This window comes from Arvicanthis niloticus, chromosome 13 (assembly GCF_011762505.2).
Source record: "Arvicanthis niloticus isolate mArvNil1 chromosome 13, mArvNil1.pat.X, whole genome shotgun sequence".
Classification (NCBI taxonomy): domain Eukaryota; kingdom Metazoa; phylum Chordata; class Mammalia; order Rodentia; family Muridae; genus Arvicanthis; species Arvicanthis niloticus.
The window spans coordinates 35,028,744-35,150,639 of NC_047670.1; the positions used below are offsets into that span (position 1 = coordinate 35,028,744).

General features: G+C 42.7%; 2 protein-coding genes across 2 annotated transcripts in view; one reads left to right on the forward strand and one right to left on the reverse strand.

Annotated features, from left to right (window-relative positions):
• Anxa13 (annexin A13) overlaps window positions 1–36,530 on the reverse strand; it is a 53,523-nt gene extending 16,993 nt beyond the window's left edge. The window contains exons 1-4 of the mRNA XM_034517137.2: window positions 36,408–36,530; window positions 14,126–14,210; window positions 6,122–6,216; window positions 2,710–2,880 (exon numbers count right to left, since the gene is read on the reverse strand). Coding sequence (XP_034373028.1) covers window positions 2,710–2,880; window positions 6,122–6,216; window positions 14,126–14,210; window positions 36,408–36,422 — 366 coding nt within the window. The 5' untranslated portion in view covers window positions 36,423–36,530. The remainder of the gene's footprint in view (window positions 1–2,709; window positions 2,881–6,121; window positions 6,217–14,125; window positions 14,211–36,407) is intronic.
• A 25,603-nt stretch (window positions 36,531–62,133) lies between these two features.
• Window positions 62,134–101,431, forward strand: Fam91a1 (family with sequence similarity 91 member A1). Its single transcript, XM_034516492.2, has 24 exons — window positions 62,134–62,444; window positions 66,115–66,199; window positions 67,728–67,879; window positions 69,531–69,588; window positions 70,417–70,484; window positions 71,240–71,353; window positions 73,028–73,118; window positions 73,490–73,552; window positions 76,437–76,543; window positions 76,623–76,661; window positions 77,092–77,204; window positions 77,648–77,763; window positions 78,978–79,090; window positions 79,356–79,442; window positions 81,089–81,221; window positions 84,964–85,112; window positions 86,274–86,408; window positions 86,605–86,718; window positions 91,062–91,134; window positions 91,815–91,964; window positions 93,784–93,888; window positions 94,392–94,515; window positions 96,793–96,862; window positions 98,526–101,431. The coding sequence occupies exons 1-24, from the start codon at window positions 62,373–62,375 to the stop codon at window positions 98,709–98,711; spliced, it is 2,517 nt and encodes an 838-aa protein (XP_034372383.1). The 5' UTR covers window positions 62,134–62,372; the 3' UTR covers window positions 98,712–101,431.
• The last annotated feature ends 20,465 nt before the right edge of the window (window positions 101,432–121,896 follow it).

Sequence of the window (121,896 nt, forward strand, 5' to 3'; positions counted from 1 at the left end):
CAGTGCTTATTGCTTTGTGGCTTATTTTTAACTCTATATTGTCTTGTCTTGTCTTAACTCTATATTGTCAAGCTATCCTCTAACGTACATTATCGATGTGTTTTTTGGAAGGGATAGAAAGTATCCCATTCTGCATAAGCCACGGTTGATTTGTCTAGCCTCCTCCGGGTGGCTGCTTAGGTGGTTTCCAGTTTGCCTGTGCTTTAAACAACTTGCTAGGTCAGCAGGGCAAGTCTCCCTCTAGAATGTGTACTGGCAGGAATTGTTTTACATCCTCTGTGTCAAGTCGCCCACCTCGGAGCTGTCTCAACTTTCGCTTGAGCCAGCAGTGATGAAGAGCTGGCATTTCCCTGCTCTTAAGTGAGTTAAAAAGAAAGAGAGGACCGACCAGTAGTTGCAGGGAGGGTAACAAGTGGGCAGGTGTGGGCTGTGATGGGGGAGGGAAGGCAGACAAGGTGGTAGGAGCTGCTCACCACTTTTGTTTATGCAGCTGTCCTCCCCCACTTTGTTTTTTCCACCTAACCCTGGGATCTGTCTGAACCCAGCCCCCCACCTTCACTTTGTGTGTGTTTTCCTTTTTAAACCACTAAGTCTATTTGTTTGAAAGAAAAGCTTTGCTGGTTGCTTGGATCTTAAAGGAACCCTGCTAAGATTAAGAAAACAATAAGGGAAGTAAAGGGTCACAAAAGCAGGTACTGCTTGCTCTTGACATTGGATGCTCCATTGCAGGGACCTCAGCATCTCTGGAAAGGGTGGGCACGTATGGAGAATATGAGTGACATCAGATGCGGTCTGTGCTACTCCTCTTCTGAGCTCCTAGCCTATCTCCTTGAGATGGAAGGGTTACAGGCTGGGCATTTAACTCATTGGTAGGGCATTTGCCTGGTAGGTGTAGGCTCTGAGTTCAATTCCAAGCTGTAGGGGAGTGGTTCCGAGGCTTTGATTTAGTGAGGAATTTTCAGAAGGTCCTTGTCTGCAGCTGGTTTTTGATCTCTCAATAAAGATGTCAGCAGCCAATAACTGGGCACAGGGCAGGACACAGAGAGGGAAGGAAGGAGATCCCCATACCTGGGGGGAGAGAGATAGAAAAGACTCAGAGCTGCAGGGGAGATCATCCAAGATGTAGGGAGAAAAGGAAAAGGACCCTTGGAAGGTCATGGGCAGCAAAGACCAATGGGCATCATGGAAGAGATCCAGGCAGCAAAGTTAAAGGTAGATTTGAAAAGTGGTTAGCCAGGAGTACTGGAGGGAAGGGCATGCTAGCTGTGGGAGACTTAGAAATATACAGCCGATGAGCCAGTAAGGCATGTCAAAGATACGCGAATGAGTGTATATGTGTGTCTTTCATCCGAGGATCCAAAGATTCCCTTGGTGGGTAGCTGGAAGGGCGGGTGACTGGAAGCTCGAACCGCCCAGGATCGATAAAGTGGGGTAGATAAAACTACATGCTACACTCAGCACTGAAAAGGGGGTCGCAGCATTACATGGAGCATGAAGGCAGGGTCCCCAACTGGGAGCCTCGGAATGTTGGGCTTTTCTGGCACGTTCTTGGCCATGCCTCCCCATCTTAGTGATTATGGAGAAAGGTGGGGATCTCTAGAAATGATCTGTGGACTTTACTCTCAACTCCCCTGGCTTGGGAAATCAAAGACAAGTTGGCTGTGCCCCCACCTTAACAACTTCCAAAAGGGTGGTGCACTCTCAAGGAATCCGTGGGGAGATCCGCTGATAAAGGAAGGACACAAGATCAGGATTGGGGGTGTGGCTCAGTTGGTAGAGTGCTTGCCTAACAAAAGAAGCCCTCAGTTTGATATCATAAAACTGGGTTTGGTGGTGCGCGCCTATAATCTCAACACTCAGAGATAGAGGCCGGAGGATTAGGAGTTCAAGGTCATCTTCAGTTACACAGTGAATTTGAAGCCAACCTTGGTTACATGAGCCTCTGTCTGAAAGAAAGAAAGAGAGAGAGAGAGAGAGAGAGAGAGAGAGAGAGAGAGAGAGAGAGAAGAGAATATGCAAAACAGCAACATGGAACCCCCCTCCCCCCCAAATAAAGCAACAAAAAACTACTGTTACAGAACGGAGATGCTAGCCCCACGGAGACTGCTCTCTGGAATGCTTGGTTCCTCACATGTTGGCCGTTATTGAAACATTCTGCTCTATGCTAGGTAACAGCCATGTACGAGGAGGCAGTGACACAAACATGCTTGGCTACTTATTGCTATTCACGGCAGAGGGCCTACGAAGTCAGACTGGGAGCAGATAAAATAAAATTCTGCCTTCTGTGTGAAAAGCACACTCATTAGAAAAAGAAAACCTCTGGGCGGTGGTGGCCTTTAATCCCAGCACTTGGGAGGCAGAGGCAGGTGGATTTCTGAGTTCAAGGCCAGCCTGGTCTACAGAGTGAGTTCCAGGACAGCCAGGGCTATACAGAGAAACCCTGTCTCGAAAAAACAAAAACAAACAAACAAAAAATAGAAAATAGAAAAACAAAACCTGGATTGACACAGTTCTGTCTGACTGACCTCTGGAGGACTCCAAAGAGTTGCTCTTCCTGCATAAGCTTAGCAGGTATGTTTCTGCCAGAATCTTGTCTACTCATGGATACCAGGTAGGGGCTTAGCTTCCTCCAGCAGGACTCAGCCATGTGTGATGCGTGAATGACCTGTCCTCCAGGAGCTGAGACCAAGGGACTCAAGCTAGACCAACCTTGTTACTTCTTGTGCATAGGATCTCTATAAGCATGGCCTCATCGGTGCCCAGGCCCTTCATAGCTTTCTGCAGCTGCCTCGCGGCATACTCGTTGGGGCGATCCAGAAGGGCCAAAGCTGTCTTCTCGAAGTTTCCACTCAGTTCACTCTTGAGCACCTCCTCTAAGTCCTGCAGGAAGCACAGAGCAGTTGGCTGGGCGAGTCACAGGAAGAGGAGTGAGTTTCCGGGACAGGACATCTGCTGTAGACATGCATAGGGTCTGGGCAGGAACCACTTGATCTTGAGAATACCCGATTGCGGTCACCACGACTGCCTGTTCATTTGTCCCCTACCCCTAAGTCTGGCTGAGAGGCATCTCACTCAAGGCTGGAGCCTCCCAAGATACATTTAAAATGATAGAACATTTACAGAACATTTTAGAGTTCAGAGAACTTTCTCCAGCTAAAGTTCATTAACAGCCTGCAAAGCTGGCGGATGGATCGCATTGTCTCCTCCTAGTAACTCTCAGAAAATGAAGAATTTGCCCCCAAACATTCAGCTAGAAAAGATGGTCATGGATGGTCAGTGTTTCCAAACGGGAGAGTAGCAAGACTTAGTTATGTCATAAGGTTGATGGAGGAATGAGAGTCCATGAGAAACTCAGCATAGTGCCCATGTTCAATGCTCAAAAAATACTCATGGTAATATATAGTATGCAAGAATATTATTATTCTGTCTTAAAAAGAATTTTCTGAGAAAACAGAAATCAACTGTTTCTCTGATAGATCTGAGCTCTGGGTTTGGGAGAAAAAAAAACCCCAAAAGATTTTATATAAGGGGATCTGCTGTGTTAAAGGGGACTGTGATATCATGCCTTATCCCTCAACCTCATGTTACTTCAGCTAACACTGAATCCTGTGAAGGCGTGCCTTTCTGAAAACTATCCAGTATGGGTCCATGGAAACATTTGAAATACTTTTTTCAGGTCAGATAGGCATTGTTTAGAAATGCAGCCCCCCAAATAGTTCATAGATCTTTTGATCTATGAACACGAATGTAAATCTGGTGTTTTTATGTGTTTCTGAGCCCAAGAAGCAGACTCAAGAAACCTGGACTCTTGTCCTGGCTTCTCTAAAAACTATCTATAGTACCTCGGTGTGGCTGTTCTCAGGGCTCAGCTTATGTGAGGACTGAGAGATTATTTGGGCTCCTCTGGGTTTTTAGTATCCCTGGGCTCAGCTCCCAGGAAACACTGGGCACAGAAAAGTCTCCTGAAATTTGTGCTAGAATGATCTCTATTTTTCAGCAGAATTCCTAGGCCCATATTTACTTTTGTTCTGGACAAGAGTTTAAGACGTCTCTGTCTTGACTTTCAATTTTGTTGAGCTAGCAATAGATATAAGTTGGGGGATGCCCAGTTTGAGTTAGGCATGCAGAAACAAATGAAAATCCTATTTTCATCCCATGCAAGTGAACTGGAGAGTCACTCAATTTCCTAAAAAATGACATTGACAAGTCTGATCATTAAGACACACACACACATACACACACACACACCACATACACACATAACACACATACATAATATACACTATATAACACACAGTATACACACATATATAACACACACATATATCACACACACACAGACACACACACACACACTGCAACATCACAGCTATTGAACATTTGTTTTATAAGTAAACAGGCCCATTATGCCCTGGTCTTCTGGGGATAGAGGTTGGCCTTGGTTACTGAAGACTTGGGCATGGGTTTTGCTTTCTCCTTTCTTTTCTTTTTAACAAAAATTAAATATGGAGGAGAAGGTGTGAGGGAGGCACAGGAGGAGTAGACATTAGGTTGGGTATAGTCAAGATATATGTGTTAGGTGCTGGAGAGATGGCTTAGTGGTTTAGTGTACTTCCAGAGGTCCTGAGTTCAATTTCCAGCAACCACATGGTGGCTCACAACCATCTGTAATGGAACCTGATGTCCTCTTCTGGTGTGTCTGCGGACAGTGATAGTGTACTCATATAAAATAAATTAAATAAATCTTTAAAAAAAGATATATGTGTTAAATTTGGAAAAGAAATACACACTTCTTTAAAAACCCACTAAATACATTACTTTAACATATAAACATTTGAGCATATGTGCTCTAACTTCCCTGCCTATAAAACTGAAACACTCTAAACTGTCATAATTTCTATTTACTGGTTTATGCTGGAATTATTCTGTTTGAAATCCAAGAAAAACAGTAAGCGACCATTCTCATTTTGTCTCTGCGGAGACCAAAGCCTAAAGAAATTACTATAGGACCTTTATCAATAGGAATAAGAATATATCATAATGATTTTCATTTTGCATAATAATTCCAGTGTCTCAGGGCTATGATTTCCCCACTGTTGGGGATTGAGGCAGGGGGATCTCAAGTTCAAACTCAGCCTGGGCAAATCATGGAGATTCTTTTTCAAAATAAAAATAGACAGGGGGGTGGGACTTAGCTCAGTGGCAGAGAGGCTTAGAAATAATCACCTCTCAGTTCTCACATCAGCTGAGCTCTGAGGACAGCCACCCCGACGTACCATAGGTGGTTTTAGGCTTAGCATGAGTGAGGCTTTAAGTTCAACTGAGCCTCAACTAAGTTCAGCCTCAGCTCCACAGGAACCTGGTGAAAGCTGGGAGCGGGAGAAACGGTCTTCCCCAGGGAAGAGCACACCAATGGTTATCCAATACCAAAGAGTCAGCCCTGAAAACATGCTTACAAGTAACATTATACAGACTGAGGAGTCATATTATGTATCTGGTAATATTTAAAAATAGAGACTATTTAGCAATATATATTTAGTGACATATTTAGAAATGTAATATAATATTTATGTGTATATATTTAAGATGTGTGTATGTTGTGTATGTAACAACAATGAAAAAAAGAGGCCATGAGCTGGAAAGAGGACATTGAGAGGTATACAGAAGAGTTTGGAGGGAGGAAGGAAAGGGGAAATGATGAAATTATATTATCATTTCAAAAACTAAAAGAAATAATTTAAATAGTTTTTTTTACCAATGGTTTATAAAGAAATATGGACCTTGAAGACAACTGAATACACAAAAATTTGTATAGAAAGCCCCGCTTGTAGGAATTGGTTTTCAAATCACTGTCCTGTCTATAAGTTATTATGTGTAATTAGCCCAAACTGAATTAAAAATGAGCAACTGCAATAGAAAAATGAAGTCAATTTTTAAAAAAGCCAATGAGTCTAGGAGTATTGACATATAGGTGTTAAGTTGACATAGCAATGTTAATCTTTTGTCTAGTCAGTTAAAAAATAAAAATGCCCTTTTTTCAGACTGTTCTGACTTTCACCGTGTTCTCCCTTCTGAGGTGTGTAACAGAGGCCGAGGTTGAGGCTGGCACATCCCCGCATACCTTGCCAAACTTCTCCTTGTACTTCTGCTTTATCTGTTGCCTCTCCTCTGATGTCCTGCTGGATAAGACTTCAATGATGGCTGCCTCATCCGTTCCTGAAGTTTGGGAGATAGAAACAAAGTCACAGAGATCAAGAAAAGATATGGGGGTTATTGTTGTTCGGGTCTGAAGAAGCCACGTCTCTGGACTAAAAAGTGTCAGAAGCTAGAATGGACTAGATGGACTTGGTGCTTACTCTCTTCTGCTGAAGACCATGTTCTCGACACTCAGAGACCTCACCATGTGTGAGGGGCAGCGAGAGTTACTCATAGAGAAATGTCTATGGCAGGCATGTTCCCTAACTTAATTTCTAGGAGAGTAAAGAAGTCAGCATGAAACCTGAACATGAATGTTCAGAGCAACACTGGCCAAAATCAGCCAATGGTAGGAATACCCCAAAGACCATCAGGAGACAAGCAGCTAATCAAAATATGGGGTATCCATACAACAGAATATTGGGGGGTCACAAGAAGGACTAGAGTACAAAAAAATATGAATGAACCTTGGAAATGTTATACTAAGTAAAATGAACCAATCACAAAAGACCTGTATTGTACAATTCTATTCATATGCAAATCTAGAATAAGGGATTTCATAGGGGAGAAAGTTGATTAGTGTTTGGGGGTGGAACATATGTTTGGGGGTGGAACATAAGGACATGAAAGTATTCTAAAAACAAGCAACTGTATAGGGCCACACCACCCTAAACATACCCCATCTCATCAAATATCAATTTACTATGGCAGGGGTGCATATGTTTATGAATATAGTAAACATTGAACTGTATCTCCAGTGAGTAAGTTGTACAGTATGTGAATTACAATCTTAATAAAGTTATTTTGAAAACCTAATAAAAGGTATGGCTTGTGCCTTTTCTTCTGGGTACTTATAACTGAACAGATAAGATTGAAGCCCAAGTTTACTGAATATTAATCTTACTCATACACCCCCCCCTCTGTGTACGTGTGTAAAATACTTGGACACCTCTAGTTCCTCACAAGCCAGGGTCATGTTGTTCAAGGGTTTGTGAGAATGAAAAGACAAGAGTCCAAAGAGGGGCCATGGTGCATACAGCAACAAACTGTATACCACAGACAACCAGCAGCGTAAATGCCCCAGGATCTGGCACTGCCTCGACTCCATGGAGGGCTTGTGTCCAGGCCACCCTGCAGGGGATGCTTAGCAGTGATAGAGTATGCTATGGTCCCACCACAACACTCGGCAACTGTGAGCTCTACATGGAACTTTTGAGGTCATCTAGTTCTTATTGACAGATGAGGAAGCCTATGGAAGAACATTTGATTGGTTCCTGCATACTCTTTTCTATGCTCCAAGCACTGTAGTTAGTTTCCCTACCCTCCCATCAGTCTCTTCCCTCCCCCTCCTCCACCTTCTCAGCATCATATGCTGGCTGGCCCTTCTTTTTCCTGCCCTCCAACCTCAGTTCCAATCCACCTTTCTGGTTGTGGTCTTCCTGGTCAGATGACCACAGCCCTTTCTTGCCCTCAACTGAGCTCCAGACCAACCCCTCTAGCCCAGCTCTTTCCTCTGAGTTCCCATCTTTTTTTCAGTGGCCTGTGGCCACATTTACATGACCCTCCAAGCTGCTTGGAGTGTAGCTTAGTTAGATTAGTTTGCTACACTTTTAAGTCTAATTCTCTGTGCTATTATTTCGTTTCCATGCATGGCATCACCTTAGTTAGAAAATCCAACGTCACCTAAGGGATCCATCCCTGTTTGCTTTGCTTTCTAAGGCCACTTAACCATATCTGTCTCACCCACAGATAGGTTAATAGCTCTTTCATCTGAGCATCCTTCCCTTCTGCCTCCATTGCCAAGTCCTGACTGGTTTTAGTCTTCCTGATACAAGGCACTGATCTCCGCCATGTCCGTCTCATGTCACCTCATAATCTAAATGCTGTTAATGATGGATCAGAATCTCGACATGGAATAAGACTTCCTGAAATTTGGTCTCAAGCTGCTTTTCTAGATCCATTTCTGTGATGACTAACACTTAGCTTCTCGTAATGACATTTGTCTGTAGATCAGTTACTTTCATAAGCCTTGAGGAGCCAAGTTCCTGTTTACTCTGTTCTTGCATAGCCAGTTACACAGTCAGTGTTAGGACCAGTTATAGGATTGTATGTGATATTGTGAGCCTAGTGGCTGGGCCCTGAGCAGTGGTCACTCAATGGTAGCAGGCACTGTTACATTGCTTGGGTCACATAACTAGAAACTTGAAGGTTCTGCCAAGTCCACCAGTCTATTCTTTGCTAAGCCATATTACTGGAAGTATACAATTGACTTAGAAAGGCTGACATATAACCATTTTCACATTTAATAATTATGACTTAATGTGAACTTGTGTTTTGTGAAAGAACAAGGGTTACAAGTAAATTGAAGGAGAAGAAAATACTAAGTCAGACATATTTGTATTGGCAAAACTTTGGGGAAACAAATGTTGGGGGTCCAGATACCTTGCTATAGATTATGGACTCTTCAGGGATGTGGATGAGTCTGACTGACATAGACTTGAGTCTTTTTACAGTGGATTATGGTGGTTCTAAAATATTCTGTGTAAGTATGGGTTGCATTGGCCTGTGGTGATTTATTCAAAAAAAGATGTTGTGATGTAAAGCTGGTTCCTGTACCTTTGGGCTAAAACTTCTCCCACTTATCTCATTGTCTCTTCAGAAATGGCCACAGCCCATAGACATATACCGTGGCCCACAAAGCCTTTCATGGTGGGCTTCTGATGTCCAGAACTGTGATATTGACACCTTTCCATTGTTTTAAGCCACTTAATTTTTGGCAAGTCATTATGAGATTCTAAGACATGAATATAACTGCTCTCCTCAGCAATGTCTTCAGACTTTGTGACAGGAACCAAGACCTCTCTCCACAACCCCAAATGTGAAGAGTCCTGAAGTTGCTGGACACCACCTTCAGTTGTAGGGGAAGGGCAATGGCAAAGTGACCACTGAGTGGAACTGAATGAATGGACTCACTGGGTGAGCACTACCCTGCTCAGAGATGGGGATCTTGGGGGACCAGTAAATGGAGCTGACATGTTTGATGGAAGAGTTGGGAGCAAGAAAAAAAAATCAGACTGTGGTCGGGAACAGGAGATGGAAAGGACCTGCTGGACATGAGGAAGGAAAAGATGGACCCTGGCAGACATGTCTCCCCTTCACTTTGGCTTTGTATCAGCTCTGAAAACTGTCTTTGGAAAGACCCACCCAGAACTTAGAAGGAGAGGCTCAGCCCAGAGGATAGAGAATCCTGGGTTAGCCACTAGCGTTGTGTTCTTGAAGTGGTCCATTCACTTCATCTCAAGGATTATTCCCACCTCTGTAATTCTGGGAAGACTTTAGCCATTTGAGTCCAAGTAGAGAAAGAGAAAATCCTTGGATGAGCTCACTTGCAAACATAGCAGGAGTGAGTTGTTTGTCTCTTCCTGGTTTGGTTCCCACACTGTTTGTTACTCACTGCCCCTCCCCCCCCCCATTTCCTCCAGGGCTTTCGCGTAGGTGATGTGTGTCTGCTTACTTACTCTGTGGTGCTTTCGTGATTAACCTTTAAATGTCCGAGAATGCCGGAAGTCTCACCCTCAGAAAAGAGGGTTTCACTTTCCTTTAAATATCATAGAATGTACCCTTTCAGTGTAGTGGACCGTCTTTCCTTTGGGGCTGCTCCTATCCCTGTCAGAGACTTCAGTATTTCAGGCTTAGATCCTAGACCCTTCCATGCCTGCTTCCTTCCTTTGGTACATGGATTGTTTGGGGCCAGTGAAAATCTGGGGCTTCATCCCTGGATCTTTCTCCTCTCACTCTGTGTCCAAATAGTCCTCTGCTCCAACCTTTCAACCCAGGTCCCTTCATGTACGGCAAGGTCTCAGAGGAGCCCAAGGGGCTTTTTAGTATTACATCCTATTGCTCACCCCTCCCAAGCCCTTATCATCCTCTCTACAGGGAGTTAGCAGCTACTATTTGGTTTTGCAACCCAACAAAGAAGCGGTTTGCTAAAGATGACCTCACTCCACATTTCACGGTCCGTGTGTCTTATAAGCAGTCTGTGAGGCAGAGCCTTTTCCTGCAAACATTTACAATGGTTTGAGGCACTCAGGGCGGTCCCCAGTGGTTCTGGGAAAGACTTTAAAATTGGAAGGAAAAAAAAAATAAAGACCCTCCATACTAGCTGTGCGTTAGACACTGGAGGGGAGTAATTACATCGCACTGTTGGAGCCAGAGTGGTCACCAGCCTGGAAGTATCCATGTGCATCTGTGGTATGCTTTCCCAGCAGTTTTCTGGAAAGCAACTGGGTGGTGGTGGAGTGTTGGCAGGATGGAGCCACAGCGTTTGAAGGCCCGTGTGGCAGATAAACAAGGCTAAACTGGGGGCTTCTAGCAGAACTCCAGTCCGCGCTGACCTGGCTGACCACAGAGAGCTGTGTTCTCAGATGGGGTGCTGGGATGCCCTGCCCCCGTAAGTCTTCTGGAAGAAGGGCACAGGGAAGACAAGTGAAGTAATGACCAGGGCTGAGTACTGTCTGCCTGATGGGACCACGGGCTCACACTTCTCTGCATTCTTTTCCAGAGGTTGTTGCGTCTTCTACTCCACATGCAATGGCTTTAAACAACACAACCTATACCACCACAGTTCTGATACCAGAAGTCTGAAGTCACTGTGTCAACAGGTTCTCCCAGGCCATTGGTGTTCTATGACAGTGGGTATATGAGAGCAGTCTCTACCTGTCTTCATGTGTCCCCAAACTGGCCTCCACGCCATCTTTCTCTCCTGTCTTTTTAAAAAAAGATCTATTGTATATGCATATGCAAATATATATGCTCTGTCTTCATGCACACCAGAAGAGAGAATCAGAGGCCAACAAAGACAGTTGTGAGACACCATGTGGTTGCTGGGAATCAAACTCAGGACCTCTGGAAGAACAACCAGTGCTCTTAACCCCTGAGCCGTCTCTTCAGCCCTCTTCTGTCTTTCTAAAGGACACCTGTCTTTGGATTTGGAACCTACACAGGTATCCCAGGGGACTTTCTTTCTAGCATCCTGAACTCAAGCACATCTGCAAAAACCCCATTTCCAAATAAGGACAGGGCCATTCTCCCGGATCCTGGGGGCCTAAACCTTCTAGATGCCTCCGTTCAACCTTCTGTAATGGAGAACAGGTTGGGCCTGCTTAATGCACAGGCTGATGTAACTGGATCTGAGCTCACTGTTAAGGAACAGCTTAATGGTTACCAATGAAATACCATACATAGCACGCAGATAGTGTGCGGAAAGGGTTGCTGGTCTGGAAGTTAGGATCTAAGTTCTAGGTCAGAAACTCTGAAGTAGCTGAACAGTTTAACTTCCATGCACTCTAGTGGACCTGAGCTTGACCCTAAGGTGTGGTCCCAGGCTCTGCCTTGTTCTTACTAACTGAGACCTATTAGCAATGCAAAATGGACAGTCCCCTTCTTCCCCATCTCCCCAAGAGCTCCTGATGACTAGAATGCCTTTGAACATTTGGGGAGCCATGTATTAGATGATCTCCAGTGACTCTGATGTCCGAGAGGCTGCTGGTCCATCTGTTCTCTATTTGGACCTTCTCTGTGGAGGGGTCAGTTGGTAGGGATCACTCCAAAGGGTAAGTCTAGGTAGAAGCTGGTGGAGGATGCAGTGCCTTGGAACTGAGACTGGGGCAGTAGAGGAGCCTAGGCTGAGAAAGAGTGTCCATGTTAGGGAGAGGCTGGGGACCATCTGGGGTTGCCCAGGACCCAGGTCTTCCACATACTTAGGACATCATAAGACACCAGGGGAACATAAATGCTCCAAGCTAGAATCTACGTTTTGCATCATTTAGAGAAACAAACTATCATTTTATTATGGAACGTTATAATTGTGACTTGCATTGGTGGGTGAGGGGTAGGAGTGCACATAATCTTTCCTGTGCTTGGGCCTTCCAGCCCCCCTTCATCCAACCCATCAGCTTCTGACCCTTTATGGCTATTTAGTGCTTAAAGGGTGACTGATGCAAATAAAAATATTCTTTAAGTATAGACTACACACCACATTTCAGAGACTTTGTGCAAAAAAAAAAAAAAAAAATCCCAACAGAATGTAAAATACCTCATTTATAATTTTATGTCAATAGTGGGATAAAATGATATTTTTATATAGATTGGGGTTAACGAAACTGTATCATCAAAATATTATAACTTGTATATATTTTTTTTCTTTTAAAAATTGGCTTCTTAAGAATTAAAGTGAAATTGGGTGTGGTGGCACTTGCCTTTGTTCCCAGTACTTGGGAGGTGGAGGCAGCATGATCAATCTAGGCTAGCCTCAGTTACATGAGTCTTAGGACAGTCTAGACTACCCTGTCTTCGAAACAAAGATAGAGCTGGGAAGACTGTTTAATGGGTAAATTATTTGCTGTGGAGGCAAGAGGGTGTGAGTTCAGATCCCTAGCACCTACGTAAAAAGTGGTATACACCTGAAATATAGGTGCTCAGAAGCAGGAAGGTCTCTGGGCTTGCTGGCTAGCCAGTCTACCCAAGCAATGGGCTCCATACTCAGCAAGAGACCTTTTCTCAAACTAACAAACAAAAACAAACAAACAATAACAACAACAAAAACAAGGTTAAAAAAGTGATGGAAGAAGCCCCCTGACATCAGATTTTGGCTTGCACATGCATGACCACATATAGCTGCAGCATAAAATTGCAAAGCTGCATGTGGTGGCACACACCTATAATCCCAGCACTAAGGAAGGAGGATTGCCATTCTTGAGGCTAGCCTGGGCTAAATAGCAAGTCCTTATCTCAAAGTAACAATTCAAGTAAAGTGACCATGTGGTTTACCGTTGTGACTGTTGGAAAGCTTCGTTTTAGACATTTAAACTCTGCCCTGGCAGGGCTGTCACATAAAGTCATCAAGTTAGATTATGTCAGGTTATATAGGTTTGCTTCAGTGTGTAATTGTCAAAGGAGGTGAGATTTTACACTTTACACCAAATCAGAGATCTCTCAGATGGCCAAGTGTCTAACAGCTCCACCCTTTGTTTCATACTTTTATGATTTGGGACAAATGTTTGACATCAAGCCTTTCATTCTCATCTGATAGTTCTTATGTTCATGTCTATTTTACAGGCTTGCTGGGAAGACTGAACAGGATGAGGACGGATAAGTGACACTGAGCTAGGCGGTGGTCACACAGGAACAGGCTCCGTTCTGTGGTCACATGCAAGAGGGACATGAGAACTCTGATTCTGGCACCCAGTAGGTGCTCACTCAGCCCAGGTGTTTTTTAAAATGAACTCTAGGTAAAAATAAAAAATAAGGAGTTCATATTACATCATGACCATACCCAACCCCTGTCTGCAACCCATGGCCGGGTATCTGGACCTCACTACAGAGAATCTGGGAAGGCTCAGCTGCCTGGACAGTACCCTGGAGTTCTCTTCCACTTAGCAACACACAGGCCAGACGTAAACATCCTGAAGCCTTTCCTTGACAGCTGTCTGCCAAGCGTGAGATGAGCCACAGTAGGAGGTGAGCAGGAAGCCACAACCTCTGGGCTTTCCCTCTGATTTCCCGCAGCTGCCACTGCCAAGCAGGGCTTGTCTACTAGCTGTCTCTCCCTCACCAGAATCCAGCTTCCTCACCGTCTCCCATGGAAAAGGCCAAAGTGATTTAGACAAGATTAAGATAGAATAAGCGTCACTTCTAATGAAGTTCCCCATAACTTCAAGGTCTTATTAAATGTCACAAGATTTAGCTTCCTATAGCCTCAAAAACAATAAGCCCCTGTGATAACTTCGTGACCTCAAATAAAGAGATCCCTGGAAGAGATCAGAATACACATGGCAGGCAGGTCACCTTCCTGTCGCTATGGCAAAGTTGGTCATGACATCAAGATTAATCTATTTCAAAAAGAAATAAGTGGAGAAAGTGATTTTCCTACCCATTCCTTTGCAGGCTTTGTATAGCTTTTTGGCATCTTGGTCTGCATCAAAGCCGTGGTGGTGGCGGCGGCTTCTCTCTTTGGCCTGGAGAGAGAACAATTCAAAGGGTGAGGTGGATAATGTAGTTGTTCTTAACTTGGTCTTGCTGGACTTGACAACCAACTAGAAGACCAAGCCATGGTCCAAACACAGGGCAGATGCCCCTCTACAAGTGGGTGTTTGTGGGAGTCAGCTGGGGAAGCTTTTTCCCCAGAGAGATGGCAGGTACTCCTTGGGGTCAGCTGGCCTTGAATGGCCATGGGAGAAGGGTCTCCTCTGTTCTTAAGGACAATGAATTGCTCTGGCTAACTCTATGGTAAGTGATTTTCATAGCAACCCATTTTGTGTGTCCTTTTCCCTCAAACAAAGCATGATCCAGTGGGACAGTGTCCCTGGAATATCTGTCCTCCATCATGGATAGGCCAGTATATCCAAGGAGCAAGACTTGCTGGCCAAAGCTGAGAGAACCTTATTACATTTTCTTGCTGGCCTAGATCAGTGCCATCCATACAGGAGGGACACCATTTAGCTTGTCAGAGACTCTGTGTGAACTGACAAGGGAGTAGTTTTTAGCTTTTAGTTCTCGTGAGAGAGAAAAGTCCTGTTTATGTATTGAGTTGTCTTGTGTCTCAGTCCTTGGATGGGTCACCCACTGATGGTTCTTTTATGTATTCTGATCTCCTTATTATGTTATAATAATAATAATAGTAATAATAATAATAATAGATAATGTTGCAAGTGTGAAGGTTTTTCTTCACTCAGTCAATAAACTTTGTTTTTCCTTAGTTATTCTAAAAAGACACTTCCATTAGCACTAACCTGGAAAACCGATACATTTGCATAAATAACAGATAACCATCAAAGTAACAGATCATGATTAAATATGTCAAGAGAGGAGGCTAAATTGCCACTCTCAAGCTGGTAGCCTTGAGGACACCTGAGTTTTCTCAGTTCTTTGCCTTTTCTCCACCAACAGGACGTCCATGTGTTTCCATGTGAAGCTTCCTTAGGTCCACGTCCCCTTCATTCCACTTTCCCTCCTTGCACAGAGGAAGTGAAATCAAGCCACGCACAGGACAATGGCCATGTAGCATTTGTCTGGTTCACATCACTATTTCTTTGGTGACTTGCCCCTCCCACAATCTTGGTGACCCAATGGGGCTGTTAGTCATGAGGCCTGGTGCTTATCATCGTAGGTCAGCAATGTGGACACTGGCCCCACCACTCTGGCTGTCATGATCTGTTCAGAACGCAGCACGAAGTCCAAATGGAGTCGTGGAGTCTTTCCCCTGGTTAACATACTGCTATAGGTGTAAGAGGTCATCTACTGGTCCTGAGGAGGTGAATGGCTCTTAGGTTAAGGCTGTTGGTGGCTGTTTTGCCCACTCATGCCACAGAGACAAAGCGTGAGAGAGGAGAGAGAAGATGAGAGCGAGAGTCAGTGAGGAGAGAGGAGAGTAGGCTAGAAAGAAGGAGGAGGAAGAAGAGGGAGAAGAGGAAGGAGAGGAGGAAGAGGAGGAAGGAGAGGAGGAGGAGGGTAGGGATAAAAATATCCCATCATGGCAGTGCCTGAATCCTTGACTTTCTGTTTTATTCATGACAACCACAAACCTCCCATTTAGCTAAGAGATTATGACTTGGGTTTCTGCCTTCAAGACCCTGAGTGTCCCGACCAAGTCTGTGGTCTGAAGTTTTCCATGAATGGAGAACCATAGGTTCTGAGAGTCAGAGGTTGGGGGGCATCTTGGGGCCCCCATCACCATTTTTGGATTATGAAGGCATGGGCTATCAGTTTTAAAAAACAATTCCTTTAAAAAAATTTACAGTCATTTATGTAATGAGTGATTTGTTTGTATGCCTATGGGTGTGTGCATACAACAGTCTGTGCAGAGGTCAGAGGATAATTTGCAGTGTTCTCTCCTTCTACCATGTAGGTCTCAAGGATCGAACTTGGTGGCAGGTGTTTTTATTCACTGAAACATCTTTCCAGCTTGACACAACCTGTTTTGAAGTATTTGAAACAAGCCAGGAGATGGACTGGCATTTTTAGAACACCTGCTACATACTAGCCAATTTATAGACCTTCGCTATCCATAGAGAAAAATGAACGAATATAGCCTGCCTTACAGGTAAGGACTCTTGGCTTCAGGTCATGCACCCTCATGCTCCTCGCCCACTAATGCCACAGACCTTCCGCTCAGGCAGAAGACTGGTGTCCCATTCCCCTTAACCCAGCTCTTGTGTGGGTTTGAGGACTGCTGCTTTTGGAGGCTTGTTGATAAGAGCTGCCATATTGTTTTCAACGCTCATTACTAAGCGATGCTTAAACATGGTGAAACATTCCAACACGGCGAGTCAGAGTGCTCAGGCAAACATGGGGCTCTTTGAGCATGGGACCCTTGAGGCTGCACAGACATATTCAAGAAGCCTATGTTACTTGTATGTATACTTGGGAACATAATGTATGTGTGCATGTGCCGGCTTGTGTGTGAGTATAGGTATGGATTTGCCATCTTGCCAGCATGAAGGATAGAAGACAGCCTTGGGTGTCAGTCCTCACCTTGTTTGAGACAAGGTCTCTTGTTGTTTGCCATTGTGTACGCCAGGTTAGCCAGCCTGGGAGCTTCCCTGGATACTTGCTTCCTTGCTCCCATCTTGCTGTTGGAACTCTAGTGTTACTGGTGTGTGCTGCTGCATCCGGTGTTATGGAGATCCTGCTGATTTGAACCCAGGTCCTCACGCTCATAGATTTCAAGGTTTGGCCATCAGAGAGCAGCACTATTTGAAAAGACTTAGGGTCTAAGCAATGGTGGTGCATGCTTTTAATGCCAGCACTCTGGAGGCAGAGGCAAGAGGATCTCTGAGTTCAATGCCAGTCCAGTCTACAGAGTGAGTTCCAGGACAGCCAGGGCTACACAGAGAAACCCTGTCTTGAAAAAATAAAAATGACAACAAAAACAAAGAAAGAAAGGGGAGAGAGACAGAGAGGGAGAAAGACAGAGAGAGACAGAGAGAGATCTGTTTGGGTTTCTTCTGTATGTCTGGGTCTGTCTCCACAGTGAGCATATTTATGTTTGTCAGAAGCTCCTTGGTTGATCCTGGGATGTCCTGGAGCCCTTTTAGAGGAGCTGGAACAGGATCTTCTCTGTAATGCACAGGGAGCAAGCATACCATGGTCATTGTTAAATGAGTAGCTGACTTTGGGACCCAGTCCTGTTTGCCAAGAAGGAGATTTCATTCTTAAAACCAGAGCCATAATGCAGAACTTCCACATAGAGGAGGAATGTGGGGTCAGACATAGAGCTGGTGGCCGGGGACTCCAGCATGGGGTCACGATATTCCCCAGGTTTTGCATGAACACACAGATCCTCTTCCTGCTTTGCACGTGGAGGCAGAGTGACACCCTTTGTGTTGATGTGTTTGTCTTGAGCAGCCCTGGCACCCAGTGACACTCAGGAAACAAAGATGGCACAAGGGATTGAATGCCAGCAACAATCAGTGTGAAGGTCTGGGCTCCGAGCCACAGGAATTCTGGCTCAAGTGTGATTCTGCCACTTCTGCCTGGCTCTTCACCTGAGTCAGGGCCATGGTCTGTAAAATGCAGGCCGTGTCTACCTGGCGAGGCCCAAGCAGCCTGAGGGTCCTTTTCAAATGCCAGCTTTATACCACACAGTTGCTTCCTGCCAGCATTCAGTGTCCCACTGTTACAGAGCATTCACAGTGGCCCGGCCGTCCCTGCTTCTTCAGCCATGTCTTGCCTTTTTGTCCTTTAATTCTGTCTACAACATTTCAGGAAGTGTTATTCATGTAAATATCAATTACATATATGTTTTTGAGGTAGGCTCTCTCTGTGTAGCCAAGGATGACCTTGACTCGAGATTCCGGCCTTTACTTCCAAGTGCTGGGGTTACAGATGTGAGTCATCATGCCATGCCTGGCTCGGTTATGCATATTTGATCAACACGTTTGGAAAGTTACATGAACATATATGAGGATACATGAGTTTCATATTCTGCATACTTTGATTCACAGATATTTAACATACATCTATGTATCTCTATATAAAGACATATATGTGTGTATGTCTATATATCACAATATCCGAACAATATTATATACTGTAGTTGGCCACTGATAACCTACTAGTTAAGCTAAGTAGATTGTGAAATGTTACTCATCACTGGCTGTGTAATCTACCTGCTAGCAAAGATTCTGGGTCTTACCAGAATAGTTTACCACCACTCCTCGTTGACTTAATCATATCATCTAACATTTAAGAAAGGAAAATATAGTTTTTATTTACAAATTGATATCTCACTTTAGGTTTTTTCCCCCAGTGGGCTGGAGAGGTGGGTCAGTGGTTAAGAGCACTGGGTGCTCCCCCAGAGCACCTGGATTTGATTCCCAGCACCCACAAGGCAGGTCTCAATTGTTTGTAATTTCAGTTTCATAGGCTCAGATGCCCTCTTCTGATGTCCACAGACACCAGGCTCTCATGTGGTGTACCATATATGCATTCAAATGCCTGCTTGGTCCACCATTGGTCCTGAACACTTGTCTACAGAAGGAAGTAAGAGAGGAAAGAAGAGATGAAGAAAGAAAAAAGGAAGGAGGAATGAGAAGGGGAAGGACGGAGAAAAGGAGGCACTCTTCAGGAGAGAGCTTTGTTTGCTGTGATCTCTCTTAATTAATTAATTAATAGCCTTAATTAATTGTGGCTCTTACACAGTTAGGCTTTCTTTTTAGTCTTTTGTGGTTGTTGGGTGTTTTGCTTTTTAAAACAGGGTCTCACTCTGTAGCTCAGGCTAGCCCAGAACTTACTCTATTGTACAGTATGGCCTCAAAGTCAGAGCAATCCTCTTGCCTCAGCCTCTGGAATCTTGGACATGCTCAGTTCTATAACAGTATACTCTGGGATTTTCCAATCCCAGTGTTGCCTGAGCTGAGAATCAGGACTGAGGGTAGACAAGTCTGAGTTACTGGGATTCAAATCCAGCCTGACCAGGAACCTCTTACGCTTGACTCCCCCCTGCCCCGCCCCAGAAACACTTCGTTATCTATTTAATTGGAGTCACCAGCTCATCTTTAAAGAGAATACTCTTTCTCATGTGTAGTGTGGCATTCAGATGCAGTCGTGTCTGAGACAGGGTAGCAAGATGCCTGATTACCGTAATCACTTGGTTGGTGGCACGTAGGAGGTGGGCTGCCTGGTGGCATAAGGATGTAAGGGTCATTTGTAACTCTCAAGTATTGTTGACATGCAATGGGAGTGGCACTGGGACTTAATAGTTCTGCCACAGGTCCCTGGAGGTCCTGGCTAGGGGCACTCAGCTTAGTAAATATTTGAGAATGGTTGCCTGGTGTCCAGGCTCTGGGCCAGCAGGGCTCAGGAAGTGCAGAGGGCAGAGGGCTGCTGTGCACTGATCTGCCAGCTGCTGCTGTGAGGTAAATGAAGAGGGTGAGGATATTAAATACCATCCTGAGTGAGGTAACTCGGACCCAAAAGGACATGCATGCTACGTACTCACTAATAAGTGGATATTAGCAAAAAAAAGTACAGAATACCTAGGATACAATCCACAGAACTCAAGAAGGGTAACAAGCCAAAGGACCCAAGTGAGGACGCCTCAATTCCACTTGGAAGGGAGAAGAAAACAATGATGGTGGGGGGCAGAGGGAGGGAGGGACCTAGGTGGGAGAGGGGACAGGGAAGGGAAAAGGGGAACATGATGAGGTATGGAGGGAACAGGACAGAGTCCTTGAGGGCCAGCAGAATGAATGGAAACAGGCAACCTTGGGAGATGGGAGGGGAGGGAACCCTCTAGAATGCACCAGAGACCTGGGAGGTGAGAGACTCTCAGGACTCAAAACAGAGGGATCTTAGATGAAATGCCCAACATCATCATCTTAGATGAAACCAAGGGAGGGAACTTGTAGAGCCCACTTCAAGCAGAAAGACAGGACAACAAGTGGAGGGATGAGGTTGCTATCCCATAGTCAAAAACTCTGACCCAGAATTGTTCCTGTCTGAAAGAACTGCAGGGACAAAAGTGGAGAAGAGCCCGAGGGAAAGGAGGTCCAGTGACAGGCCCAAAGTGGGATCCAGCTCAAGGGGAGGCTCCAAGGCCTGACACCATTACTTATGCTATGATGTGTTTACAGACAAGAGCCTAGCTAGCATGGTTGTCCTCTGAGAGGCCCAACAAGCAGCTGAAAGAGTCAGATGCAGATACTAGCACCCAACCAATGAACAGAAGCCAGGGACCCTTGTGGTTGAATTGGGGAAAAGCTGGAAGAAGCTGAGGAGGAGGGTGGCCCCATAAGAAGACCAGCAGTCTCAACTAACCTGGACCCCCGAGATCTCTCAGACATTGAGCCACCAATCAGGCAGCATACACCAGCTGATATGAGCCCCCCCCCCCCACATATATAGCAGAGGACTGCCTGATCTGGCCTCAGTGAGAGAAGATGCACCTAACCCTTGAGAGACTTGAGGACCCAGGGAATGGGAGGGTCTGGTGGGGTATGGGTGTGGGGTGGGGACATCCTCTTGGAGATGGGGATGAGGGGTGGGGGTGGGGGGGGGAGGAGATATGGGATAAGGAACAGTCAGAGGGTGGACCAGGAGGGGGATAACAACTGGACTGTAAAAAGAGATTTAATAATAATAATAATAATAATAATAATAATAATAATAATAATAATAATAATAAATAATAATAACAACAACAACAAAATAAAGAACAACAACAAGCCAAGAGCAGGATTTAGAGGAAGGTGTTATCTCAGTCTATGAACCAGAAGCAAAGCAGAGGGAGACTATACTGGAGATAGCCCCAGACATGTCTAGACTCTTCTTAATGACAATTACCATTCCAACATTTATGGTGCATGAAGCAAGTTTAGCTATTCTGGCTTAGCTTGTCTTGCACTGTTTTACTGTTGATGATGATGTTTTGTTTGTTTTGTTTTTCCAAAGCAATATTCTTTAAAAAAAATTTAACAATTTGATTGATGTGTACTTGGTAGCATACACTGCATACAACTTGATGCCTTTAGTTATACAGTGGAACTGTCACCAAGGTCAGGGTTCCAGACACATCCTCACATCCCCCAAGTCACTGTGCTCCCTTGAGTGTGTGGTGGGAGCGCTCCACACTAGATCTAGGACTAGCTCATCATGCATGGTCGAGTCTGTACGGTGGCTGCACAACAGCCCCTCCTCCCTGCCTGGAAGGGAAGAGGTACCTGAGACACGTGGAGTAGTGTAGCCACTGTGACGTGTGCATTCCCATGAGTCTGACTACTGTAGGTACCACCCTTCAGTGGAAGGGTGCTGTGCTGGTCTTCTAGTGACAGGCTTATTTTACTTAGCAGAGTGTGTTCTACACTCATCGAAATTGTCACAACTGGTACGATTGTTTTCTTTGTTAAGGCTGCAGCATATCCCATTGTAAAATTGCCTTGTATTGGTTTTAAGAATGTTGTAATGTTGAGTTCTCATTTGGGAAAGGACTTCTTTGAGACAGAATAGATTCTCTCTCTGCCCTTGAAGATACTTACTCTTGATCAAGGTACAAAGCTACTTCCCCTTTTATCTTTTGTTTTTCCTTCTGAAAGTCGGCAAGAATTCCACCTCTTATGGCCTGTTGTAAGGACATAGACATGGAGCATTTGACAGGATGGTTGGCCTGTGGTGAACACTCAGTATTATTTTGGTTATCTCCTCTGGTTGGCACTGAGTGAATTCCTTCCGTGGTGCTTAACATGCAGACTTCAAAATTGGAACCTGACCTGTGAGATAGCTCCTTTAGTAAATTGCTTGCTTTGCAAGCACACTGATCCAAGTTCAATCCCTAGAACCCACATAAAAAAGGCTAGGCGTGATACTGCACACGTGTGATTCTGGTATTGACAGGCAGCTGAGTGTTCACTGGCCAGCCAGCCTAGCCTGGCCTACTTGGAAAGATCCTGTCCTAAAGAAACAAGCAAAAACTAAAAACAATATGGGGAGCCCCTTAGAAATGACATGTGTGGCTATCTGATTGCCCTTTGGTCATCATACAAATATGCACACACTTGCACCTTAACATACATCACACACACACACACACACACACACACAGAAAGAGAGAGAGAGAGAGAGAGAGAGAGAGAGAGAGAGAGAGAGAGAGAGAAATAAAATCTACCTTTACCACAGTGAACTCAAAATTGCAAACTATACATTTGGTCTTAGATCCAGACCACTTTATTTTTTTAATTAGCCGAGAGGACTGAAGGCCACAGAGAAATGTATAGGAGCAAAGCTTAGCACTGACAACGACAGGCAAAACCACGTCACTTATTCCATGGCAGGCCCTGGTCTACATGATTTACATAAAAGCCATGTTTAATCCTTGCAGCAACTGTGGAGACAGGTGCTATGACTCTGCAAGTTAGAAGACCAAGGCAGAGAGGTAAACGACCCGTCCAAAGTCAAGTGACAGAGTAAGTTTGCGTACCTACACTCTGGATCCGGAAACTCTGCTATTGACTTCCCGTTACTGATTCCTTGGGCCCCTACTTAAATTATCTTTAGGAATGGAAATTGTAGTCTACATCTTTGAAAGATTGTCTTTCACAGAAGCATCATGTGACACTTGTCCCCTGGCCAGAGAAGCCAAGAGCCTCTTGCGTAGATAGCTGTGGGATCAAGAGGCGTTTAGTGAAACAAAAATAAAAAGTGAAATAAAAGCTGAGGGCTGGGTACCACTCTTTGCAAGGTAACATGGGTAACCATCTCTTCTTAGGCAGGCTGGGCACGCAGGATGGTCACTGTGTTCCTTTTCATTCAAGTAGAACCATGTGTTCTGCTTCTTATTTGGAAACTGAGATTAACACCTGGCCTGAGATTAACAGTCGCGCAAAGATTAGCGATTGGCCAATTGGCATGATGACCCAGCGCTGGCAGGGAGAAATCAGCTTTTCAGTCCTTCACAAAGCTCTGAGGACACTTCCTCCTCCTCTCCCCATCTCACCCCATACTTCTAAACTTGCTACTGTTTTCCAGAACAGAAAGTACTGCAGCATGCTGTGTGTGTGTGTGTGTGTGTGTGTGTGTGTGTGTGTGTGTGTGTGTGTTTGAGAGAGACAGACAGTGACATAGAGACAGAGATGAAGAGAGACACACAGAGAGAGACAGAGAGTAATTTTAGCAAAGGCATTTTAAAGACTGGAAAGGTGTGACTAGTAGAAGGTCACTTCTAATGTGTATATTTGGGGGGGATATGGGACTGACTTCCAGCCTGACGAACTGTCAAATATTGTCATAGGTAAAATGTCATGAGTTCCTCTGATAGAATGTATAAATTGTCTCCTGCTTTGTGCTATTCCCAAGAGGCCATCATGGTGTGGCAAGAGAGGAAGAGGAAAGATACTTCAAGTGTATTCACTGTAATTTCCTGGGTAGGACCTCATGACTCTTCTTTTTAAAAAAAAACAAAACAAACAAAAAACAACAACAAGTCATTGCCATTGATCCCGTGGGAAGTCACGGAGCACACAGTTGTATATGGGAATACACTAAAGCCTCTACTCTATTCTAAAACAATCTCTACCTGTCTGCATAGAACGGGGGAGTTCCTGGGATGTGGGATTTTCAGGACTTTGTCTGACAGTGCTGGAGCAGATCAACCATCTCATCTGAGGCTGACTAGGTAAGTTTGCAAGCACCAGTTGTGAGCATCTCACCCTAACTCTGGGCTCAGAGAGGTCATATCGGGTATTGAAAATCGGCCATATAGTTAGCAAACCTATAAATAAGGCTTTTGATTATGGCCTCGTTTTCTAGAACATCCACGGACTTTGTCTTTTGTGTTTACATTCTACATTAGAGATTTCTACCATATTCCCATCACTGTGACATGTATCAGCCTGGCTTTTTCCTTAGACTGTAGAGTTCTTGGTGATAAGAGTCATTACGTATTTACTGTCACATCATCAAGGCTCATTACAGTGGCCCCACACTGAGGCACTTGGTCAGTGTACATGTATTAGTGAAGGTGACCGGACCCTATGCTGCCAATTCCAACCGTCCCACATGTAACAAATGGAGGAACTCTTCGTAGGCAGACGCGTTTCTCTGTCTTTTCAGGAGACAAGGTTCCTCTTCCTTATACAACGTGTAGCGTGGCCTTGTCCTACTTTGTGTCATTGTCATTGGTCAAGGACAATGGTGAGGCCAGAGGGAGGTAAGAGAAAACCTATCCGGACAGATAGGCCGAGTTGCAAATGACATCAGGTTTCCTGGGACAGTGGGGCACAGAAATGAAAGAAAATAACTGTAGGCGGACTGGGTTCCCATTCCCTCAGGAAGACAGGACTCATGGGAAAGCGAGGTCCTCAGATACTCAGATGTGGAGCAAGTCTGAGCCAAATTGAACTTAGAGCTCTTAGAATTAATACCACATGGAGGGAGAATGGGCTCTGAGGACGATGGCCTGGCCAGGATAAAGTTGAGTAGTTTTTCAACCCTGGCTGTGTATCACAATCATTTTTGGATGCTTAAAATTATACAAAGGACAGAGCCATATTTTTGTCCCATTAAACCAGGAGAGGCAAGTTATAGGCAGGTCTCCTGTCAGTTTCAAATTCTCCAGACAATTCTAATGGGCAGCTAAAGGTTGAGAGCCATCGATCGAGCAATAATTATAAACATTTCCTGTTCATATTCCAATGAAGGCAAAGGAAAAGTGGAAATGCTGTGAGGATTTATGTAGGCAAGAAAGCCTGAACCATCTCCAAAGTGCTAAACAGAGAGGGAAGGCTTTTACCATGGACTCTCATGGTGGAACACAATTAGAGTCTTTTCAAATAGATGACATAGAACACCAAGGTACAGGAGTCATTAGAAAAGGACTTCCCAGGCCTGGGAGTGACTTAGTGGTCGGATGTGACTGCCATCAAACCTAATGACTCGAGATGGCTCCCTGCAACTCATATGGTAAAGGAGAAAACTGAGTCCCAGAGCTGGCTTCTGAACTCTACTTATGTGCCTCTGACCTCCATATAACCATGGCATGTGAATACACACACACACACACACACACACACACACACACACACATCACAAAAAATAAACAAACAAATTATGTAATAAGAAAAAGTAAAACAATTCCCTTTTAAGGTCTTCCTCAATCCTTCTGGTTGTCTTTGCCTGGTAACATGAGGGTTTCACACCTTTTAACCTAACAGATGCGACATCGTAAGCTGAGGGCCACCCCTTTCCATCATGTGTGCGCAAAAATAAAGTTGTAACAGTCTATCCAGTTATGTCTGGTCCATGGCTACTTCTGTATAACAGGATATAAGTAATTTCACACTGGTCACCAAGGCCTCAGATATTTACCGTGTCAATTTCTATTCTGTCCATGCAAATTATTTCCCCCCACACTGTAAAATCCAAGAGAGGGTGCCAGGATCAGAGCTTTTAGCAGGTGACAGTAGACTTAGTTAGAATCTGATACCGTCTTCTGTTTTCACCTTCTTATACATACACTGATACTAGTTCACCATTATGGTGCTAATCTAGAGTTTCCGCTTAAGACAAATTCACTGATGAAAAAAAAAAAAAACAGATTTAAAGATGGTAATTAGAACAACCGTTCTAGAAGATCGGGTGACATGTGCATCCTGCCAACATCACGAAGGTTGTATTTAGGTTTGAACCTTAGGACACTTTATCTAATCTTGTCCTTTCACAGGTAAAGAAACTACAATCTAGTGATTAAGTCACCTGCCTATGGTTAGCTACTTACTGATGGAATAGATTCCTGTCCCTGTTAGAATAATGGTCTCATACCTCTAACTGGTTAGTCATTTGTACTTTGGGCCAGTTAGCCTGAACACAAATTACTGCACAGTTAAAGTTCATGGATTCAGAGCCAGTTAATATCCTTATGACATATCCACAGACACAGATAGTAGAGACTGACAGACAACTTGAAACAATCAAGGGGCCATTTGCGTTTTAAACATGACATGTTGGTTTCATTAGGTTGATTGTTTCTTGGTCATGGTTTCCTATGGTTAATCAATCTGATTAAAAGTCTTGTTTTATTTAATAAAGCATACTTCAGTGCGTGTATGGCAAATGCTAAGACTACTAAACAGAAAACTTTTTATTTTTATTTTTTGTATATTCTGTTGGACACATTCAAGCCCAGTTTGAATCTTACGGGAATATTTGGTATTCTTCTCCATAATTATAACTATTTCCACTGGGATTCTCCTTGATCACACCAGCTAAGGCAGAGCTTTCCCTGGTCTCGGTGCTTCTTCCCACCGGTATCCATTACACTTACTAATCTTGGGATGGATCGGAGAACCTGAGCTCTGTCCACATACGGGTGTTAGAGGTGTGACAGAGCCATGTGTTGCCATGGTTTTGGCTGTCAGGGATGCAGTTTTGAAGTGGTACTATGATTATTAAGTGATTGGTCATCATTTTACACGAGTAAGCTATTTGAATAATTTGACAAGGTTGAAGGAAGATAAATGGGGCTGGAAAGGTGGCCCAGTGGTTAGAGTGCTTGCCATACAAATGTGAGACCTGGGGTTGCAATTCCCAGTACGCATGTAAATGCTTCGTGCTCCTCCTATAATTTCAGAGCTGGAGCAATCTGAGTAGGTACATGAGCTGAAACTGGCAAGCTCTGTGTTCAGCTGTGCCTCTGATGTACAAGGTGGAGAGCATTTGAAGAAGACCCCTGATGTTAGCTTTAAACCTCTACTCACATACTCACTCGTATGTACCCATTCACATGGGGACATGTACACACACACACACACACACACACACCCATACCACAGACACATACCATACACACACACCACACACATACCACACAGGTAGACACATGCAAAGAAAAAAGAAAAGAAGACATCCATTTGGATCAGAACCTGACATGCATATTTTCATATACTGACTGTGTTTTCATAAATGAGTAAAACTTATATTAAAAATAAAATTTCTTTTACATATATTCTTTATGTTTGGACCATTTTTTTTAAATTGATTTCTTTTGAGACAGAGCCTCTGTGTAGTTGGCTATCCTAAAAATCACTATGTAGACCAGGCTAGTCTCAAACTCACAGAAATCCTCCTGTCTCTGCCTTCTGATTGCTGGGATTAAATGGGTGCATTTTTGGTACATTTTAATGCCAATTGGCATAGTTAGGGTATTTTCTATAAAAACAAGTGTTCTTAGGCTGTATGTGTTGATGTGACTTTTACCTATCAAAGGTGACAGTGGACTTGGCCAGAAGCAAGGAGGCCTGAGCTAAGAGTATTCAAAAGCAGAGCCTTGAAGCAGCAGGTATGTTTGTTCCTAAAGAGGCAGTAAACACCCAGATGTGTAGATGTGTGGCCACCGAGCCGGAATATAGGGAGACAAAGCCAGGCAGCCTTCAGTGGGTTCCAACCAAGCGGGAGAGGTGTGTAAGTGAATTCATGAGTGATTACAGCAGTGTCTTTCCCCACCGTGTCACTCTGCTCAGGGACACCTGTAGCTTAGCAGTCCGTCAGCCATGTCACTGACTGTGCAGTGAGACCGTCCCTCCCACCGACCCGGCCGGCAACCATAAATCACTAACACAGAACAACTGCTGCCCTCATCAGGAGGCCAAGGGTCAGTCTCCAGGAGCTCTTCCCCTGTGATAAGAGATAGGGTCAATGTGAAGGTGGAAGGTAACAGATATGATAGCAGATGCAGATCCGGAGAGCTGAAGACATTCTGGGGACAGCTTCTGCCCGTGGTCCCGCTCTCCCAAAGGTGTGTGACAAATGCACTGGCTCGTAACTAACCAGGAGTGACTTCTTCTTATGGGCAATATTGCCTGGAAACATTTACAATGATTCCCAAACAGGGGCCTACTACTCTTATAGCCAAGGATAGAAGCCATGGACTGCTAAACGTCCTCCAACACATAGAAAACCCTCACAACGAAGCGCTGCCTGAGCCCAAGTGTCAAGGTCTAGATGGCCCGTGCTTTCCATGATGCCGTCAACACACACGCCTTTACAAGGTGGCACATGCGCAGCTGCGTTTCTAGTGGTGAATCGGCAGGTGGGTCCTGACCAAGGCAAAGATCTCCCAGCACTAAGGGAAATTACCGGGCTTCCAAAAAAAGAGACGATTAAAAGCAGGCCGTGTCTTTCTGAGATAAATCTGAACGGTGAGTAACAGGGTAAAATAATGTGGAAGGGAAAAAATGGGGTTGAGCACAGACCCCGAGCGAGAAGCTGAGTGAGAACCTGTTGCCACCGGTTCTGTTGTCTGCATCCTGATATTGAGGGCACCACAGCCTGCATGGCAAGGTGTCACAGCTACATGACAGCTCTCAGTTGGCCTATTTTAGGGTCTTTTAGTACTGTGTTTGACCCAAGAGCATGGAGTGTCTAATACAGTGGTTCTCAACCTTCCTAATGCTGCAACCCTTTATTACAGTTCTTCAGGTTATGGTGACCCCCAACCACAAATATTATCTCTGTTGGGGGCTGGTGAGATGGCTCAGCGGTTAAGAGCACTGACTGCTCTTCCAGAGGTCCTGAGTTCATTACCCAGCAACCACATGGCGACTCCCAACCGTCTGTAATGGGATCCAATGCTCTCTTCTGGGTGTGTCTGAAGACAGCTACAGTGTATTCATATACATAAAATAAATAAATAATTCTTTAAAAAAATTATTTTTGTTGCTACTCCGCAACTGTAATCTTGCTACTGTTAAGAACTGTAATGTAAATACCTGGGTTTCCTGATGATCTTAGGTGACCTTTGTGAAAAGGCTGTTCAACCCCTGAAGGGGTCAAGACCCACAGGTTGAGAACTGCTGGTCTATTAGAAAGGGAAATAGGATTAATTATCTAGAAAAAAAAATTGTGTTATGGAGAAAGTGACAGTTCTAGTCAAAGGTTGTCCACAGATTGTTCTGGGAGCCAGAAACCTTGGAAGAATAATAAGTTTCCATATATCCAGTAACTACTGTACTGCACCAAGCATGGAGGGCACGGTGGTTGGTGGGAGATGAAGAATATTTCTCAGTGGTGACAGGAGCCATGTCTTCAGGGGACTAGAACAAATGGAGCATGTTTTCATCAGAAAGGAATGATCCATTTCCTTCTTATATTGCCAAAGTCTGTCTTTAGCCAAGTCACCCAGGGTGAAAACTTGGAATTCATTTCCTATAAGATAAAAAAAAATAATAATAACTGGTGTATTCTAGAAAGCTCCATGATCAAAGATAAGTGGGAAGATGGAATTGAAGAGGGAAAATATTGGGGACTGGGTCAAATGATTGTGGTGTTGTACACACTGTACAGTGAGACCTGTGGACATGTTCTGATTTGCTAAAGGGAAGCAAGGTGAAACAGCTGAGTTCACTTCAGCAAATCCAGTCAGCACCAAAACAATGAACGCTATTCTTCCCCTAGCAAGAGACTTTAATGTGCACTGGCTCCAAGCCTAGTAATTCTTTTAAAATTCCCTTTTGTGTCTTTACACACACCCCCCCGACCTTGACACTATAACTACTCAAATCCCCCATCATAAGAAGAGGGGGTTGCTTTACTTCCTGTCTGTTCTTCTAGTCTTTATTATCCCTTAGTCATCTGAAAGTTACTATGAGTGGTGGGGGGATCAGACATGATATCAGTGAGAACCACAGTTTGAAGAAATCAGTGATGGTAAGGCAATGGCTCCATCCCCAAAGGTAAACTCAGCCTCGGCCACAGTGAACATCCACCAGCAGGATGTGACCCAAGCCAACTAGAATCCTCTGAGATTTAAAAAACGATGATGTATTTATTTGTGTGTGTGTGTGTGTGTGTGTGAGCATGTGTGATGTATTTATTTGTGTGAGTGTGTGTGTGCACGTACATATACGTATGTATGAGAGAAAGGAGCTATGTGTGTCTTTGAAGGTAACAAAGGGCCCAGATGAGGGTGATGGGTGTCTTTCTCTTTCACCCTCTGACTGTTCTTTTTAGGCAGAGTCTCTCCTTGAGCCGGGGAAGCATGTTATCTTGGCCAAGCTGGAATACAACAAGCCCCAGAGATCCTCATGTTTCTGCCTCCCTTGGGAGCTGGGATTATAAACATTCACAGGACACCTCACTTGTTACTCCATGGTTGGGATTCAAACTCTTGTTTTCATGATGGTGCAGCAAGCACTCCTAGCCGCTGAAGTATCTCTCCACCCCTCACTGACATTCTATACACGGATGCTGAAGGCAGATAATGTACAGTCCTTGTGTCCATTGGCTTTGCTTCTTCAGATTCAACCAACCATAGATAAAAAAAAAAAAACTATCTGGAAAATAATTGCATCTGTCCAGCACATGTAGAGGTAATTTTATTGTCTTTAATTTTGAAATAGTAAAGTGAAACATCGGTTTACACTGCATATATAATGCAGTGTTATATAGCCACTAGTCTAGACCATGATTTGGTGTCTAGAATGTGCATAAGTTACATAAAAATGTTAATCAGTTTTATATAAGGGACTTGGGAGCCTGTATATTTTGATCCTGATCTGTCTCTCTGTCTCTTTGTCTCTGTCTGTCTCTGTCTCTCTGCCTCTTTGTCTCTTTGCCTCTGTCTGTCTCTGTCTCTTTGTCTCCATCTGTCTCTATCTCTCTGTCTATCTCTGTCTCTCCCTGTGTGTGTGTGTGTGTGTGTGTTGCAGCCAAGCAGATCTTTCTGTTCCGGAGAGGAATTGTACCAATATCTCTCAGGATTGTCATAAAGACTGCACAGAGCTCGGTACTGTCCCAGGTGCAATGAAGACTTCGAGCCTCACAGGTCACAGTGCACACCTATGCAACTCCCACTCTAGTAAGCACTGGACAGATGATGGCACTGGCTGTCATCAGCACTTCTAAGGCCCTATCTCACCTCCATCTATCTCCATCATTACAGAGTCTCAGTTCTTGCTTCTGAGCTGAGAACAATGCCAGGCTGTGCTGCTAGGCTGTGCCACCAGGCTGTGTATGAGTACATCCATGTACAAAGTGGCTCTCGGTACCTGCAGCTCCTAGGTCCTCTATGTCATTCTGTGAGTTTCATTTCTTCCTTATGTGAGTATATCAATATCTTCCCTATCTGTTCCTGGCAGCCTCCTTACCACCTCTTAAACGTGGCTGCTTTTATCTGCCATAGACAGGAAATTCCTCCAAAGCCCAGGGCACATAATTTCACTTGAGAAGTAGCTAGACTTTGAACAAAAATCCATGTGTAAATGAAGAAGGCCCGCTTTGCACATGGGATATTTTGCATTCACAGGTCCTTCTTATAACTTTCTATACTCTGGGTAATGATCCAAAGGACTAGATTTCCACCATAAATGTTTTCCTGCTAAAGAAAGCACGGCTTCAGGGTGTCTCTGCTAAGGTACCCTTGTATAACAGGTCACAACTGAATGGACACACTTGGTTAAAACCATAACTTTCTATACTCTGGGTAATGATCCAAAGGACTAGATTTCCACCATAAATGTTTTCCTGCTAAGGAAAGCACGGCTTCAGGGTGTCTCTGCTAAGGTACCCTTGTATAACAGGTCACAACTGAATGGACACACTTGGTTAAAACCATATCTTCTTTCCTGAAACTCTTTACAGTATTTGCACCTGCCTCCAAAGCTTGTTTTTTCAGAAATCTAAGCTTGTTCCCCACCTGCTGTGTACCCCCCAAAGTACCCCTGGTCCACCTTCACCTGAGCTGGCTCAGTGTTCACCTGATCCCAACCTGTTCTCCACATTAGATAATGTTTATGTTGGCTAAATATTAGCACAAGCAAGTCATTCACTTGGCATGTTTACAGACAGCGAAGCAGATGGCTGGGCAGATAGAACAATTTACAAGTAGGTTTTCTTTCATGGGCACTCTCAATGATACCTGCTTTCATCAGCGGTGTGCCGAGCTCTTTCTAAAGTTAGGTGTATGCATGGGACTTGAGAGTCACTTGAGGGAACACTTATAAATTCCGATGTCTAGGACAGCAGTCTCAGCAACTGATTTCAGATTTCTAGGGTGGGACCTGGACACCAGTGGATTTTTAGAATTCTCCAGGTAAATCCAATGTGCATTCAATCTTGGGAACTTGTACCCAAGACAAGTGCCTGTATGTATGAGACAGACTTTTGTATGTATGAGACACATGGAAGAAGTGTAAGATACAGACTGAAGTTCTGTGGACCTCTGGGTGGCACTAAGATTCTGTATTGTTTTTTCTTTTGTGTATGGGGGCGTTCACACGTGTGTGCTCCTGTGGAAGTCAGAGGTTGATACTGAATGCCATTCTTAATTATTTCTCTACTTTATTTGTCTTTTATTGAGGCCAAGTCTCACTAGGTAGCCTTGGCTAGCCTGGAATTCGCCATGTACACTAGGCTGGCTTTGAACTCACAGAGATCCACCTGCCTCTGTCTTCTGAGTGTTGGTATTGAAGAAGTGTGTCATCACACCTGGCCAGGCACCTTGTTTTTGAGGCAGGGTCTCTCCCTGACCCTGGACCTCACAGATTCATCTAAACCAGCTGGCTAGAAATCTCTAGGAATCTTCCTGTCTCTGCAGTGCCCGTGTTACAGGCGTGTGCTGCTGTGCTGGGACAGGCTTTCTCCTTAGCTGCTGGGACTTTGTGCAGCAAGCCCTTCTCTGAGCGGTGTCCCCAGCCCTGGCTTGGAATGTCTGATAAGAATCCTAGCAATGCTGATGTTTCTCCTAGGTCAGGGGCCCCATGAATAGCAAAGCTGTCTGTCTGTCTGTCTAGACTCTCTTTATCAACATTACAAATAATTTCCCAGAAACCACTCACCCATTTGGGTTGGTGAGCATCTCCACGTTTTAGTGCCCCTCCTGAGTCTTGCTTTCTCTCTCTTTATTACATCGTCACTTTTTCAGTGACTGCTCAATTTTCTATTTTCCTCTAGATACTAATTGAAAAGAACCCACATGACAACACAGAACTGATGAATTACTTAGCTAAGCCTAAGCATAGCTTTCCGTGTCTTATTTTTCTATGTGTAGTGCCCTATAGCATAGCGACCAGCTTAGGCTATGCAAACTCTTTAACTATGGTGTAAGAGTAGCAACCCAGTGTCTTGGTTACTGGTATTCAAAAGGGTTTGTGACAATGAATTACACACCTAATACAAAAAAAGAAAGAAAGAAAGAAAGAAAGAAAGAAAGAAAGAAAGAAAGAAAGAAAGGAAGGAAGGAAGGAAAAGAAGAAGAAGAAATTCAGGACTGGTGAGATGGCTCAGTGGGCAAAGGTGCTTGCAGAGAAAACCTGGGCCTGAGTTTGATCCTCTGAAGGCATATAAAGATGAAAGGGAAGAATTGACTCCATAAAGTTGCCCTCAGACCTCTATACATGCATCACAGCATGTATGCTCACACATGCACATATATAAAGATAATAATAATAATGAAATCACTAATGGGGAGAAAAAATGCAAAGCATAAAGCAACCATAGCCTTCAGTTTCTGGACTGGCAAGGGTTCAGATGTCAGTACTTGGAAAAATCATGTCTGGCCATTGCTCTTCCAGAGGACCTGAGTTCAATTCCCAGCAACCACATGGTGGCTCACAACCTTCTGTAATGGGATCTGATGCCCTCTTCTGGTGTGTCTTAAGACAGCTACAGTGTACTTATATGTATAAAACAAAAGTATTATTAAAAATGACATACACAATGATAGGCACTGAACTCAAGTGCCAGCACTTACAAATCCTTATGATCTGGGGTGCTATGTACTAAGTTCTATGTGGATAGTGGTCTGTGTATGTGTTCTTAGGAAGTTACGATTTTCCTAGGTATTAAATGATGATTTTAGCCTAAAACTTAGTTGCTGGGAATTGAACTCAGGACCTCTGGAAGAGCAGTCAGTGTTCTTAATGGCTGAGCCATCTCTACAGCCCTGTATTTTTAATTTTAATAAGTCAAGTTTTATTTCATAGTCACAGGAGGGAAATAACGAAGATGGGGGCGGGGAGAGAATATGAAAGTCAAGTATCAAAGCCAAGAGAAAGACCCAATGACATTGCAAGTAGTATTGAAACTAAAACTTTCTTACTAGATTGACTGTGATTGGAGTAAGCACAACAGCACAGGAAGTCACCAGTCAGCACAGCGTGTTTAGGCCTGCAGAAACTCAAAAGAAACAGTAGGACAAAAAACCAGGACTCTCAGAGATTGCACAGGACGAGGTAGCTCAAAAAAACAACATCACCCATTTAGGATTTAATTTGTGAATCAGTTTGGCATTCAGATCTTAGTTTGTACATATTCAAGAAGCTTGGTAGGCAATAAATTTGAGTCATTTCTGGCATAATGCTTTGTTATTTAAGTAGATTTTGCATCCACTCTCTTAGGATGGATACACTTGTTACATTTCCTTGCTACACTGTAACTTAGCTTGGGGCAATATGTGCTGGGGGGGGGTCAGTGCTAAAGGGATGCTGTTGGGAACAGTGAAGTCCTAGAAGGAAATATTTTCCCATTAGCTGCAAATATTGTAACAAGCTTTTTGCCTGTGTGTGTGTGTGTGTGTGTGTGTGTGTGTGTGTATCAGAGAGACAGAGAGACAGAGAGATACATAGACACACACACACACACAGAGAGAGAGAGAGAGAGAGAGAGAGAGAGAGAGAGAGAGAGAGAGAGAGCATATTTTTCAGCCTGAAGAAAAAGACTGTAGTAGCTAGGTGATAGTATTTCTGGGAGAAATCTTATACTGTGAAAGGAGAATGAAGTGCCTCCAGGCCATGGTTGAGTGGTGCAAGGCTACCAAGCCTGGGTTGTCCCCTTTGACCAACTGTTGTGTTGATTGCCTTCTGAGAGGAAGAAGAACAGACCTGGGGATGCAAAAATGAAATCCACACAAATTCTGTTTGAGTCTCTAAAGGCAACTGCCCCACTCAGGGGTGATTTTTCAAGGGACAAAATTCAGGTGTTGGACCTGTGGTCTCCTGAAATCCCTTGTGCCCATTTAAAACATTTGTAACATAATTAGGTTTTGGTTTCTGGGAAAGGCAGTGAATAGATAATTCATAACCTTGACTAGCTGGAAAAGGCTATTACAGATGATTTAAACTAAACAACTCTCTAAAAACAATACTTTCATACAAGTGAAGGCAAACCCTTATAAACAAGGCTAGTTTGCAGGAAAAAATGAATTTTTACTCCCCTTACCCCTAGTATCATGTTCTACAAATATCTATTTTAAGTCTATTGTGTGTATCAAATGTCACCATGAAAAGCTACTGTGGCTGTACATGGCCTCATCCAAATTCTTACTGGTCTAGCTGCAATCACTCACATCTCAGCACAAAAAATCTGATTCAAAGACACATTTCATTAATGTATAGGATATAAAGTAATCCACACTAGACAATCAGAGTAGAGTGGATTCCTAAGGTCTGGGACAGTGGGAGAAAGAGGAATTACTAATCAATGGACACAATGTTTTAAGCACAAGTTGGAGGCCTGCCTTACATTATACGTGTAGCTGGTATAACTGTTACTGCACACTTGAAATTTGTTAAGATGGCAGGCTTCATGTTAAGCAGTATTATCAAAAGAAATGATTTCCAAAACAAGGGGAAAATCTAATTCAATTCTTATCTGCCTCATGCAGCAAAGATTCCAAATGGTGCACTTGTGATCAGTTTTTCTGTCACTTCAGACATGCTATTTGTAAGCCTAGACATTTCACAAGTAAAAAGTGAAACACTTAAGTCTACTCCATGAACAATTGTGAATATCTGGGTGTTCGGCGATAACACTGGAAGATTTTTCACCTTGTAGTCTAAATTAGATGGCCTCACGGGAGCGTCTTTATCTTACTGCACTGGTATTTTCAACAGCACCCCATCTGTCACACAAACTCTGAATAGCAATCGTCTCTGAGGGTTTGAACAGCTTCGCCACAATTAAAAGCTTTACCTATACATTCTACAAGCATATGCTAGCCATTTGCTCGCTGCAAGGCGATCTTTATTGCATTATGTTAATTAAACACCTTTTAAAGCCCCTCTTCCAAAATTCCGAATACATTTAAAAAGCACGGGACACTCTTGCTAATGCTAGCAACAAAAGGAATATTAAAGCAGTAAAACATGAAGATATCAAGCTGACCTCACAGCTGAGTTCTTTCACAGGATAACCAAACAGAAAACTGAGTCTCAAAGGCAGCGAATACTCACGTGACGGTTCCCCATCTCCTCTTCTCTGAGGTGACTGTCCTGGATTTCTTCAAGAAGAGACTGGTTCTCCCACAGACAAAGTTTATAATGGATTTCGCAGGGCACATTATCTCCTGTGTTTAATAAGTAACTGCTGGCATTGGATTTGAACACACTGTTGGGGATGGGTAAGGAGTGGCAATAGCTGCCCATGTGCTTTAGCTACGCACGCACGATAAGTTGGCCGCCCATCTGAGAGAATGTAGACCTAGAGAACGGGAGCTTAGACTCTTTAGGGGTTAAGCTCACCTCACTTCTAATAGTTGAAAGAATTTGAAAATATCATTTTCCTCCCCCCCCCCCCTTGTTGGAGATAGGTTCTCATTATATAGCCTGAACTAGACTTGAACTGGAAGAAATCCTCCTGTTTCAGTTCTAAAGTGTTGGTATTATAATCATTTACTACCACTCTTGGCACTACAATTATTTTCTTAATTAAAATTCTTACTTTCGTGTGTGTGTGTGTGTGTGTGTGTGTGTGTGTACATATGCATGTCATGGAAAACATATGCAGGTCAGAGGACAAATCAGTTCTCCCCCAATATGTGTGTCTGGGGGAATCAAACTCAGATGGTCAGGCTTGGCAACAAGCACCTTTACCTGCAGCTGCATCTTAGTAGCCCCAAGTTATTCTTGTATTTGTGTGTGTGTGTGTGTGTGTGTGTGTGTGTGTGTGTGTGTGTATTTAATAATAAAAGCATTGCTGACAGGACACACCTTTAATGTCTTAGCACTTGGGAGGCAGAGGCAGGCAGATCTCTGAGACTTTGAGGCCAGTTTGGTCTACACAGTGAGTTCTAGGTCACCCAGTGCTACATAATGAGACCTGTAGCAGGAAATTTTCCCTGCAAGTTGGGAGGAGCTAAGGTGGAAGGAGTAAGGAGAGGAAGAGGAGGAGGAAGGAGTGGAACAGAAGGAAGAAGAGGAGCTAGGGAGGCAGAGATGTAGGAGGATGGAGAACCAAGCTTGGATCGAGAACAGTCCTGGGTAACAACTTATATCTAGGCTAGTTAAATGGGAAACACCTCCAATTGTATGGGCATCTTGTTATTGAGCATTACCAAATATATAAAGCCTTTGGATAATCTTAGCAATAGAGTCTCATTTCCTAGCAGGCCCGAGTGGATGGTGGGATGGTGTGGGCTCAGCTCAGCCTTGTGGAGACAGCGTGGAAGATTGGCAGAGCCCATCTCCCATGCTGGCATCTTGTGGGTGGCAGTTGGTGTTTCTGGCTGCCTGAGCCAGTGACCTGAGCAAAGCTGCAGCTTGTGGCCTCAGGCCTAGGCTAGACAGAAACATGGCTGCTCTGTAACACAAGACAGATCGGTGCCGCTGCATTAAATTATTACCTCAACAGAGACCTGTCTTAGAAACCATGGCTGTCATCATCATCATCATCATCATCATAGCACTAACCAAGCAGACTGAAACTCCATTTTATTTATATCACTATTGTTATTTTATTATAGATAAATTTTTATGATACATGGAGTTGTACTGGGTCATCATTTTTTTTAAAGATTTGTTTATTTAGTTTATTTATGTGAATATGCTGTCACTCTCTTCAGACACACCAGAAGAGGGCATCTGATCCCATTACAGATGGCTGTGAGCCACCATGTGGTTGCTGGGAATTGAACTCAGGACCTCTGGAAGAACAATCAGTGCTCTTAACCGCTGAGCCATCTCTCCTGCCCCCAAGGGTCATCATAGTCTGACCCTTATAGTCTGAATAATTTTCAAGTTTAAAAAAATAATAGCTGCCAGTCTGAGTAAATTTTTTCACAAAAAGATAACCATTAAAAGTAAGCCTACTGAATTCTCAGTTTCTTCTTCTAGAGGCTTGCTTCTGTGAATCCTTCCAAAAATGGTCCATACAAATGTGCCAATATCTGTTTCCTTACTTGCCTCTGTGTCTGTCTGTCTGTCTTCCATTCTTGGTATATTTATCTACAACCAAAGGATTTCATGACATGTTTTGCTCCATGCCTTGTATGCTCCCTACACTAAAGAGATACCAATCTGTTACCGGCACGAACTCAGCCTGCTTTAATAAGTTCACCACTACAGTCCTTTTAGGTTGTTTTGGATCCTCTGCATAAATGTCTTAGGTCTGGGATTTTTATGTGTTGAGTCTTGAAATGTGATTGCTTATCAAAGAATACACAAACTTAAAATTCTAGAAGTGCTTGTCAAGTTATCTTCTACATAGGCATTAGAACGCTAGACTACTGCTGAGGGTCAGCTGACCCATGGGCCTTGTGTTTAAAGGGCAAAGCTGACACCGATGATGGCACACTGCTCCTTCCCACCGGCTGCCAGCATCCACATGGTCTAACTTTTCATTCCTGCCAATTTCAGAGGAAGAATAATGATTTAATATTTCTTTCATTTAATATCTTTGAAATAATAGATTCAATTCCCTGAAAGCTTTTGAAACTGCTTCTGCTATGTTTTTGAGCATGCTCCTGTTTCCTGTCAGAGTTACTAGTCTTTGCGTTTCTATTCATAAAACACTTTAGTAAAACTGAGGCCATTGCAGGTGGAACCATTGATTTTCACCAGGTTTTTTTGTGTTGGTTTTTTTTTTTTTTTTTTTTTTTTTTTTTTTTTTTTTTTTTTTTGCCTTTGTTCGTTTGTTTGTTTTGAGCATGTGAATATATATAAGAAGAAATTGTGAAGTTTTAATGTTGTTAAATATGTCAGTGTTTACTTCCTCTCTCTTACAAATTCTTTTTTCTGCGTTAAGATGCTTAAATGTTATGGTTTTCCAAGTGTTTTCCCCCATTTGTTTCAGTAACTGGAATTGAACTGAGGGCCTGAGGTGCTGGCTCAGTCTCCTATAGCTGACCTGGATCACGCTCTCTTTTTACTTTTGATTTTGAGAAAAAGTCTCACTATGTTCCCTAAACTGGCCTTGAACTCACCCTGTGGCCCAGGCTGCCTCAGCCTCCAGTGCAACAGTAATTATAGGTCTGTACCATCAGCCCTAGCTTAAAATTATTTAAATTGCTTAACTAAAAAAGCAATCCTTAGTGTTTAGGTTTCTATCTTTAAAACCATCTTTAAAGATACATATTTAATTTTTATGTGCATCAATTTTTATCTGCATGTACGTGTACCACGTGTGTGCCCAGTGCCCGTGTAGGTCGGAAGAAGACGTCTGACCTCTGAGAACAGGAGTTACGGACAGTTGTGAGTTACCTGATGTAGGTGCTGAGAACTAAACCTGGGTTCTCTGGAAGAGCAATAAGTGCTCCTAACCACTGGGCCATCTCTCCAGACTCAGCCACTGACGTTTATTTACGTTTAGTATCTCTTTCCCAACTCCAACAAGATGGGTGGTGGGTCCTTGTTGGCCTGGTCACTGCTACACCCAGGATCCAGGCCGGAGCATGGCACCCATCAGATGCTAATGGCTATATATGAAAGGAATTCTTGAACAAGCGTCAGTGAGCACTGCTCTCACATGAGCTGTGGGAAAGGACATTGTTACCTGACCTGTACCCACTTCCTGCACGTCCAGAGTGCAAAGCACCGTCTTGGGCATGATGGTACATGCTTTTAATCCCAGAATTTGGGAAATGGAAGTGGGAAGATAAGGAGTTCAAGGCCAGTGCTTGGCTACATAAGGATTTTTGAGGACACCCTGGCTACATGACACCCTGCCTCAAAACAAAAACAAATATTATTTGTATCAGATGATAAAACCCCCATTCTGAAGCTATGGATGGGTGGTAGGAATGTGTGAAGCCTTTCCCCCAACTCTTGCTCCCCACTCTGTCCCAATATTAGCCAACCAGGAAACGCCATGAGGTAGCCAGGGTTCCGAAGACACGCCCCCCACGCTGATTTTTTTTTTTAAAAATTATAAACAATGAATATCCAAACCATGACATTACAATGTTACTTCATGTTATTACAATATTACTTCATGTTGCAGAGAAGACAGCAAGATTCTGTTATTTGTATTAATAAGCAGGCACCCTTCCCTCCTCTCCTAAATAAAAAGCCTGACTCTCCCTTCTTTGGCATGCTACTCCAAAGACACATGGTGTCCCTTCTGTCTATGTCCAATATCCTCATATTAGACACCTCACATGTGCCTGGTCACGTTGGCAGAAGAAGTAGGGGTGAGCAGGAAGGGGGTAATCAGATAGGGACTGGGGAAACTGGTCTCTCTCTGACCTGCCACCCATGGGTGATAACTGCAAGTGGCTGCCTGCCCAGGCCTCTAGAGTCAGGATAATGATTCAGGGACACTTGAGTGCCTGGGGTCTTCTTGTGTCACTGGGGACAGACAGAGTGAGTCAGCAGCCTCCATGTTGGCCACAGTGAAGGGTCGTGGTTAATTGGCAGGTGTATTCCTGTAGATATGCAGGGCGGGGCTGGCTATCAGGGTGGGCTCCCCTGCAGAGTCAGGCTTGGCTGTGGATCAATGGTTTCCATTTTTTAAAGACTTAATCTTTGATTTGTTAGGAACTGATTTTAATAATGATTAAAGAAGGGGGATTAGTCAGTTCTTGGTTAAGCATTTGAGACTAGATAGCTAACCATTCATTTTTCTCTCTGTTGGTGCAAGATGCTATCTCTATTTTATCCTAAAATCTCTTATAACCTAAAACTAAAATTCCATATAATTTTATTAAATCTTGATTCTAAATGGGTTCGTTTTTGTTGTTTGTATTTAACTTTTCTAGATTGTGGTCACAGACATGCTAGTGACTGGGGTGATAGCCCAAGGAAGATGGATAAGGGCTTATTTTTCTTCCTCCAATGTATGGTTATACTTCTGAATAAGAATAAACAAGTAAATAGCAAGTGGTTATGTGGGCCACACATGAGGCAGGAGGTAGGCTGGAAAGTGGGGTTCAAAGGTCTTAGACAGAGGCTACAGGCTTAGCATATGTTGGCAAAGAGGAAGGCTGGAAACCCCCATCCCATCAAGACCAACGTCTAATGGAGCAGGCCTGAGAAAAGTTCACTTGCACATGAGTCAGGAATCATGAAAACTGTAACAGAAAATCTAGGTCCCTCTGTGCACTGTCCTGCTGACTTTCCAGACTCCTCACTGTCTGGCCTGCTTCCTTCCTGTCAAGTCTCCTTTCTTAATAAATTCTTTTGCTTTGCTTGCTGCTATCCATGTGTCTCGGACCGATTCTTTGCTCTGAGTCACAGGAACCTGGAAATCCTGGCAGGTGCCCAGGAAACCCTGATATCTGCCAATATCAGAAAGTAGGGTCTAGATAAAGAAAGGATGTCATAAGAGTGTGTTTGTGTGTGTGTGTGTGTGTGTGTGTGTGTGTGTGTGTGTGTTATTTCCTTCACTTGGGAACAGGACTTTTAAGGGGCCAATATTTATTTTCAGACAGTTTTTTTTCATGTAGCCCATGGTGAGCTTGTGAATTGAAGGCCCCACCTGTGCTAACGATTCCACAAGGCCGAATAACTGGTCAGAGCTTCGTGGTTATGGAGATTTGAAACGTGGCAGATCTGGAGCCAAATCATCCTGTCTATCTTCGGGTTCCATTCATTGCTCATCTCAGCATCCTACCTAATGTCTTTGTGACTTGTCCCAAAGGCTCGGAACTACATCGTCAAATGACATCTGAGGTCTGAGGCAGAGACCGCTCTGCTTGGCTGTAACCTACTAACTTGGTGTTCTCGTCATGGTGTTTCAAAGGCACCTTTGTTGATGACTTTCTTATGTCCTTTAGCTATAGAAACTGCGTGGAATGCTTACCATATTAGAACGCAGTCTTTGGGACACCATAAACTGGTGTTCCCGGGCCCTAGTGATGTTCATTTGGCTCCAGAATCTGGTAGTGCCTCTTACTGTCTCTGAGATGAGTGCACTTTTCTGTTGACACCTCGAGCTGCAAACCTTTGGCTTCTACCTCCTAAGCTCTGGGATTCCCCAGATATCTAACATCTAAACTACAAATTAAGAGACAAGGTATTCTCGTTTGAAAATCCAGTATTTCTGACTGGGTGATCGTAGCTGTGCTGAGGTTCAACATAGGCAAGAACTCTACAGATTGGAAGAAATCAAAGGTTGGAGACTAACTGGGCTCCAGGCAGAACTGCCGTTCTAGGGATGTGTGTGAGTAGTACAAAAGTCCCTGTCTACAAGGTGATAGTGGGAAGAAGACACAAATGAAAAATGACCAACACACTGGTTCTTTGTTATTTTGTTGTAATTGTGCCTAATTTCTGCCTCATTGTCCACTGTCTCCTTCAACACCCCCAGGCTTCTCAGGGCCCAGTCACCTCTACCCCTCCTCCGTCCTGGCTTTGAAGTCACACCCTAGGCTTCACTTACCCCTCCTAGAAACTTCCAGGGAATCTGTGTTGGTTCCTGCCCCCTCCCTCTTTCGATTTTGACTTTGAAACTCAAAGGTCGGAGGAATGAACGGAACGATTAGATAGCATCTCGCTGTGGAGATAACTTGTGTTCAAGGGTGCCGAGTTACTGCACACACAGATACACAGTTATGAATTTATGACCCCCGGGGAGGTAAAAGATAGAAAGCTAAGGGGCCGAGCCAACTCAGCTTTTTAATTTTCCAGATCATCACCACCAAGGACCATCTTGATTTTCTAGATGTGCCCATAGTCAGGTTTCTATCTGGCTGAAATTAAACTCTCCTAGGTGTCTTCTCCTTTCCCACAAGGATGGAGGTGGCTGGGGTATACCCAGCAGCTGCAGCCTTGGGGACCGAAGACATTTCTGTGATTTCTGGATTCCAGGGGAAAGGGAGATTTTCTGAGAAAAAAGAATTATGGAATGTGATCTGCAGGAGTAAAAGTCACCAGCCCAGCGGTGGGAGCATAGTTTTCTTATCATCATAAATATTTAATTATTATGAATTGTAACAGGATCTGCACAACAGAGAGGACATATTAACTTATGTCTTTTGGATTCGGAGGGTTCATAAAATGGAGATGCTGCATGCTGGGGATGGGGTGCTGTTGGCAGTGTGGGGGAGCGTCTAGGTTGTCATGGTGACTGGTAGAAGTGGGAATCTGCCCACCCTTCTACTTCCATGGTCTAAACTCCAGAGCAGTCCTCCAGGATCATTGCACTGATGTGTCCCCATGTTTTTCTATTCACTGTAGAAAGGAGCCTGTGAACATTCTAGGTTATTCTGCTCCCCTGGCTATGGTCCTCCAGTGGCTTCCCTTGCTCTCAGGGTAAGTCAGAGTTTATAATCGCCTGCACATCAGTCCCCCTTACCCCCGTTCCCTCTCCTGCGTTCTCTCCCACTCGCTTCTTATGCTGTGTGTTCTGGGCATGGTTGCCTCCTTGCTGCTTCTAAAATGCAGTATCCAGACCCAGGCCTAAGCACCCTGGCATACACTGTGACTTCTGCTTGGTAAACGCCTCCTGCAGTTGTTTCTATGGCTGTGCTTCCAGTCCTCTAGGCCTCTGATGAGACACTAACTCAGAATAGTCTTTACTGACCATCTTTTATTTTTTTTTATTAGATATTTTATTTACACTTCAGATGCCATCCCCTTTCCCCATCCCCCCCTTAGAAAACCCCTATCCCATGCCCCCTCTTTCTTTTTACATATATACATTTTTTTAAAAAATGTTAATCATAGGCTTTATAAGTTTGGTATTGCTCAATCAGAGGTGTAACCCACTACCCAACCTAGATATATATCAACTATCTTTGACTGGTGGAGATACATGAACATCTGCCTCCCTGTCTCCCCCCTCTTTCTCTCTTTCATCACCTAGCTTCTCCTCTCCTTCTTCTCCTCCTCTTCTTACTCCTTCTCTTCCTCTCAGTACTCCTCCCACCTTAGCTCCTTCTACATATCACCCTTCCTGTTAAAAGGAAACTTTTCTCTCAAAATACAATTAGAGCATAATTATACCAATTTGTACCCGTGAGGTACAAGATAGTCCTCATACCCAGTCCATCATTTTGTTGACTAACCAGAACCTCTGTCGTCTCTCCTAACTAAAACACTTAGTTCTGAACCTGGCTTTTTCCTTGGCTTTAGGATGAATACTGACCATCTTTTAAAATTTGCGGCCTCCCTGTCATAGCCCCTTTGAAACTCGTGTACCCCTGTTGATTTCTCTTCATCAGGTCAGTACATTTTGTTTTAATTAATTTTTAAAATAATTTAAAAATATTTATTTATTTATTTTATGTATGGGAGTACACCATCGCTGTCTTCAGACACACCAGAAGAGGGTATCAGATCCCATTACAGATGGTTGGGAGCCACCATGTGGTTGCTGGGAATTGAACTCAGGTCCTCTAGAAGAGCACCCAGGGTTCTTAACCACTGAGCCATCTCTCCAGCCCTTAATTGATTTTTTAAAATGGTACCAGGGATTGAACCTGGGGCCATTCACATAGGCAAGAGCTTTACCCATAAGCCCTTTGGTGGGTGTTTTTGTATATATCAATTAATTAAAAGAAAGGTGTTAATTATGATAGATACATATAATAGTTTGATTCTATTCGTTCCTATTACTCGTTATTAACTCTCTTTCCCTGTTTCTCATCCATAGTGGCTCCTTCCCTTTTATATCCTGACTCATCCCCGCTCCACCACGCCTTCACCCCTTTTATACATATGAGAGAAAACACGATGACCTAAACACCTAGGGGATAAGTGAAGCTCTCTTCAGGTATGTCTGTGAGGGAATTTCTACATCTGATTACATTACCAGGCTTTGACCTAATCAGTGGGTTAGTCCCTTAAGGAAGCCATGAAATGATGGTATCCTTGAGAAAGACTAAAGGTAGGAGATGGGTCACTGGATCCATGTCAAGGAGCTGTGCCCTGCCCTGCTCCTTCCTGTATTCTCTCTTCTCTACTTCCTGTCAGCCACTGTGTTGGTTCGAATATGCTGAGCTGTGGCCCTAATCGATCAGTCTTAAGGTGCACGTTCCATAAACCACCCCTGTCTGCCTGAGATCAGGGTTTGTGTGGTTTGTGGGGCGACTCCAGGGCCCCAGCAGAGGTGACTTCATAAAAACATGAAAAGACACAAACGCTGACATTGGCAGGAAGGGATTTCCGCTGTTGAAAGCAGCACATCCCTAGGTCTGCACTTTCCAACAGTGAAGACTCAGAGAACCTCACGTGCATCTTCCAAAAGCCCAACTGCATCTCTCACAGAATGAAACGCTTCCTTCCACTTCAGGGTGGGCAAGCAAGTACTTAGTCTTTGTGTGGGATGCTGGCAAACCATAGGATGCCTTGTGCCCCCAAAGGGAAGATAATACATAATCCATATCAGGAAATGCTCAAAGTTTTATTTTGCATCAGAAAGAAATACTGAGAGAACAAGGCTCCTTTGGGGCTGGTACTTATTTGAGAATTTCTGCCATGGTTCTCAGGTTTCTGTTCTGAGAACCTAAGAATTAGACTTCCTTCATCGCTCCATCTACTGCCAGGCCTACTGACACATGCTTGCCATTGCAGCTACAGGATGCTGATGAAGGAGGATTTTGAGTTCAAGGTCAGCCTGGTCTATAGAAGACAGCATACTCAACATGATTCTTTTGGTTGCAGGTGACTAGAAATGTAACCCTCAATAACTGAAGTGAACAGACAATTGTTGGCTTCTAAAATTCAGAAGGGTTGCTAACTTTAGGCATAGTCGGAGAAACAGTAGCCAAGGAGACAGAAGAGTTCTTGGGGTGTGGACCTTACCTTGAGATTAGTGCGGTGGCAGATACCACTGAAGGGATGAGGAGCTGCTGCAGTGGGCGGTATCCAGAGGATGTGAGGCAATGTTAAAATGAGGTTGAGGGATGTGTTTAGATAAAGATGCTTCCATTTGGATGTTCAAAAAATGGTCAAAGAGAAACCAGAGAAGATGGCAGGTGTCTCTGCAGATCTTGCCTCCGGTGTCACTGTGAGGTGATGACATTAAGCCGAGTGAAGAAGACAGATAAGGAAAAGACTGTGGAGCAGGGGGAGAAAGGTCTTGCTGGGCGGTGGTGGCGCACGCCTTTAGTCCCAGCACTTGGGAGGCAGAGGCAGGCGGATCTCTGAGTTCGAGGCCAGCCTGGTCTATAGAGTGAGTTCCAGGACAGCCAGGGCTACACAGAGAAACCCTGTCTTGAAAAACCAATAAATAAATAAATAAATAAATAAATAAATAAATAAAGGTCTTGGTTTGGCCTTAAGTCTGAGGATTTTATTAGACACTCAGGGAGAGACGTCAAGCTGACCATCGAGTGGGAATAATACCTGCGTTAGAGATGAGCATATAAAGCCAGGTTGGTTTTGCTCTGGAGAGTGGGAGAAGAGAGGATAGGAAGGGGACAAAGGGCAGAAGAATGTGGAGCCCAGAAAGCAAGATGAGAGAATGAGAGAAGACGGAGCCACTCTTGGGGTTGAGTACTCTCCAGTTCTGTGAAGAGAGCAAAGCACCTAGAATATACTACATTTTTTAAAAACTAGCCTTACTGTTCTTTAGAAATATATGTATCCCCTGAACAGCAGCCAATCCTTCTCAGGTAATTTTATTTTTAAAATCAATATAAATAAATTTTGAGTTGATTTAATTTTTAAACTCAATCAGTTTGACTTGATTTAGGCAAAGAAGCTTGAGGAGGATCAATATTGGCTTGGGGGTGGTGGAGTGGGTTGGCCTAAGGCTGCTTACATTGTAATGCTAAGTGCAGACAAAAAGTCTACAAGTAGCCCCTTGTGACCCTGCCCCAAGTTATTTCTGATTGGTGAATAAAGAAACCAACAGCTAATTGCTGGGTAAAAGAGACATAGGTGGGGTTTAGTTTTCCCAGGCTTGGAGTTGGAGGGGAAGGAGAAGAATGTGCAGGAGGGAAAAGGAGAGGCCACCAGGGGTTAGCTGTGCCATAAAAAACGTGGCCCTCTGGGCTAGCCAATTGGAACTAAGAGTAGCCCAGATGAAACATAGTAAGTCATAACCTGGGGTTATTGATAGGAAGTAGATTCTAACAGCATGGAGGCTAGGTATCTGCTCAGCTCTTGTGATGATTATTGTAAATATAAAGGCTGTGAGTGTGTCTTTCATCCAGGAACTTAAATAACAGAAGGTGGGGTAAAAACCCTGGGTTGGGATTTAAATAATTTCTACAACAGGTGTGAATGAGGCAGAGCAGGTGGCTGGTCCCTGGGGGAAAATCTCTTTCTGTCTTTGCCTCTGGCCACCTCATTATACCACCATTGGCTTCTGTAGTTAGCTGAGTGACTACCAGTTAGTCCATTCCACCTCTAGCTTCTATATTTATACCTTTAAGGCAGAGAACAGACCAGAGAGCATCTGAACCCACTTCTATCTCATGGTCATTTGTATTCTGTGGTCCCAACTAGGAGCACTCATGAAGAGCCCTTGTTTACTGAGAAGTATTTGCATTAATACAAAACACTGTATTTGGTTTAGAAGCTATGCTTACACACCTGCAGTGCTGTGCAGAGGAATATTTTTATTACTGACTTGCCCCTTCCCCCCCACCCCCCATTCTATGCAAAGCAATGCCAACAGCGTGAGGCAACGGCCCCATTTGCAGATTTTTTATGGCTTTAAAAAACTTGATCTATGTTCAAAATGTTTTACTTTATGAGGGGACCTTGAGGGTGGACGCCTGAGATAAGAGTCCCTTGTCTTTTGAACTTTCCCCATGCTTTGGCTCTGTGCTGCTGGCCCAGCCGAGCTCAGCACTTTGTCAACAAGGCCCACGTTGAACGTTGCCCGCAAGACCACTGCTGTACCCCTGACACACACAGCCTGTGTGGGCGCCACTCAGGAGCCCCATGCCAGACAGCTGAACAAGACTCTGGAGCCTGTTTCAGATGGTATGTGTATTCCGGATGGAGGCTGGAGGACGTCGTAATATCAGCCATGCTGAGCAATAATAGACAAATGATTAATAGGACAGGAAGCAATAAATTACCTGCTGACTAATATGCCAGTGGAGACGTCATTGCCGAGCTGTGCAATGAGGAGGGGACACATCGCTCTTTACGGATAACCAAGGCTTCCTATCGTTTCCTTTATTGTTGAGACTTTCAGACTCAGAATGCTGGAAACAACAAATGGAGCAAATATTACCAGGAGTTAATCACATAGTTTATTTTATTTCTGAGACTTTACTTTAGAAATTCATGTTTTAACCCAATTGTTAAGCTTGTCCTCGCCTTGAAAGGAGTGAGTTGAAGGTTCTTGGGTTATACTTCGGAGTGTGTGGTAAGCAGCTAGAAACATGAAATCTCTTGAAAGTCTTGACTGATTGGAGAGGTGTTAATATGTCCAGCCTGCTGCTGTGCAGCCAGGGCAGGCTTAACAGACAGCTGACTGCACAAACATACACTTGGACAGATATGCTTTTGAATTACGGGGTTGTTCAAGATAATTGTCAAAACCAGACCATTTTTCTTCCTAGCATATATAAGTATATGGACAGGGGCTTTTTTATTTTTAGAGATTTTTTTTCTCCTATTTTCCATGTGTATGTCTCTATGGTGGTGGTGGTGGTGGTGGTGGTGTGTGTGTGTGTGTGTGTGTGTGTAAAGGTCCAAGTTTGATGTCAAGAATCACCCTCCATCACTCTTCCACCTTTTTCTTCCAGGCAAGATCTCCCACTCAACCCCAGAGCTTGCCGATCGTGCTCGTCTTGCTAGCTAGCCTGCTCTGTGGATGCCCTGTCTCCACCTTCTGAAGCTGGAATTATAAATTGGCCACGTGGCATTTAAGTGGGTTCTGGGGATCCAATCTCCAGTCCTCACATTGGTCTGGCTAGAGTTCAGCCACTGAGTCATCTCCCCAACCCATCTACAGTTTGTGATGGTATCTATTTAAAGTGTACCACAGTATGTTATTGTCCTACAATTCGTGCAGTAAACAAGCTAACACATCCATCTTCTCACATAACTACACGTGCGAGTACGGTTAGAGCTCCTAAAGTTGACTCCTAGCAAGTTTTTCAGAGGATGAGGCAGCAGTATTTGCTCTGGTTCTCGAGCTGGACATTGATTAGGTATCTGGGTTTATTCATATTACATAATTCTAACTTTGTAACCTTTGACCTACATCTCTTATCTTGCTGTTCTCTTGAACTTAATAACTAGAGTTCCATTCTTTGTTTCTGCTGTGTAGCCAATGTTTTCATTAAAATTCTATAAGCATGAGGACATGAGAAATGAGCTTGGATATTTAGAACCCATGTGAAAACTGGGTGTGGCAGTGGGTGCCTATAGCTTCAGCACTGGGGGTGAGGTAGAAACAGGTGGATCCCTGGATGGATGAATGCATGGATAGATGGATGGGTGGATCGACCATGCTGGTCTCTGGTCTACAACACACACAACACACACACACACACACACACACACGCACCTACAAGGAAGTGAGATCATGTTGTGCTTCTCTTCCATGTCTGGCTTATTTCATGTAGAGAAATCTCCACTTCCATGTTCACAGTATCTAAGGGAGGGAAACAACCTCAGTGCTTGCCAGTGTATTAATGTAAAGAAATTTACATTCACACACATACATTTATAAACATCTACTGTTGAGGTTTGGTCTTGCTGTCTATTGTAATGCTAAGGAGGGGCCCCAAGTCCTGGAGTTTGCATGTAGACCTGTGATCCTGCCCCCAAGTTATCTCTGATTGGTAAATAAAGATGTCAATAGCTAATTGCTGGGCAGAAGAGGTGTAGGTGGGGTTTAGGTTTTCTTGGCTTGGGGTTGGAAAAGAAAGAGGAGAAGGAGGAGGAAGAGGAGGAAGATGAAGGAGGAAGAGAAGCAGGAGAAAGGGGAGGAGGAGAAAGGGGAGGAGGAAAAGAGGAAGAAGAGAAGAGGAGGAGGAGGAAGAGGAGGAGGAGAAGAAGAAGAAGAGGAGAAGGAAGAGGAGGAGGAGGAAGAGGAGGAGGAGAAGAAGAAGAAGAGGAGAAGGAAGAGGAGGAAGGTGGTGGAGGAGGAAGGAGAAGAGCTGCCATGGGTTAGGTCAGCCATAAAAACATGGCCCTGAGGGCTGGCCAATTGGAGCAGCCCAGATGAAACACAGTAAATAGTAAGTAACAACTCAGGGTTATCAATAGGAAAGTAGATTCTAGCAGCATAGAGCGTAGGCATGTGCCCACCTCTTGTGCTGTTTAAGGCTTATTGTAAATATAAAGGCTGTGTGTGTCTTTTATCTGGGAACTAAATGGTCAAAGGCGGGGTAGAAACCCCAGGACGTGATTAAATACTTCTACATCTATAGTGGAGTACCGTTCAAACTCAAAAAACAAGCAAGGGCATCTTGCTGTTTGCAGCACCATTGTGAGCCTCTGAGCCCTTTTCTGTACAGTTTTATTTATTGCTGACTTGGCTCCGTGGAGGAGGGGTTATGGTGGCAACATACACTGAAAATGAACTGTACGGCAAAGACTGTTAAAAGAAATTGATTGAAGAGCTATGTAGAAAGTTTCTTGTAAAAATTCAAGAGCTCAGTATAAGCCAGCCAGCAGCAGCAGCATCCCAGATGCCTGATTTTAAGTGTTCCACACACATACTGAGCATTTCACTTGAGGCCATTTTGTCTACACCACTTATCCAGAGTGAGGCTGCCTTGTGACTCTTACTGAGAAGTCCAGGAAGGGTTGGGATGCAGGCAGGACGTTGGGGTTGGTAAAGGTGTGGCTGGGTTTGGTACTTTAAAGTTGCCAACACCCATCTCTGCATGCCATGCCTCTTGACAGCTGTCATCCTTTGCCTGCTGAACTGTAAGGAAAGTCTACCTCCCTCCTTCCCTCCTCTGTGCTGGGTGCTAGATAATGTCACATGTGGTGTAAGTGATGGAGGTGTCTCATTCATCCATTGCTAATTGTTGAACAGCATCCTGGCGTGTGCCATGGATGTGGCGTGTGCTGTGGTGTGCAGCCTATGCACACCAGGAAACTCATCTGGGCAAAGAGCATTAGTATCTCAGTATTAGTATTTTGACCAATAGGCAGTTGAGGGCTGGAAATAACCAATAGGTTATTTCTCCTTATGGTAACCGTTTGGAGGTATAGTGGCTTCACACTGCTCTGGAGAGATGTCACACAGGACCGAGAAGCTGATCTTTCCTGAGAAGCTATTGCCTTCTGGGTAACATAACATCTGCTTTCTGCCCTTCTCTGCCCCACATTCCTCCCGTTTGCGCTTGCTGTCCCACCCTCCCTTCCCACCATGGTAGCAAGGAAATTTATCCATCTGATTTTTAGAAGACTAGAGCTATAGGACTGTCTTTTAAGTGGTTGAATTTTTACCCCTGTGTGCAACTTACCTAACCTAATGAGGATGTGTGGTGAAGTGGGCAAACATAGAAAGGGGGGGTGGGGGATGGGCAGGAAGAGGTGACCTTAAAGTAGGATCTAGAAGTCTGGCTATAGTCGGAGAAAACAGTGTTGATAAAAGAAGAAACAACAGAGAGCGGGAGAGATGGCTCAGTGGTTAAGGATGCTTATTGCTTTCGCAGAGAACGCGCGGCTTGGATTCCAGCTCCCCTTTATACCTTCACGTCTAGGAAATCTGATACCCTCTTCTGACCTCTAGGGGCGCTAGTCATGCACGTGACGCACATACTTATATGAAGACAAAACACGTGTACACGTAGAAATACATTTTTAAAAAATTTAAAAGTTGAAACAATATAAAGCAAACATATTGAATTGAAGTAGCATGCTGTAATCAGGGAATAAACCTGCTTTTTGAAAACCTAGCAGAAGAGGGTGTCTTGAAATCTGATTACTGTCACACGGGGGCTGACACAGGCTGCGTTATCCTCTCTCTCGGAAACAAACCTTCCAGTGAGAAGGGGTAAGAAAAAAGACAGTTGAAGATGTTGGAGTTTGTGCTGGGGCGGCGGCTCAGTAAACTGTTTACCTTGCAGTCGTGGCAACCTGTTTAGCTCCGCCACCTCTCAGGCTTTACAAAGTTGGACACGTGGTGGGTGCTTGAAAGCTTAGTACAAGAGAGTCTAAGACATTTGAGTATTAGATGTATAATAATTATTAATTTTATTATTATACAAATAATTATTATGTAGACTCTAGTACATCTGAGTCTGTGGGACTCACTGGCAAGCCAGCCTAGCCTCCTTGGTGAGTTCCAAGTCCCAGTGAGAGATTGTCTCGAAAGCTAAGATGGAGGGTTACAGAGATGGCTCAGCTATTAACAGCACTTAATGCTTTTGCAGAGAACTTGGGTTTGGTTTCCAGCTCTAAACTAGACTCCGTTCTCACTGCTTTACATGCATTGGTTTGCATGTCACACCAACCTTTTGAGACAGATACTGGCGTTGTTCCCATTTTGCAGAGGAGGAATCTGAGACCTAACGTTGAACGTCTCCTGCCCTAGCTAAATGTCAAACTGAGGATAGGAATTGAAGGCTTATAATCATTTATACCTTCATAACTCTTCTGACCTCGGCCCAAGCAAGTGGACACGGCTTCCGACGAAAAGACTGACCTCACATCTTCAGGACTGATTTTAGACCGGGGTCAAAGTCTGGGGTTCTCACTTTCATGCCAATTGTCATGGCTTTATTCTCCACAGCAGTGTTCTTCCTTGGCACCATTGGGAGTCAGAAAATTTGTTGTTTGGAGAGCTGTCCTGTGAGTTGTAGGTCAGCATCCACTAAAAGCCAATCTCACCTTCTTTATTTTTTATTTTTTTTTGTGTGTGTGTGATACTATCTCATGGTGCCCAGGCTTAACCTGAATTTACTGTGTAGCCAGGGATGACCTTAAATTCACGATCCATGTGTGCCATCAAGACAGGCTTGTTTTCTCTGTTTCAACAACAGAATGTCTTCAGACATTGTGAAATATGCCCCAGGAACAAACCTGTGAAGAAATACTGATCTAGAGAGCACTGTGGTCTCTTAGGATCCTACTAATAATTGTCACCATGATGACACAGCTCAGATATGTTTCCTTGGGTATATTCCCACCGTATCATGTCACTATTTGCTCATTGTAGGTGTGTCTAGTTTCTCATATCAGTAATAAATAGACAGTACCAGCTTGTACCAGCTACTAGGTTTTCATGCAATGTGCAGTAAATCTTTAACTTTGTGGCTTACTAATGAACCAAACAGCCGGCTTCTTATTGTTCTAGAATCCAGTGGCCACACCAGAAGCAAGAACATTTGGCAATTATAGCTTATCAAGAAGCTTAAAGTGTCATCAATTGCTGTAAATACTTAAGGCAGCATGTTTCTGCTCTGACTTGATATGTGGACATATCAAGGTTTTGTTGTTGTTGGTTCTATGTAAACATAGGACAGATTATAAACTAGGTTCATTCAGTCTATTTGAATGTTCATAGATTTTTAAAGGAAAGCAACATCTCTCTCTCTCTCTCTTTCTCTCTCTCTCTCTCTCTCTCTCTCTCTCTCTCTCTCTCTCTCTCTGTGTGTGTGTGTGTGTGTGTATACATCCAGTTGAATTGCTAAAAGAAGCAGCCAATCTTCGTAGCATGCTTATTATTCCTGAATTGAGATGTGGAGGCAGAAGGATCAGCTGTTCAAAGCTAGCTTCAGCTATGGGAGGCTCTGCCAAAAATAAATCACAAATTATCTCTCAGTTGGGCTTCTGTTCTATAAACACTGAATTAGGTCAGCAGTAGCATCTCTCTGTTTGTTTTGTTTTCTTGACACAACATCTCATTGTGTAACCCAAGCTTGTTCAAACCCATAATCCTCCTGGCGCAGCCTCTTAAGTTGTATGGTTATAGGCATGCACCACCACATGTGGCTATTTTTTCATTTTTTTTTTTTCACGAACCATTGCCTTTCGTGATATCTCCTGTTTAATTCCCTGGCAGCAAAAAGTCCTTTCATAGATGGTTCTGATCTACCCCAGCATTAATGTTCAGCAGAAAAAGCATCCTCGCCTGGGAGTCCTTTAATGAGCCTTATCTCCTTGCTCTAGCATCTTGTATCCGCTCCTATATTATACTCCACAGTCTATTAAGTCATGCACCGAGATTCTCCATCCTACTTGCTCCATGCCCTACCTAAATGCTTAACGCAGTGCTTGGCACATTCAAACTATTTGGTCCACATTTGCTGACAAGAACTATATCTATTCATTAAGTTGATATTCCTTAGCCGAATCTCATTTCTAGACTCAGGAGTCAGTATTTTCCAGCAAAGAAGAATCCGTTTTTAATATTCTTTTTATTGCTGGCCTGTGAGGCTTGGGGTTAGCACAGAAGTCTGAGCTAGAGCTTTTTGTTATCTTTCCCCTATTTCTAGAATAAGATATTTCCCTTTATCCCTAAATATAATAAATGTGCTTCTTTTACACTTCGAAGTCAATCATGTGTTTCACACCAATGTCTCCAATGGAGTCTTTGAAATGGCCTTGATCCTTAGCCTCTTCACAGGATGGGTAGGACTTGTGGGCCTGAAAGAGCCACACACACGCTTTAGATTTAGAGATTCGAAGTCCTGTCACATAGAAGTCACACTTGTGGATCCTCTGAGTGACTTCTGTGTGTCCATGGAAACCTTCCTTGTTCAAGCTTGACATGCCCTGCTGTCCCTGAGGTCTTGTCCTGTCATACTGATGTCCCAGAACACAGTGAAAGGCTGTCACTTCAATTCAGTCTCATCCTTTATCTCCTGTGCAGAAAACAGGTCTTAGTTCAGATTAAACCAGCCCATCACTTGGGTTTAACCATCATTTGATGATGATGATGATGGCCACACATGACTATTTGCATGCACAAGAAAATAAATCTGCTGCTGCATCTTCTGGGGCTGACATAATTTTCCTTGTGTCCTTACCCCACAGAATAATAGAGGTGAATGTGCAAGTGTGTGTGTGTGTGTGTGTGTGTGTGTGTGTGTGTGTGTGTGACTTAATTCTACTAACTGATAGATGGAATTTGGCCTCTCTGTGTGTGCTGTCATCTCTCTGGGGCAGTGACTTCTGCTGGGAAGTTTTGGGATGCCTGGGATGCTGTGAAGGCTTCTTGATCTTCCCTGCTTCCTCTCAAGATCCGGCATGGGAGCTAAGAGAATTCTGAAAACTGCCTGTTAGCCAAGCACAGCTTTCAACGTGACTAATTGGCTAAGACTCAAAAACTGTTTCAATTTCAGGGTTCATGTTGAACCCTGGATTTCTGTATAATAACTTGTATTTTCTCAAAGAAAATATAGGTATCTCTGGAGTTTTAAATTAATTTTAACTGATTTTTTTTTTTTTGCCTCCCTGAGCACATTTCCCCTAGGTATACGATTCAAAAGACTTTCCATATTAAAAAATGAAGAAAAAGAAAAGAATAAAAATTAGTGTGTACTATGGTTTTATAGTTTCTTAAAAGATGTAGTCATCCATTAAACCTACAGAAAAGACAATTTCACATTTCTGTGAACTGAGGAGCAACTATTTCCACAGCCAAGGTGCAGCCACCGACATTTTCTCAGAGTCAATCGTAGCCATAGCCAATGCCTTTCCCTATCTGTCACTCAGATCTCATTTAGAGAGGTTACAGGACCATCCTGCTCGTCCTCACCTTGATGTCCCATCACAGTTCATGCTTGCAAACAACCTGGTATTTCTTGTTCAGTGGTGCAGAGTTCCTTGTTGCTAACCATGTAAACTGGGAGTGGCACAATGTAGAAGGAAACAAGATCTATTCCAGCCAAGTCCTAGGCTGCGACTGAGCATCCTAACAAGCCAGAAAGACCAAAGAGACAAACTCCTAAGAAAAACACAAATGCAGCCTTGTTGGCTCAGAAGTGTATACATTTATGACTTATGAGTCTCCTGATTGCTGTCAAAGGATGGGAAGAATATTTCCTTGGTCTTCAGAGAGTGTTGAAGCTATTCACTTTTTATACTAGGGGACTCAGACTGTGTTGATTGTCTTGCACATCTGAATGAAGTATTATAGTTGCCCAAGCATAATATTTATTATTATTATATTATATGATAAATTTGATCATTGTATCTGATCAGCAGAATCATTGGCTTAGAGAATTAGAATTGGATATTATTAATCTTTGTCCAATCTCATTCATCTTAGAAATTCATGTAACAAATGCTTGTTGAGGACCTAAGGCTTAAAGATTTTTGTAAGTAGTTGCTAACCCTTCCTACACATCAGAACTCGTGGAGATACTTTATAAATAGGCAGTACCTGGTTTCCAACTCCAGGGATTCTAACATATTCCCTCTGGTTTGACGCCTGATTGATCTGAATACTGGTATTGAAAAACAAAGCAAAACAAAACAAACTTCTCAAGTGCTTCTAGTGTTATCAGGACTGTGTCTCCGTTTAGAAATAGTATCCACACTTTAAAATTCTGTGTTTCCTTCCCTCAACATTATCTACATATTTAAATTACCTAATTTGCTGGAGAAATGGGAACAGATGAGAGGAGAGGAACTTTCCAGAGACCTCTTACTGTCATGGCTTTCAACATTTTGTCTCTTCTGTCTCCATTTTTCCAAGCCAGTATGGTGGCTCACACCCACAACCTCAGCACTTGAGAAACTGAGGCAAAAGGATTGCTGCAAGTTCAAAGTCAACCCTGGAACACAGAACCAAAAGAAGATTAAAACAAACAAGCAAAAACTTCAGAACATTGATTCATTTTCAGATGGACTTTACTCTTCATCATAGACACTGAAAATATTTTCAACTAAGAATAGCTTGAGCTTTACAGCTGGCTGGCTTGTCTTGTGGTCCTGTGGATGGGGAGCTTACTTAACGGTGTGAAGGGGGACCTTGAGACGGGACTGACTTCAGCTGGATCACTGCCCAGTGAGCCCAAGTGACATGCTTTTGAAAGCATAATCAACAGCATTTGGTGTTATTAACTACTGAAGATGAATTCGAAAGACTGCCAGGCCCATTAGAATGAGTTAGATAAGAAGCAATAGGCAGAAGACACCAGAGGTTTCAAATGTGGAAACGTTGTATGAGATCAGCCCCTGGTGGCCACCTTCAGTACTGCAATTGTCTTCCTTTGAGGTGGAGGCCTTTTGGGTTGAATCTTCCTTTCCACATCAGATGGTGACTGTTTGGAACACAAACTAACTCCAGATTAGACACGGAGTATTCTATATTTATACATAGTATGGAGTATTGGAGTTTTTTAGAAGGCTGTGTGGAAGAGCGCCTATCTGCTTCTCTCTAAAATAAGCTGTATTTCCTCACTTGCTTGCCATCATTTGCAAAGGAAACAGCCCAGAAACTGCTTTTCTTTTTCTTTTTGAGACAGGGTCTCCTTGTTAGCTCAGCCTCGGCTTGAACTCACCATGTAGCTCAAGCTGGCCTAGAATTTTCAGCAATCCTCTGTCTCAGGCTGGAATTACAAATGTGAATCACAATGCACTCACTATCTACAGACACTCCATCATGCAAAAGGCACGTCCTGTATTACTCTACTCTTTCCTCCCTCTCCAATGTCCATTTGGTTTCTTTAGAATTCCATTCAGGAGACTGGAGAGATGGCTCAGTGGTTAAGAGCACTGACTGTTCTTCTAGAGGTCCTGAGGTCAATTCCCAGGAATCACATGGCGGCTCACCACCATCTGAAATGGGATCCGATGCCCTCTTCTGGTGTGTCTGAAGCTTTTCAGGCAGAGGAATAGAGATGAGCATTTTACACCCCAAAGCCCTAAAGGAGTAAACGGTAAGACACATAAAAGGCATTGCAACTGTGTTAGTATTTCTGAAGAGGGTACACAGGAGAAGGTGGCTGGCTGGGATGATCGTCTAGATGACATTGTCTGCCCTTTTGTTAAAGACAGAGGTTGAAGCATTTCTCCACTTCAGCATAGGAGTTTGGTGATTTCCACCATGAGCAGCCATCAGAGCAGAGGGTAGTAAGAAGTGGGTGGGGCTCTGTTCCATGTGTCCTAGAAAGGTAGCCTTTGCCCAGCTCCACAGGCTGGTGTGGGAAATGCTGAGGGCTTCTCAAAGTTTCAAGAGACTCCTCTAGATTTTCATGAGAATTCTGTTCTATGTTTCCATCCATCCAGTGTTTATTGAGTGCCTGAGCTAATGTAAGCTTGAACAGCAAGGAGACGAAAGCCTGAGACTTTGGGAAGCTTTGATCTAACAAATATGATGATTTAAAACAATGATATTGCTTATTGACCATATTAGATGGCAATATGTTTCCATCCCCTTTTACAGAGGAAAAAAAAATGCAGTGTGTTGGGTGGCAGAGGGCTGGAGATGTGTTATAATTCTGAACAAGATGTCAGGCAAGGCTCAGCTGTGACATAGCTTCATTCACTCAATGCATGTATTACTAAGCACTTACGCAGGAAGACTAACTCGAGGTACTGAAAAGAGACTTCGGAATGAAACAAAGCCCTCTAGAGTGAGACAGACAACACACAGTCACCAAACGGCTAGCCAGTGATTCCTTGCAATGAAGAACATAAGCTGAGGCAATTCGTAAGGGACACAGAGCCTCCTGCTCCAAAGTATGGGAAAGGCGGCAGAGAAATTAGCCAGGACAAAAGCATAGAGGTATGATCAAGCAAATCTAAATGTGTGGGGTGACGAACCAGTCCTTGGAACAGAGTCAAGCCTGTCTGAAATAAACCCAGGCCGAGGACAAGCCCAGGAAAAGTGTGAAATTTAAAATGCATACAGTTTCCTTCTTTTTGTTTAGAAACTATTTTCTGACCCCATTTAATCTCTGAGCGTTTCTTTTTCTTTCAAATCACTCATTTGTTCCTCCCATATTAATGCTAAGAAAGGATTATTCCTCCAAAGGGTATTTGCATTCAGAACTGGGAGACTGTGGTCATATAAATTTATATACATCACTTGTTTGGGTATGGGAATATGTTGTTGAAAGAGTATAGCAATATCTTACTGCTCCTGTGACAAACCACCATGTTCCAAGCTCGATGTTAATTTATTATCTTACAGTCAAGGAGACCAGAAATTCAAATGTCTTGGTAGGAGTGTTTTCTGAGGTTTGGGGAGGAATCTGTTTCCATTTTCAGGTCCTAGTAGCTTCCCACAGCCTTGGCTGTTGTCCCAAACCACTGAAGTCCACTTCCATCAGTCACCTGTTTCCCTGGTTAAGGGCCCTAGGCTCACCCTATACCGTTTAGATAGCCCTAGATAATTTCCCTATCTCAAGGGCATCTTAACCACATTGCCATGAAGAAAGCACTTCTAGGTTCTGGACATGGGAATCACTGTGAGCCATAGCTCTTCCTGTCGTAGGGCATGCTAATGTGGGCTGTGAGTGGGGCTATCCACCAGCTCCTTAGCTAAAAGTTGCTACTTCTCATTGTCTCTGTTGCAGTTCGGGGGATAAAACAGTTGGACAGTTTTTCTAAAGAGTAGATTGTCAGGCCAGATACAGTGTTACAGTGTCACTTGCCTGTAATCCTAATACAGATAAAGTCAGGAGGAACAGAGTTCAGCTACACAATGAGTTCAAGGCCAGCCTGAGCTGCTTGAGGTCATCATCACATTTTGAGAACAAGCTCAGGCTGCTCAAGCCGGACGCTGATTAACTTTCTTTAATCTGATCGAGTATAGTTGGCTGAGAAGGCAGCACGTGACATTTGCATGTCTGAAGCTATTGTTTACCCAGAGGGTGTCTTTGCAAGGTTGCTTGTGGGATGGGTCTTGCAACAACACTCTGTAGTTTCTGATCTCTCTAGAATTTGAAAGACAGAGACTGGAGTCAGGAATTTTTTAAAAAATGGGATTTGTTGTTTTCCAAAGAGGTTCAGGAAATCCATTTGGTAGTTGTTTTTCCTTTCTGATGGTGGGGAGGGGAGGAACAGTCTTGTTGCTGGAGTTTCCACACAGCAGGTCCTGGACTTTGTGGGTTAGTTGATGAATGACCTTCCTAGCCACCTTGAGGGAAATGGAGGCAGTTCAGTCCTTCCACGAGCATCTTGTATTTTTATACGTCAAACTGTTACCAGTTCCCACTTTGAAGGAATTGCCATCTGTCTTCTTCCTGTCCACATAGCTTTGACCTAATGCTATTTCCTCCTTCAAATATCTGCTTTCGAGGGCTACATCCTGAGAGCCTTCATAAGTGACCACGGTAAGATTTTCAAAGGTCTCTACTGACTTAGCAGCCACCCATTCACCGTTACTTGTCTCTGTTGAGTTCAAATTAGATTTACTATTTGAAATACAAAAAGGATGAATAGGTTCATGTAAGGTTAACTGTGACTAGCAGCCGAAATAAAGATTTGTAGGGATTTAAACATGAGGATGTATTTAATTTTCTTGTTACTTACATTATACAAGGTAAAAAAAGATTTTGAAGAACACTGTTCGTTCCACATGCAGAATTATGAAAAATGTAGGAGGGCTTTATTTCACTAACTCTAAATGAACTTTCCTAAACTGGAGTAGGAGACAGAATATTCCTATGAAGGTTGTTCCTGAGGAATTCAACGGATGGTCCTAGTAAACAGCCTTGGGCTGGGCCTGGACAGTTGGCTCAGCAGCTAAAATCACTTGCTACTTTTATTTAGCTCCCAGGTGGAGGCTAACAGCTGTCTGAAATCCAATTTCCGGGCACCTGATATCAGATGCCCTCTTCTGGCCTCTCAAGGCACAGGCACACAGGTGGTGCACACACACATACATGCAGACAAAACACTCATACATAAAATAATGAACGGTAAAAACCAGTGGGCTCTGTCATACTGAGTGACCTTATAACCCTGCCAACTTCACTTTCTTCTTCTGACAGGGCTAGTAGCTGTAGCAATAGTTCCTAAATGTTGAGAGATAACAATCTATTGCAAGGCACAGGATTGACACTTAGTAGGCAGATCATACCTTTGAATACTGTTGCATTATTGGCTGTTGCATTATTGGGGTTCTCAACATTTAGCTATGTTGAGGAGGACCTCAACAGGATATGAAGCTATTGCAATCGGATAACCAGGCCAGTACACGTACATAAGAGCAGTGTGTACCCTAACAGTTTCAAATAATTAGATATAATAGTATGCCTCGGACTTGCCAGTTGTTGAGGTATGGATTAGGCGTCTTAAATGTTTTCGGTTCGTATCAGTGGTGTATAACAAAACATGACTTAAAGACACTGTTTTACAATGAAAACTAGACAAAGAAACACTGAAGTTGTGTCTTGCAGTTAAATGAGCTTGCTTAGGAAATAAAATACACTCTGGAAGAAACCCTTCCCAAAGACTTCAGGAGAGCTGTAGGGATACCATCCTAGTTCAATGTTTATAAAGGGATTGAAGCTAGTTAAAATTTCTGCACCTCAAATCCCTACATTATAAGAATTTGGATCTTGGAAGGAGTCCAACGTTCTTCATCCCCAGGATACAGCCAATGCTTGGAAGGGATGACGCCGCTAGGGACTCTAGGCCAATGGCTGGGGCCCAGGTATACTCGGTGTTCTCCGGGACCCTGTCTTGTTCGGGACGGTGGCTAGAGTGGTTCTTCCATTAGCAGCGCTTTTGCTCAGACAACCGACCGCCGTGCCTTTAACCGTCTGTCCAGAGCCACCGGAGGCACACAATCGGGAAACTGAGTCACATAAACTGAGCGGCGCAGATTAGGGAGTCTCTGTTATCCTAGGGCGCAGGCGCAGCTGGCGGAGCTCCGGAGGGTCTCTGCGTCCCGCCTTCCTCGCGCCGCTCGACCACGTGCAGGGGGCGGAGCTCCACTTTCCGCCGTAGGCCAGTGAGCGGAAGTGACGTCGGCCCAGAGCCATTTCCGGCAGGCCGAAACTAGGAAGAAACTTGGAGCTGCTGAGGCACGGGTCGTAGTCGCCGCCACCGTGCCCCGTGGCCCGCGCCGCGCGGACCTGTGGAGGCCTGGCCATGGGGCGGCGCCGTGCTTGTGCGGCCTAGACGTGCGGGCTCCGCTGACTGGCCGGGCGCTCGCGGGCGGCAGGCGGCGTGGAAGCCGCGGCCACCGCGGGCCTGGGCTCCGGCATCATGAACATCGACGTTGAGTTCCACATCCGGCACAATTATCCCTGGAGCAAGTTGCCAACTAACGTGAAACAGGTATGGCTCCGCCCCGCTTCACTGTCGCCTGACCTACGGACCGTCGGGGGCTTGGGAAAACTGGGTGTGCGCTGTCTCCCGAGAAGGCTGGAGGGATGTCCCCCGGACTCACCTAGGACCTCGGCCCGCAGACTCTATAAGCCAGGCGCCTGCGATCTAAAATAAAGCCCCCGGGCCCCAAAACTTAAGAGCGGTGGGAGAAGGCAGTACAAGGCGACAGTTCAAACGCACCTCCTCTGTAGCGCATCTGGGGGTTAGGTTGCCCGTTTTGAGTTGCATGTGTAACTGAAAGCATTTAAAGGTGGCCCTGGGAGACCAATAAAAGTTACTTAAGATGAGGAACGAAGACCCTCCACCATCGGGGAGAGGGAAGAGTAAGTCTCCAGAGCTGTGAACAATCACCAGAGTTCGGAGATGTGTTTCGATCCATTTGGAAATGTTGGCTGAATGCGTGAGGGTGGTAGCTGTTGAGGCTGGCAGGGTAGTCAGGGCTGATTTGGAAGGGTATGTGTGCTTTGTGTTGTCGGACTTCGTCCTTTAGACAGGCTGAGTTTATAAAGGATGTGTCAACCGGAGCATGACCTGAGGGTTTGTTTGTTTGTTTGTTTTTAATCTAATGAATGGTGGTTTTGCTCAGTAGCACTTACTGAGCACCTACTAGTTGTTGTGCCTGAGTTTGGATGCAGATAGTTTGCAGCACGTAGACAAGGATCCCGTGTTCACAGAAAGTCTGTTTTATCCGAAACAGAGTAAATGGACTGATGAAAGTACAGAACAGGACTGGTGGTTTGAACTCTTAGGAAGGCCTTGTTGTGTGTGCTACCTATCCCGTGTATGTGTGCCACATCCAAGGCACAGGTTCGCTGCCCGACGTTTCTCGTTCAGTTCTGCTCATTTCTGCTTTCTCTTGGTGATGGGCAGCAGGTATATTTTTGGAATGTATGGACTGTTGGTGGCAATGGTTTTATGAGTCTTGTGATTTACTTTGGGTCCTAGTTCTAGGGAATGAGTTAAGGGTCTGGTGGGCGTCACATGACAAAACACTTTTAAGACACCAGAACCCTAGATAATAGCAAGGTGTGTTTCAGGGGCAAGGGTTTTTAGGATGTCAAAGATGTCCAGTTTCTGTTTCTGAAACTTGAAGAAAAAAAAAAAAAAAGCAAGTCTAAATCCTCGGGAATAAGTTCCTCTTAAGTTTGAATGAGGTTGGCAGTTTTTGTTCTTTAGACAAATATGTTCTGAGACATATTTGAAGACACGTAGGCTAAGTCGTCCTTTATTTTCTTTTTAAATAGCTTATACCCAACTTAAATAATTGATTCTATTAGTATTGGCAAAAGCCTCCTCAAACTTAATTGTTGTTACTAAGTATAACCATAGGATAGTGCTAAAACTTAAGTTCAAGTTTAAATTGGTTAGGTTTTGAATGTGAAACCACCGAAAGGCCCAGTTCTGAGTTCGGCTAAGTGTGGCCTTTGTTTGTATACTTGTTTCTGCAGACCTTCTCCAGGCTTACCATGGTTTTCTGAAGTTAAGGTCCACTTTAGATGACATCATTGTTCTGTCTGGTTTCTCATCCTCTCCACACTGCCTTGTAGTGTGGACAGAGACGCTGAGGCAAGCCCAGCCCTCTCACTGTCTGCCGCTGTCTGTAACTCCCCAGTTCCAGAGTTGCTACCCTCAGCTGTGTTCATAGCCGTCACCCTGCGCTGTCACCCCTCACACACCACAGCCATCACCCTGCACTGTCACCCCTCACCACAGCCATCACCCTGCGCTGTCACCCCTCATGCACCTCAGCCATGTTGTCCCTGCGCTGTCACCCCTCATGCACCTCAGCCATGTTGTCCCTGCGCTGTCACCCCTCATGCACCTCAGCCATGTTGTCCCTGCACTGCCACCTCTCACACACCCCATCATGCTGCCTTTACTGCTTAGACTCTGAGTTAGGTTTTGCGCCCTGAGCATCTGCGTACATTGTTTTTTTAGTAGCTGTTTGTCAGAGGTAATGAGGCATTGGTTTGAGGTAATTCCTAAAAGGCTATAAAAATCACAACTTTATTACAAATGGGGATTTCCTTATGGTATGGAAAGAATTTTCAGGATTTTTCTGTAATTTCCTAATATTAGGCATTCATTGTTTGACAGGTGTAGGAAGAATATGTCTTTTGGTATTGTAAATACTAAGTATGTTGATATGACTTCTAGTAAGTTTTGGTAGGCTTAATTCGGAACTGACTCATTTCCCAGTTCTGAAAAGCTGGAGGAAGGAGACTTGGATTAAAAAAAAAAAAAATCTTACAAGCTACTAGTTCTCCTCCCCGCCATACCATGGTGGATAAGATGAGGAAAAAACTGGTTTGTTCTATGGGTCACATCAGACTCTAGAAGGTACATTAAAAAGCTGTAGATGGGGGCTGAGCATGTACAGAGCTTTGGGAGAAAAAAATGTAGGTCAGGCCATTGCTTTCAGGAATTTTCTATAGTTTACTAATATCAGGCAGTCATTGTTTAATATAAATGTATAGTTCTTTCATTTAAAGTGAAAGTCTATGGTGGATCAATTTTTAAGATGTGGTTATGTTTATTTACCTATCTATATTTATTTTCTAGACAAGTACCTGCTGGGATGTCTACATTGGGGCTCTTAGGCACCTTGGGGGTAGGAAGTTTGCTTTTGGGCCTGTGTGCTGCACGGGGAGACTCTGTAAGCTAGTGTTCATCCCACATCGCCTGTTCCAGTTTCTCTTCTGTGAAGCCTGGCCGCACAGCCACATCCGGCCGGCCTTCTTGTGTGCAGCCCTCAGTGAAATGGCCGGCTCCCTGCTCTGTTATCTGGGGCAGTAGTGGTAATAAATGATGGGAGATTTGGAGAAGGGTAGAGAGTCAAATGTATCTGTTCAGCAACTGCTTGAGGGAAAAATCAAACATTCGCTGTAGTTTTAGGGATTTTTGAGCTCTAACATGTATCGGCTGATGTGGCCGATCACATGCTCCACACCTAGTCCTAGAGCTCACATGGTAATAGAGTTCACGTTCTCCAGTATACAGTATACAGATAAATAACACAAACTTAAAGACTTACTTTGACTGGAAGACCAAAGCCTCAAGTTTGGAACTTGCTGTGGTTGCAGCAGGATGGCATGATTGTGTACAGTGCATGTGTGTTTCCTGAAAGAGACTCTGACCTGGGAGAACAGCTGTGGGAGCCTTGACAGATGTGCTGACGTTCTGAAGCCCTCAGTGATCTTCCTTACTGACAGGAGCGGTGCTGCTGTACAGAGGGCGTTGGGGTAGTGTCTCCACAGTGCACACTTGGGATGTTACCGGTGGAAATAGCTCGTGCATACCTGTGCTGGCTGAGCACGGCCGTCCCTGTCACAGCTCATCCATCCAGGCATCTAAGCATCCATCTATCCATTTCACTTAAATTTGGGATATTCTGGAAGGAAAGTAAATCATTGTAGAAAGGCAAACTGCAGAGAAACATGAGGGATCTTGTTTAATATCATAGTAGTAAAGTTCACATAATAAAACTTAACTTGTTACTTATTCAGTTCTGAGCATTAGAGATGCCAAGGTAAAATAGGGGTCTTCTTTATTTTTTAATTTTATGGTAAAAATAGTACCATCTAGAAACTGTGTAATAGCCATGTGCAATTTCTTTCAGAGTCTTGGAAACTCACAGCGAGAATATGAAAAACAGGTTGTTTTGTACAGTATCCGCAATCAGTTGCGCTACAGAAATAACCTAGGTAAGTAGAGACGTTTTTCTACTGGGATGGAGCTGACTCTCTGTCTTTTCACTTTTATAAATCTCTCTTAGATCAGTATGTTCTGCACAGATCTGAAATTTCTCCATGTACGGACTTTAAGAACCTTCAGATTACTTCGTTCCACCTAATAGCAGTTCATATTGTGGAGTTTTCTTTATAAGTGTGATGAAAATTCCTTTTTAGAGTACTTTTTATAGGTCCATTTTTCCTATAAATGTCTTACTCTTAACTTGATGAACTCTTTATCTGAGTGAGGGAATGTGCCAGAGAAGAAAAAGGACGCGAGTGCTTGATCATTTCCAGACGTAGGTTTTATTTTGTCACCATAACTTTCCTGAGTTCTGTAACTTTAATGAAAACTCTAGAATAACTAGAATAAGTCTTAAGTATAGTTAGTTCTGGCAGTATTCTTTTCCTCCCTCCCTACAGATAAAAAAGTACTACTTTTTTGTCAAACTAGTTTGGTTATTTTCTGTCAATGATATGTGTTACTTTGCTTTTAAGCATTAATACTCTGGAGAATTTCTATACAGGTATTTTCCATTGAATTCAGAAAGCTTTTTAAATTTAAAAAATACAACATGGTGAGTAGCAAGGGAGATAGTTCAGTTTGGTAAAGTGCTTACCATGTGGGCACCTGAATACAGTATTCAATACCTACATTAGAAAGATAAATATGGTAGCAGGTGTCTAATTTTTGCCCTGGGGTGGCAGAGACAAGCAGATCCTGGTGCCTCCCTGACTTGCTTGCTTAAGAAATCCTGTCAGTAGAGGGTCTGTGAGATAGATGGGCTCTGTGAGTAAAGGCAGTTGTTGCTGGGCCTCACTACCTGAGTTCAATCCCTAGGAGCTACCCAGTGGAGAGAGAAAACTAGTCTCTCACGTTACCCTTCACTGCATATGTACACACACATTTAAGTGAACGCAGTGAATATGCTGAGCAGTGCTGGAGGAGTGGGGCCTCCTCCTCCACATGAATGGACAGACAAATAAGGAGGCCTGGCAGAATGGGCCTGTGATTTCAGCTGCTTGGGAGGCTGACTTGGGAGAATTGCAAGTTCAAAGCTGTCTAGCCTATAGAGTAAATTCACAACTAGTTCTGTTATAGCTCAGTGGTGGCCGCATGCCCTGGCTTCAGTCTGTAACACATAAAACAAAAACAAAATCAGAAAATGCTTTTTAAAAGTTTTCTTTGAAAACTAGTCTGGTCTGGTTATCTTATGAAGTGATGTGGTCAAGGGTGGTAAGACTTACAGCTTATATATGTTGATTTTATACTTTTTTCTTGTTTTAGTAAGAATTCTTTTCTCTATTTGTATGTCTTATTAAGTTTCACTTATACTATGAAGACTCACATTTGTGTGTGAGATAGAATTGTTGCTTTGTTCCAACAGTTGATTGTTCTTGTTTGTATATGCTTCAAAGCTAAAAGGTATGCATTTCATGCTGTGTTTATAGTGAAGCAGTAGGAAACCTGAGAAACCTGGACATTTTCCTATTTTTGCAGTTAAGCATGTCAAGAAAGATGAACGCAAATACTACGAGGAACTGCTGAAGTACAGTCGTGATCACCTCATGTTGTACCCTTACCACTTATCCGACATCATGGTGAAGGGCCTGAGGATAACTCCGTTCTCATACTATACTGGGATCATGGAGGTTAGTTTCTAGTGTGAGGGAACCATTAACAGTGGGGTGGGACTCCAAGCCAGGAACACTTTACAGCAGACCGCCAGCCTACCCGCTCTGAGCTATTGTGGATGTTGTCTGTCCAGTTAGTGTGTGAAAGGAATGCTGGTCACGAGGTAGCTGAGGCACACTTGTGCATGAGCCGGCCATTATTGATGCTTGGTGTTGGAAAGGTGGCTGCTTGTATTCTCTGTTCTTGAAGGTGCTGTTTACCTTTTGTGCAGTTAGGATACTAATCATTTATTTATACCAGCAGTTATTACAGCTGCTGCTTGTAATATGTAAGATTGAAGCTGTGGGTTTCAGGCTTCAACAGTAAGTAAGGGAAACGAGTGTATGTAACTGTTCATCCTGTGTAAATAATGGTGATGCACATCCAGTGTTGTATAGTACACATCTCAGGAAAGAGACACACACAAGAGCGTCCATTTTCCTGTTAGTTGCTGTAATTATTAATTCTTAACTTTATTCTAAAGCTAGTTTGTATTTGTTTCTTGTTGAATAACTTTAATAGTAATTTTATACTGTTTTGTCAAGTAGATTGGCATTAATATCTAGTATTTGTTCACTGTTTATATTCGAGTCCTGCTATCTTGGGCTCTCTAGACACTGAAAGAGCAGAGAAAAGCATATACTTGGGAAGTCTAAGCGCCAGCAGTAGCAGGGAAGCTAGTACAGTTTGTGGTGTGCCCAGTGCCCTTGACTTCAAGCTCCCGTCCTTAGCTCTGGAAGCCACTTTTCTGTGGGAACTTGTGTAGTCTGTTTCTGAAGTGCTCTGTTTGCAGCTGATAGTTGCAGGTAGCTGATGAAGAACCAGGGTGGTGGAACAGGGTGGAGCTGGTCAGCTCCTTTCTTTTGTCTCTGATTCTTTCTCTGGTGTCCACAGGGTTAGGGTATATATAATTTGGTGTCCACAGGGTTAGGGTGTATATAATTTGGTGTCCACAGGGTTAGGGTGTATATAATTTGGTGTCCACAGGGTTAGGGTGTATATAATTTGGTGTCCACAGGGTTAGGGTGTATATAATTTGGTGTCCACAGGGTTAGGGTGTATATAATTTTTACATTTTTTTATATTTGCTAGCTTTCATTACAATTACATTCACATACTCACTGTTCTGAAGGTTTTGTTTTTAAATGATTGCGTAGAAGATGGGTCTTACCTAACAATGAATAGTATTATTGGAGAAGATTGGTGTTGAAAAAGCCAGTCCTAAGTCAGATGTGATACTGAGATAGGAACAAAGGCTTGGAAGTAATTAGAATCATTGTTGGTAATGTGTATTTTGGATACACACCAATGGAGTTGACACATTCTCTCAGGGTAAGGATGAAGGATTGGCTAAGAAGTGTTGAAAATCTAGAACTCTGCACTCTAATGGAGAGTTGAGGGCAACTGTCTGTGATTCACAGACCCAAAAGTTTATCCTTCTTTTACTGGGTTGTTGCCATGGCTTACTTAGTACCACAGTGGTGCATGCACATTTAGGGTGTCAGGTATGATCCACTGTTTCCCGTAATGATAAATACATGTTCTGTTTGGCCGGAGTACTGTATACATATACTCTTTTTCATCTAAGGAAAGCTACATTTCAGATTTTGTTTTCTTTCTTTTTCAAAGGACATCATGAACAGTGAGAAAAGTTACGACTCATTGCCTAATTTTACTGCTGCTGACTGTGAGTATCCAGTTGTGGAGGAGTAACATTTAGATTTTGTCTTTGTGTATGAATACATTAGGATTGTGTGTTTGTGACCTGAAATAAGTATCAATGGGTATTTTATTACATAATAAAAATCAGATTGAGATTGGGAAGAATAATTTAGAGTCAGAAATTTAGGCCTAACCTTCATTCTAGAGCAGCAAGTCTCAAGCCATGGGTTGTGACCCATTTGGGATCAAATTACAGATATTTACATTATGATTCATAATACTAGCAAAATTAAAGTTATGGAGTAGAAACAAAATAGTTTTATAGTTGGGGGTCCCCGCAACCCGAGCAGCTTTATTAAAAGGACGCAGCACTTGGAAGGTTGAGAGTCACTGCTCTAGTGACAGTTCTTGCTGTTGTCTGGGCTGTGTGTCTGCTGATGGAAGGAGGAAACCTGTGCACAGGATTCTTAGCTTACGGTAGCACGTGGAGTGCCACACACATGCTCTGCTGTGTTTCACCATGCTTATCTAAGTGAAGTTTACATGCAGCATGTCGTGGAGTTCTGTGTATAAGAAGCTTCTGCTGAAAAGCATAGTTTTACTTCTCAAACCCGGGAGGACTTCTGCTTTTTCAGCATGACTGACCTCTTTAGCATTGTCAAAAGTAGTAAGTTCAATTCGTCTTCCAAAGTTGAGGTTTCATCTGTATTGTGTGACGAATTCTGTTTAATTTGATATTGATGGGCCATATCAGTCAGTTACTAAAAGAATAGAAACTGGGAATTTTCCCTAATGTCATTGAGCATAGTATACTCACATTTCAAAATGTATTAAAGGAAAGGCTTGCTTTCAGGTCTGCGGCTTCTTGGCATAGGAAGAAACCAGTACATTGACCTGATGAATCAGTGTAGATCTTCAAAAGTAAGTTGTCCCCTCTCACTTTACGGCCTCTTTGTCAGAACTGGATTATAACCAGAGTTTGGTTTAAAGTTCTAGGAATAACAGACTCTAACAGGAACCAGATAATGCGTGTATGTATCTTAGGAGTAGTGAGCAGATCTTCAGTGTTCACCAGGTTATAGCTTAAGTGATTAATGAGTTACAGCTTATAATATTTATTTTTGGAAGTTAACTTTTCTTTGCTTATCTTTTTATTTGGATAATTTAGCCCCAGAATTGACTTAGTGAGTGAAATAAGTACACATTTTCAAGTACAGGTTTTTAACCTTTTGGAGGGGTTGGGTTTTTTTGTTTGTTTTTTTTTGTTGTTGTTTTTTTGTTTTTTTGTTTTTGTTTTTGGTTTTGGTTTTTCGAGACAGGGTTTCTCTGTATAGCCTTGGCTGTCCTGGAATTCACTCTGTAGACCAGGCTGGCCTTGAACTCAGAAATCCACCTGCCTCTGCCTCCCAAGTGCTGGGATTAAAGGCGTGTGCCACCACTGCCCGGCCAGGTTTTTAACCTTTTGGGTTTTATTTGAACTGTTTCTGGATTAACATCTATGTTTAGTAATTTATTTTAAAATAAGAAAGAATGATTCTATACTGTATGACTAGTTATCATTTTAAACATGAAAATTTGAGAAGATGTAGCCTATTGTAATGTGATATGTAATATGATGATAGAAGACAGTGGTAATCTGTGTTGGCTGCAGGTCCTTAAGTATTGTATTGTTGCAGAAATTCTTCAGAAGGAAAACTGCCCGTGATCTTCTACCAGTGAAGCCAGTGGAAATTGCCATCGAGGCGTGGTGGGTGGTGCAGGCTGGATATATCACAGAGGATGATATCAAGGTAGAGATCCTTATAGGCTAAAACCCGAGGAAAAGGAAAAATTAAAACCAGAATTTTTGTTTTTTAACTTAAAGTTTTTAATTATCTCACACAGTGTTCTCAGAAGTAACTGTTGCATGTAGTTTGTTTGCACTGCTTTATGCTCCTGGCTGGACGCATGCACATACCCGTCCAGGAGCTGTCTTGGATCCACAGATGAAACACACACACTGGCTTATTTTTAATATGCTTTTTAGCTCAATGGCCAGACACTTGTATTGTAAGCCTCCTGTGGCTAACGCGCCCTCATCTTCATTCCCAGCTCAACACCCTAAATCTGCCCTCAACGTAGTTGCTCAGTTACCTCTGTGAGGCCTGTTGGTCTTGCTCCCCAGATGCTTTCGGGCCACTTTCCCTTTCTGCTCACATTTGGAAGAGCTCCTCTGTAGCTCTGAGTCATCTGTCCAGTCTTTCTCCCCCAGGTATCTCTGTTCTCTTCCTCTCTCCTAGCCTTCAGGAACCTAGAAGTCCTGCCTCTTTATTCTTCCCAGCCATTGGCCACAGGCATCTTTGTTGATAGATCAAAAACCAATGGAGGCGAGGACCTTCAGCATCAGTAAACAGATTTCCAATCAAAGCATCAGAACCACCTCCCTACAAGTAACATTTGATTTTCCAGTAGAAAATCAAGCCAATTCAAATGATCTTAATAGGTTAGTAGGTGGAGTTTACAACACCCTTTTTAATGGTGCAGGAGACATGATTTGGTTTATGTATAGTAATCTGGGGTCTTAATTAGTGGTCTCAGTGTGCAGTGTTATGATGTCACACTTAGTAGCCATAGTAATATGGCTAATATTTCTAAACACTGACTGTGTGTACATGTGCCATGCACTGACATAACTGTTAAGACTCATGGCAACCTTTGCGCCCAGTTCACAGATGAGGAAAGTAAGCACAAAGCAGTTAACCAGATAACTCAAGTTATAATGAAAGGTCCAAGAGTGGTAGGTACTCAGGCCGCTGTTTTGGAATCTGTAGCCCAGTCACTGTTGAATTACACCGAACTGGGGTGGGTGCCCTGATGGAAACGGTGTCAAGATCAAGAGCAGTGACGTCTCCAGAACTTAATCCAGACCACACGTTTTAAAAGGATGCTGACTGCAGAAAGGGTAGGGTGCACTGTGGGCCTGGAGACCAAGGCATATCTCTGTGTGGTTGAAGGGATGTGTGTGGCCTTTTCATTTTTTGTTTATTTAGTTTTTGTCTGTATTTCTTCTGGAGGGCATTTTAAGGTAGAAAGCCTTAGAAATTTGCTTCACTCTAAGCCCTTCTTCATGGTGCTGCCAAACTGACGTAATTTCACCATGGTTCATGTGGACTTTTGCTAAGAATGATTTGGACTCATGTATCTGATTACATTGCACTGGTGTTTATCAGTGAACATTACTGCTAACCAACAGATGCTGACAGGTATGGTGATTTTGCCATCTAAACTGTTGGCACTATAATTTGGCAACTTAGGTGATACTTATGTCCATAGTTTTATTGTTTAAATTCTAAGGTAATAAACGGCAGGAATAAGGTTCATTCCATGCATATTTCCATTATGGATTTCAACGTGAATGTATTTTAGGAGACTTACAAATTAGTTAATTAGGACAGACTTAATTGAAAATATTTTCTTTTTCTTAGATATGCACTTTTCCTGAGAAAGGCGCTATTGATAAGATCATCGACTCAGGTCCTCAACTCTCTGGGTCATTAGATTACAATGTCGTACACAGTAAGTGCTTAGCACACATGCTCCTTGTCAATCAGAAACTTGTTTTAAACAGTTGATAACTAATGCTAACTACTTTACTGGCCCAAATTGAGTGTATTTCCTAAGCCATGTTACTTGAAGTGTGATCTTAGTCTTTGGTTTTTCTGGTGTAGATATAACTACACACCTGCACAACTGGTTGGGAAGAGATTCCTAATTCTGAAAATATCTAGGAGATCAAGATTTAGAAAATGTAGTTACTTTCTCTATATGATTTTCTTTTCTTTGTGTAGCATTCAGTTGTAAGGCTTCACAGGAGGCTCACAGTCAGGCTGTTAGAAGAGACGCTGTCTATGATGTTCCATCTAAACTTGGTGCTTTTGCTTTTGTAGGTTTGTATAACAAAGGCTTTATTTATCTGGATGTGCCCATATCAGATGACAGTTGTATAGCTGGTAAGTCTGGACTGCCATTTTGCACTGTATTTTGAATGACTGCTTGAAGCTAAATACTGTATACTAGCTTAATCACTTTGACACATCTTTCTGTAATTTTAGATATTAATATTTTTATTTAAAGGACATTTTTATTTTTACACTTAAATGAAAATATTGTGGTTTTATTATTATTTGTTACTATTTCATTTTGTATATTATTTAATGAAATCACTTTTTTTAAGTTTTAAATTTTGTAGAAGTAGTAACTTACAGCTAGGTGTTTATAGTAAGTACCTTTTCTGGTATCATTTAGCTACGGTAGTTATTTTTGATTTTAAAATCATACTGAAACAATATGTGTGAGAAAGAGTATAAAGGGTCACATTCCCAGGAATGACTAGATGTTGAGAAACAAGTGGTGGTTGGCTGGTTCCAGAAATACTTCTTGTCAGTGTTGTGTCTTGACAGGTCTTGGTGCTGTAGCAAGTCTTGATCTTTCTTTGATGGCATATGTTAGTGAGATTTGTCCCCAACCCAGTAATCCATTGTGGACCATATGTTTATGTGAACTCTGTTTTAAGTTTAGAAAGACAGTTAAAAAGGAAGTGAAACACTCAGCCATCTAATCTGGGTTTGAAGTTGATGACGTAACGAGTAGAACACTAGGTTTACATTTGCAGACTGTTAGCAGGAAATGAGTCCTTGGAGACAGAAATTATGGCAGTGGTTTCTTCATTCTTGGGATTTGGAAGATTTATTGCAGTCCCTGTTCTTACCTGATAAGCTAACTTAACTCATTTGAGAGTCACTCACAAGTTGGATTAGATTGGGTTTACTCATTTCTGTTTTAACTGCTATTTGAGGACCTCTTTGTTTTAAGGTTCTCATGTAGCCCAAGATCACCTCTCTTTCCTCCTCCACTTTTTTTTTTTTTTTTTTTTTTTTTTTTTTTTTTTTAAAGAAGATCCTGTCTCATAGCAGATGTCCTGGTTGTTTGGCTCTTACACTTTTTTTTTCTACATGTATATTTTTAATGCTTTAGTGCCTATATATTTTTTTAATTCTTTTAAAAAGTACTTAAAGAATATATCATTGGAGAATTGTATAATATACATACACACAAAATTCTAAATAATTTGTCAAATCTGTAGTCTGTCTGAAACATTTTTATATTTGAGATGAAATAATGCTTTCATTGTATTTGAATGACTGGTATCTTTTATTTCAAAAAATATTTTTATTATTATGTGTTTACATGTACATGTGTGTATACTACAGTATACATGCTTAGAGCTGGAGTTACAAGCAGTTGTAAGCTGCCTGATGAGGATGCTGGGAGTTGAACCTGGGTCCTCTGCAAGAACAATACGTGTCCTCAACCACTTAGCCATCTCTCCAGCCCAATGGCCAGTATCTTAGAAGAACAAATACACAACTGGATTCTGACCCATAGCTTAAGTTAGATTTTAGTTCATACTTTTTATATTAATTTAATATACATTAGAAACTGATTTTATATTTCTATAAGCAGTTTTCTCATCATATCATCCAGATATAAATTATATGTTGAAATTTCTAACTTTTTAGGACCTTAGTATCTCCAAGGAAGGGATAATTGTAATACCATCATACAACTTGTCGGTCTAAAAGATGAAGTGATGAATGCAGTGTACTTGGCAGGTGTTCAGCACCTAGCAAGTATTCATTCAGGAAATGCTTAAACACAGCAGTACTGTAGCAGAAGAAAAAACTTCAGTCAGGAATTGCTAAAACATTTCTTTTTTAAAAAGATTTATTTATTTATTTATTTATTGTATGTCTACGAGTACACTGTAGCTATCTTCAGACACACCAGAAGGGGTGGGGTGGGGGCATCAGATCCCATTACAAATGGTTGTGAGCCACTATGTGGTTGCTGGTAATTGAACTCAGGACCTCTGAAGTAGCAGTCAGTGCTCTTAACTGCTGAGCCATCTCTCCAGCCCCTGCTAAACATTTCTGAAAAGAAACCTTTAGTTTTTATTATTGGAAAAATTTAGTGGCCTGTGCACTCCAGTTTTTTGTGAGATTTCATTTTTTACATTTTACTTTGTGTATGTGAGTGCATGTGCCGCATGTACATGTTGTGGTGTTCCTGTGGAAGGAAGTCAGAACATACCTTTCAAGAGTCTAATTCTCTCTGCCATGTGGGCGACTAAGTATGGGTTGTTGGGCTTGCCATCAAGCGCCTTCACCCAGTGAGCCATTTTGCTTTCCCAGGATATTTTGAAGGATGCATACACACAGAAGGGTGTGAAGCACACTCCTTTGCTGTTTACTAGGCGGAGCTTGCTGCTAAATCACATGAGAGCATTGGGACAAGAGAGCGAGCAAGCAAACGAGCTTGAGTATGAGTGGACACTACCATGGTGGCTGCTTGTGTGCTGGTCCTGACTTCTCCCCTTAGTGACCTCTGCAGAGTCGTTTCTTCTCAGGGTAGAATAGAGATGGGAGAGAATGCAGTGAGCCAGCTTTCCCAACTTGTTCCCAAGGAGTATATTAACTCTTTCCAACAGTCTTCTGCTGTGCATTTTCTTGTCCTATAGGCATCAAAAGCACATATATCTCAATCCCTTTGAGGCTCAGCCTTGTTCTCATGTCTTTTCACTAAGTCTGTACTGTCTAGTATTCCCTTTGCCTCAGTAATTGAGAGTTCCCTGTGAACCTTTAGACAGCTCTGTGTAGATGATGTTGTATATGGCCTTAATTGTGGGAACTTCTGAAAGGTTGCTATGGAGTGGATGAAATACATAAAAGCTGCATTTAGTCTCTGAATGATTTCTCTTTTTGCATAGGCACTTGAGTTACACTTTGTTATTTTATGAAACCCAGTGCTGAGAAAAGTCTGTTTTGTTTATTTCAGTTCCCCCTCTGGAAGGTTTTGTAATGAATCGAGTACAAGGTGATTATTTTGAGACCCTACTCTATAAGATATTTGTGTCAATAGATGAGCACACTAACGTTGCAGAGGTAAGTGTGGTGAGAGCATTATTGAGAGGACATACTGATATTCTGAGAATGGAACATAATTTTCAGTTTTGTTTTGTAGCTTGCAAATGTCCTTGAGATAGACTTATCGCTGGTGAAGGTATGACTTTTTTTTTTTTAACCTATTGTAATGTGAGTACTAGTTTACTAGTTGATTACTAGTTGATTTTTATCTTGATACCTTACTGGTCCGTATTGGCTGCTGGAGAGAGCCTGCATGGTAAAGGGAGGTTGCAGAGAGAGAAAGGGCAAGATGGGAAGCCTTGAGACTGTTTTCCAGCAGGTGGAATGGACTAGAGCACTCACATTAATGTGGTCAGCAGGAAGCAGCCTGCTCAGTGTCTTGTTAAAGCTGCAACTCTAGCCTCATTAGAAGAGGGTGTAGGGACGGCAGTACTGCCTTGGACGCTTCTGTAGGCAAGGTATGGAAACGCTGGCACATCACCAGAGGCTTTTGTCTTGTAGGGTATTTTTTTCTTCAAATAATATGATGTCTGCTTTAATGTTACTTTTCCTTCCATTCCTTTCAGAATGCTGTTTCAATGTATTGCCGATTGGGCTTTGCCCATAAGAAGGGACAAGTAATAAATTTGGATCAGCTTCATTCATCATGGAAGAATGTTCCATCTGTGAACAGATTAAAGTAATTCATTTATCCCATATGACAGTTTCCTTTTGAAAAGAATTTTTACATGCAGAAAGTTTTTTGTTTTTTTTTTTTTTTTTTAATTCACTCTACCAATTGAGGTGACTCTTGTATACCAGTATCTCCAGTCATCTGGGTGTGATGGATCTGCTGTGTAATCTGATGGGAAGCAAGAATGCTTTGTTTAGGGAAAAAGTACACACACTATTTTATAAAATTTAGAAGTTAGAAGAACGTGGATTCCTTGAGGCCTGTGCTTGAGTTTCAGTCACAGTGCTCTCTGTATGCCAGAACAATTTGAGAACTCATCTCAGTTTCAGACTTGTGTGTTGACTTATGTTCTGGTGGATTGTTCACAGTTGTAAGTACCAACTTCAGTAGCTATGTTCATGTGAGATCATTTATGTGATTTAAAAAAATGATGTATTCTTCATTAATAGGAGCACGTTAGATCCACAAAAGATGCTCTTATCATGGGATGGCGGGGAAAGTAGGAGTCCTGTGCAAGAAGCTTCTTCTGCTACTGACACAGATACAAATAGTCAAGAAGATCCAGGTTAGCAGCAACTCAGTTTAATTTAGAATCTGTCTGTTGGTCTGCCCTGTGTCCAGACACAGCCCTCCATCTCCTATATAACTCTTCTTTAGGCTTCCTACTTGGTATGCATTCTACGTCTTTACCAGTGTTATGAACACTGTGCAAAACCCGGGAAGTATAAGATAAATAAGAACATGGCATTTGCTGTCAAGAAATTAAGTTGAGGGAGGAGGGGATGGAGTATAGCCCCCAAAACATAAACAGTTGTAGTGTTTGGGGCTGCAAAAAACAAACCACAATCAGGAAGAGGATGTGGTTGGAGCAGCTGTGAGTTCATTGGTCATTGAAGAAAGGCCATGTTAGCCAGAGAGAGTGCAGACAAAGCCCAAAGGGAGACATGCAGGGTTTAATGTTGAGGGTAATAGGAACCTGGGATGCCCTTTCTCCTGTTTTGCCTGTCACCTGGGCCTCACACCGAGGAACATAAGCCTGTTGGTAGTGCTTATTGATCTGATGATTACCATGGATTTTTATTTATGGTTTTTAAGGAAATTAACTATGCTCACTGGCTTTTCTGTTGCTCTGATAAAACACCAAGACCAAAAGCAACTTGAGGAGAAAAAGGGTTTATTTGAGCTTAGAGCTCACAGCCCATTGTGAAGGGAAGCCAAGGCAGAGCAAGCAGGAGTCTGCGGGCAGGAGTTCAGGCAAAGACCACTGAGGAGTGCTGCTTACTGGTTTACTCCCCAGGCTCATGTTCCTTTCTCATACTCCCAGGTATGTCCCGTCTGCACAGAGGTAGTACCAACCACAGTGAGTTGGGCCCTTCCACATCAATCATTAATCAAGAAAATGCCCCACAGACATGCCTTCAGGCTAGTGTTACAGAGACATTTTCTCAGTTCAGGTTCTTCCTTCTTCAATGATCCTGGCTTGTATCTGGTTGACTTGACACACTAGCACATCAACACAAATCTAAATGTCTTTTAAATTTTTCTTTTGGAATCTTTGTACCAGGGAGCTAGATTCAGGGGGATTGGAGGTCAAAGCCAGTCTGCTATATAGTGAGATCCTGATGCAAAAACACTTGAATATCTTAAGACCACAGTATTGCTTATATTTAATTATTAAGTTTGTTTGGTTCAGATAAAGCTGAAGCAAAAACTTATTTCAGAAGATAAGCAAAGAAGGCTTTCATTGACTTGATTCCGTGTTCTATTTTTTTCTTTCAGCTGACACGGCCAGCGTGAGCAGCTTGAGTCTGTCCACTGGGTACACAAAGCGAATTGCATTCCTGTTTGACTCCACTCTTACTGCATTCTTAATGATGGGAAACCTTTCACCAGTGAGTCAATTGCTTGTGGGTGTAATAATGTTTAAAGATGAGATATAAAATCATTTGCTGCTGTGTAAATATGTCTTTACATTTAGAACAAGTCCTGAAAGCAGCCAGCTGTGTTACATTACTTTGAACAGTGTGAGTCTCCAGTGAGGAGTGAAGCAGATGCTCATGCTGCCCATCTTCCAGTTTTAATATATTAGAAAGCACAATAAATGTTGTTAGCATCAAAAAGGAAAAGCAGAGTTTAATAATGTGCTTCTTTTCACAGAACTTGAAAAGCCACGCAGTCACCATGTTTGAAGTAGGCAAACTCTCAGATGAGTCTCTGGACAGCTTCCTTGTAGAACTAGAGAAGGTCAGTGCCCTATGCAGCATGTCTGGAACCTTTTCTACTGTGTGGAACTGTGCAGTGTACATGTTCCTTGTCCTGGGCCTTGGAATATTCTTGCTTCTTCCTGTCTCGTCTCTACCCCATCTTCTGTGGTGCTGTTTAGACATCAGCACAGTGAATGAGTGAATGTGTTCTGTGACTCCTAAGGTGATAGGACTAACTCCTAAGATGATTTAATATACTGAGAAACTGGGTAGAGACCTTAGTCTGTGTAACACCCTATTCTTTTTAATTTGATATGGCCGAGGTAAGGTCTGAGGCTGCTTTATTTAAGTTTTTGTTTCTGTTGTTTTTAATGTGGAATGGTGATCCCGAGTATCTTATTTATGCCTGCTGTAACTATTCCTGTTAGTGTTGACAACGGGAGATGTGTTTGCTTTTACCCCTTTCTTTTCCCTGTGAGTAAACCCAGTCCCACATGCTGGTGCTTCTTTTCACTGTGTTTCATCCTGTCCTCTGTTCTGTGTTCCGTTTGTCAGATTTGCTCCTTGGCTAATAGTTTAGTTTTTGTAGTTTAGTTATGAATTTTGTATGTTAAATGTTCAGTTTAGAGAATTTGTGGTGATTTTGTAATTTCTTTATGTCATAAATAAGTAGGTTTTTATTTTATTATTCCATAGGAATTTTATATTCATCAGTGTAAAAAATATATGAAATAATACTGTTGTAATAAATATTTTCTGTCAGTTGGGGTTTTTATCCCTCCTTTGGTCATTCAGTTCCCAGATAAAAGACATAGAACTTTTATATTTATAATAAGCCTTTAATGCACTAGAGCTGGGCAGATATCTACCCTCTAAGCTATTAAAATCTACTTCCTCATTAATAACCCTGGCTATAACTTGCCTTGTTCCATATGGGCAGCTCTTAACTCCAACTGGCCAGGCCTCATGGCAATGTTTCATGACTCACCTGTCCCATAACATCTTCTCTCTCCATGGTCTCTTCTCTCCCCTCCTCATGGTTCCTCCCAGACCCAAGGCCTGAGAACACAAACTCCACCTACCTCTCTTCTTACCAGCTACAGGCTGTAGGCATCTTTATTGCACCAGTAGTTCTAAATTAAGAAGCAAGGTCGGTTGCGTAGCATCACTTGGTGTACCTGTGGATTCTCTTGTCCCTGGGCAACCCTTTGGGGCCAGTATTTAGCATTACAATAAAGGCAACAGACCAGACCTCAACATATTACTTACCAATTGGTTTCAAGTATGTAATCTTCACTCCTATTCTTCAGTTGTGGTTTTTCTGTCTTACTGTACACTTCATGTACTGATCTGATTATTCTTGTATGCTTTTTTCGGATGAAGCATAATTGGCTTTAGAACTTTCCCCTCTTTGAATCATGCAGGGGACATAGAGCTTATAAAATGTGCTACTCAGCAGTTTATTCAGTGGTTAAAATTGCTTTACTTGGAGTCCTATAAAGATGATGGGAACTTATTCAAAATTGGTTGAGGTGATTTGCTTCAGTATTTTCTGGGCAAGATTTTGAATTACTGTTTTAATTTTTGTTGTTATTGTTTTTAATATCTTTATACCTGTGTTACATGATTATTAGGGTGAATAGCATGAGAGTGGTATTAAAAAAAATCTGTTTTCTCTTGGTTTAGGTTCAGAGCACTGGTGAAGGAGAAGCACAGAGATACTTTGACCATGCACTTACTCTGAGGAACACCATTCTCTTTCTGCGTCATAACAAAGATCTGGTGGCTCAGACCTCTCAGCCAGACCAGCCCAACTATGGTACAGAAATAGACTTGATTGTGAAGACATGGCAGTGACCATCTTCCTAAGATTTGAAGCAGGCCATGCACCTCATTTCATTAGCACACATTTACAGACATGTTGTAGCTGTCAGACAGGATCTGTAGCTGGAAATGCGCTCTCTGAATACCTTGTCAGCTGTTTCTCACCTTCTTTCATGCTCTTCCTCTTCTCCTAACTACTAACATTGTTAAGTCTGCTTAGGACTTACAGAAAGGCTATAGGAGTAGTTATTCATGAAGCTGTTAGACTTTACATCTTAGTAGATGGCCAAAACAAAATGAACTCAGTAGACTCCTCATGGTTCTTTGTCTGGACGTCCTTTGTATGGACATTATTTTATTTATTTATTTTTTCCTGTACATGTCTTTTGCATATGTATTATGGTGTTTGGTGTTGCATTTTTATGGGTTTGCCATATGTATGAGTGTGTGTTTCTCTGTGTCTATATGTGTTTCTTTGTTTCATCCTATTCCAGTTTGATTGTGTTTTACTTTGTTATTATTTTAAGATGCCTGTTTGCATACTAACAAGATAGAAAAAGAAAGAATGTAGGCTTGGGTGGGTAGAGAGTTGAGGAGGCAAACTAATCAGAATATATTGTATGAAAACAGTCTCCTTTCAATAAAATAAGATGCCTTTCCATTATGATCTATGGCAATCTACATTTATAGATAAGTAATCACAGTTGTAAAAGTCTTAGAAAGTGCTCCAGTCACTGTGAACTCTAATGTACATACAGTAAGTGTATTTTATAGTTGACATTGATAACCTTGACTTTTGCCTGAAAGTTAGGAAACCCCTCATCTATTTGTGTTTTAGGAAATGGCTTACTTTAAGGACAGTCCTTTTTCCACATAGTTTTCTTGAGATTTCTGTGTTCCATCCCTGTTCATGTCTGACAGGGCTGAAACAGATCCACCTCACCTGGCTTGTTTCTGCCCATGTGTCCACTTCTCCATTGTAACTGCACCATGCCTCCCAATCCTTTTCAGCAAAATCTTTCCTGAATACTGAGATGAAGTTATCTGTCATAAGTGTCTTTTGTACAGTTTCTCACTGTGCAGAATAAGTCTCTTTGATCTTTATAAGGGAGTCTGCTCCCTTCTCTCCTCTCCCACCTATGGACCAGGTATTGTTCCTCCTGTCAGTATACCAGGCCGAAGGCTCTAGAATCGGATTCTAAAATTTCAAGAATAAGAAGAATCTCTCAGCCCAGAATTTGGGAATCAGTTTTTTATCATGGCCTTATCAGGCTCATCAGAAATGCTGTTGTTGTGTCAGAGTAGCTTCTGTCATGTCTGCCCAGCCTGTTGCTGGTCATTAACATTTATATGCTTCCCCCAGGCTGTTCTCCTTCCTCTTCAAGTATGTGCTCCGGCCTAGGAAAAGTATTATATCTAATCATGTTTCTTTTATCATCTATTCTGTAACAAATTCATATTTGTTTGGTTGCTGTTTATTTTTAATGCCATTCTTAGTTTTTAAACGTACTGTATCCCACTTCTGTTGGTTTGCATGGAATATTTCTCATCTTAGGGCTGCATGCTGCTCCTTACAAATGGGCTGTGGCTTGTTTCTGTCTAGGACACCATACAAGTGATGCTCTGTTTTCCTGAGGACTTGGTGTCTGGACCCATGTACTGTTCATCTTCCTCTTGCTGGTGATGTTAATTTGGCCACCCAGTTAATGTGTTTTCCAGTTTTTTCATGATACTGCTATTTCTTTCTCCTTAGCTAAGAGGAATCCATGGAAGACACGTGAAGACCTTGCTCTGAGATTTAGCATCAGCAGTGGCTCTTCCAAGACTATAGCGGCTGCAGATAGTCATGCTCTCTTCTCTAGTATTGCCTGTGTAGTAGTGATCTCTTGAGTGACTGCAGTCACTTCTATCTCAGTTGTTTCTATGCTCTAGTGTCTCACTTCACTTCAAACTGCTCTGTCTCCTTGTGACTTGACTCCATCCTTCCCCCCCCCTCCCCCAACAATATCTTATTTTGTATTAAAACAGTACGACCTGATCTTAGCTCATGCTTATTAAGCAACCTCCTAGGAGTCAACTTTGTTTTTCTGGGCACTGTATGAGAGCAGGATCTTGGTGCTGGTTATGCTGGGAGCATCTTGGGCCTTTGGGCAGGCTATACACTTCTTTAGATGCATTCTGCTTTGAAGGGTAAAGTGGCCTACAGATCCTCTTAAGTTAGTTTCAGTCTTAAACATCTCCTTTACAGACCAATAGGAATTAAGGATTAAGTGTGTGTGTGGTGGGGCTTAATGTGTCAGTTGTACACATGGAGGTCAGAGGGACACTTTGTAGGAGTCAATTCTGTCCTTGCTTTGTGAGCTCTGGGGTACTCTGACTACTCAGGTAGTCAGGCTTGTGCAACAGGTATTGCTCATTACCTGCATAGTTATCTCTCTGGCCCTAGAGAGCACTAGGATGGGGTATTTTCCAGAGGATTGAGGACAGTGGTTGCTTAAAATGCATGCTGAATCCTTGCTCTATAGACCAGCATTAGCGCACAAATTTCTAACTGAGGAATGCTTACCTCTATGCTAGAATAAGATCTGAGCTGTGATTTTCTCTAGAGCAGTGGTTCTCAGCCTTCTAATGCTGTGAACCTTTAATACAGTGCCTCATGTTGCGATGACCCCCCCCTTCCCAACCATAAAATGATTTTTGTTGCCACTTCATAACTGTAATTTACTACTGTTATGAATCGTAATGTAAATATCTGTTTTCCGATGGTCTTAGGCAACCCCTGTGAAAAGTCATTCAGTTCCCAGAAGGGGTTTCAACCTACAAGTTGAGAACCTCTGCTCTAGAGATTGCTGTCTGGGGGAGAGGAGGACACAGCCTTCCTTGAGACTTTGGTTGTCAGGATATACTGCACAGTGGCTCTTTAAGCAGAGTTCCTTAAAGAGAGTCAGAAGCGCTGCTCCACGAGAAGACAGCTTTCACCCAAAACTTTAGCTTTAAGTCTTAAAAGTGTGTTGGTGGTCTTGTTGGAAATGTGACATGCTTAATAGTTATTGTATGTTTGAAGAATATTAAGTCTTGATACAGCATGCACGGGGCCTGTGCAGGTCTGCCCCAGGTCCTCTGCATAACCTGTATGACTTCCATTGTATTTGTGTTTTTATGGGATTCCTGAGTGTGCAAATGAGTGTGTTTTTGATTTTTGTGCCTTCTCTTGGGCTCTCTCTTTTTTGTTTTTATCTTAAAGTGATAGTTTTTGTTTTATTAGATTTTATTTTATTTATTTATTTATTTATTTATTTATTTTTTTTGTTTTTTCAAGACAGGGTTTCTCTGTGTAGCCCTGGCTGTCCTGGAACTCACTCTGTAGACCAGGCTGGCCTCGAACTCAGAAATCCGCCTGCCTCTGCCTCCCAAGTGCTGGGATTAAAGGCGTGCGCCACCACGGCCCGGCTGTTTTATTAGATTTTTTTTTATTATTATTATATTGCATTATTATCCCTTAGAAGCCTATTCTTTTCTAATGAAAGACAGAAAATGAGTGAGTCCAGGTGGGAGGCAGGTAGGAAGAAACTTCAGAGGAATAGAAGGGATAGAAACTAATAGTATGTGAGAAAAGAATCTGTTTATAACTAGAGACAAAAATAATAAGTCTTAAGGCAGTGAACAGCAGCTCATCTGTAACATTTTTGTCTCATATGCTCAATCTGTTATATCCTGTGTGGTTTATTATAACTCAGGTTTCCCCCTGGATCTCTTACGTTGTGAAAGCCTTCTTGGTTTGGACCCAGCAACTTGCAGCAGAGTTCTAAACAAAAACTACACGCTGCTTGTTTCCATGGCTCCTCTTACCAATGAAATTCGTCCAGTCAGCAGCTGCACCCCTCAGGTAATAGCTCACTTAGTGGCTCCAGATGGGAATGTGGTCATTTCACTGAGGAAATGGTCTATTTTCTCTCAAGATGCTGTCACATTCAGGTTATAAAGTGTGATTGGTATACTTGTGTATCATTAAGTGACTTGTGACACATTAGATTAAAAATCTATTCATGTGAAATATTTTAAGAGAACATTTTGAATGTTCTAGAGTGAGAGTTTGGATAAATTAAGAGAATAGCAGATATTTCAAAAAAGTACAGTTCTGATGCTAAGTTAGGTGAGAAGAAAAGATGGACTTTGCAGGCTAGAACTTGATAGTTAACCATAGGGTTTGTCAAAGTGACTACTGGTCTTTTACTTTTGAAGAATAAATTAGAGATGTGTCTTTATATAATCGGAAAGGAAGATGTACTTGTACCATTTTTCAGAGAATGGAGGTTATACTGCTGTGCAGTGGTCCATCCTGCCTGGATTCCTGAATGTACAGGGCTTGGTGATTGAGAAGGAAGGAAGGGATTTAGGTACCAAATGTGTTATTGCTACCTGTGGGCTCTGGTTGCCTTGGACCACTCATCCCTGTGCCAGAATCCTGGTCTTGTGTTAACAGGAATGTCCTCACAGACCTTTGTACACCACCATATGCCCCTTCCCTCTAACTCAGTGCTTTTGCCCAGTAGAAATGATCTGTGAACTGTCTGCACAAATGGAAGATGGGTAGAGGGGCCATCATCTTTCTTTTGAACAACAACACATGATAGTAATAACTGCTGCTGCATGTGGAAGTTACTGGCCAGGCACTACTTTCAACCCTTTAAGTAACCCTACAGCATCTTCATGTGGTACATCCTTTCTGGTGCTTTGTAGATGAAGCAAATGAGGCACAGAGTTTAAGAAACGTTGTTAGGGTGATATGGCTGAAGAGATGAAATCTAGATTCACACCTAGGGAGTCCACTTTAAAGTTCAGTGTCTTATAGTGCAGGGATATATCTTAATCCCAGTGTGAAGACAAAACTATTTTACTGGATTAACTAGGCTTTACCTTCATAATGGTAACAACAGTTAAAATATGTATGAAGCGTTCACTACTTAGAAGATTTTGTTGGTCATTTCTGCAGTTTGCCTATTTAGATAAATATTATAACTTTATCTTACCTATTTTGTGATTATAGCATATTGGACCAGCTATCCCAGAAGTCAGTTCTGTCTGGTTTAAATTGTATATTTACCATGTCACTGGGCAAGGACCACCGTCTCTCTTATTGTCCAAAGGTACAAGACTTCGGAAACTGCCAGATATATTCCAGGTGTGTGTGTGAGGCTTTCTCCTCTTGTGTTCTGTTCTGTTCTGTTAAGGATTGACTTCAGGGCCTCATGCATGTTCGGCAAGCACTGTGAGCTATTTTGGGGGGAAACAGAAATTGCTATGCAGAATTAGGTTACTTTTGTAATTTTTCCCTTCTCTCAAAGTGCAATTTCATGTGTTCTTCATCTTTCTAATAGGGTTATGATCGGTTACTTATAACCTCTTGGGGCCATGATCCTGGGGTTGTTCCTACTTCAAATGTGCTCACGATGCTGAACGATGCTTTAACACATTCTGCAGTGCTAATTCAGGTATGTCTTGTCTCTTTTGAAACAAATGAAACTTAGGTTCTTCTCACTTATATCACATTGTCTAGATGCAACTGATGACTTCAAAGTTGAGTTATAATGACTTAAGTCTCAGAGAGTAGTAGGACAAAGTGGACTGAATTTGGACCCACATTTGAATAGAAGCCACACTGTTAACTGTGCATTTTGTTTTTGAAAGCAGCTTTATTGATCTGTAATTTATCACAAATGAATTAAGCAGTTTACATCGCACAATGCAGCAGTTTTTAGTTTACTTAAAGATTTGTGTAGCTGTCAGCATACCTTGCTCTAAAATATTTTTATTCCCTCAGCAGTGAACCCTATACTTCTTATGTTTTTTCCCTATCCTCTCATTTCTCTTAAAGCTAAGTAACATTACTGTCTCTACATGTGCATAACTTACTCTGCACATTTTATATATATGGCCCATCATGTGCTGGGTTTTGAACATGTTGGTTATCAAGTAGCAGAGAAGTAGTTGAAAGTGTTCTGAAGTTCAAATGAGAGACTACAGGAGCGAGGTGACTAAAGCCTTGGCATATAGGTGGTAGTTGAATCTTTGAGACTGAGAGAATGCAATTATTCAGGGACAATAGGTGCTATGCGTAGTGATAGGACGTGACAGGCTTCGGACGTGCAGGCCACAGATTCCAGTCAGACTGTCCAGACTCACATCTTGGTTTCATTTCTGATGATTATCTTGGACAAGATAAGTGACTTCTTTGAATTTCAGTGTCCCTGTAAGTTGGAGATAACAGAAACCACAGTCTTTTTCAGGTTGTTGAAGGAATTTTCTAAGATGGATAATTGGCATAAAATGTTTTGCGCTGTACCTGACCCAGGGGCAGGCTGTGAAGATGAAGGATGACATATGTGGTTGTGATAGGCCGAGAGAGCTGTGAGCATTGCTTCCTCTTGTTACTGTTGTGAACGGACCACTCCTTTGTGTCTGTTTTCCTTCCCTGTACAGTGAGGATGATTGCCTAGGTCCATTCTATACATTATATTTTCAGTGGGTCAAATAATAGGCATTTCGTTGTTGTCATTGTTTTGGTATCATAAAATATGCATAGGAAAAGATAGAGGCATTAGTTACTTTCCTCTTTGCTAAAGCAAAACTCCTGGCTGAAGCAGCTTATGGAAGAGGTTTCTTTTGACTCAGCTTGAAAAGAAGTCCATCACAGAGGGGAAGTGTAGGCACTGGCACTTCCGATCACGTTGTGTGGTCAGGGGAGCAGGAGGTGGGTGCTTGTTCTCATGGGATGTGATGTCCCACACTTAGGGTGGGCCTTCCCACCTCAGTTAACCTAAACTACATGATTCCTTACTGACATGCTCAGAAGTTTGTCTCCTAAATCCTGACAAGCTGCTGATATAAATCATCACGTAAATCATCACGTAAATCAGCATGGCACCTGCTCTTAAGGTCTTTGTTCACAAGTTGTGCTCTTGCTAGAAAAACACCTCCTTTGTGGGAAAATGTTCCTTGTTAGAATTTGAAAAATACTACACTTCAGATTTTTAATAAAACCACATTTTAAACTATCTAGTATTAGATTAAATAATAAGTATCTGGAATACAAGAGATATCTGTCATAAATACATTATAAACTATCTTAATGGGTATGATTTTATGCTTAGTGTGATTGCATATTGAGTGTGATTTCTTGGCTGTATTGGTTCCCTTCCCCTTCATCTCTGTAGGCGTTCCCTCGCCCCACTTGCCCCCTCTCTTTGACTCTCTTTCTTTGTGTGTCATTTTTGAGACAGGGTCTTGAACTTGACGTGAGCCTCTTTTCTGTGCTGTAATTACAGGTGTGTGCACTTGCTTTAGGTCAGTTTTTTGTTCGTGTGATAAAACACTGACCAAAAGCAGCGTGAGGAGCTGAGAGTTGGTTTGCTTTACACTTCTGGGTCACAGTGCATTATGAGGAAAGTCAGGGCAAGGACTTGAGCAGGAACCGCAGTGGAACACAGGACTGGCTTGCTCACTGTCTTATGCTCAGCAAGTGCTCGGCGGCGAGCTCTCTGACACAGCTCAGCCACCCGAAGTGGGCTGCCCTGCCTTTATCAGTTAGCAGTCAAGATAGCGCCCCGGCCTGATGGAAGCAGTCCTTCACTTGAGCTTCCTCTTCCTATGTCACTTTATATGTTGTATCAAGTTGATAATAAAAACTAACCACCACTCCATACCTAACCATATTTCTTGAGTTTGAGTAACAGGTCTCCTTTAAAGGGAAAAAATGTGTATATCTTCAATATTTACTTAAATTCTCCATTATAATAATACTTGTTATATATGAACATTAAATTATTTATGTTTTTTGTTCTTAATACCACTATAAGCTTTTACTGTATTTGGGAGCTAAAGAAATTTTTGAAACAAATTTAAATGACTATTAATTGAATATGATAGATGAATAATTGTAATGTGAGGGAATAAGGGTTTTTTAAGTAATACTTTTATTTTTTGAGACTCATATATTTTGGACATATTTAATATCTCCTCCCCTAACTTCTCCTAGATCCACCCACCTCCCTACCCACCAAACTTCATATTTATTCTTTCTCTTGCTGTTTTTTTCTCTCAAACCCATTAAGTCCAGCTTGTGTTGCCCAGCTACTCTCAGGGGTGGGACCTGCTCTGGAATTATGGGCGGTATATTAGGTGTCCCACCATTAGAGGAAACTAACTCTCCCTCCCTTAGCAGCTGTTAAAATGCCAATAGCTCTTCAGCTAGGGGACTTCTTACCCACTTTCCTTCCTTCATGCTGGGATTTTGTCTTATGCCTGCTGTCAGGATTGCTGTGACTTCATATGCATGTGCAACTGCCTTGCTACATCAGGGAACACTATTTTTTTTGAAGTCGTTCACCACCTCTAGCTCTTCCTGAAAACATCTTCATATAGACCTTGAGGGGAGGAGTCTAATCTGTGTGTCCCACTTAGCACTGAGCAATGCAAAGTCTCTTGTTTTCTCACACTGGCCAGGTGAGAGTCTACATAGTCGCCATCTATTGCAATAGGAATTTTCTCTGATGAGAAGCTATCTGTGCACTGATCTATCTGTAGATGTAGCATAAGTCATTAGGAGTTGTTTTAATACTCTGTTCATTTAGCAGATAGTAGTCTGGGGCCTTCCTGGCCTCTTGACCACATTAACAAAGCCAAATACAGGTTCTATTTCATGTAGCAAGCCTTAACTCCAGTGAGAAAATGGTTGGCTACTCCCGTAATGTCTGGGACACTATTGCACCAGTGGGCATGTGTCGAGCAGGGTGGCGCTGTAGCTCACAGAGTTCACATCTGGGTGAGGGATGGGTGATTACTTTTCTTTTTATTGCATACGTCTTTCCAGCACTGTGAAAGCTAGCCAGTGGAGCTGAGGCTTCTAGGTTTGTGCCTACTTGCTTTCCCCATGTTCTGTGAGTCAAGTAAGTGGGGTCTTCAGCAGTAGGGTCACTGTCAGTTTCTGGAGGGTAAGCATTGTCAGTAGCCTATTATGTTTGGGAGTCTATGGCATTAGCCAACAACACAAAAAGAAAGAATTCATTTCTGGTTCTGGAGATGGGGTGCGGGGGTGTGGACAGCACACAAACAGTGCCCCAACAGGAAAAATGAGTTTTAAGCTAACAGTACACTCACATTGGTCAGAGATGTCGCTGTTAAAGGATGTACAGGAGAGAGGTTCGGTTTAATTCTCTTTACCCAGTTGCCAACCCTTGTCTTTCAAACACAACACCCATTTCAGCTTCAGTTGTGTCCTTTGCAGACGCAACCTCAATGGCTGCTGTACCTTTTGTTAGTTGATTACAGAGCCAGTTACCATCACATAGACATTCTCTTTCTTTGTTTGCAGCTGAACTGAAACTCTACACCATCATTTATTAACCACTCCTGTGTGGTGAGGCATTTTGGTTGTTTCTGGCATGTGTAATTATTAGTAGGTAACTTTGAAAGCACACCCTTTTGTTGCAGGAGTTTGAGTTTTGTGTCCCAGTCAGGTTCTTTGCCCTCCTTTTTTCTCAGAACTATGGCTGAGCTGTGAGGATATGGACTTCAGTCCTCACTTGGCTCAAGCCTGTCTGGTCTGCCTATTAATTACTCAGCCTTTTTATTTTTTTCTTTTCATATGTTCAGTTTGAAAAAATATTATCCAAGAATTTAATAAACGTTTGTCATTCCTTGATGAAAAAGAAAAGTAAAACTTGCAAGGCGTTTGATGGAGTGCCGTAGAGTGCGCCATGTAGTGGCCCATCCCTATGTGCGGTGTTGGGAGTGTTGGTTCTCACTCACCATTCCACTTGATTTCTTCTGTTTGTAGGGACATGGTTTGCATGGGGTAGGAGAGACTGTCCATATACCCTTTCCGTTTGATGAAGCAGAGCTGCAAGGAGGTACATTTGAATTCTATCCATTTGACTTTTATCCTTATTTCTGTCAGTGATTGGTGGAATACATGACAGGGAGTAAATTCCTAACATTTTTGAATTCTGTGTTTTTACCATTTTTCTCTAAGAAGAGTTGGCTCAAGGTAGCTTTCAGTTGTGTGATTTTTCTGCCAGTAAACTGTTAGACAACCCGTTCTAACCTTTTAAAGAATACTGTATGCATTAGAGATGAAGACAGTAAGTGCTTTTAGTAGTTTCCCTTGATTGTTGGCTTATTTGAAGACTGAGTGAGAACCATGAGAACAATTTATGCTTACAAAGTTTAACACATTCTTTTTCATAGTTCTCAAGGCAAGGTTTGTGATGTGTGTGTGCATGGATGAGTGAAATAGCTTTGCTCTCTTACCCTTCAGGTCTGTCTAAACGCTAAGGACAAAATTTTGTTCTCATGAAGATGGCAGATACTGTCATCAGGATCTTAAGTTTTACAAAATCTCAAGAACTGATTAATGAGAGCTTGTGTCAAGCTATCCATAAAAAAGGAGCTATTCTCTTACATTTCGTTATTGGAATTGCTCTTATTTGATGTGTAAAAGTATTTTAACAATAGTAAAGTATACATTAGTTTTTGGTATTGTATTGTATGATATGACTTCATTAATACGGTGTTATTGGTCTGTTCCCAGAGTTTACCCGTGCCAGTATGGGCGTTCATAAAGCATTGCAGATTCTGAGGAACAAAGTGGACTTGCAGCATTTCTGCGGCTATGTCACCATGTTAAATGCTTCTAGCCAGCTGGCAAGTAGAAAGCTCAGTGACGCTTCTGATGAGAGAGGTCAGTCACTGATTGGGTCTCTGGTTAGAACAGCTGGTTTGAATTTAGCACAGCCTCTGTGTGTAAACCACAGCAAACCTTTGTTATCTGCTGAGTCACTTAATAGTTTTCATTGAAGGGATAAGAATATGACCCTGGGTTAGATACAGAACTGCTGTTCGCTCAGCATTTCACCACTGCATCTATGGCTTTGAATCAAATTAGCTGTAGGGAGTATAATTTCAAAACCCATGCCATTTTGTAAAACATTCCCAAAATAGACTTACTAACTTGTTTACAGATTCCTTGAATTAGACTTTGGAAGTAACTCTCATATTCATTTCTTTCTCTCCCTCTTCATTCCTTTTAAAAACAAATCATTTTTATTTTATGTGCACGTGTGTATGCACCATAGTGAGGTGTACTATAGCCAGAAAAGGCATTGGTTCCTGTGGAATTGGGTTTGAAGCAATTGTGAATCTCTGTAGATTCTGGGACTCCAACACAAGTCTAGTAGTTGGCATTTTTCTTGTGCACATGTATCTGGGTTCATTTACTGTCTCTCTCTCTCCAGCCTCTCTTCTGTTTTAATTCTCAGTTTAGTTTGGACCTTGATACCTAAAAGCACATGTTGCACCCATTTCCTGTGTCGCCTTCCTTCTGCCTCTAGATTGTCCAGCATGTTCATAGTCAGATCAGCTGTCACGTAGGGATTGTTTCTGCTCTGACAAGATGATGTGTATATGGCTTTGCTTATGGTGGTGTCATCTCTATTCTGCTGATTCTGAAGGTGTCAACTGTCTGTCACTGGTTATATTCCATGATCCTTTCTCATTTGAAATCCTGACAAAATATGGTTAGTAGTCACCCAGTGGATTGGGTTGGCTCCCTTTTAGTTTTGGCTATACTACAGTTCACTTTTTAAATCATCTTATTCCACAAACATTTGAACAGTAAATAACTGTTTTAAGTCCTAGAAGCAATTAAATGTCTAAGTCCAATTTTAGTCCAAAGAGAAAAACCTTAGTAGGGAAGATAAGTGAATCTGCCTGCACTGTGAAGTTAAAAGGCTCAGAGAGGACCGTGGGCTGCTTAGAGTAAACATGGGAGATGTAAGTCCTGTCTTAACCTAGGGGACACAGGGAATGCCTCTTAAAGAAGACACAGTTTGAACTGAGCTTTGAAAAGTGAGAAGTTAGTCAAGGTGATTGCTTGCTCACTCATTCATTCATGAATTCATTTGCAAAGGGAATTAGAAAGCAGAAAATATCCTAAAGGAAGGAGTTATTGGTAAATAGATGAGTACAGAAGTTGGCTAGGGATCTCATGTTGCCGAAAGATGTAGGATTCAAAAAGAATTGTGAAGAGTACTCAAAATTCCACCCTTATGGGGATGGCTTTAGGAATGATGGAAGTCGAAGTCTAAACTTTTGTTCTGCCTCATGAGTTTGGAATTTTTAGGTCATGCTTGATTTTGACCTTGGGAATTTTACACACATGGTATGATACTCAGCACTGGTGGGTGTCAGCCACGCCCTCTCATGTTCACAGATGACAGTTCTCAGATGCCAGTTTTTTAAGTCATGTGGTGAGAAAGGAGAGAGTATGCAACACATGTGTGCAGCACTCTCAGATTGTAGGGCTGACTGAGAGCTGTTTGTATCTTGGACTGCCCTTGGCAGATTTCTTTTTCTTCCTATAATTTTATTTTTTTATTTTTTGATTGTTTTTTTTCTTTCATTATTACTGTTTCCTGAAGTCCTCTTTGTGCTAAGACGTAATTGATGGTTTCTGCTGAGTAGTAGCGTCTTCATAGTGTTTTATATCCTTTAAATTACAGGCGAGCCTGATTTGGCTTCTAGTTCAGATGTAAATGGGAGTACAGAATCGTTTGAAATGGTTATTGAGGAAGCAAGTACAGATTTGGCAATAAAACAAAACTCTGGTAAGATGTTAAGAATACTTTGCAACTTTATTAGATCCTTTCTGGGGCTTAGCTTTTGTGTTGAGCTGTTTGCATATTGCCTTATTATCTACAGTGGAGTTCTTTGTCAATGTGATTGTTCTAGGAAATATGTTTATATGCTTAGAATAATTCAAATATTATAAAGTTATAGCTAGAGTGTAGTGATTTCAGTTTCATTGTTTATATGATAAACACCAGATTTATTTTATCATCTTGCAGATGTCTTGTTACATCCTTTTTGAGCATATGATTATCTGCAACGTTTTATGGAAAGCTATCTTTTCCCCAGACATACATACATAACCAAAAGACATGCACTTCTATTTTGAGATTGATGACCCTGTTTTATTCTCTCCTTTGTTGAAAGCTCAACTAGGTGGGTGCCACAGGGGTAGAGGAGTCTAGGAGCCTCAGATTGGAAGACCTTGCTGCTCAGACAGTCTGTGAGTATATGGTTGTCAAGCTGTCTGTGTCCTTTGTAGGGGCCACAGCAGAAGCAGATTGGGTCCCTCTTGAGCTGTGTTTTGGAATTCCTTTGTTCAGTTCTGAGTTAAACCGGAAAGTTTGTCAGAAAATAGCTACACATGGCCTGTGCAGGAAAGAGAGGTAAGGCTTACGTTCTTCATCTCGAGTTTAAGCTGTTACTGACATTGCTCTGGCTCACTTTGTTAACTCATATGTGAACATAGCAATTGCCTTATATATTGGCTGACTGAATAAAGAAAAAGGTTTTAAGTTTAAGAGGGGTGCGTGTGTGCATGTGCATGTGTGCAAGTGTGTATGTGAAGTTTCAATAGATTAGAAGTTACTCAAAAGCAAACATTTGTGGTTCAAGCTTTTGTAAGTTTGCTTGTCCATCAGACATGATGAAAGTGGGAAATGGCTATGCTTATATAAAGAATGAACCTGTTTGATTTTTTTTTTTAAATACATAAATGTCACCTTTAATTTCAGCACCCCAGAGACAGAGGCAGGAATTTCTCTGTGAATTGGAGGCCAGCCAGGTTTACATAGTTAGCTCTAGGCTAGCCAGGGGCACATAATAAGACACCCCCCCCCCCAAAAAAAAAAAAGTCTGGAAAATTTCTCTATACAAGTGTACTGTATACACTCAAATGCTTGTCATGAGATAAAGTTATTTTTTTGGTGACTTTCTAAACATTTTCCACTTTGTATATTTTTTGAAATGCATGTTTTGCTTTTCAGAGATGACAGGCAGGTTTGACCTCATGGCAGCTCCAATCCTTTGGGAGTGGCTACAGAGAGGCAGTGCAGGAAAGACTCACTGAGCCCAGTTGTCACAAAGGGTGGTTTGGAGGAGAGATACCCACGGATTCTGTCTTTTAAACTTAGGAAAACAAAGTTGGACAGCAGATAACTTAAATTATTTGACTTAATGAAGCTTATATAGAGTATTCAGCTGATAATTTCCACAACCATTCTCTGAAATATGTATGACTAAAAGAATAAACACTAAGTTGGGTCTGCAACTCAGGTATTGCTTTCTCTGCATCCGCTGCAGCCAGGAATCTTGGCATGCACTATTTTTCCCTAAAAAGAGTTGTTTCTGTGATTTTAAGGCTAGGAGCAGCATATGTCTGTGGGTGTATCTTGACACTGTCAGTTTGCTAAACAGTGCTCACTGCTCCCTAAGGCCTGTGCTTTCCAGGGCCATGGGTTTTGATCAGATTTATAGTAACAGGGATGCTCTGAAGGTTCAAGGAATGTTGAGAAAAGGAGGCTGAATATAAAATACCATCTTCTGGGCCAGACCCTGCTATTGTAATCACAAGTGATGGAGAGCATGTGGATGCCTGTACTGTTTCTGCAGAAAGATGGGCCAGCCCATCAGTACTCACGCATGGATGGATGAGGGGATGAGGGCCCCCACCCTTCACTGTTGGACTATTTACTATTGATAGGGAGAGGGAAACTACTGCTTTCAGTTGTGAACCAACTGGTGACACCCTACTACCACCCAGGATCCAGTGCATAGTTAAAATCCACTGGTGACACATGGTCCTAGCTAAATTAAATGGGCCACCAAAGTTGTGAGCTTGGGGAAGAAACCAGTAGGGATGAGAGAGGGATGGGAAGGAGACAAGAGAGGTGTTGGTCAAGAATAATCAGAACCCTTTGTATACATATATGAAAATTTATATTTCTATGTATTAACAGTTTATGAATAGAATCTTTTGGAAAATACAACTTCAATTTTTGGTTATATAAATTGTCCTCCCTAGTACCAACTTCTGTTTTGGTCACTATTCTATTGCTGTGAAGAAATACCATGACCGAGGCAACTCTTATAAAGGAAAGCATTTAATTGGGGGCCTGCTTCCAGTTTCAGAGGCTTAGTCCATCATTCTCATGTTAGAGAGCATGGTAATAGCCACAGTGCTGGAAAAGGAATTGAAAGGTACATCCTGATCTGCAGGTAGAGGGTTGTGAGGAGAGAGAATAAGCACACCTGGACATGGGGTAGCCCATCCCCAGAGGCGCAGTTCCTCCAACACGGCCATGCCTTCTAATCCTTCTAATCCTTTCAAATGACACACCCTAGTGATTAAGCACTCAAATATATGAGCCTATGGAGGCCATTCGTATGCAGATCACTACATAAACTTATATTTAAATTTAGATTTAAAGTATGATATTTTATTTGAAAATGGCTTCCTCTTTATATACAAGTTCCTGTTAAAAAGAAGATAAAATTGTATTGATACAAAGCATTTCAATTACTTAAGAATTTTGTATTTTATTAGGTTACATATTTATACATAAATTATTTAAATTGATAAAATTTAACTTGTAATATTTTGGCTTTTTACAAAAAAAAAATATTTGGTTAAAATTTATTTTCTTTCCCTTTTTTTTTTTCAGCCTTCAAAGTCTCTTACATTCCAGTAGAAAACTCTCCCTACAAGTCCTTAACTTTGTTCATTCATTCCAGGTAACGTAATCCAAAACAGTGCAAACGGTGCTTGTCCAGAGCCTTGTATAATGTGTGAAAGCCCTTCCTGATTGAGTTCACATCTCCCAGTAGCAGGATCTGTAAGGAGCATGATTCAAGGTGTTAATTACTTGTACATGTTGCTGGTCAGGCCTTCCTAGACAAGGCCTAGCCTCTGTGTTCTGTGCCAGGGTGCACGCAGCAGAACAGGCCTGAGCACGTGTTGCGTGTCATGTGTCCTGCATGCTAGTGCGGAGGCCAGGCTGTAGTGCTGATGCCTGCGGAGCTGCTTCCCTGCCGGGTCAGTGGTGAGGAGAGAGAGAGCTGGACTTTGAAGGTTCATAAGTAAACATGAGAATAGAATGTTTCTGTTCAGAACATCTAATTCAACATTATGAAGTCTGGTTTTAGAGTTTTTCATTCATTTATTCACTTAATTCGTTCATCCATTTAATAAATACTTGAGTCTACTCTCTGCCATTCCCTTTACCAAGTGACAAGGAAACTGATGTGGAGGCCACTAGTGGAGCATGCGATACTGTGAGAGACTGATCACACATTAATGTTTGTAAGATTTCAACAACTGCTTTGAGGGAGCTATGCCCCAGAGCCTACAGGATGGAACAGAAGCCTATAGAGTGGAACAGAATATTGCAGACAGGCAGGACATGCATCAGGAAAGCACTGGGCACACAGTAGCCAAGATGATAGAAACATCCTGAAAAAAAGGAAGTGACAACAGGTGAGGTTGAGGAGGGCCAGGTCTTCCTGAGCATGGGGAGAACCTGTGTATGCACCAGATACCAAGAGACACTGCTGAAGGCTGGAGAAGGGACGAGACTGTTTCTGATAAGTCCTTTAAATTGTGTGTTAGTGTTGGAAAGGTGTAGACTAGGGGCAGAGGTAGTCAGATGCCCTGGTAACTGCCTGGGGAAGACATGTTGTAAGTGAGCACTTTGCACATGGACACCCAGTAAAGGGCTGTTTATTGTACACGTACCATCATGCCAGTAAATCACAACAATACGAAAGTATAATATACGGTCAGTAAACAGTTTCTCAGGACTATACTCCACTTTGGAATCCACTAACCGTGGCTGTGGTGAATGCGGAACTGTTGAGATATTCTGGAGATAGATTTGTAGAACTCAATGAATTAAGTGAAAGAGAAGTAATGAGGGTGTAGTAGGGAAGTCAAGACTGGATCTCATACTTCTGTTTACCCAGAGGAGTTGGATGGGGAAGGCTGGGGAGGAAGTGGGGACTGAGCATGGTAAGTCTGTATTGTGGGGAAGACACTCTATGGCCATGTCAGACACTTGGATGCTTGAGAACGTGGGTCTGAGTATGTCCATCCTGAGGCCTGGCACTGCCTCCTCGCAGAGCTGTGTACTGTAGTGATGTGTGATGGGGTTTTGTGGCATTCTCCTGTAGGTGGTATTTCCTGCTAGGTCCAGTTGCTGAAAACTAATCTTTTATCTCATAGACCATTTCTGATTGTTTTCAAAGCACTTGTTATAGGTGCTTGTCAGTCTGCAACTATTTCCCGTGGCCTCCCGTAGTACTGTGCACGCTGTGAACATTTCCTGGGTAGTCGGTTTCATCAGGTCTGTTTGTTTGCTGCAAGCACATGTGAGACAGTTTTCTTGTTCTTGGCTTTTAGGAAGGTGCTGCTACTCTGGATCTTCACTCGGAGCCTGGTTTCTCAAGTGTGCTTTCACAGTCGTCCTGCGCTGACATGGGAGTTCCACTTCCTGCCAAGAACTTAATGTTTAAAGATGGCGTCTTATCAGAGTGGAGCGGACGCTCGCCTTCCTCCCTGCTCATTGCTAGTCTCCATTTGCAGTAATTTGATTACAGCATTTATTGCTCACACTCTCCGCCTTTTTCTTTCTGAACACTGGCTTCACAATGTCAGCCATTAAGCTTCCAGCTGCCTTGGTGCAGGTCGAGCTTCACTGGTAGGAACCGCTCGGAATGTGCTCTTGTTTTCTGAAGCCAGAGACCTGTCGTTACACATCTTACTGCAACAAAGTACTTTTCAGCAGCCAGCACTGTACTTGAGACAATCTGCATTTCTTTTATAAAACTAAGGACACACTTTATAGGCTGTAGATGACTGTTAGGTTTATAAGCAGTCACTATGAATATTGCAGTTGTAGTTTTATATGTAAGTTTCTCAGACATAAACCTGGTTTAATTTTATATTTTGTTACCTACACTGAGGGGATCACGGGAGGAGGTGGACTCTTCTCCAAAAGGCTTCTTGGTTCTTGAGGTAGTCACGCTAGAAGTGGCAAGCATCCAGCAGTGAGGGGTGTGTACCAGGACATTAAGGGTTGCTGTGGATGTCAGTAAATTATGTATGCCAAGTGAACACGATTGAGGGTATGTCAATCAGCATAGTTATGTAAACCTAACCTTGATTTATAAGGTCCTAACTGATGATTCATTGACATCTTATGAGAGCTATGGAAAACATTCTATTTTTAAATGATGTTTGTATGTGGACTTCTGTTGTCATTCACCTTGGGCTTTATATTTTCATAGAGTCTTTATGGAAAATAGAATTTATTTTCCATTTGTAGTTGAGGCTGTTGCTTGTCTCATTTTGTCTTGTAGCTTTACCTATGAACTGTTAGGGCAATTGACCTTGATGATTTAAACCACGGATTGTGATTGAGGTTGGAATGGCATGGCAGCAACCTCGGGGCTGTGTTTTTGGACTTGGCTCCATGGTAAAACGATTCCTCAGACACAGCATCTGGACCTGAACCGGCCCACAGCTCTGGGGGAGTGGAGAAGCGCCGACTAGCTTCATGTGCTTCTGTGGGCATTGGGTCCTTTAGTGTCTCAAATGTCAGAAGTTTGGGGACTACACTTAGACTTTCCAGGTCACCTTCCCTGGGGTGTTTGTGTGGTTAGTTGAGCTCCCCTAACCAAACTGGTCAAGCAACATACCTGAAACACTCAAGCATTACACTGATTGAGAACATTTGAGCCTAACAGTTTTGCTGATGGCTTTTGTTATTTATACAACTGATATTTGTGTAATTAACAGGCTTCTGCAAGTATATGGCTTTCTTGAAACTGTTAAAGTGGCCATGCATTTAATACCATGGCCTATCTGTAGAATTGACGATTTTGGACCAGGTTACCTATGGCACAGTTAGTGCTGTGATGGGGTAAATGAAGTAATGTTTAGTTTTCTACTTTGTCTTGTGTAAGGTAGAACTGTATGTATGTCACGTTTGTCTGTAAAAGGAAAAGTACATAGTAATATTAAAATAATTTCTATGACTGTGAATTACTCATTTATTTTTCCAATTACTGATACTGTACATTCCTAGTGCTGTTAGTTAGATGTGTATGCAACTTTTACAGTTTCAACTGAAAGTTGTATGTATTTCTTTTGATCAGGGCTCTTTAATCTCATTTGCTTTGAATGACTTAACTATAGGTATTTATCTTTGTATTAGTAGTCGAATGCCAACTCTAATGACATGTACACTAATAAAGAATTGAACAGTTGTAGTTATGACAGTCCAGTTATTGCTGAGTTTATAGCTTAATGAGAGTGATTTGCTGCTATAATTTCTTTGCAAAACACTGAAAAAGAGATGGAACCTAATGGTGATCATGAACTTCAGGGACAGTACTTTTAAAACAAAAGAAACACTTTACGTCTCTCTGGATTCTTGTTTAGTAGGGAGATTGAGACCATCAGATTCCCAGCCAAAGTCCTTGTTTTCTGTGGGGCCATTTGCTCTTTAGAGAGGATGATGTGTGTTTGTGTTTCACTTTATGACTGTGCCTGGTTCCCTCCACTCATGTTAGCTCACGCAGAGAGGCCTCTGTTAAGTTGATAAAAAATAAATAAATAAATATAGACTTTGTTCTTTGCCAAAGAAGATTGATAAAAGTTGTGTCCAGTTATTTTGCAAATATTTAATTTCATCTGGCTTTGTACCACCCTCTCTCCTTCCCCACTCTGTAGAGCTACTAATATCAAAAAGTGTATACAGTTAGTAAAGGTCTAGTTTCACCTCAAGTGTATCTAAAGAAATGCAACTTTGTATCACTTAAGTTACAGTCATCTGCTTACTGCAACCTGTGGGTTGCAACCTTTTGGGGGGCTCAAATTATCCTTTCACAAGGGTCATATAACAGCAAAACAACAGTTACAAAGTAGTCAAAAAAATAATGTTATGGTTGGGGATCACTACAACATGAGGAGCTGTTTTAAAGGGTCACAGCATAGGAAGGCTGAGAACCACTGCCTTAGAGCCTTTCTTGTTTAACATGTAACCAGATGGTTTTTTGTTTGTTTGAGGGAAGTGATTTCCCTTCCTGGGTTGTTTGTTTTCTCTGCCATTCTCATTTACTTTTTATGTTCAGTGTTTCAAATACACTTTGTATTAAAGGATTTTAAAGTACCAAAACTGTAACTCAGTACAGTGGATTGTTTTCTGTTATGCTGTTAATATCCAAGGAAATTGTATAAAGTGTTGTCAATTTGATTATTGACACAAAATAACATGTTTACAAATAAACTGTGGTGTTGATCAAGTTGCTGTAGAGTGTCTAATTTCTGTTTTAATATTAAATACACCTGTGCTTTTCAGCCTGGCTTTCCTGTGCTTTTTTAGCTAACTTTAAAATTCTGTCCTAATACCAGATTTGCAAGAAAATTTCCAGGTTAGGCTAGGGATGTTCATTGTCTTTGCACTGGCTGCTTTTATATCAACTTGATACAAGCTAGAGTCACTTGGGAAAGGGGAACCTCACTTGAGAAAATGCCCCCACGAGGTTGGCCTGTGGTGTGGGCAGGTCTGTAGGGCATTTTCTTAATTAGTGATTGATGTGGGTACCGACACTCCTGGCCTAGTGGTTCTGACTGCTATAACAACACAGGCCATCTCTGAGAGAAGTCAGGGAGGAACTCTGAGGAGGCAGGAACTTGGGGGCAAGAACTGATGCGGAGGCCAGGGGTGCAGCAAGTGCTTTTGACCACAGAGCCATCTCTCCAGCCCTTGAGGTAGTCCATTGTCTAGTTGCCAACTGTTTTCAGTTGTTGTCCTTCATAGACCATGGTAGAAACACATGGTCTACCATCATATGATTGGATGGGGTCCTGTGACTCATCTGGCCAAGGGTGAACAGACTTAATGGTATCCATTCTGGAAAGAGGCCTCTGAATCTCCCTGTTAGTGGAGTGACTAATGACATTTAAGATGCGGTGTTTTATCAGCCTGGGTGCCTGAAGACAAGGCCTACCTTACCCCCATCTGTAATGGGCATGTTTCTACAGTGGGCCTAGTATGATGTCATAGAAAAGAATTCCCACAGTAATCTGTTGTTAAGTCTTTCCTCTCGTTTGCACACATGTCCTGGCCCAAGCTGCTGCTCCAGTCCTCAGGTCAGGGTCTAGCAAGAGAGAGTGGGGATGGAGACAAGACAGAGGTTCTGATCAAGTCTCTAGTCTCCTTTATTGAAAGAAAATCCTGGGTATTTATATGCTTTGCCTCGTGCCTTGTAGGCGTGGATACCACGTGCACCTTGCAGCTGGGGGTACTAAACAGCAAAACAAGATATGTGGGATAAACAAGATGTTTATCAGAGAGTGCTCAGCTGTTGTAGGCTGTTGAAAAACAAGTCTCTTGTCAGGGTATATGGCTTGAGATGTTTGCAAAGATGATAGCCGCTTTCTCGGCTCCCAACATACACATGCATTGTGAGGCCAGATGTCCTTTGTACATATCAGTCAAAATAGCGTGTCACAACAGATGGATTGCAGAAGTGGATGAGAATCCAGCTGTCAAAAGTTGAGAGCAATGCTACTTTGTATCAGATTGCCTTTGTTTGGGGGAAAGCTATTTTCATAAGATATGTTCACGTGCAATGAGTTTGCTGTAATTTGAGCATAACTAATAAAGTTACTTACTTTTTCTCATTTTTAATCACCAGTGCAGTCAATGTTAGTAATATAATCCACTCAGAAGCCCTTTGGGTTCCTTAACATTTTAAGAAACTTTTATTGTGTGTGTACATGCATGTATGTATACATGTGTGGAGGTCAGAGGTTAGCTTTCAAGGTTCAGTCTTCCCACCAGGTGAGTCCTAGGGACAGAACTTAGAACATCAAGGTTGACACCAGGCACTTACCACCAAGCAAGCCGTCTTGCCAGCACAATCGATTTCAAACTTCTACAAGCTCAAGAATGGACAACCAACAGACTCTTGAGTGTTTCTGTGATTAAGAAGATACATGTTTAAAAGTGCCATCAGCCATGGCCTGTACAATCATTTAAGCATTTCAATCTTAGAAAATAGTTTTGAACTAAAGTTTTGTTCTAACATTCAGTATAGACAACTTTTTCCCAAGGAGGAAAAAAGAGGAAGAAAACAGTCACTACTCAGGGGTAAACTGAGGACTCTTCCTTGTGGGCTTTCCCACATATTCTCCAGCCATGCTTTCAAAGACGCACCTCAGCACCCAGAACCATAGTTTATATGAGCTTGGGATCTTGTTGGTTTTCATCTCACAGAATTAAAGTCAGTTCAAAAGACTTAAGTGTTTTTCATATATTTAATACATGCTCTGAAAGTGCACTTTTAATATCAGTGGGAAGTTTAATCATTTTCCTGTATGGTTTGTGTCAAACAGATAGTTTCAAAAGATCTTGATAGGGCTGGAAGAGATGGCTCAGCAGTTAAGAGCCCTGAATGCTCTTCACAAGGTCCTAAGTTCAATTCCCAGCAACCCCATGGTGGCTCACAACCATCTGTAATGGGATCCGATGCCATCTTCTGGTGTGTCTGAAGACAGCTGCAGTGTTGTTGTTGTTTTTTTTAAAGATCTTGATAAAATTGTTAATGACACACCAATACCGTGTCACTGGTGGACTTTGCTGGACTTTGCTACATTGTGGGTTCTTCTGTTTCTTAGCCTTTATCAACCTGCCCACTATTTCACCCCCTATCACTAGATAGGAGAGAAGGGATAGAGGAAGAGTATAAAGATCCCTGAATCTAATGTATTCCTTCTTTGAGTACTACACTAACAAACCGCAATCCCCCCTCCCAATAACCATCAACCACCAACCCCATGCCTCTTGGGACCCCAGCATTCGTATACCCTCGGAAAAATTCACATGATTCCAAATGTCACACAATCGCAGAAACTATCTGCAGCTGGCAAAACCATGCTTCTGCTAGAGCTCGAGGTAAATCATAGTCAGCTGCTACAGACAGTCCGAAGCAGCCCCATACCCCACACCGGGGATTAAAACAAAAACATTCTTATACTCTGTCTGTGTGCACATCAGCAGACAGTCTGAAGCAGCTTCATAGCACACCTGGGATTAAAACAAAAACATTCTTATACTATGTGTGTGTGTGTGTGTGTGTTTTTTTAAGAAGCCAAAATTGTCCCTACACAACACCAGTGGGCTAAAGCAAAAGTTACTTCTTTGGAAATTAAATTCACAGGTAAATGGCTCATTTTCTCAGTCCAAACCACCAGATGAAGTTGGTTTTATTTATTTCTGAGACAAGGTCTTGCTATCTAGTTCAGGCTGGCCTTCTGCCTCAGGCTCTGGATTGTGAGAAAGACAGATGTACTAGTTTGAACAGACTTTTAAAAGACTCAAGGGACCTAAGAATAAGACCAGACAATGAAGCCTATTGACCTAGTTTCCTTTCCACTGCTGTGATAATACACCATGACAAAAGCAACCCAGGGGAGGAAGGGTTTATTTTTAGCTCATAACTCTGGGTCACAGCTCATCAACGGAAGGCTCAAGAATTGAAGGCAGGAAGAACTTAAAAGAGCTAGTCACACCATACACAGAATCAAGAACACAGAGAGATTAACATGAACGCTTTCTACTCAGCTCACCTTCACTCTGACACAGTGCAGGATCCAAACGCAGGGAAAGGGGCCACCCACTGTGGGCTGGGTCTTCCCGTATCAGTTAAACCTATCAAGACAATCATCCACAGATATGTCCCACAGATCTAGACAATACGGCATTGAGATTCTCAAGCGAGTTGAGAATTGTGTTGAGTTGACAGGTAAAACTAGCCAACACACTCATGGTTATTCTCTTAGCGTGTGAGAAAAGATAAGGGTTTGTTGACGGTTTGTATATATTTGGCCCAGGGCATGGCACTATTAGGAGGTGTGGCCTTGTCGGAGGAAGTGTGTCACTGTGGGGGTGGGCATTAATACCCTCGGACTAGCTGCCTGAAAGCTAGTCTTCTAGCAGCCTTCAGTGGTAGAACTCTCAGCTCCTCCTGTGCCCCGGCCTGCGGGGTCTAACTCAGGATACTCTGAGAGACAAGGGGAGAGAATGGAAGGGACAGACGCAAAGAACGGGACCAAGACAAGTTTTCTGATCAAGGTCCTTCGAGCTGTATTTTCTCAGGTAATTTACACAGGCAGGGAAGGGGATAATGTATTTGGGGGAATTTCACAGAAGCCGGGCGTTCTGCCATGGCAGATAACTTGAAACCACCGATGTTTTTGTCTGGCTCAGGGCACAGCAACCACTTTCCTTAGGGAGCAGTGGTGCAGTGACCACTGGCCATCTGCTTTCTCAGGAGTTGATAGATGAAGAAAAACAAAACCTAAAACTATTCTTTCAAAAATAAAATAATGTTGGCTCCCAGCACTCCTGCACCATGCCTGCCTGGATGCTGCCATGCTCCCACCTAGATGATAATGGATTGAACCTCTGAACCTGTAAGCCAGCCCCAATTAAATGTTGTCTAAGAATTATCTTGGTCATGGTGTCTGTTCTCAGCAGTAAAACCCTAACAAAGTGCTCCCTGAAATCTTATGTCCTTTCACAGATTTTGTTATTTTTGTTTGTTTTGCCCATCAGAAACCATGAGTGCTTTTCATTTTCCAAGCAGCCGTCTACTTAGCCCCAGGCAGAATCACCAGACAGCAGCAGCTGTTTATTCAGCATTTACCCTCAGTCCTTTGAACATCACTGCAGTCAAACCACATGCCAGAAGGGCCCGCTGGCCCCATGTTTTTATAGCTAGTTTGTAAAAGGCCTTCATCCAGCTCCCTGGGATGGTGGTGCTGAGCCCATCGGTGCACAGGTGTGTCTGTTTGAAGTCCCCTGTGCTGCTGTGAGCTTGGGACACTTGGTAAGTTCTCTCAGGTTGTGGCTTCCTATGCAGTCTCTTCTTCCCCTGTGGGTGGCACTGTTTCACTTCTCTATCCTTGTTTCTATGGTTTTTGTTAAAAACAAAACAAAACCAAAACACAAGAATAAGCAGGATTCATACTCTCATTCCCCACATGCCCTCTTGGTAACCTTAGTGTGGTCACTTGGAAAACCACATTGAGAACATCAGGACTTCATACCTGAGGCTGGTTCTGCAGACCTTTCTAGGAGTCAAGGTGCAGACAACACAGCCTTGTCAGAAGGCCACTTGAATGTGAATGGAGGTGGCTCATACTCTTGGGCCTCTCTTCCCCAAGACAAAGCCTGCTTTCCTACAAGCTCTAGGGAAAATGTAAGTTTGGGCCTGTGTACCTGTAACTGTGGACAGAGTGATGGGGTCAATCTGATTGGTTACCCTGAGTCATGTGGTTCTGCAATTGACAGGTGTATCAGAACCAATGGCATCACTGAAGAATTATAGTTTTTAATTAAGAAAAGCTTTCTCCTACTCTCTCTTTCTCTCTGTCTGTCTGTCTGTCTGTCTGTCTGTCATCTGTCTGAGCATGTCACTGAGCATATGTGGAGGACAGGACAAACCTCTGTATCAGGTCTTGCCTTCCACTGTTTGAGGCAGGGCTTCTCTTGTTCACTTCGTCCACATCAGGCTAAATGACCCTCAAGCCTCTAGCAATTGTCCTGTTTCCACCTCCCATCTCCCTGTAGCAGCACTGGGATTACAGATGTGTACACCACATCTGGTTTCTACGTCAGTTCTGGAGATCCAAACTCACGTTGGAAGGCTTGTAGGGTAAGCAGGCTTTCCATGGAGCAGTGCCCCCAGCACCTGAAGAATTCTAAGCTGGTGTCTTAGCTCTTTTTTCCACTGCTGTGACAAAATATCTGACAAGAGTAACTTATGGAAGGGTTGATTTGTCCTGGTCACATTGTGAGGGGACAGTCTTATTGTTTGTCCCCTCCTTAGACTGTCTGTAAGCCCTATGAGTTCAAGGATTTCTGTCTCTTTGTTTTTTTTTTCACTGCTGGACCAAAGTTTCTTCTCTACCTTCTGGACTGTCATGTGGCAAACTTTGTAACTAACTGTGAATGAATGTATGTATATATGTATGTATGTATGTATGGATGGATGGATGGATGATTTATGTGTGTGTCTGCATTCTCTCTTGAGGATCCACTGTTTTTCTGGTAATTAATGTTATTTATTTGTGCATGTGTGTATGTTTGAGGGAAGGTATACGTGTGGGGGAGAGGGGAGAGATACATGTGCTTATGTAGGACAGAAGATGGCACTATGTACCACAACTGGAGTTGCAAGTGTTTATAGGATGTCTGGCTTGCTATGTGGGCATTGGGATCCTGACTGTAGTCCTCATGACTGGGTAGTGAGCATTGATTGCCGGGCCGTCTCTCCAGTCCCTACCGGCTTTTTCTGTGGGGTTATTGGAAGCAAAAGAAACAAACGGAAGCCTCTAGAACTCAAGCAAAAGTCAGTGAAACTGGAAAGGCGCTCGTTGAGTCAGCAGTGGGCTGTGCATCTGTCCAGTCCGCTTGTTTGACAGTGGCCTGGGGAGGCAGTGAAGATCTTGCCCTTTATTGCAAATATGCACAGGATTGTTTCAAGTTACAAAGCATAGCCAGGAAAGAAAACCCAGAGACCACTCTCTCAGTGGCGGACCTGCAATGCCTGCTCCCCAAGTCTAGTCAGCTGCTCCATGCTTCCTGCAGGGCTGGACAATGACAGTGGGTACAACAGGGCTTGGGATTTACTTGAAGGCTAGGATACATGGCTGCTTTGAAAGTGCTGACTAGAGAGGGGAAGGCAGCTGTACCACTTCAGTCTGGACTTGGAGAACAGCAACCACCTGTGATTGGCGGTTGGCATTAACACAGTCACTGGCTGGATGGGTGGACTTGGAAGCTAAGATGAGAGAACTCAGAATGCCACAGAATATGCCTTGGGATGCAGGGCATCTTTTAGAACCTAAAGATCAGGGGCTTGAAGCCCAGCAGTAAATGTGGAACCATGCAGAGAAATAGGAAATGGGGCAGGGTGGGGGCAGAGGAAAGGGAAGAGAGGGAAGGAGAAAAAAGAGAAAGAGAAGGACAGAAGGGGGAATGAAGAGAAGGGGGAAGGGAAGTGAAGAAGGGGGAAATGGAGGGGGCCAGAGCAGAGATGGGGGAGGTTGTGTATCTGGATCCTGCCAATGCCTTTGCCTCAGGCATTTGTTTCTGAGGTCCCTGGACCACTGTCCTGGCTCCTTTGTCTTAGTTCTCAGAGGCAGGCTAGCTTTGTTCAATGAAGCTCCATTTGGTTTTAAGCTTTTGAAACAGGTCCAAGTCTCTCATAACTGAAAGAGTCCTGGTAAATGTGTTTCAGATGTGGTAGAGAAACAATAGAGTTCTCTAGGCTGTCAGACTCCATTCCTAGGCACAGCCTAATTCAGCATCCCTTCCTTTGAGTTCAGAGGCATTCTCATTCAAATCCTCCTTAGGGATCCAGATAATTGGAGTTAATGACCACTGAAGCATATTTGTCATCCTTGGATAAAGATTGTATTTGTGTCAGAAAGTCTCATCCTTGCGACGATTCTGTTGAAATAGCTCATCTTTCGGGTCAGCTTGATTAGATTTGGCATCACCTACGAGGAGAAACACCTCTTAGGCCTGTTTGTGTTTCCAGAGAAGTCTAACTGAGGGATGAAGACCCACCCTGAATGTGGTCAGCACCGTCCCCGGGGCTGGGGTCTCAGGCTGAATAAAAATGGAAAAAAAAAAGAACAGTAGAATTCATTTTTCTTCTCCCTAACTGTGGATGCAATAAGACCAGCTGCCTCGTGTTCCTGTCACAATGCTTGCCCCCGCCATTCCCACAACCCACCCTCAGGATAGACAGCATCCTGAAACTGTGAGTGAAACCAAACACTTGTGTAAGTTGCATTAGGCAGATATTTTGTCACAACAGTGAGGAAAGTGCTAACACATACAGGAAGAGGGGGCTTTCATTCCACAAAGCTGAAAGTGAACATCCAAGCACATCAGCAGATTGCTTCAGGTGACTCAGCTTGCTACTGGCTCAAGCTCAGGCTACCCCATGCTCCATGATGTCATATGGCATGTCATGAAGCTGGGGCTTCCAGCTGCAACTTTGAAGCTATGACCACTGTGGGATCTGTGTTCCTTTTAAGGAAATGGGTTACCCTGAGGGAAGAGTTCTGGAATTAAACTGTCTCCAAGTCCTAGTGTGGAGATGGCTGAGAAAGAAGACCCCGTGTTAGGTCAACAGGAGTAAATGTGGCACAGGAACTTTGGTTCTCAAATACAATCTGCCAGCAAATATGTCTGCCTGGAGAGTTAAAGAAAATGACTTCCCTGTAGGAACACCATGAAGTCCATGTAAGATGTGTGGGTCCCTGCTGTTTGCTGTCTCATATATCCTTAACTATTGATTTTGTTATTTCTGTGGTTAAAATTTTATTTTCCCCCAAATAGAACTACCCTGTAAGAATTTCGTCAACTGATTGCATTTTGCTTGGGAAATGTAATCATGTGAACTGCAATGCATGTAAAGCAGCAGTCATTCATTTAAAAGATCCAGTGAATATCCAAACCAATGAATTTCTTCAAAGCAAAACTGACTTAAGAGGACTCGATGTGTCTTGGGGGGTTTATCTTATAATGATTTATGCAGCACACCCCTGAGAGAATGGTGTTGAAAACTAAGTTGCAGTGGAACCAACATTTGTGTGATGACTGCCATTTTGAGCAATGTCTAAGGACAGGTTTATAAGTCATGTAGTTGTGCAGACTTTCCTGTGAGAGTGGAGTGGAGTATGAGGGATGGAAGTGTTTCTCTTTCTATCTCTTTGGTTACCAAAGGGTTAATTGACATAGTGAAACGGGGAGGGAATATGGGGGAGAGAGATTGAGATAGGTATAGAGATAGAAAGAGAGAGGGAGGAGAAAGAGAAGAGCGGAGGGAAGGATAGAGTGAGCATCCTTGAGCAAGCACAACCAGGGTGGTAGCTCCATCAGTCCCATCGATACCCCAGTTCTCCCTTTCTTTGTTCTAAAATAGAATATCTTTTATTATTTATATCATTGACAATTTCTGATGCATTATGTAAATAATGCATCTCAGTTATACACACCCCAACTTCCCCTGCCACTCCTCCTAGGCATCTCAATACCATTAGTCTTTCTGATGCATGGTCTGATGTCCTTCCCACCTCCCTGAGGTCAGACTTTACCCATGGTTTGCTTTATCCCATAGGATGTAGATACCAGGGAAGACCTCAATTCCAGGACATAGTCTCCTAGTGCCTGTGCAGTTTGCTCACCACCTTACCTCTGTCACTCTCACTGATGTCATACCCATCAGCCTGTGTCCCCTGGTATAGCCACTGTGGACTGTGGGTCCTGCCAACCTGTGATGGATGGATGGATGGATGGATGGATGGATAGATGGATGGATGGATGATGGATGGATGGATAGATGATGGATGGATGATGGATGGATGGATGGATGATGGATAAATGGATGGATGATGGATGGATGGATGATGGATGGATGGATGGATAGATGATGGATGGATGATGGATGGATGGATGGATGGATGATGGATAAATGGGTGGATGAATGGATGGATGATGGATGGATGATGGATGGATGGATGATGGATGGGTGGATGATGGATGGATGGATAGATGATGGATGGATGATGGATGGATGGATGAATGGATGATGGATGGATGGATAGATGATGGATGGATGATAGATAAATGGATGGATGATGGATGGATGATGGATGGATGGATGGATAGATGATGGATGGATGATAGATAAATGGATGGATGATGGATGGATGATGGATGGATGGATGGATGGATAGATGATGGATGGATGGATGGATGATGGATAAATGGATGGATGATGGATGGGTGGATGAATAGATGGATGATGGATGGATGGATGATGGATGGATGGATGGATGGATAGATGATGGATGGATGATGGATGGATGGATGGATGGATGATGGATAAATGGATGGATGGATGGATGGATGGATGATGGATAAATGGATGGATGATGGATGGGTGGATGAATGATGGATGGATGGATGATGGATGGGTGGATGATGGATGGATAGATGATGGATGGATGATGGATGGATGGATGGATGATGGATGGATGGATAGATGATGGATGGGTGATGGATAAATGGATGGATGATGGATGGATGGATGGATGATGGATGGGTGGATGATGGATGGATGGATGATGGATGGGTGGATGATGGATGGATGGATAGATGATGGATGGATGGATGATGGATGGATGATGGATGGGTAGATGATGGATGGATGGATGGATGACAGATGGATGGATGGATGCATGAATGATGGATGGATGGAAATGACATGAGGGAGCTACCAACTTTTTTTTAGCTGCCAACTTTTGGTGTTTGTTTGCAATATATCCCATATCCTATCTTAACTGACTCATCATGTGACCTTGGGCAAAGAACTTTAATCTGACACTTGACCATTTCTCCTTTTACCAAATGGCTACCTTGATCCATGTAGTTGGTTTTCAGAATGGCATAGGATGTCTGGCATGGAGCTTACCCCATGTTGTGTGTCTTAGGGTTCTATTGCTGTGAAGAGATATCATGACCATGGCAACTCTTATAAGGGGAAATATTTAATTGGGTCTGGCTTTAGTTCAGAGGTTTAGTCCGTTATCATCATGCTGGGAAGCACGGAGGCATGAAGACGTGGTGCTGGAGGAGGAGCAGAGAGCTCTACATCTGGATCCACAGGCAGCAGGGAGAAAGTGAGACATGGGGCCTGGCTCGAGCATGTGAAACCTCAAAGGATTCCAATGTGAGTCTATGGGGGCCATTCTTATGCAAACTATCACACTGTGGATAGATAGAACAAATACATTTGTTTGTATAAAAGCATCATTTCATACAACAGTATAGGTGTTTGTGTTATACATTAGTGTGTGTCCCCAGCATGGGCCATTATTGACACTGGGTTGACACCAAGGATGTGGAAGGAAGCCCTTCTCACTGTTCATCTCTTTCTCAGATAGCTGTTTGGTGAGGTGGATGTACCAGGAGTATGGTTCTGCATCTCACACAGCCAGGACCTGTTTGTGAGTCCTGACCTCAGACTACCTATGCTGTCTAATGGGCAGGTTGACCCATTTCATCTTCCTCCACTGAGGCTTTCTGCGCCTGTTGCTATGGAGACTTTGGGACATTGATGTTATGACTCTATCTGGATTTTTACATTTCCAGAGAGCAGAGGCAAACCTGACTAACACAAGCAGCAAAAACTGAGGACAGCACAGTCTCCAAAGCATTGCAAAGGTCGCTGAGACCCCAGGAAGGGAGAGCCAGGCTAGGAGGCCACATGGTCAAGGGCTCATACAGGCCTTCTATACTTCAAACTGACTCTCTGGCTCTGTCAGCCTCACTGGTAGGATTTGTCACTATTCGCACCATTATCACCACCCTTTGTGGATCACGTGGTTCCTGCTTCTCCTGCCCAAGCAACAAGCCAGCCCATACAATGTCACTCTTTGAAGGGCTTTCTTAAGAAAGCAGAATTCTGCTGGGCAGTGGTGGTGCATGCCTTTAATCCCAGCACTTGGGAGGCAGAGGCAGGCAGATTTCTGAGGTTGAGGCCAGCCTGGTCTATAGAGTGAGTTCCAGGACAGCCAGGGCTACACAGAGAAACACTGTCTGAAAAAAAAAAAAAAAAAAAAAAAAAAAAAGAAAGAAAAAGGAAAGAAAGAAAAAATAAAAAGAAAAGGAAAAAAGAAAGCAGATTCAGATGGAAACTTGGGCTTCAGGTGGCTAACAGTGTCTTTCAGTGTGAGATATGATGTCCCCATGGGAATGTGGACATACTGTTGAGGTTCATGAAAAATGAGAATCGATTCTGCTTTTGTTTTTGCTTTAGTGGCAATCTAAAAATTTATATCCAGCTGCCTCTGTTTTATCCCTATAGGTTGTGTCCCTATAGGACTGGTATAGAAAAGAGCCCAGACTTCATAGGAGATAGATCATAGATGGGACCAGCTCTCTTCCTGGCTTACAAAGGGCTATGTTATTACAGCATCTGCACAGGACTGTTGAGATAGACATAGAGATAGATAGATAGATAGATAGATAGATAGATAATAGATACACAGATAGATACATAGATAGATACATAGATAGATACATAGATAGATACATAGATTAACTAGATACATAAATAGATACATAGATACATAGATAGATATAGATAGATAGATAGATCGGCAATAGATGATAAATATATAGGCAATAGATGATAGGTAGATAGGTATATTATAGATGATTGATAGATAAATAGTAGATAGATAGTAGACAAATAGGAGATAGGTCATAGATAGGTAGATGAATGTATTATAGATAATAGGTAATAGATGATAGATAGCTAGATAACAGATAAAGATAAAAAATACATAACAGATGGATGGTAGAAGCAAATGATAGATGATCTATATAGAAATGTGATGGACAGACAGGTGATAGAGAATGGATAGATAATTGATGGATGGATGACAGATTATCTGTCTGTCTATCTATCTATCTGTCTGTCTGTCTGTCTGTCTGTCTATCTATCTATCTGTCTGTCTGTCTATCTATCCATCCATCCATCTATCTACCGGTATATGATATATCAATGGCAGATGATTCTCTGCTTTCCCCTGAGGATACCAGTCCTATAGGGACACAACCCCATCACTTCTGTCTAACCCTGATTATCTGTCTCCCCAAAAGCTGTGTCTCGAAATAGTCACTTTGAGCATCAAGTCTAGAACATGGATATTTTGGGTTACACAATTCAACCTATTGCCTTTCTTATTACGAATTTCTACTTTGTGGGAGGTATTTTCCTTTACTGGCTGCTTTGTCACACAGCTTTTTTATTTATTTATTTTTTTCAGAAAAAGAAAACTCTTTGCTTTTTCATTCCAGAACAGCTGCAGGTAATTCTATTTTGTTAAATACAAGATAAAACAAATCTGCTTCACATCAACACAACCCTTTCCAATGGCCTTGAGGATGTCCCCAAGGCTGTGTAAGCACCATCTCTCTAGTTCTGATGGATTTCCCTCAGGCCCACAGGAGTCCCTACAGTCATGGCGCAACTGTTCCCTCTTCTCCCCTCTTTCCCCTGACACAATGAGTCTCCTTTCTCTCTCAGTAGATTTGTCTATTCTGAAAATTTCACATACATAGACTCACATAGCCCATGACCCTCTGTGGTTGGCTTCTTTCACTTATATTGTCTGTAGGTTCAGCTATGATGTCAGTGTGATGGAGTACCAGTATGTTCTGTTATTCATGTCATCTCTGTCCATTGGTTGTTTCTAACACTTGGCAATTGTGAACAGAGCCATATCTTCTCAAGACAAAATTTACTTTAAACCCTGTAACCACCATTAATGGAATTTACGTTTGTTTGCTGCTTGAATGGAATTCCTGATAAGACACCTCTGTCCATGCCTTCTTCCCTACAGACTTGATATCCTGTCCCTGCTCTCCCAGGGAACATCTGCTTTGCTGGAAGCCAACATTCCCTGGGCACTGTGGCTTGCCTGGTATGATGGCTTACACCGACTTTCAACCTGAAAGGACCCAGAATTATTAGGAAAGGAGCCTGTGGCGAATTTTCTTGATTAGGTTCACTGTGAGGTGGGTAGGCCCAACCTAATTGTGAGTGGCACCATTTCATGGGCTGAGGTCCTGGACTTCACAGAGATGAGAGCGTGAGATGAGTGTTAGCCTTCATCTCTCTCTGCTTCCTGACTGGGAAGCTGCGTTATCAGCTCCCTCAAGTTTCTGCTGCTAAGACGTCCCTGCCATTGTGGGTTGTTGAGGCCCACACTGCCTGGCTTGGAGGCACCTGTGTCCCGGCCCGAGCTGCTGCTCCGGTCCTCGGGTCAGGGTCTAGCAAGAGAGAGAGTGGGGATGGAGGGGAAGAGACTCGAAGAATGGAGACAAGACAGAGGTTCTGATCAAGTCTCGTTTATTGAAAGAAAATCTGGGGTATTTATATGCTTTTCCATGTGCCTTGTAGGCATGGATACCACGTGCACCTTAGGTAGGTGTGGATACCGAGTACTGCCTTGCAGCTGGAGGCACTAAACAGCAAAACAAGATATGTGGGATAAACAAGATGTTTATCAGAGTGTGCTCAGCTGTTGTAGGCTGTTGAAAAACAAGTCTCATGTCAGGGTATATGGCCCGAGATGGCTGCAAAGATGATAGCTGCTTTCTGCTAGGAGTTGGCTCCCAACAATGGGTAGTAAGTACCCTTGAACCACGAGCCAAAAACAAACAAACAAACCAGAGCAAAGCAAAACCCAAACTTTTCTCTGTTAAATTACATCTGTCAGGGTGTCTTAATCATGACAACGAGACAAGAAACTAATACTCTCAGGTTTTACTTTTTAACCACAAGGAAAAGCAAAACAAAACAGAAGACTTGAAGCAACCCAATTCTCAGAAAATGCCTGGAGTTTGTAACTTTGGGAGGACATTCAAAAACATTTCATTAGAAAATCAGATTCCTTTCTTTTTAGAAAAGTTCTATATTTCCTATTCCCAAATGCCAGGAGTATTAGCTTTGGGTGCTTATGTGTCAACCTCTAGTCATTAAAAAGGGAAGCAGTTTTTTTTGTTGTTGTTGTTGTTTTGTTTTTTGAACCACATTATTTCCTAGTAAATTGAGCAAAATGAGCAGGATTAACAAACAACCCCAAATATCGTATTACATAAGATATAAATATAAAATTATAAAAGTAATTGCAGATAACTTGAAAGACACTGAAGCATAAAGCTGCCAAGAGAAAACCCCCTTCAGTCCAGAACCCAGAGCCCATCCCTGTGTGTTGTGTTAATGAAGTCCTGTGTCTGCTGTTCGTAGCAGACTCTAGGGGGCCTCTGAGCCCCATCCTAGTTTAAGTCTCTAGCCCTAGACAGCAATTCTGCAAAGCCTGTGGTTTTCCCACTTCAACAAAGGTTTTGCAGAAACCATTTATTAGCTGGGTGTGCAGAACTTTGCGAGAGAAGAACAGCATGAAAGCCGGATACTTTGAGGTTGCAGCCAAAGGAGGCTTACCCTTTGGTGCCATTAAAGTAATGGCTCCATCTTTAGTTCTCACAGTGACAGAATGCATGAAATAATCTTGGACTCTGCCTCGTTCAATGTCTCGCAGGCTTTTTTTTTTTCAGTAAACAGTAGCTTGTCTGCTCGACAGTGTAACACCCATCAGCTGCCTCCTTACATAAATGAAGCTTAAAATGAAAACAAGAAACAGATTTTTTTTTTTTAGCTGTGTAAATCAGAATGTTCTGAGCCTAAAATTACAGCCATTTTCCAGCTAGAATTAACAACCTCAGGCACCAACCCACCTGTCAATCAGGTTGCCAATCAGTCTTGAGTAGTAGACATTGTTTTCCAAGTGGGGAGGGCTAACGATGGCAGGAAAGGGACAATTAACCCTCTAGCGTGTGGCAGCCTCTGTGCATTCATTTGGTGCCTAACCCCCACCATCAGCCTAAGGCTCAGAAAACCTGGCAGAGCTTGGGGAAAGGTCACTATCTCATCTGAGCAGCAGATCTCTGTGGTACATGTATGGAGCACCTGTGTGAGAACACTCAACACAAATGGCCATTTAGGAAGCACAAATCAAACCCAGGAACTGGGAAATGGCACTGCATACTTTTAAGAGTGATCGCACAAAAAATTAGAGACAACACTAAATCCTGGAAAGGACGAAAAACAACCGCTCCGACATCACTTCTGGAAATTTAGGACAGCTGCTTTGGAAAGGTGAGTTTGCCAAAACTAAAGACATGGTTAGACATGTGACCCAGTATTGGCACCCCTGGACATTTTATTCTTGGGGAATGAAAGGTTATGCTCACACAAAACCTTCACACAATTGTCTACTGATGGCTAGTTTTATTTTTTTTTATTAATTTTAAATTTTATTTATTTATTTATTTATTTATTTATTTTGGTTTTTTCAAGACAGGGTTTCTCTGTATAGCCCTGGCTGTCCTGGAACTCACTTTGTAGACCAGGCTGGCCTTGAACTCAGAAATCCGCCTGCCTCTGCCTCCCAAGTGCTGGGATTAAAGGCATGCGCCACCACTGCCCGGCTGACGGCTAGTTTTAATTGGACACAACATAGGATCACTCTATAAGAGAGCCCTAGTGAGGAACTGTCTACATCATATTGTGTCTGTGGGTGTCACAGTTAGATTCTGTGGTCAGCTTGACACACCTGGGGATGGGGAACTTCACTTGCAGAATTGCTTCCATTGGCTCAACCAGTGAACATGTGTGCGGGGCATTTTCTTGACTTTAGATTGATTACTACAGACTCGTTTGTGTCCCAAGGTTTTGGTGAGTGGTTTTCAGAGGTAACTGAAGGCAAGAAGGCAAGAATGAGATGGAGAGCCAAGCAGGGAAGTGGGAAGTGTTGAAGATATAACCCTGACAACGGCCATGAGGACAAAAGGGAGAGCGTGATGAGGGAGGAGTTGGTGGGCAGACTCTATTGATTGCTTGGGTGATGATGGATGGACTCCTTCATCCTCAGGTAACATCCTGGTCTGCCAGTCCAACCAGCCTTATACAGGTTTCCTTTTGTCCTGGCTCCACTATGGCTTCTTTCATAGGCATGCAACCATAGTCTACAGGAAGTTCTCTCTCCTGCCCACTCTCCTGCTCTCAGAAAGTCCTGCAAGCCCCTTCCACACTGTGCATTATTGACCAAGGACTGCCCAGTGTCTGCATAACTTCTCTATATCCCTAGAACTAAACTTTGAGCCTTGAAACAAAATTCACAACAAAATAGCCTGCAGCTTTAAAGGAAAATAGTCACCTTCTACCACCCACGAGGATAAGGGGACAGATGATGACGACCTACAGCCACATTCTGCACTAGAGGCCACTGGTAATGTACGGTTTACAGAGGTAGTGCTGGGGGCTCCTTGGTGAAGAAGTGGCTCCTCCCACTTATTTAAATCCACCAGAGATTCCTAATGAACCGAAATCATTATTTATGCTGCATGCACGCACGCACTGTCACTCTCTTCAGATACACAAGAGGAGAGCATCGGATCCCATTACAGATGGTTGTGAGCCACCATGTGGTTGCTGGGAATTGAACTCAGGACCTCTGGAAGAACAGTCAGTGCTCTTAACCACTGAGCCATCTCTATAGCTAAAGGGATGTCTTGAACATCTTTCCACATAGCCATGTGCTTCAGCCTCATATACCTTGTCTGCCTCTTGTAACAGGCTTAACTGGCTTCCCTCTTTTTTTTTTTTTTAAATGGGCTCGTGAATTCATTTTATTCTGGCTATACTAAAAACAATTCAAACTCTCTTTGGCAGGAGCTTGTTAAATGCTTCCCAAATCCACTGCTTCGAAAACAATTGGTACCTAGTTTTTCTGACCCTCTTGCACTGGATGTAGTCCTGGTGCTATTAAAGATGAGTAGAAACGATGCTTAGCTAAGAGAGCTGTGGGTGAAAAAGCCTTCTCCATATTCTCTCTCCTTTCCCAGACTGCCAGCCAGGCCTGGCAACAGCTGCAAGACAGTGAGGGATGACAGACACAGGTGCAGTGCCTGGGTCACTGAAAACCACGGAGCATCCTTGCCTTGGGCTGCAACCATGACCCAGATTTTGAGATTGTCACAGTAATTAGCTGACCAGATATATGTCCCTACACAACCTGCTTCCCCTCCTAAAAGAAATCCACATTCTGTCACTTTTACCGAGTTTTAGAATTTTAATTTACAAAGTTTTAATTAATTAATTAATTAATTATTTGTTTATTTTCATGTCAAGGTTTCACTGTGTAGCTTTGGTTGTCCTGGAACTCGGTTCCGAGTTAGGGATGAGGGTGTATTCACTTCTCCTTTCAGCTCTAGGACCCCAGTGTACAGACCCATGCAGGCCCTCTGTCTGCTGCCTCAGTCTCTGCGAGTTCATGTGTGTCATCCCTGTTGAGTCTAGAAGGCCTTGATTCCTTGGCATCCCTCAACCTCTCTAGCTCTTATATTCTTCTGCCTCCTTTTCCTGAAGAGTTCCCTAAGCCCTGAGGGGAGAAATTAGGACTGAGTGTTCCAAGGTCTCTTGCCCTCTGCATATTGTTTGGCTGTGGGTCTATGTATTTGTTCTCATCTGCAGCAGGAGGAATCCCCTCTGGTGATGGCTCAGCAAGGCACTGATCTAGTATAGCGGAGTGTTCTAGGGAAGCATTTTATTGCTACACTCCTCTAGCAGAGCAGTAGTACTTGGTTTCCCCCTAGGTCCTTGGGATATCTAGTCTCGGGTTCTTGGCTATCCATGCAGTTGGGTATGGGTTCCATCTCATGGAGTGGGCCATTGGTTGGTTACTCCCATAAGTTTTGTGCCACTATTGCATTGGTGTGTCTTGCAGGCAGGTCATGGTTTTTTTTTTTTTTTTTTTTTTGTTTTGTTTTTTGTTTTTTGTTTTTTTTTGGTTTTTCGAGACAGGGTTTCTCTGTGTTGTCCTGGATGTCCTGGAACCCACTCTGTAGACCAGGATTCTGAGTTCTGTAGAACTCAGAAATCCGACAGGCTGGTCATTCTTGTAGATCAAACTATTTGTAGCTGGCTTGGGGTTTACACTTCTCCTTTAGAAGCATGCAAAGTACCTTCCAGTACCATGAACACCAGTCTGTAGGACTGAAAGTTCTAGGTAGACACCAGTTCAACATCTCCATGTTTAACGAGTTGTGTAGGTGCCGTCTTCAGCAACAGCGCCTTACTGTATGTTTACAGAGAACCTCCAACAGTCTTGACAATGGCCTAGGACTTTTGGGGGTTCTCACGGGACTCCTTGGCCAATAGGTCCATTACAGGTAGCCCATTTCTCATGGTATTGGCTTCATTTAGCAACAAGAGATGCCCAGTTAGGGCTCTGTCCTTCCTGTTATTTGTTGATTTCATTTAAATCATCTTCATATATGTACATGATAGGACACTTGTATTAAGTTTCCATATGGCCCCTCAAATGGCCCTTGATTTTAGCTGTCCCTCCCCATATTCCTTCTCTAGTCTCCCCTCTTCTCTCCCACTCCCAGTTAGGTCCTCCCTTTCTAGCTCCCACATTTTATACATCTGTAACCACACATGCTCCCCTGCCAGGGAGACTCATCCCTCCCCTGAGCCCCTTACTCTTTACTTAACCTCTGGGTATATGGATTGTAGCTCGATTATCAGTGACTTATCCACATACAGGTAAATATATGCACCATGTTTGTCTTTCTGGGTCTGGGTTTCTTTACTCAAGATTATTTTTTTTCTAGTTCTATCCATTCACCCACAAATTTCAAGATTTTATTTTTATGGCTGAAATATTCCATTGTATAAATTTATCACACTTCTGTATCCATTCATCTGTTGACAGACATCTAGGTTTTTCCCCTCCAATTGGAATAAGGAATCTTAATTGAGAAAATATCCTCATTAATTTTCTCATTTTAAAAAATTAATTATCAGGGGCTGGAGAGATGGCTCAGTGATTAAGACTGTTCTTCCAGAGGACCCAGGTTCGATTCCCAGCACCCACATGGCAGCTTATACCTGTCTGTAAATGCAGTTCCAGGGGATCTGACACCCTTACACGGACATACATACAGGCAAATACCAATGGACATATAATTTTTTTAAAAAATTCTCTTTTTAATGAAGTTTTTCATGTATCTTGATCATATTTCTTCCTCTCCCCGAATCCTCCCAGATCGCCCCTCTTCCCCACCTACTGAATTTCATTCTCAATCTCTCTCTCTCCCCTTCCTCTCTTTCTCTGTCTCTCAACAACAGAACCCCCAAAATCAAAGAAAACAAACAAAAAGAAAAAAATACAAAACAAAAAAAATCGCAGAGAAAATCATGAGTGTGTTTTGTGTTTGCCAACTAATTGCTCCTGGGCATAGAGCTGCTCTGGAGAACGGTCAGTCTGTACACCCAGTGACAGTCTACACACAAAGTGACACTCCTGTGCAAACAGCTTCTTGGTTAGAGGTGAAACTCTGGGCCTACTTCTCAGTGCTGTAATTTTGTCTGGTTTGAACCTGTTCGGGTCTTGTACTCACTGTCAGAGTCTCTGAGTCTCTTTTTTTCATTGATTATTGATATGGGAAGGCCCAGCCTATTGTGGGTAGGTGGTCCCGGCAAGTACAAGAAAACTGAGCAAGCCAGGATGAATGAGCAAGCCAGTAAGCAGCACTCCCCCATGGCCTCTGCATCAGCTCCTGCCTACAGTTTCCTGCCCTGACTTCCCTCAGTGATGGGAGTTTGACTTGAGACTTGTAAGCTGGAATAAATCTTTTCTGCCACAGGTGGATTTTGGTGAGTGGTACTTCTTTCCTTTCCTTCTTTCTATAGATCTGGAAGGAGCCTTACTGAGCCCTAAGATCTTCAACAAGAATTAGAGGTTTAGTTGTCACAGAGTCCCAGTGCTCAGAGCAGCATTTGGTACATGGTGGATACTTAATTGTCCAGGCTGAATGGCACTGGACATGGTCCCGGAATCATAGTAGATGCTGAGGAGACAAGTAAAGGAAGACTCAAACTGTCTGACATGACACAATCCACAAACTCTAAAGACTCCTCAGGAAGCAGCTGTACTAATAAGAAGTGTAGGTAATATTTATTAGATGGTTGTCATAGGCCTGCTTGGATGGAACCTAATTACTTTTCTAAAGTGCATGTGGAGACAGGCCGGAGCTTGATTT

Excerpts from the sequence above, each read along its gene's own strand:
- Fam91a1 (XM_034516492.2), top strand. The coding sequence starts at position 62,373 with ATGAACATCGACGTTGAGTTCCACATCCGGCACAATTATCCCTGGAGC. Across the intron at positions 70,485-71,239 it reads ATCAGTGTAGATCTTCAAAA|AAATTCTTCAGAAGGAAAAC; the intron begins GTAAGTTGTCCC and ends GTATTGTTGCAG. Across the intron at positions 85,113-86,273 it reads TCAGCAGCTGCACCCCTCAG|CATATTGGACCAGCTATCCC; the intron begins GTAATAGCTCAC and ends TTGTGATTATAG.